At 41.6% G+C, this 144179-nt stretch overlaps 1 protein-coding gene across 2 annotated transcripts; it reads right to left on the bottom strand.

Moving 5' to 3' along the window:
- Positions 1-45792: 45792 nt before the first annotated feature.
- cdc7 (cell division cycle 7 homolog (S. cerevisiae)) lies at positions 45793-143613 on the bottom strand. Of its 2 annotated transcripts, none has more exons than XM_043698773.2 (12): positions 143495-143613; positions 119236-119353; positions 110979-111065; positions 98964-99099; positions 88179-88272; positions 87936-88078; positions 87207-87441; positions 78763-78849; positions 76331-76506; positions 71536-71618; positions 54762-54911; positions 45793-47216 (listed from the first exon to the last, which is right to left on the bottom strand). In XM_043698773.2, the coding sequence occupies exons 2-12, from the start codon at positions 119342-119344 to the stop codon at positions 46810-46812; spliced, it is 1707 nt and encodes a 568-aa protein (XP_043554708.2). In that variant the 5' UTR covers positions 119345-119353; positions 143495-143613; the 3' UTR covers positions 45793-46809. The 2 variants fall into 2 exon arrangements, with proteins under 2 accessions (XP_043554708.2, XP_043554709.2); XM_043698774.2 differs by having other exon boundaries at positions 110979-111062.
- Between the last annotated feature and the right edge of the window lie 566 nt (positions 143614-144179).

Genomic DNA, 144179 nt, shown 5'->3' with positions numbered 1-144179 from the left:
CAGAGGATCCAATGTACTTACTAACATAGTGTTGGTGAGATTAGATTAGCAGCCAGAGGGTGCGGAGTAGATATTGCATTTTGCAGTACTGGTAAATGTCAGCAAATCAGGAGTCTAACGTCTGCTTTCTCTATCTCCAGCTCCACATACTTCTGCGATAACCACACTCCTTCAATTCTGGCCTCTTGAGTATCCTCTTGAACATCATTTCAACATTAGCCATACTTTCTACTGTTGGTGGCCTTATCTTCTGCATAGCCTCCATAAACTTCACTCCCTCTCTCCCCTCTTCCTTCATTAAACGCTGCTTTTCAACCAAGCTTTTGACCATTGGGACCTAATATTTCCATACGTGTCAAAATTTTGCTTGCAAACATTCCTGTGAAGTGTTTTGGGATATTTTCCTGCATAAAAGGTGCTACGTAAATGCAAGTTGTCACAGTTATTGTTTCAGGCTGTAACATTGCTGAGCGACTGGCTGCAGATGAAGTGCTTATCTGTACCACAATGTAATTGTAAAACAACCAAATGTGGGTGTGAAGGAAGAAGGAATACTCCTGGTTCCACAGTGCATTGACTTTCCCCCTCACCCCATCAACCACCTGCCTTGGAGCACGTCAGACAAACTGAACTTTGTGGGTAAACTATCGAGGTATAGGAAATGCTAAAGGGGATTCACAAAGCAGACGCAAAGCAGATGTTTCCCCTTGTGGGGCAATCTAGAATGAAAGATCATAGTTTTAGGATAAGGGGTGGTAGATTTAAAACAGATGAGGAGGAGAAATTACTTCTCTCAAAGCATTGTGAATTTGTGGGATTCATGATAGACAGATTTTTAATTCACAATAGATTAAAGAATTATGGAGAGTGGGCAATAAGAGAAAGAGATGAGATCAGCCATGATTGTATTGATTGGCAGAGTGGACTCGAGGGGCTGAATGGTCTCTCCTTAATTCTTTTCTTCTGATGAGAAAGCTGTCTCTGAGCTTGCACTATCATTTTTTTATTCACTCTCAGGATGCCAGGGACATCCATTCCCAGTTCTTCTTGCATGGTGGTGAGCCATTTTCCTTAACCTCTGGAGTCAGATATACCCAGAATGCTTTGCTGTAGCAGTTTACGATAACCAAGCAACCTGCTGGGTTATTTCAGAGAGCAGTTAAGAGTCAACCACATTGCTTTGGGACTGATTTTACATGTAGGCCAGACCAGATAAGGGTGGCAAACTTCCCTCTCTAAAGGACACTGGTGAACCATAGAATCCCCAAATGTGGAAAGAGGCCATTTGACCATTGAGCTCATACCAACCCTCCAAAGACTATCCCCCCAGCTCCTCACCCTATCCCTATAACTCTACATTTCCCCTGGCTAACCTACCTAACTTGAACATCCCCAGATACTATGGGACCAATCTACCTAACCTGTACAACTTTGAACAATGGGAAGAAACTAGAGCACCCAGAGGAAACCCATGCAGACATGGAGAGAATGTGCAAACTCCAGACAGACAGCTGAGGGTGGATTTGAACCCTGATCCCTGGTGTTGCATGGTTGCAGTGCTAACCACTGAGCTACTGGTTTGACCATAAATTCTGAACTTGTGATAGCCAGAAATTAAACCTGGGCCAATTGCTTGGAAGGCTGTTAAACTCACTATTATATCACCATCACTGTAAAACCAGATGGGTTTTTCTGACAGTCTGGTAGTTTCATGCTGTTTATTCATGAGACTAGAATATAATTCTAGATTTATTAATTCACTGAGTTTAAACATGTTGAGGAACACTCAGTAAGGAAGGCAAATGGTATCTTGGCTTTCATTACAATGGAAAGTGATGGTTATTGAACCTTGCTGAGGTTATCTGGAATACTGTGTGAAAGTTTGGTTCACTTACCTAAGAAAGGATGTACCCACCAGAGTGGAAGTGCAACAGAGTTTCACCAGACTTATCCCTGGGATGAGAGGATTGTTAGATGAAGAGAGATTAAGAAAACTGGGTGTGAATTCAACCAAGTTTAGAAGATTGAGACACATTTTAAATCAAACAGACAAAATTCTTATAGTGTGTGATAATCAGATGTAGATAAAACCTGTTACCCGCTGGTGACTCTGGAACTAGGGAACACAATCTCAGAATGACGGTAGGCCATATTAGACTGGGACGAGGAATTTCATATCAGGGGATATGAAGATAATGCAGGAAAGTGGCACTTATGTAGGTGATTAGCCATGATCTAACTGAATGGTGGAGCAGCCTGGCTGAATGACCTACTCCTGTTTCTCTGAAAAACGGCTTAAGTTGATAGAAAATCTGATGGTCAAGCATGCTACTTTATCATGGATCATACCAAAGAGTGCTGTTGGAGCTACACGCATCTAGGCAAATGGGGAGGAGGCAGCCATACTCCTGACTTGGGCCTTGTCGATGCTGGTTATTTACCATGTCTCATGAGTGAATAAATAAAATATAAGTGAGATTTAGGAAGGTCCATAAGACAGGAGATTACAATCATCTTGAATGACTGCAGCAATGAAGCAGCCCAAGTCACTGCCAAACCAATAATTCATAGCACTGCATCCTTCAGTGGTCTCAGCAGATGTAGCTGTCCACGTTCCCAATGGGTTCTTGCTGCTATTTCCGGCTACTTTGTGCAAGAGGGACTGAAGAATGTCAGTGAGTTTGCTGCAGGATTTTAAATAAATTTTATTTTACTCCATTCATGGGCTTAACTGGCTGGATCAGCATTTATTGTTTATCCCTAACTGCCCTTCAGAAGGTGGTGGGCAGCTGCCTTCATGAATTGCTGCAGATCATATGTGGCATGGTGGCACAGTGGTTAGCACTGCTGCCTCACAGCGCCAGAGACCCGGGTTCAATTCCCGCCTCAGGTAACTGTCTGTGTGGAGTTTGCACATTCTCCCTGTGTCCTCGTGGGTTTCCTCCAGATGCTCCGGTTTCCTCCCACAGTCCAAAAATGTGCAGGTCAGGTGAATTGGCCACGCTAAATTGCCCATAGTGTTAGGTGAACAGGTAAATGTAGGGGAATGGGTATGGATGGGTTGCTCTTCGGAGGGTCTGTGTGGACTTGTTAGGCCAAAGGGCCTGTCTCCACACTGTAAGGAATCTAATCTAATCATATACAACAGGTAAACCCACAGTCCTGTCAAAAAGGGACAGCCAGGATTTTGACCCAGCAACATTGAAGGAAGTGATGACATATTTACATGTGAGGTTGGTTCATGGCTTGGAGGGGATTTTGCAGGTGATAGTGCTCCCATGCATCTGAGGAAAGATGAGGTTGTGGTAAATATAATTATATAAACAAATGTGTAACAAGAAAAGTTATCAGAAAACAAAAGCTCAGGGGGAGATGTTGTAGGAGTCTGAATGTGCAGCCCCCACTATCATAGCATCAAGGGAGAATAAAATAGGATCTAGCTGGGGCCAGACCTCAAATGATACCCTCACACAGACTGGAACAAGGAAGCCCCGAAAGAAGCGACATGCTAGGTAGAGATGGATGACAGAATCCACAACAAACCTCACATGAATATGGTACTCCTGCTGCCAATGAACTCCCACAGCAGCCTGTCCAATACAAGCCTGCATGTAACAGTGATGGATGTGAGAAGACAGCAGGAGCTTGCTGCACTTTCATTAACTGTGCAGTAATCGCGCATTGTGATCCCACACCCACTGACGTGCCTTGCCTGATTTTTAAGACGAACCCTTATCCTTCTAAATGCACTAACAATCCAAAAGGAAGAAGTCTAAACAGCCCTGTGACAATTCCTTATGGACACACACTGTCCACAAACAGGCACTAATTGGGCAGTCTCATTCAGAGAGACATTCGAATGGCCAGTGTGATGGAATATTTACACAAAAACATGAGCACCACTGCTGCAAAGACAGTTTAAAATTCATGTAAAGCACTATCATTGATGTAGAGAACAGTAAGAGCTTGACAAACTTTTGGACAGGTCTTACTTGATTAAGGAGTGGAAAAAAAAAACAAGCTGCAAGCCACTAGTTAACATTTATAGACATGGCAGGCAGTTTTTGTATCTGAGTCCAGTTAATTACACAAACATAAGGTGCATGCTGCAGGGATAAAGGTTTGTCAGATTTGCCGAATTAGCATAAATGGAACAAGCTGCCAGAGGAAGTGGGAGAGACAAAAAAAAAACAGCAGATGTTGGAATCCAAAGTAGACAGGCAAGAGGCTAGAAGATAACAGCAAGCCAGGCAGCAACAGGAGGTGGAGAAGTCGATGTTTTGGGTACACCTCTTCTTCAGGAATGGAGGTGGGGTAGGGGGAGCTGCAGATAAATGGATAGGGGGGGCACTTTATGGGTGTGAAGAGGGATGGAGTGGTGAGGCAGTGACAGGTGGTGGGTCAACATGGTTGGTCGATGGGAGGATGAATCCGGTTGGTAGCTGGAAGGAAGGGTCGGCACGAGAAATGGAAGAGAGGGGAGGGGCTGGGAAGGGAATTGGGGATGGATGGGAAGGTTACTTGAAATTGGAGAACTTAATGTTGAGCCCTCAGGGCTGTAGGCTGTCCAGGTTGAAGATAAGGTGTTGTTCCTCCAATTTGCAGTCTGATTCACTGTGGCAATGGAGGAAGCCAAGGATAGACATGTCAGAGAGGGAGTGGGAAGGGAAATTGAAATGGGCGGTGACCGGGAGGTCAGGCTGGCAGGCCTGGCTGAGAAGCTCGACGAAACATGCCCTCAGTTCACATTTGGTCTTACCGATGTAGAGAAGACCACATGGCTGGCCCTTGTGGCCCAGCTGAGAGGAAGTGGTAGTGCCAGAGACATTTGGACTGGTGCATGGAAAGGAAAGGTTGAGAGGGATATGGGCCAAATGGGACTAGTTCAGTTTATGAAACCAGGTCGGCATGGACAAGTTGGACCGAAGGGCCTATTTCTGGACTGTATGACTATGGCTAGCCTTCTGCCAGCACACATGCTCCATTTGTGGTTGAAATTCACTACGGGATACCGAATATATAATTTAATATAATACGTGAATTGAAGAACATGGTGTTTGAAATCTTTAATCAAAACAGAGTGGTTTCTGGGCTTAAATCATTAGCATGGACAGTTATCCCAAAAATTGGATCAGAAACACCTTAATGATTCTGGAGATTGACATTTTCTGTCGGATCAATAATAGTTTACAGAATAGTAGATCATTTTCATTTTAATGTGACTCATTGTCCCTCATTGTTTCCTTGTATTATGTCATCTCTTTAGGTCCATGGTCACCAGAAGAAAGGGCTGAAGGGTGATCTGCTTTCAAAAATCTACATAAATAGTCCATTAGCTGCACTAAAGAGACCAGGACGGAATCCGCAAGGAATTATATGTGTCCTGGAGCACCCTCCCGAATGGCATCGTGGGGCATCTATACCAAAAGGACTGCAGCACTTCAAGAAGATAGCTCATCATCACCCTCTCAAGGGCAACTAGGGATGAACATTAAATGCTGGCTGAGCCAATGATGCCCACATTTCATGAACACATTAAAGAAGATCCTTAATCAGAACTGATTCTATCCTGACAATTTCTAAGAAAACAGGGTCATTGCCTTTCAAGTCAGCCATGGATAGTGAGGATTAATGGCAAGGCCTGAACTTATTGTCCATCCTTTCTTCAGAAGATGGTGGTGAGCCATTTTTTTGAACTGCAGCAGTCCATGAGATTTAGGTACACTCACAATAGTGTTTGACAGAGAGTTCCAGGACTTTGACCCAGTGACACTGAAGGAATGGTAATGTACTTCCAAGTCAGGATGGTGAGTGGTTTGGAGGGGATCTTGCAGGTGGTGGTGATACTCTTGCCCCTCTAGGTGGTAAAGTTCACAGGTTTAGAAGGTGCTGTTGAAGGAAGATTTCTGAGTTGTTGTGGTGTATCTAGTAGGTGGTACACACTGCTGCCACTTGCATTTGTGGTGAAGGGACTGAATGTTGAAGATGGCCGAAGGGTTGCTAATCAAGTGGGTTGCTTTGGCCTGGATAGTGTTGAACTGTTTTAGTGCTGTTGGAACAGCACACTGCTGACTTGTGCCTTGTAGATGGTGGACATGATTTACTCATCAATGCAGATAAAGGGTCAGTTTCTCACCCTTCAGCAGGATTAGTTTCAGTTAAGAATTGACCAGCTTGGAGACATCATTAATATCCTTTCTGATTCAAGTATAACTTCTTTCAAGACCTAAGAAATTTAAAAAATTACAAGGCTGAAGTTAGAAATACAATCAAAAGGTTACAGATTTGCATCGGAGCACAGTGAGAATTCTATCTCACTCTCTAGAAAATATGCAAAAGGTTACTGATCCAATTTTTAGAAGCAGTTGTGGAAGTGCAGCTCCAAAGCCCCCCTTTAAAATATACAGCTTCAAAATGCTGAAGAAGCCAATTTCTACATTAGGAACATTCACCTATGATCAGACATTGATCAGGTCCGCCATTTTCTTTTTCCAAATAGACATGACATTTAAGAAAAGATGCCCACATGACTTCATCATTCCTGTTGTGGTGTGAATCCTGGCAGCTATAAACCTGGTGCTACAAGCCCACAATTCTTAAACAAAAGCTGGAAAGAGCATAGTTTTGCTTTAATTTTACATTGGATTTAGACAAAAATGGGAAACGGATTATTTTGAACCAATACTGAAGAAGGGGTTGTTTTACTCTTAAAAAAAAGTTACTGGAACTCATTATGAGTTATACTTACACAGTTACTTTGTTCAAACATTGCACCAGGTGTGTATGTAAGTGAACTTTGGCTAGTGACCAATTGCTGGTCTGTTTGTGTAATTGGGATGAATTATGGATGCCAGAAGTCATCAGCGTGACAACAGTTCTCTGACTGGCTTATGGGCAAGTGAACAATTTGAGTCTTTATGATACAGGTGGAAAAACTACAGAAAAGACAAAGTCTATTTCTTGCTCCCTCTTTCTCTCTCTGCGGAAAAATAAAGAAAGTCTGGACACAGCTAGGTAGACTTTCCCACCAGTCACTGTAAGCTGTTGTCTCGAAGCAGTAACTGAAAGACTTTATAACTAGTGTGACAACCACTTTGTGTCTTCTGCAAAGAACTGAAAAAATTTGGAAACATGGAAGTAAGGAGATTGGGAATCAAAACGTCTTGGGAATCAGATCTTACTGTTATTGAACTGTGCTTGTCCAATGCTTTTTCCTTCATCCATAACATCCATTTCTGTCTGTCTGTATGTGTGTGTAGAGGTTTAAAAAGGGAGGTACAGTCTTAACTAATAGACATTGATACACTATATTTTAGTTTGGTTATGGTTAGAATTGATTTCTTGCAATAAATAATAGTTTCTCATTATGGACATAAATTTGGTCAGTGATTTCTGTTAACCTGAGTCCATCAGATAAGTAAATAGTGGAACTTTGAGTAATTTGATTTTAACTTATGACCTTGAGACTAGTGGGGATTGAGTAACAGCGCGCTCTCCAATGGGTCGTGACAACAGATTGGACAATCTGGCCAGGATTGCTTTGATATAGAGAAAATGAGGAATTGAGTGTGGGATTATTCAAGATAAAGGTAAAGGAAACACCAAGTTCTATACTGAAAATATGAAAACAGCACTGAAAACTGTAAAAGTGCTGCAGAGTTGTCCCTTACAGACGGCACAGTGGCTAACACTGCTGCCTCAGAGCACGAGGAACCCCCAGGTTCGATTCCAGCCTTGGGTGACTGTCTGTGTGGAGTTTGCACATTCTCCCCATGTGTGCGTGGGTTTTCTCCGGGTGCTCCGGCTTCCTTTCACAATCCAAAGATGTGCAGGTCAAGTGACTTGGTCATGCTAAATTGCCCATAGTGTTAGGTGCATTAGTCAGAGGGCATTGGGCCTGGGTGGGTTACTCTTCAGAGGGTCGGTATGGACTGGTTGGGCCAAAGGGCCTGTTTCCACACTGTAGTGAATCTAATCTAATCATTACAAAAGCCAGGTTAACTGAATTGGCAAGTAGGTCAGAAGTGGAATTGCCTGCTAACTCTAAGAAGCCAGACGTAACTGTTAGGGCTAGCACAGCTTTTGAGTTTAGTAGAAATACTGGAGGGACTTGATACTCCAGGTAATGCAACATCAAAATCAGATAATATTGAATTACAGTGAAAGCAGCTTGAGATAAAGACAAGGAATGGAGCTTAGGAAACAGGAAAAGGAGATGGAATTGAGAAGAATGTAAATGGACATGAGAGAATTAGAATTGCAAAGGAAAAGAACAGGGAGATGAGTAAAAGAAGCAGTAAGAAAACAAATAAAAACTAAAGATGCTGAAGTTTTAAAAAAATGTCAGATGTAGAAGCAGACTTTATTGGGAAGAATCCTGGTCATAATCTAAAATCCAGTAGGAAATGTTTAAGTTTGTACAGGTCCTACCAAAATTTTAGGAATGTTTCATTTACTCCTTGGATGAAAGTAGCAACCTATTCACAGTGCATGGAGAAGATTACAACCTTGTGACTGATGATCACTCTAAATTTCTTTAGCAACTCAATGTGCGTGAATACTGCAAGATACAATGAATGCTATTTTCAGTTCATTCAGTGCCTGACAGTGCCTGATAACAGACCACAGTACACTGGCTTCAAGATATGTACTAAGTGAGGAGAGACCCATATAAAATTGTCATCACCCTTTCCACACTCAAACGTTCTCGCAGAATGATTGGTCCACACTACCAAGTCAATGACTATTAAGTGCCAAGCAACTAAACATGATTCTCACATTGTATTGCTGCATTTTCATGGAGGTGGGATTACTATCCTCAGGACAACTTGTGCTCAGAAGGCAAGTCTGAATGACATTGCCAAGCAGCTAGTTGTCATATCATTTCAAGGTAGAGATATTCATTTTCAAAAAGCTGAGGTGAATGAAAGAGGTACATGGTGAGTAAGCGGATACAGAACTAAAAAAAAACTGCACTATCAGTGGAGTCCTAGTTAGAAAGTCAAACTCAAGCATTTAGATTTCAGCAAAGATGACTAGAATATGCAATCAACTCACATCATATGAGATCATCATCGATCTTGGTGCTGCTTTGCAAAAGAACACAAGTCAATTCAGACCAATGAACAGCTCTACAATCATGCATTAATAAAAAATGAAGAACACTCCAACAATGTCAACTATATGGTGATACTTAATGTCAGCAACCAGCAGTAAGACAACCAGGATATCAAACAAGTGCAAAGGAAAAGAATAAGTACATTTTCAGATCAGAATGATTTCTGAAACTTTCAAAGTGTTATATTGAAGTTTGAAATGTTCATTTTGAAGACTCTATTTTACCTGTTTCTATTATTACCGAATTGACAAACTGTCCATGTACAACCATGTATACCTGTTTGGGATACATTTCTATTTTTGGAAAAAAGGGGGATGTTGAATTCTGTTTCACAGTCTGCCTTTAAGAGGCATGCTTACAATGCCATCACTACCATAGTGTATGATCTGATGGTGTAAAGATGTTTCATCTTACTTAAAATATGAGACACTACAAGATCTGATAGCTTAATGTCAGCTCAGACACTTATGAGGCTGTGAGTAATGCGTGAATATAACAGTTAACTGTAATAAATGTCTGTTGGACTCTTGAATATCAAAATATAGTATTCATGCCTGGCTTCTTAACATGAGTATTGCCACATCAGGTAAACACCCTGTGGGAGGCAAACTCTCACCAACAATATTTCTCTTCTCAGTGCAGTGTCTCTGGTTAAAGCTTTGGCCAGGAAACCCAGCAGTGCCTAAAAGTGTCAGCGGAAGAATTAAAAGAAAAGATTTAGGCCAATTCTAACATCTTTGAACAAATCTACATAAGTAATCAATTTTTTTTTCCTTTTGATGGTCTTATTGATGCTCAGAAAATCCAACTTCTCAGGTGAATTCCAAAAGATAGTAATCCATTTGCCAGTTTTATTTGACATGAATTATTCAGTCTTAGTTACATCATAGATTTATATCACTTTTGGTACACTCAAATATATTTACAAAAGCCACAATGATCAGTGTAAGGCACAAATTATATTATGTTTTGGAGCTGAAGCATACCAAATTACTAACCACAGGACATAATGCAAGGTGCTTAGTGGAAATGAAACTTCCAGATATGGTGCTTACGAAAGAGGTATTTAAGCATGCCTTGGACACGAATAAGCCTGGGTGTCATCCAGTATCTTATTAAAAAAAACCACAGACAGTACGACTGAGTGAAGGAGGAAATGATGGATCACCAGACACTGGCAGACAGTGTTGCCTGCCAGCTTTGGCCACAGTGCTACCAGATAAATAACTTCTCAGTGACGTGTTATGCTGAAATTACATAAACAGCAGAAATTACAAGGACTTGGGGGCCTCAAGGCTTTCTGGGTTTAGAAATTCTCTGCAATCAGTGCAAAAAGACATCTGCAACTATTTTGTTTTCGCAGATGATGCCAGAGAGCAAAAGATATTAACGTCACGTAAAGTGTTTCAGAAAACCTTTGTTAAATAATAGCTCTCATTACTTAGAAAGAACGGTTTGTAAATGATAGTCTTATTTTCCACAAGTTGCATGAAGTCTGTGTTTGCTAGTACAAATCATCACCTTATATGGGAAGGTTTAATGAAGAGGTAAGAGTGTGGCCTCCAGAATTTATTACAGCAGTGTTGTTTATATTAACTCTTCTGTCTTTGGTCGTTTTCAAATATTTATGCAAAAATACGTTTAAAACATTTACAACACCAAAGTATGACAGACTGTTTAAAAAATAAAGTGGACCAAATTAAACCTTAACAAATTGCATTGAAAAAAAGTTACTTGCAATGTTGCAATTACCCTTATTCAATTTATCAGTTTATATCCTTTGGCAAGAGCTAATAAACACAATTGTTTTTCAAGCACATTCCTGATTTAAACCTGAAATGTCACACCAATTGAAAAAAATAAAGCCTTGTTTTTACATAAGGGGCTGAAGCTTTTCATTGCCTGCTGTTTGTAAAAAATTGACTGAAATATTTTTATGGAATTGTGAAATCTATTTTTGCAAAGTTATTAACTCATTTATTTTAAACAAATTAGTGACTGTGAAATAGCTGAGGAATTTCAGCTATACGCGCAAAGCATCTCTTTGCAAAGAAAGGGACAGCTAACCTTGTGAAAATAACATTCAATTGCAATAACTTACACTTATAAAGTGGCTGTTGGCTGTCTAACAAAATGTCTCAAAGAAAACTGGAGAGATTGAAGGACATGAGCAGAACATAGGAGAGAAACTAGGAGAAGTGAATGAAAATAAAATCAGAAAGTGCTGGAAAACGTGCAGTTGCGGGTAGACAGGGTAATGAAGATGATGTTTGGCACACTTGTTTTTATTGGTCAGTGCATTGAAGAGATGAGTTGGGAGGTTATATTGCAGCGGTACAGGATATTGGTTAGGCCACTTTTGAAATATTGATTGCAATTCTGGTTTCCCTGCTATAGGAAGGATGTTGTGAAACTTGAAAGGGTTCAGAAAAGATTTATAACGTCATTGCCAGGGTTGGAAGGTTTGAGCTGTAGGGAGAAGCTGAATAGGCAGGGGCCATTTTCTCTGGAGCATTGGAGGCTGAGGGATGACATTACACAAGATTATAAAATCATGAGGGACATGGATAGGGTGAATAGCCAAGGTATGTCCAAAACCAGGGGACATAAGTTTAAGGTGAGAGGGGAAAGATTTAAAAGGAGCAACTTTTTAATGCAGAGGTTGGTCAGTGTATGGAATGAGCTGCCAGAGAAAGTGGTGGAGACTGGTACAATTACAACATTTAAAAGCATTTGGATATGTAAATAATAAGATTTAGAGGGATATGGTCCAAATACTGGCAAATGGGACGAGTTTAATTTAGTATATCTTGTCAACATAGCCGAGCTGGACCAGAGGGTCATTTTCAGTGCTGTACATCTCATTGATCCTAAACTCAGAAGGTCTGGCAGCATCAGTGGGGAAATAAACAAAGTTACCAATTCAAGTTCTATATGGCTCTTCTTTAGAAGATGAAACCATGATCAAAGAAATAGATCTTAAGTAGTCTTTTGAATAGAGGAAGACACTTGACAAGGGGAAAGAGGGCAATGAGGAAGTGAATCTTGGGAATGCAGCGAATGTGTCTGAAGGTTCTTCTAAAATGGTGCAATTATGTTTCTGATCACTCGGTTGGGAGAGTTTGCAAAATATTGACCAGCTTTGTACATTTCTATAATGTTTTCCACAATCTGCGGGTTTGAACAATTGATAGTGAAAGAGCTGAGATGCTGGGCTGAAACTTGTGTGTTTTTAGCAGAAGTGCCAGTCAGAGTCAGAGAGATGTACAACACAGAAACAGACCCTTCAGTCCAACTCATGCATGCCGACCAGATATCCTAACCTAATCTAGTCTCATTTGCCAGCACGTGACCAATATTCCTCCAAACCTTTCCTATTCATATACCCATCCAGATGCCTTTTAAATGTTGTAATTGTACCAGCCTCCACCACTTCCTCTGTCAGCTCATTCCATACATGCACCACCCTCTGTGAAAAAGCTGCCTCCTAGGTCCCTTTTAAATTTTTCCGCTCTCACCCTAAACCTATGTCCTCTAGTTCTGGACTTTCTCACCCCAGGGAAAAGACCTTGTCTATTTATTCTATCCATGCCCCTCATGATTTTATAAACTATCCATGCCTTTCATGATGACTTGGAAGGTTCTTTGCCATGAGGCCTTGTTAGATTTCTCACCGTATCTTACCATCTGTTCCTCATTAACTACCTACCTTGTTCCTAATGTGCCCCTCTCATCTGATTCTTGCCAGCTTATGGTGAGCCATTCTCAGACCAACAGGCCACTTAGTGGCTATCCACTAAAAGACCAGCAGCTCTTGCACTCATGCTACTTGAAATGTCCGCTGTGCACCCAGCCAAGTTTGGCATTCGGTATTGCTCCTGACTCAGATGTAATGACACAGCCACCATAAAGGCATGTGGTTCACAACTCGCAGCCAGCACGGATGATGCTTTCTCACATTTGCAACCCCTATCTCTCACCCTCGTCATTGTTTAACCACCACATGACCTTAATGTCATCCTGTTTAAACACCATCTCCAAGTTAGTGCTACTTTGTCCTTAATCCCACTGCAGATTGTCCGGTAGGAGACAATCGCACTTTTACATTAAGGAAACAAAGCATAGACTGTGTGACTGCTTTGCAGAACATTTACACTCTGCCTGCAAAAAATGACCCTGAGCTTCCAGTTGCCTACCACTTTAACATCCCACCCTATTCCCTGGCCAACATCTCTGTCTGAGGCTTGCTGCAGTGCTCCAGTGAATGATTAGATTAGATTACTTACAGTGTGGAAACAGGCCCTTCGGCCCAATAAGTCTTCACCGACCTGCCGAAGCGCAACCCACCCAGACCCATTCCCCTACATTTATCCCTTCACCTAACACTACGGGCAATTTAGCATGGCCAATTCACCTGACCTGCACATCTTTGGACTGTGGGAGGAAACCGGAGCACCCGGAGGAAACCCACGCAGATACGGGGAGGATGTACAAACTCCACACAGTCAGTCGCCTGAGGCGGGAATTGAACCCGGTCACTGGCGTTGTGAGGCAGCAGTGCTAACCACTGTGACACCGTGCTGCCCACAAGCCCGGCGCAAGCTGAAAGAACAACACCTGATTTTCCGCCTGGGGACCCTGCAGCCGTCCATATTCAATATCGAGTTCAATAATTTTAGGGCCTGAACTCTCCCATGTCCTGGGCCCCTACCCGCACACCAGGCCTTGTTATCACATAGTCTGCCATTACACATTACCTATTGTTAGCCATTGGCAGTCTCCATTAACAGCTATTCACCCTCCTAACCAGATTGTTCTCAATTCCTTTGTCTGCCTAACTCCTCTTCTCTCTCTCTTTGGGCTCTATCCTTACCTATCATGTACTCCTTACCCCCTCCCCACACCCTATTTTCTGCATATAAACCGACATTTTCCTAGCTACTATCAGTTCTGAGGAAGAGTCACCGGACCCAAAACATTAACTTTGATTTCTCTTTGCAGATGCTGCCTGACCTGCTGAGCTTTTTCAGCTACTTCTGATTTTGTTTGTGAGGGGACCATCACGTAGTGGTAGATAATTGGGCAGTTCTAACCATGATAATTTATTTACAACCACCAAAAGTGAACACAAATAAAACCAATAGAGGCTGCAAGTTGCTGCCACAATGTTAACCAAATGCTGGTATTATGCTGAATGACTATTTTCCAGTCAATGATGGTGAACAGGACCCTGCTCCCATCCATTGGAAGGGGCTGTTCCTGTCTGGTTTGTAGCACCCCTAACAGCTGAGCTCTGTCATGGACAAGGACAGCTTCCGCTTCCCCAGTGTCTTCATCCTCTTCCTTTGAAGATTGTTCCTACTCTCCCATTTCCTCAGTATTGATCATTATCAACTCATTGTCTGCTCAGATTTGCAAAGCACAGTATACAGCCAGGATGATGTGGCACAGTCTGTTCAGACCAAACTGGAGAGACTTCCCCTGACTGGTCCAAGCAGTGGGAGTGTACCTTTAGCAGCATAATGATCTGCTTGACCGCTACCCTGCTTACACTATGTGCACCAATGTTGTAAGTTGCTGTACAAAGATGACTCCCCATCAAAAAGGGAGTGTGTTTGATCCCTTTGCCATCCCAGACTCACATTAATCATTCAAGATCTTGTTGCATTCAGTAAAGCCCATTGTCATACTTCCATGACACATGAAGACATATTCCTCTCCTCCCAAAGCAGCCTGGAAGTTTCACAAGTGACAGGAGACTTTTGGCCAGCATTGCAGCTAAATTTGCCTTGGACCAGCATCTGCAACCGGGACATACTCGTCCTGCATGCTTTGCAAATGGACAGAGAAATGTTTGTAGATTAAATGTTTGTAGATTAAATGTAGCTGGAGTTTGCAAATGCATGCCTCTTATATTTGCTCCATCAGCGTCCTATTGTCCAGATGTGAATCTACACTTTCATCCATCAAACAGACACTGACTCCACTCACCCTCAGCAGTGCCCCTTCTATATCCAGTTGTATTTCACACAGGGAGATTGGTGAGGATGAGGTTAAATAGGATTTTCCCTCTCTAGAAACATGTAAAGAGGATTACAGCAAATAGAGGCCATTCAGTACGTGTCGGCTGAATAAACTAGCTGTCTATTCTACTCCCACTTTATAACAGCTGGTCCATATCCTTGCAGCTTACAGGTGCAGATTTAGGTTCATTGTATAGCTGTTGAAGATTTCTGACCCAGCCTCCAAACTAGATAATTAATTTCAGACACCCATCATCCTCTTTCCTCATGTTCCCTCTTAATCTTCTACCAACCACCTTAAATTTGCTCCTCTGATAATTACCGTGCATCTAGGGGAATCATGTCCTCTCCATTCTATCCAAACCCTTCATTATTGCATCCACTTCGATTAAGTCACCCCTCAGCCTCTAACGTTTCAAGAAGACAACCCTATCCTATCTATTCTTTCCTTTTACTATAATTTTCAAGCGCTGGTGGTATTTTTGTAAATCTCCCTTTTACTGTCTCTGGACTAGTTATGTCTTTTCTGTAATGTTGTGACCAGAAATAGACAACTCCAGCTGTGGCCTAACCAATGTCTTATACAGTCTCAGACTGAAAGCATCCCGGATGTCCTCTTTATCATTTTGTCTACTTGTCCTCCTATCTTCAGGGACCTGATGACATGCACTGCACAATCTTTTATGTTGCTACATATTCCTTTGTTTTATTTACCCGCCACAAATACATAATCTCACACTGACGGGTAGGTGATGGCCTAGTAATATTACCACTAATCCAGAGAACCAGGTAATGTTGTAGCGACCTGGGTTTGAATCCCACCACAGCAGGTCTGGACTTAATTCAGATTCAGATATGAATCAGAAATAAATCTGGAATTACAAGTCTAATAATGACTATGAACCCATTGTCAACTGTCAGGAAAAACCCATTTGGTTCATTAATGTCTTTGCAAGAAGGAGATTTGTCATCCTCATGTGGTCAGGCCAAGATATGACTCCACACCCACAGCAATATGATTGATTCTTAACTGCCCTCTGGGATGGGCAATAAATATTGGACTAGTCAGCAGTGCTTTTATCCTGTGAATGCATTTAAAAAAAACTTCTTGAGATTAAATTCCATTTGCTATTTTTCTGTCCATTCAACCAAACCATTGGTATCTTCCTGCAGTCACCAGTCTTCCTCTTCATAATCAAATATCCAGCAATTTTTGAGTCATCTGCAAATTTCCCAATCGTGGATCCCACATTTAAATCATCGATACATATCACACACAGCAAGAGACTTAGAACAGTGTCCTGTGGAATATCTTTGGAGATCATTTGCAATTCACAAAAATAAAATCCATCAACCATTACTCTTTGTTTCCTGTCACTGAGCCAAATTTGGAACAAATCATCACATCCCCCTATAGCCCATGGGCTTTACTTTTTCTGACCTGTCTGCCTTCTGGGACCTTGTCCAATGCCTTATTAAAATACATGTAACCAATTGCCCCTCATCAATTCTCCTTGTTACTTCCTCAAAAAATTCAATTAAGCTCATGTCCCTTATTTGTTCTCCCTCCCTCCTCTTCCCTTTTGTCTTCCCTCCTATTGTTCCTCGTTCTCCTGAAATATCGCCTTTAAGATGGCCAGGTTGTGAAGTTTCAGCGGACCATTGTAAATGAGGAGACAGCTTCTGTTGGTACTGGAGGGGACAGCCCCTCCAACAGCATTTTCAGTCAGCGGAACCATTGCTTCAGGAGGACACAGACTCGATGGGCCAAAGGGTGAAGGGCCTATTCTCTACTGTGTGGTTCTATGACTCTGATGCTAAGGGGCATGGACAAATGTTGCAAACATGTTGGCATGACAGAAGATGCAGAGTCATGTGGCTGAGAGAAGACACCAGCCACAGACAAAACAAATGACCCTTGTTGCTGAGAAGCTATTGTCTGGTTAGTCATGGTGGCCATTAACTGAATGGGAAATGCTCACTAGCACCTGATGGATGCATCGTGTCTGATACCAGGTTGGTCGACCTTCACCAACATGATCACACACTCATTGTATGCAACGTTGCTGGAAACCTTTGATATTGCATATTATCTCCCATTAAGGTGTAGCACCCTCAGTGTCACTTGTGTGCAACTGATGACTCAATGTACCTTTGGGAATGGCCCCACTCAGCAACTCTTCCATTGCTGTGGTTGGAGAAAAGATAACAATCCATACAGCTTCTCTGTGACCTTGCTGAGCAGGGAATCTGAGGTTTATTGGCGAATTCAATTCAGTGGTAAATCGATTCAAACTGATTGGCAAAAGAGGCAATGGAGACATGACAAGAAACTCTTTTGCACAGCGAGTAGCGAGAATCTGGAATGTACTCAGGAGGGAGTGGTGGAGGCAGGTTCATGGCCTTCAACTGAGAATCAGACTATTACATGAAAATAGCAAAGAAACAGGGTGAGCACAGCTCAGCACAGCAGACTGAATGGACTCCTTATGTGCTGCAGGGATCCTGTCAGCAGCTCCTGTTTGGAAGAATCTTCAGGCATTGAAATTGAATAGGTGATGTTGGGACAGATCAGTGAAAACCTTCTTAATAAACTGTAACATCCTCAGAATCCTCCTTCCTGGAGAATAGTTCCTTAAGAGAGCAAGACCCTGTGCTGAACAAACTTTACCTCTTCCCTTTGCCAACAACCTCCCCCCTGTCTCTGTCTCATCCTACTGTGGTACTGTAGAGTTCCCATAGTCCTACCAGACTGCACGGCTGGTCTTGCATCAGAGAGAGAGAGAGAGAGACAGGGACAACTGACGATGGTTTAACGTGATGGGTCACCATGCCTCAGGCAAGGGCAGACATTGAGAAGGATAATTCTTAATGGCAACCTCAGCTGATGCAGGAATCATAGAATCCCATAGTGTGGAAGCAGGCCATTCAGCCTACATCAATCCTCCAAACAGCAACTCACCCAGGCCCATCCCCAGACCCTTAACCTGCAACCCCACATTCGCCATGGCCAATCGACCTAACCTGCACATCTTTGAACTGTAGGAGGAAACCAGAGCATCCAGAGAAAACCCATGCAGACATGGGGAGAATGTGCAACTTCCACACAGACAGTTGCCCCAGGTTGGAATCAAACTTGGGTTGCTGGAGCTGTGAGGCAGCAGTGTTAACCACTGAGCCAATGTGCCATCCTCAACCCATGCCATTGGCATCACAAACCAGCCACTGAGCCAACTGAGATAACTGATCCCCTGTGGTGCTATAGCAGGAGTAGAAACTGCAACTATAGCCTCTGACTTGGAACAAGGATTTCGTGACAGTGCAAATCCATCCCATTCCTTACAAAGATCCTTACGCCCTGACTGTTTATCCCTTCAATGGCAAAAAAATTCAAGATTTCCACTAACTACAGCAGTGAATAAAAAGTCAAGACCACTTCACCTGAAAGTTGAATGGTGATATCTTTAACACTTGTGCAGTTGAACACATTTTAAAACTTAAAAGAGAAAATCAGCAAGATCGGTGAGATCCAACTGGGGAGGCATTGGCCCAGTAGCAGTATCCATTGGACTGTTAATCCAGAGATCCAGCTAATGTTCTGGGGATCTGGGTTTGAATCCATCATGGCAGATGGTAGATTTGAATTCAATAAAAATCTGGAATCAAGGGTCTAATGATAACCATAAATCCATTGTCAATTGTTGGAAAAGCCCATTTGATTCACTGATGCTCTTGAGGGAAGCCTTACCTGGTCTGGCCTAAGTTGACTCCACATCAATAAGATAGACTCTTAACTGCCCTCTGGGCAATTAAGGATGGGCAATAAATGCTGGCCGAGCCAGCAACACTCACGTCCTGTAAATGAGTTAAAAAAAAATCAACTTTCCAAGATTGGGCAGGGAAATAATTCAGAGCGGAACCAGTAATATCTTCTTTGGGGTTGATTTTGCAACGTCTGTATTTAATTTCATTCACATATTGAATCCCTTCAGAGTGGAAAGAGGCCACTTGGCTAATCCAGTTTGCACTGACTCTCCAAAGATCATTGCACCCAAACACAGCCCTTTCCCTGTAACCCCACATTTGCCATGGCTAATCCACATAACCTACAGATCTGTTGACACTATGGCCAATTTAGCATGGCCAGTCCACCTAACCTGCACATCTTTGAACTGAGAGAGGAAATCAGAGAACCAGGAGGAAACCCACACAGACATGAGAAAAATGTGCAAACTCCACACAGATGGTCACCTCAGGGTGAAAAAGAACCTGGGTCTCTTGCACAGTGAAGCAACAGTGCTGACCACTGTTTGTATTTTAAGTGTCATCTGTCTGAGTTCAGTAGCAATATTATGAAATAATGACCAAAGAATCATACTTGAATATAACAGCTCCACATTCTTATTGTGTGGATGCAGGTTTGCTTGCTGAGCTGGAAGGTTCATTTCTAGATGTTTCGTCATCATACTAGGTAACATCTTTAGTGGGCCCCCGGGCGAAGCACTGCTGATACTTGCTGCTTTCTATTTACATGCTTGGGTTGGCGATGTCATTTCCTGTGGTGATGTCATTTCTGGTTCCTTTTCTCAGGGGTAAATGTGGTCTAACTCGATGTTGATAGAGTTCTGGTTGGAATGCCATGTTTCTAGGAATTCTCATGCCTATCTCTGAATTTCATCATGGATCCACAGCTTAAAACTTCTGTTAATCAGTGATATAGGACCATGGAGGTAAGCCATTCAATATCTTAAGCCTGTTCCACCATTCATTGAGATCATGGCTGAACTGTAGCCTGACTCCATACACAGGTCATTCTGCTATAACACACACGTTTCGTCAACACAACCTCGCTGTAATTCGATCAATGAATTGGGGATGTTGTTTCTAAAGCATGAATTTTTAAAATGTGTGTCAGCCATAACATGATTACAGCATCGACACGTTAAGTGCAATTTTTCTATAACACAGGGCTGCACAAGAATACTATTACTGAAGAACTGACTGTACCTGCTTTTGGCCCACATCCCTTAATACCTTTGTTAAACAAAACTTTATTTCTCTCATATATAAAACTAACAACTGATCCACCAACCTTTGCTATTAGTTGCTAACATCTAACACCCTTTGTGCGTAGAAGTATTTCCTAACATTTCTTCTGAAAGGTCTGACCCTAATTCTCAGTCCATACCCTCTGGTTCTAGAATCTCCAACCAGTGGAAATAGTTTATCGTTATCTACCCTGTCTTTTCTTGTTAATATCTTGAAGATTTCAATCCAATCAAGATTTAACTTCCTAATTTCTGGAGAAACCAAGCCTTATTTGTACAATTTCTCCTCTTAACTCCTGACGTCCAGGCATCATTCTTATAAACTTATGTTGCACTCCCCCAAAAGTCAATATACTCTTCTAAGGTGTGGTGCCCACATCTGCTGAAAGTACTCCAAATGGGCTCGAATCAATATTTTGTACAATTGCAGCATGTCTTCTCTGTCCTTATACCCCAGCCCTGTAGATGTAAAAGCCAACATTCCATCAAGGTTCCATGATTATTTTCTGCACACATTTGAAACATATTAAAAATCTATACATTCAAACTTCTAGGTCTTTCTGGACATCTGTATTTAACTTCACGCCATTGAAAAAGTACCCTGATCCATCCTTTTCTGGTCCAAAATGAATAGCCTCACACTTGCTTCCATTGACCTTCATTTGCCACAGATTTTCCCCATTCATTTAGTCTATCAATATTCCTTTGTAATTTTACACAATCATCTACACTATCTACAATGCCAGTTAACTTTGCGTCATCAGTAAATCTGGATACCTGACTTTGGAAATGATATTATCCAAGTCACCAATAAATAATGTGAACAATTGTGGCCCTAACACAGACTCTTGTAGGACACCACTGGTCACATTCTCCAATTTGAGTACCTACCCATTGTCCTCATTTTTGGCCACAACCAATTTACCTTCAAATGTGCTGGCTTCTATCTTAGGTAACAGTCTCTTTTGTGGAACTTTGTTGCTTTCTGGAAGTCCACACAAACAATACTCACAGAAGTCCATGCAGGCAACATATATATACATTTCCCTGTCCCCGTGGGTGGCACGGTGGCACAGTGGTTAGCACTGTTGCCTCACAGCGCCAGAGACCAGGGTTCAATTCCTGCCTCAGGAGACTGACTGTGTGGAGTTTGCACGTTCTCCCTGTGTCTGCGTGGGTTTCCTCCGGGTGCTCCGGTTTCCTCCCACAGTTCAAAGATGTGCAGGTCAGGTGAATTGACCATGCTAAATTGCCCGTAGTGTTAGGTAAGGGGTAAATGTAGGGGTATGGGTGGGTTGTGCTTCGGCGGGCGGTGTGGACTTGTTGGGCCGAAGGGCCAGTTTCCACACTGTAAGTAATCTAATCTAATCACTGTTTTAGTTACTTTTTCAACAAATTCGATGAAATTTATCAGGCATGACCTACCTGTCTTGAACGCATGCTAGGTCTCCTTGATTAACTGAAAATTTGTGAGGTGTTTAGTTACCATGTTACAAATCACACAACACCAGGTTATAGTCCAATAGGTTTAATTGGAAGCACTAGCTTTCGGAACGTCACTTCATCAGGTGGTTGTGCCATATCCTTGATTGTAGTTTCTGAACAATTTCCCTGCCACAAATGTTAGGCTAACTGGTCTGTAATTCCCTGATTTTCCTCTTTCTCCCTTCTCAAACGTTTTCCAATCCAGATGGAGACTCCTGCATCAAGGGACTCAAAGATTATAGTTAGAGTATCTGCAGTGTTCTCCCCTAAATCCTTTATCACCCTCGGATGGAAATTGGCATGCCCAGGGAACTTGTTACTCTTTATAAACCCATTGATTAACTTATGTTAATTCATTCAGTCCCTGTTTCCCGAAACAATATTAATTCCCTTGGGAATTCCGACAAGCTAGTCCCCTTTCCTACTATAAACATCACTGTGACAGGCTGCTTGTGGGAACTGGGAAAAGGTACAAAGCACAAAACTTGTTAAGGTAGAATAGCAGGACCTTTATTCTGTACCTAGTTGAGCTCTTACTGACCTGAAGGCATTGCTGATGCCTCAGCTGGAAAATGTTGTATGTGGTAGCACCAATGTAACTCATCTTGCTAAGCATAAGGGCAGTGAATAACATTGTTGAACACCAATTAGGTTCCTGATCTACTATTCACAAATCATTCCTCAATATTACTACTCTGTCAACTTCACAGCATAGAGGAATTTTCATGCCACGCTTAAATGTTGAACTGGTGTAATTTTTATTACATTTAGAGCTGGTTGTGATATTCTTATTCAACATATCCCAAATATAGCCTGTAAAGTGCTCACTGTTAGAGCTACTGATAGAGACATTGTACTTTGTTCAGATTTTAAATCATCTCAATGTGTGAAGATGCTGCTGAAAACTTTATTGTAGTATCATGATTTGACATGGTCCATGTAGTCTTAAAATGTTGGACAGAGCCCAAGTAAGCAACATCAAATTCTATTTTTTTAAACTGATGCAAATGGGTACTGGTCAAAACTTGTGGAAATAATGAGAGGCTTTTCAGCAAGATACATTCTCTGTGAATGGCGAGTGATTTACTAACAATTATCAGTTTACTGGAAAAGTACTTTAAATTGGGATCAGGGATGAGAGTCATAAATTAAATAGAACAGGATAACTGGAGAGGCTTTTATGATCCAACTTATAAATAAGGAGTTTTTTTGATAAAGAAGTAACAATTTCTGTCATTAATGAAACTGCAGGAGAAAATGTATAAGTGTTTTTAACCTAATATTAACTACTACATAAAATAATTGAACATCCTCTTTATTTGTGCGTTTAATGTGAATTTGATGGATGAGGTTTGTTTGAAAACATGCTTGCCCAGAATGTCACGATACTATCTTAGAAGGTTTTCTTTTGAAAGATTGCAGCAAGGTAAGATTAGGTTCTGTCTGCTTTATACGGGGAGCTTGATTCAGTGACAACCAATGGCTCCAACAACAGCTTCATGCCAGAAGTCCAGCTAGAAAATGCCTTTTATCATGTACAAATTATCATTGTTGTGGCTAACATGTCAATTTCAATCTCTAAATGGTGATGAAATGGGCTGTTTTTTTGTTTGATTGTTTTAGAGCACGAAAGAGACAGAATATTGGAATGGGTGCATTCTTTCTCTGATGTGCTACCAGACTTGAAGAGAATGTCAAGAATCAACCAAACAAGAGACAAATCAAGAAGAACAAATATATTGTTTCCTTTTGCCGGCATAAGTTCATCAGAGTGCTCATCCATCACCATTATTCCTACCAGGATGTGCAATGAAAACATCAAGTGTAGACACAAAGCTTTTTAAAGAAAGAAACACACACAATGCAAAGTGATACATAATATAGTGATGAAAGACAACTTTGGTTAATTCTAAGATGTGGTTCTCCCTGCCACTCCATTAATTCCAACATTGACTCCTATTAGCCAAACTTCTTTAGCTTGAAGAGCATTGCTCTGCTTCAATATTTCTACACTGTTACTAAGATATTAGAAGGAGCAGTTATCGCTGAATAATTTTCCCTTGAGATTAGATAACCCTTTTTCTTCCAAGAAAATATTTGGCCCAACTCGCCACCCATGCGGTTTGAGCCTGTATCAACAGCCAAGGGCAGGAGATAATGTGAAAGGTGCTGTATTGTACTTGAAACTGATATATATTGGATACATTTCAAGGTGTGTGAAAGGACAAATGTTGGCTGAAGTACAAGATAACTGGGAGGACTAATGAGAGTTCAATTACCTGCACATCTGTTTAGTAATGAAGAAAGATTGCATGCCGAGATGTAAACCAGAATCATTTATCAACCAAACTTGATGGCCAAAAGATGATTGGCGGCTCAGCAGAGAATCCACATGTAACAATCATCAGTTCCTGAACTTACACACAGGAACTTTAAGTTCATATCTCCAGCCTACTCTATTTAATTTACATAGTCAACAAAATATCTATTTTATTTTCATCATAGGAAATTGCATTCCTAATTTGATAATAACTGTGAGAAAAATGCATTCTGCTTAGTTCTTAACAATGAGGACTTAATGGTTTTGGAAGTCCAACATTCTGTCAGCCACAATAGGGTAAGGACTTTGGTTTTCACTTCCATCCTATCCCATGTGGGAGGGGCAGTGTCTTTTTAATAATAAGAGTAGCTTCACATCTGTACTAATAACAATATGTCAGGGGGACAGCAGAGCACATTTTCCGATATCTCCCTCAGATCTACTGGCTCTTTAAATGCGTTGCTTCACAGGAAGAGAGGAGGTCCTTGTCGTTCCTGTCACTAAATATTCATTTTTCATGGAAGAGAGTGCGCTTGTCGGCAGCTACCGAGAAAAATAGACCGGATTTTGAGGAGGCTGCGGGGGAAGGGGGTGGAGCGGTGAGCTTGGCACTAGTCCTGCCATGATGCCGTCACATTGAAGGGCATGCAGAGGAAATGCCTACTCCCTCCTTGAGCTGAATCAATTAACCCAACAAGGGGCAGGAACAAAAAGCAAGCAGATTGAGCCCCAAACTGCTTCCCCGCCCCAGATCGACCCCAAAAAAAGGTCAAATTATGTCTCAGCATAAATCTTCAGTGGACTTTTAATACAGATTGAAAACTTTCACATGTAAATATGTGTATCACCAAAATCTCTTGTTTTGTTCTTTCATGTTTCTGGCAGTCTGCGTGTTATTGTGCAATTAATCAACTAAGGTTATCAGTGCACTGACCAATTTGTTTGAAGTGGTCTGCTCAAGCAGTTAAGTGCTATGACTTTCAAGCGTGGTAACAATGTTAGCACGCCTCTCTCTCTCCCCCCACCCCATCTCCAAAAGCAGGTTCAACAGATTCAGCCCTGCTGTCGTGGGACTGAGGGAATTGGATCTTAAAGGGAGACTTGAGAGGCCACAAGATAGGAATGTTGAAGTGGGGAGCCTGGGGGCTTATGGTGAATCATTAACCCAGGTTGAGTTTGTTTTCAGGCCTGAACTGGGACTCTGCATTGCTTATACAGAGTACCTGAAATGAAATGCGTCTCATTTCTAAAAACTGATGCCTTACATAAAAATTAATTCAATATTAAATTTGATAATTTGTAGTAGGGCAGTAAGAGAGGCAACTTCAAAAGAAAGAAATCTCCAAAACTAAGCTCTTATCACTCGCAAAGAGGACCTGCGTATTAAGGGGAACAAATACTGAAAGGTTTTATTGGGAATCAGGCCCAGGCAATAGACAAATTACACAGAATTCAGCACAGATTACTTCAGTTTCCTGGCATGAGGCAGTTGTAATTAATTGACAAAGAGAGAAAAATCAGCAAGAGTGAAGGTTAATGTTTAAAAAAATAATAATTTTACCATGATTAAGATCTGACCTTTCAAATACGTTACATTAGAAACAAATCCTGTAGGATTATACATCAATGCCCAACATATTCTTAAGCTTATCTTTTAGTGTCACATTAACAGTGTATATGATTGAGCAGATGGGTAATGTCTAACAATTGATATTAATGAAGCTTAATTATTTAAAGAGGGAGTGAAGTCTGGTGGGAGGAATACTTGTTATACAAATCTTTCCAAAAAGAATTGTACTTAACATACATCTGTTATAGTTATTTTTAATCATTCTAAAGATTGACATCTCACATCTGGACGTTCCCTACTCAGCTATTCGTGTGACATATACTGCAGCTGCTGTGTCTCCATTAGGTTAAACGCATTGTGGCACCTCACACTGGTCTGGAGCTCACTCAGCACTTCAGCACAGTGACACGACGGAGGATGTACTCAAATCTATTCAACCAAAAATCACAACAGACAAATCAGTCATTAAGCCCATACAGTCCAGTTCCCCAGCTGGCAGCCCTTTGGATCCCATTTTTCTTAAATGTTTCTGTCCTTCAATTCTGCCTGTTCTAGTCGTAAATGCCGACAATAGTTTCAGCTTCTATCACTAACTCTGGTAGTGAACTCCAGAGTCATGTCACTCTCTATGAGAATAATTCCTTGTGCTCTCCATTGTAAATCTCTTCTGGTTTTCCTTTTATCCACTTCCCCTTTTTCTGAATCCCTCAATAACTGGAGGTTGCCTGTTTGTATCCACACTGTCCTACAGCATTATTCTTTCAAATTACACCTGCCAACTTCATTATCTTAATCTTCTTTAATAGTCCGTTGTGTCAAAGATATTCTGAAAGCCCATGGGCATCATCCTCTACCTCTCTCACCACATGGTATCTGCCATCTGAAATCAAAACAGAAAGTTCTGGAGAAACTCAGCAAGTCTGGGAGCATCTGTATATATAGAGAGAAACAGTTTCAAGTTCAATATGGCTTCTTCAGAACTTACTTTCCGAAATCTGTGTTAGCTGCTTATAAATATTTTGTCTTCATTTAGTTGTTTAATGGTTTCTTCTTTCATTAAATATCCCCAAGCTGTTTGTTGCAGTGACTGTTAAAATAAACTGCCTGGAATTATTCAATTTAAATCTATCTCCCATATTTGAAAGAGGGTATCACATTACTATCTCAGTCCTTTGGTACGTATCCATTCTCTATAGTTTGCAGAAACAATTTGTAGGCATCCACCACATCCCATTTCTCTCAGAACTCAGATCCCATTATACCTTTTATGAACTCTTTCATTTGGGGTTTCCTTTTCAGCAGTAATTCTTTTGTAAACACGACAGTTTCCTCTCTTAGAATACCTCATATTTAATTATTTTCTTTTACTTTTATTTGCAGAGTATTTCACAGTTTAAATTTTAAATTCTGAGCTACAAATCTTCTCAAAAATCACTAACACATATGGGCGCAACACATTTTAAATTCTCTCTGTCTCCCATTTAACCTTTCCTTAACACTCAACTATGTTTTCTCCATTTCGCATAATTTTAATGTCAATTGATTCGTAATTTAGTTCTTCCTCTAAAAGACCCAAGAATCCACTATTTGTTTGTGGCCTGTGATTTAGTATTATCAGGCTATTGAACAGTGCAAGGAGTCACAGTCAAACACAATCCTTTCTTTATCTGCCATTCACAGAAGAGATGTTCCAATAGGATCTACTGCCTACTGCTCAGAACCACAGTCCTGCTTTACTAACCTTCAACTACCCAGCAGTGCTGAAGTTAATCTCTATCAGCCCTCTGACTGAGATCACTTTAACAATTATTTTTCATCTGTAGAATGTGGGTGTTGCTGGCTGGGCCAATGTTTGTTGCCAATTCTTAAATGTCCTCGAGAAGGTGGTAGTGAACTGCTGCAGTCCATATACTGTAGGTAGACCCACAATGGCCTGAGGGAGGGAGTTACAAGCAACTTTGTGGATCTACCACAGAAAGTGAACTGCAGTTATTCAAGACGACAGCTCACCACCACCTTCTCAAGGGCATCAAGTCATCTCAGTCAGAGGGATGGTAAGCACTGAATTAACCTCAGCCTTCCTGTATTATGATTGCAGCAATACAGGAGCAATGTCCAGCATCTCTTCAGACGTGGTTAGAGTGTTGGATTAGTGGTGCTGGAAGAGCACAGCAGTTCAGGCAGCATCCAAGGAACAGCGAAATCGACCTTTCGGGCAAAAGCCCTTCATCAGGAATAAAGGCAGTGAGCCTGAAGCATGGAGAGATAAGCGAGAGGAGAGTGGGGGTGGGGAGAAAGTAGAATAGAGTACAATGGGTGAGTGGGGGAGGGGATGAAGGTGATTGGTCAGGGAGGAGAGGGTGGAATGGATAGGTGGAAAAGGAGATAGGTAGGTAGGACAAGTCCAGACAAGTCATGGGGACAGTGCTGAGCTGGAAGTTTAGAACTAAGGTGAGGTGGGAGAAGGGGAAATGAGGAAACTGTTGAAGTCCACATTGATGCCCTGGGGTTGAAGTGTTCCGAGGCGGAAGATGAGGCGTTTTTCCTCCAGGCATCTGGTGGTGAGGGACTGGCGGTGAAGGAGGCCCAGGGCCTCCATGTCCTCGGCAGAGTGGGAGAGGGAGTTGAAATGTTGGGCCACGGGGCGATGTGGTTGTTTGGTGCGGGTGTCTCGGAGATGTTCCCTAAAGCGCTCTGCTAGGAGGCGCCCAGTCTCCCCAATGTAGAGGAGGCCGCATTGGGAGCAACGGATACAATAAATGATATTAGTGGACGTGCAAGTAAAACTTTGATGGATGTAGAAGGCTCCTTTAGGGCCTTGGATAGAGGTGAGGGAGGAGGTGTGGGCACAGGTTTTACAGTTCCTGCGGTGGCAGGGGAAAGTGCCAGGATGGGAGGGTGGGTTGTAGGGGTGCGTGGACCTGACCAGGTAGTCACGGAGGGAACGGTCTTTGCAGAAGGCGGAAAGAGGTGGGGAGGGAACTATATCCCAGGTGGTGGGGTCTTTTTGGAGGTGGCAGAAATGTTGGCGGATGATTTGGTTTATGCAAAGGTTGGTAGGATGGAAGGTGAGCACTAGAGGCGTTCTGTCCTTGTTACGGTTGGAGGGGTGGGGTCTGAGGGCCGAGGTGTGGGATGTGGACGAGATGCGTTGGAGGGCATCTTTAACCACGTGGGAAGGGAAATTGCGGTCTCTAAAGAAGGAGGCCATCTGGTGTGTTCTATGGTGGAACTGGTCCTCCTGGGAGCAGATACGGCGGAGGCGGAGGAATTGGGAATACGGGATGGCATTTTTGCAAGAGATAGGGTGGGAAGAGGTGTAATCCAGGTAGCTGTGGGAGTCGGTGGGTTTGTAAAAAAATGTCAGTGTCAAGTCGGTTGTCATTAATGGAGATGGAGTGGTCCAGGAAGGGGAGGGAGGTGTCAGAGATGGTCCAGGTAAATTTAAGGTCAGGGTGGAATGTGTTGGTGAAGTTGATGAATTGCTCAACCTCCTCGCGGGAGCACGAGGTGACGCCAATGCAGTCATCAATGTAGCGGAGGAAGAGGTGGGGAGTGGTGCCGGTGTAATTACGGAAGATCAACTGCTCTACGTAGCCAACAAAGACACAGGCATAGCTGGGGCCCCCAACGCATCTCGTCCACATCCCGCACCTCTGCCCTCAGAGCTCACCCCTCCATCCGCCTCGGAACACTTCAACCCCAGGGCATCAATGTGGACTTCAACAATTTCCTCATTTCCCCTTCCCCCACCTCACCCTCGTTCCAAACTTCCAGCTCAGCACTGTCCCCATGACTTGTCCGGACTTGTCGTACCTGCCTATCTCCTTTTCCACCTATCTACTCCACCCTCTCCCTCCCTGACTTATCACCTTCATCCCCTCCCCCACTCACCCATTGTACTCTATGCTACTTTCTCCCCACCCCCACCCTCCTCTCGCTTATCTCTCCATGCTTCAGGCTCACTGCCTTTATTCCTGATGAACGGCTTTTGCCCGAAACGTAGATTTTGCTGCTCCTTGGATGCTGCCTGAACGGCTGTGCTCTTCCAGCACCACTAATCCAGAATCTGGTTTCCAGCATCTGCAGTCATTGTTTTTACCTCCTTGGTTAGAATGTTATCAATGGTGGGAAAGTGTGAATGGCCAACGTGTCGACTCGGTGCAATGATGTAGAAAAATGGAAGGAGAAAATATGTCTAGTTTTCAAATGTTCTTCTAAATATTTCAGTTGAAATCTTTTCTGGACTCTGCCAAATTGCAATTAAAAACAGAAAATGTTCAGCAGAATTGAGAACTTCTATGGAGACAGGAATGGAGTTAATATGTGATATTAATGTCGTTACATTAATGTAAATTTCAAAGGCACATTGCAAGATCTCATCTCTTATTTCCCAGAAGATAAAAGTTACAAATGAAACATGATTTTTCTCTTCATTATCATGTAGATATGATTATTTAAGTAAAAAAAACTTTCTCTCCACATCACAAAAGCAGTAGAAGTATAGTAAATAAATTTGAAACAGTGATTACGCAAAGCTATCCACTTAAAATGCCAAACTAAATAACTCACTCACCCTTGAAGCCTGTAAGTTAAATATTTCAGTGTCAACTTAGTTAATGCTGCATTTCCTTGACCAAGTGTTTACATAATTTCAATGCAGCTCAAACAAAAGAGTAACTTTAATGTCAAAATAGGTCAATTCAGTCATGAGTTACAGACATATGCATAATTATCCTTTTACCAATGCTTTACCACTTGCAACTTACAAACATTGCAAAGTGGTCGGAAACCAAGAATTCTCACTGAAAGAATCAAGGAAGGAGGAACATCTTCTCACAGAGGATTATTAGAAAGAAGAAATGGGAGTAGGAGTAGGTCATTTAATCCCTCAAGCCAGCTCCAATTTTCCCAAATAATCATGACTGATTTTCCAACACAAACCCACTTTACTGCCCAACTGCATAGCCCTCAATTCTCTTGGATACTGAAAGCTATCAATCTCAGCCTTGACTATACTCATCAGCTACACACCAACAATCTCCAAATTCCAAAGACTCACAACCCTCTGAGTGAAGAAATCTCTCCTTATCTCAGTCCTGAATGGAAGATTCTTTTATTTGAAGACCCTTTCTCAGAGTTGCAAACTCTCCAGCTAAGGGCTGCAAGAGTACCATGTGGGAAAGTAGCCAAGTGTGTGCGTAATTGTCAAGGCTGGAAGTAAATCGAAGGCTTTCAGCAGCAGATAAACTGAGACAGGAGTGAAGGAGTCAGGCAATGTTACAGAGATTGAAATAAGGAGACTTGTTATTAGAACAAAATATGTCACAAGTTAATCTTCAAATCAAGTGGATGGCCTGGCTTAATCTCAGACTGTTGCCAGGGTAAGGGATAGAGATATAAGTGACAGCCTTCCGCATCAATGATTTATGCGGAATCAGTCAATTCTGCGTATTGTGTGGCACATCAAATTTGAAATGGCACAATTTGCTGCTCTGTTTTCTCTGGACCCTCTTCTCAGTCAGTGAGCAGGTCATTTCTGCCTGCCCTTTCCAAGTGCCCTTCCAAATAGTGAGCCATCAGAGGTTACAGCCATTAGTGACTACCTCACAGTGGTCAGAGCCAACATCTTTCTCCTCTCCTATCTTGCACACAGTTGTTTTCATAGCAGAGGAATAGCATTCAAGGATGCTGTGACCCAGTGACCTGTTCAGCTGCAGAAGATCTTTAGGTATAGAGTAATAGAGTCATATAGCATGGAAACATACCTTACAGTCCAACTCATCTGCACCTACCAGACATCCCAATCTGGCCCATACCCCTCTAAACCTTTCTATTCATGTACCCATCGAGATGTCTTTTAAATGCTGCAATTGTACCTGTCTCCACCACTTCCTCTGGCAGCTCGTTGCACACATAGCACCCTCTGCATGGAAAAGTTACCCCTCGGGTCCTTTTTAAATCTTACCCCTCCCACCTTAAAACTATGCCCTCTAGTTTTGGATTCCCTCACGTGAGAAAAACACCCTGCTTATTCACCCCATTCATGCCCCTCATGATTTCATTAATCTCCATCTGATTTTCCCTTAGCCTCCGCATACCAGGGAAAAAAAGTCCCAGCCTATGTAGCCCCTCCTTATAGCTTAAACCCTCTAGTCCCAGCAATATCTTTGTAAGTCTTTTCTGCACTCTCTTAAGAACATCTTTCTTATAGAAGGGCCACTGGAACTGTATGCAGTATTCCAAAGGTGGCCTAACCAATGTCCTGTACAACTGCAACAAGACATCCCAACTCCTATACTCAATGTTCTGACCAATCAAGTCAAGTGAGCCAAATGCCTTAATCACCAACCTGTCTACCTGCAAATTCGCTTTTAAGAAGCTATGCACCTGCATATCTCAGACTCTTTCTTCAGCAACACTCCCCAGGGGTCTACCATTAATTGCATAATCCTGCCCTGGTTTGCCTTATCAAAATGCAATACTTCAAATTTATCTAAATTAAACCCGATCTGTCACTCCTTTGCCCAGTCAGGGTAGCAACTCCCAAGTTCCTTGAAAGAAGTTTTAAGAGGTGCGTCAGCTTAAATTGGTCAAGCCAGTGTAGACATCGCTAAACCTGCAATTAGTAAACTCTGGGTCTCTGAGTTTGTGACCTTATACTGCCAAGCGATGCTGAAGATATGTTCTCCAGGTCTCACCACTGGTGAGGAGTTTACTAAAAACACAAGACTCTCAGTTTGGTGTTCTCTGTTGTTCCATACTCTTACTCAGGTTGGACATAACAGCTACAGCGTTTGTGATGTATGTGTTAATTTCAGTATCAAGGGGCAGATTGCTGGTGATTGTGGGGCCTAGAAATGTGAAGACATCAACATCCAGCATCATATTGTTAATGCTAATAGATGGCAACATCCTGGAACAAGACTTTTGATGCTGACAGTCACACCCAACTCTTTACAGGTGTGACACAATTTGTCAATTGGCTGCTGAAGACATTTTTTGATATGGAGTGCCATTGTGTGGCATAGTCAGAGTGGAATAAATCTGTCATGGAGTTTGCTGACTGGATAGAGAGCTCAGAATAAGGACCAAAAACAATGGCTTCAGTCTTCCCAAATTTAGTTGGAACAAATATCTGCAAATGTCAGATAAGCTGTCTGATAATTTGGCAACAGTGATGAGATGGTGGTGAAGTAAAGCTGGGTGTTGTCAGCATACAATAAAAACTGGATGATAATGCCAGGGGCAGCTTGTAGGTGAGAAATAGCTGGGGTGAGTGGGGGAGGAAGAGAGAAAAAGAAAGATGACCAGGGAGGGCAGAGATAATGCTGTGAAGGAGGAAGGAAAGCCATTGTATATGATTTCATGGTGACCTGCAAGCGATAGGAATGGAATTAATGAGAGCAGTCCCAGCCAACTAGACAACAATGGAGAAGTGGTGCAAGAGGATATATATTGACCATGCCAGGGTTTGCAAACAGGTCAGGAAGGACAAGGAGGGAAATCAAAGGCACAGTTTCAGGATTTCATGGGTGACATTACATGAAATGGAAAATGTTACAAATCAGATCATTAAACACAAAGTGCTCCAAATACTCCACAACATTTGTGAGAAGATAAATACAGTTAACATTTCAGGTTGACAATTTTTCATCAGATCAAACAAGTAGCAGCATTGTGCCCCATCCACGTGAACCACTGCAGAAATTTATGAAGACTCCTTAAACAGCACCTTCTAAACCCATGACTACAATTACCCAAAAGAACAAGGCCAGCAGTTGCATGGATACCATCACCTGAATGTTCCCCTCCAAGCCACTCACCATTCTGATTTGGAAATGTATCTCCATTTCTTCACTGTCGCTGGGTCAAAATCCTGGAACTCCCTCCCATTGTGGTTCTACCTACAGTGCATAGACTGCAGTGGTTCAGGAAGGCAGCTCACCAACACCTTCTCAAGGGCAGCTAGGGATGGGCAATAAATCCTGGCCCAGCCAGTGACACCCATATCCTATGAACAAATAAAATAAAGGGGAGAGGGTCAGTAGTGAAATGACATAAGGGAAGGTCTGTGTTTGGATGCAACGTGGGAGAGATTAAATGAACAACAGTATGTTAAAGGAGTTCTTTTCTGCCGCATCAATCTTCTCCCACTCTCCTCTGTATTTACTTAAAACATCTAATATTTTCCAGTTCTGACAAAAGGCCAAATGACCTGAAACGGTAACATGGTTTTGCCACAGAAGCTGCCTGACTTGCTTAGTGTTGCCAGCATTTTCAGAAGATACAAACATGTTTTGCTTCCAAAGTGAATCAACTCATCAGTGGCAAATATATTTACTTGAAAGTAGCCTTCCCTTGTTTGCACAGCTTTGCACTGCAGCTTATCAGAATCCATTGGAAGTGAATGGAAAACTTTTCCATTCCTTCATGTGTGTTTGCAGACATTATTATTGTCTCAGCTGGGAAAGGTAACTCAATGAAGATTAGAATTTAAACTTGCAACCTTCTTCATCCGAAACCCTAAGGGGTACAACATACTCAGCTGAATTAATTAATGTTGGGGGTGTACAATTACAAAGAACAGTGGGCGTTTAAGTTTTTCACTCCTATAACAATGTATTAATTGCAATCCACATAAACAATTACAAGTCCCAAGATGTCTAATTATCATTTTCCCAGTTTCTTTGGAATTTAGTACAATGTGATTAAATCACTTGCTGATAATCAGAAATCAGGCTGGAGTTGCTTACAGCAGCACATAAATACCAGTCAACAGTTACAGTACTTGGCAAACTCAAGTTATAACAGATTTACAAGCAATTACAGTGTGCATATAGACAGCACTTCCTTCAACATAACATCATATAATTCTTGAATTTACAGAGAATTGACAAGTCCAAAAGAATTCATAGATTTTGAATATAGATTTAGATGTCATTGGATCTAGAATATAACTAGATCACATAAATGTGTTTAAAACCATAATAACATGTTAAACCAACATAACAAGTGAAAACTGAAACGTGCAATTTATTAAAATTGAATATTCTGATAACCAGACTCAAGGAAAAAAGGTACAAATTCAAAATGACAGCAATCCAAATTGGCTTGGTTAACAAAAGTATGGCCAATGTAACATTTGTAAGTAATTAAAAACAACAGTGCAGAGCACAGAACTGGAACAGAGTACTAAACACGAAGAACAATTCTACAGGAGAAAGAATGTCAAACGGTAACCCCCTCAGTGTTATTGGATAAGGTACAAAACTGCCAGATGCTAGAAACTTAATTTAGTTGAGTATAAGAGTTCTAACCCCAAAGCAAAACGCTGGCATCAATTAATTCTTGTAAAAATGGCTATATCAGCTTTAAAACTTAGAGATGGCTAGCCCATTGTTTCACATTTGTAAATGTAGTTCATCCAATTAAAAGTGCCAACAATCCTTAGCTCCAAGCCTAACTCACACTAAGGTACAAGGAGAACAGTACAGCAAATGAAAAGGTTTCTTTCTTGGAGTTCCAGTCTTTTTACTAGAAATTCATGATCTGTTAAAAACAATGGAAAATTTCAGTTTATTATTTCAGACAAGTAAACTGTAATTTATTACTTTCCAACATTTCAGGAAATACACCATTTATAAAATATATCTTTTGTGTATGTATTGTTCATTCATTAATTCAATGAGATAGCTTAAGAATAGGAACATTTATAGGCCATTCAGCCCCTCAGATCTCCTTTGTCATTCATTGAGATCTTGACTGACCTTCAGTACAACTTAATTCTCCCATAATTGCTCTGCATCTCTCAACATCAACATTTGGTCTCAACCTCAAAAGCTACAACTGACTCCATAGCCCTATTTTGGAGGGATGGAGGGGCAAAGGGGGAAAGAGAGAGAAAAGAATTCAGTCTGTGTGAAAACTATGCCATGATTTTACTCAGAAGTTCATTTTTTTATAAAAACAATCCATCACCGTACACAATTCACAAAGAGGAAATAGTTTCTCAGTATCTAGCTTATTAAGTGCTTTTAACATATGAACACCTCAATCCAATCCCCCCTCCTCAAACCCCTGTACTGACAATATATATATCCCTGGGGATTTCATTGCATGACCTCCAACACCCAATATTACAAAGTCATTAAGGAGCCTGTCCTCTGATCTGTGGTCAAAATCGCAACCTCTATAGACCCACCACTGCATACAATGCAACCAGTCAGTCTTCCTAGAACATTTGAGCAATGCACCTGAAAAAAATACTTAAAAGTGTCAGCACCGTGAGATCACCTTTTTAAATAGCCTCATGTAATACTTAATTGACTTCTATAAAGTGCAGTCGAAGAGCAGGTGCCCCAACTTTAAATTATTTCCTGCAACCAATTCAATTAATTTGGTGAAACAAAGAACTGTGGATGTTGGAAATATGAAACACAAGCAGAAATTGTTGGAGAAACTCAGCAAGTCTGGCAGCATTTGTGGTGAGAGAGCAGTTAATGTTTCAAAATGCAAGGGTCTGAAGAAGAGTCAGTTGACCTGAAATGTTAACTTGGTTTTCTCTCCCACAGATGCTACCAGAGTTTCACTCACAATTTGTTTTTGTTTCAATTAGTTTGATGCTAGGTAAAATATGACATATCTTAATAAAGTAACAAGTTTTAAAATATATTATAAGTTACCAAAGAAAACTATTGTCAATGTTACTTCAGTCACGATATAATATAATATAAGCACAATCATTTCTACACAAGTTAGAACCAAAGTTATTAAAATCATCAATTCTCATGAGCATAGTCAAGTGATGTTTGGAGTATGTGATTGCCTTCACCCATCTGCTTTCCTGTTAGATATTCTATTACTTCAAAACGACTTGCCATAATATCTCGGGTCAGCACAGAACGTACTGTTTATAAAACAAAATGCAGCACATTTAAAAGAAAGAATTCAGGCAGTAGCTTGATGATGATCTGTTTGGAAGGACATACAGACCTAGATTTCAAGCACCAGATCCTTGAAGTTTGATAGCTGCCAAAACCCATCATCTTCTTTTACGCAGGAGCAATGTTCTTTGAATTCTTGTAATAAATTTAGCTTTTGACTAAAAATCTAGTGAAGGCTGATTCATTTTGTGACCCAGCTACTCTATTCCTGAGACCTTGCTAAATTCCAAAGTATCCAAAATGTGGTATCTGTGCTTGGAAACAGAACACTTTTAAATTCACTCTGCTTTTGGAAGGGAGTCATTTTGGTTTTTAGCTCACCTGCAATGAATGGCAGCCAGTTACTGTGGTACAAATGGACTGCCATTAGGAGTTAAGGTGATAGTCAAGAGATTCTCCAACATGGGTTGTGTATGTATGAATGAATATATATCCTTTGGCAGTCTGTGACTTTTTGCTTCACAGTATACGTGATTACATTCCTTGCACATCAGCTGTATGCAGCCATCATGGAGGATACATCTGTGACTCAGGGCGAAAGTTAATCCCATGGAAGCCAATGCCTGTCATAAGTTGTTCTTTTTTATCCATCACATGTGGAAGCTTGGTACATTGCCATAAAGCAGCTTTCTGGAACCCACTGCAAGTTGCTTTGCTGCATAGTGAAACATATGTATTCAAAAACTTTATCTAATACTTAATTTCCTATATTACAAAAGTATTTCATTGCCTATAAAGCACTGTTCATTGGAAAATGTTTTATATATGTATTACAAGCTTTTCTTTCTAATGCGATGTCATTCCCTCTGCTCACACTCTAAATATACACAAGTGAAAAATTACAGTATTATTTCGAGATGCTTGCTGCCTTCCATGCCTTTTTTTAAAAAAATAAGAATACATTTCATAATACATTGAGTAAGGTTCATACATAGAAATACAATTGTAAATATCAAGGGAGAGGACTATCTTTACCCAGGGAAACTGGGATGTTACAAGAGAGGGATGAACTACTAAAACAGTTCACAGCTGTAGAAAGTCCATTGACATACAGCGTGGCTGTTTCCTGACAGGTGTCCCCGAAGCTAGTCTGGTTTTGAGAGGTTAGGATAAGTTGGAGACTGTCCTATCACAAGGGGCTTCATGTCTCCTGATGTTTCTTTAACTATACATTATTTGCCTTGACAGTTAGCTGTCCCACATTCATTGAGATCATTTGCTTTTTGTATGTAGCATTGGACTGTATTGCTAGAGGTTGGCATGGTGTGGAGATATGCATCATCCATTTGTATTAGTGATTGTTATAAACAGTAGGTCAAGTATTCATTTATCCAAGGATGGTTAATTTAGTGATCTCTAATGTAGAATGCGAGAATATGTGCAAAGGTGTTGTCAAAACCTATAAGCACAGAACAGTCTTCAGTTTTTACAGGAACTGGTGCCTGCAGTTGAGGATTTATAACCCACCTTCCTCACTCTATAAAACTGGAAGGGACAAGGGGCCAATCTTAGCATGCATTTCTAGCCTTCTCCCAGGACAGCATGACAAGTTAGGATTTCAAAATCACGATCAATGGCATTTGATGAGTAGCTGTACACCACTGTTCTGAGGTCTAACGTGAATCTATAGAGTGAGTCCGCACTGAGGAGAGACAGTTGCCATCGAGTTCATTGAGAATGATGGAGCATTGGATGGAATGGTAAATCCGTAAGTATTCATATTAGGGTTATGAAATTTGTCACCTTGTTGCTGGCAGAAGATATTCGTGCTGCACCTTGTTACTTCGCTACTAGTTTCTTTCCTCTGTGCTTTGGAATCAGTGGGAGGGAAATCTTCTCACTTTCCCATGGTTCTTAATTTCCTTCCTTCAAATCCCTAGTCCTCAGCCCCTGCTTCATGTGATATGATGCTTTCCTGACAGTTTGCTGCTGTTGTGGCTCATTCTATACAATTGAGTACATTTACAAAGCCTAGTTTCCAGTGCTTGTGAGCAGGAGACTCTATTGCCATTGCCCCTAGTATTTTCCCTGCGCTGTCCCTGATTGCTACTGCACCCTTGTCTCAGAGTCCAAGAATACTATGCCAGCCTTCAGTTTTTTCAAACACCCAACACATCCCTTTCAGTATTAACTTTTCCCTCCTGAATGCATACACCCTCTCAATCCAGAGTTCGACAATTAATTTCAGCAAATTCCAAGACTGCCACTTTTCTGACCATTTGGAAATCAGGTTTCTAGTTCTTCTCCCAGCTCTGGACATCACCAAAGATTCGAATGTGCTCTCAGAACATGCTAACAACCCCTGCAATTGTTCCATCACTGCTGCTGAATACCATTCACCAGCGAACCCAATGTCCATTTCGGACATTTCAACTGAACAAACCATTAAATGCAGAGAAACACTGTGTTGCATTAATGCAATGCTTTTATCATAAAATGTCCGAAGGCCAAAATAGCTTTAAAGTTAGACTTGACACCACATCATGGAGAGAGATAACAATAAAAAAAAACCTACCTGCCTTTGCCCAGCTCCATGTCTTTTTTCTTGCTTCAGTTGAAATGCTCACTCATCTTTGTTATGTTTAGCCGATTGTAATGTAGTTCTAGCCAACTTGGCAACAGTGTGTAGCCAACCATATCAAGGAAGAACTGGGTTGAGAATCACAGAAGTGTTATAGCACAGGAAGATACAATTCAGTCTGTTGCGTCTGCACTGGTTCTCCCAACGAGCACTATGATAGTGCCAACCTCCTGCCTTTCCCAAAACCCTAGTACTTTATTTCTATTCAAATAATGTTCTATTGCCCTTGAATGTTTGAATTGAACCTACCTCCACCATCCTTCCAAGCAGTGTATTATGATATGTGTGGAAAAGTTCTTTCTCACGTCACATTTGCAAATAATTAAATCTGTGCCCTCTATATTTTCAACCTGATACCAGTCATAAGCACACACATGATAAAGGAACAAGGGTAGGCTACTTGATCCTTCAAACCGGCTCTACCATTCAACAAGATCACAGCTAATCTGGTTTTATCCTCAACTCTATAATCCTGCAAATCCCTAATAATCTTTTGTCCTCAAAAATCTATCTGCTTGGCCTTAAAAATATTGAAAGTGTCTACATCCACTTTTGAGGGAGAGAATTTCCAAGATTCTCATCTCTCAGAATTTCTTTTTCTCTTACTCTGAACAGGTGACCCCTTATTTTTAAAGTATGACCATTACTTTTAGGGGTCATTTTCTTTATTTTGTTCCTGTTCACATGGAACTCTGGATTTGATTGCACTCATTTCCTCTTTTGAGGGAATATAATTTGTACACAAACCATCTTCTTTTGAAGGTTCAGCTGGTTTTTCCCACCAACCTTTAGTCCAGTCTATCTGCCCCAGCTCCATTCTTGCCCCAGTGAAGGCACTCTCCCTCAGTAAATTATTCTTACACTGGATTGCCTATTGTCCTTTGCATCATTATCCTAAATCTTATGGTACAATGGTCAATATCTCCTAAACTTCACAGTGCAGATACTTAATTTACTTAGCTTATCTAGTTTCTAAGAACCAGGTGCAAGATTGCATCTTTTCTTGTCGGATTAGATTCATAGTGATGTTGGAAACTTTCTTGAGTAATATCTAAGAATGCCAGATATTTGCTCCGCTCCTTGGACTATCACAATTTAAATCAATATTTGGGTAAAAGTATCTCATTGTAACTACTTTAGAATGTTGGCATCTCCAATTTCCCTGCAGATTTGCTCCCTTACTACCTTCCCACCATAGACTACACTGAGTAATGTAATTGTACCTTTTTTTGGTTCTTAGTTTTACCCAGACTGATTCTATCCTTAAAAGTTCTTTTTTCCCCAGTACTGCATCACTCTCCTAAGTGAATAACTTCACCTCTCCTTTTTCCCAATCTTTTCTGAAAACTTTATACTGAGGAATATTTAACTGCTCTTCCTTGACCTAGGTCACTTGTTGTCATCATAAATTTTTTTTACATCACAATCCCCAGTCTTATTTATTATACTGCACACACTAACAGACACACACAATAACTCTGATTTAAGCTCCATTACTTTCACCTCTACTCTGATTGCACCTATTGACTTTCTACTCTCTATATTAGTGCTATTTCTTTATTGGCTCCCACACTTGTGCCAAATTAAAGTCCTCTTAGTAGCACTGGCAAAACTTCCCAAGAGGATTTCAGTCCCAGCTTTAAGTATAACCTGTCCAGTTTGTACAAATGTTGCCTTCTCCAGAAGCAATCTCAATGTCCTAAGAATCTAAAGCCCTCCTTCTTGCATCATCTTTCCAGTCAGATGGGTGAGGAGGATTAATCTACTTTCTCCCAAAATCACAAGATAGAATCTGCAATTTCAGTAAGAGCTACTTTGATAGTGACAGGAGCAAGAATGGACAGATTCAAATTCAAAGATGGGCACAAATTTTTGGAGGTGACAGCAATCTCAATGCTACTCACTCAAGAGGGATATGGACAAAACTAAACCCCTGAAACTCTAACAAATAAGCTGTCAGATTGGATTTGATATTAATACCATAATTGTAAAATAACATATCTTCAGACCTATTGAGAGTGGGGATGTTATAAAATATTTGCTAATAGATAAAACATCTTGCACTTAAAATATATCTGTCATGCTTCGTGTCAGACTTAAGTATGCATCAGGAGTATCTGAATGACTCAAATTGTCTGACTACACAAGTGAAGAACATGTCGTTAAAATTAGAGCAGTTATGAAAACTACCAGTCAAGAATCAGCAAAAAAATAGAAACAATCAAGGATAAAGGAATTGTTTAACACCAATTTCATGCAACTGCTTATACACAATGTAAAGTAACTCTAATAAGCATACTGGAGCATATATGAAGAACATAAGACAATAGGAAACAAAAACAGAAATTGCTGCAGAAGCTTAGCAGGTCTAGCAGCATCTGTCAACAGAAATCAGAGTAAATATGTTGGGTCCAGTGACCCCTCTTCAGAGCAATAGGAAACTCTTTAAAACAAGTAGGTATTGTTTGGAGATATCTTATCCCCAACATCAATATTTCATTTCTTTCCGTTTCCTACCAGAAGTAAATCTTTTCTATAAATATCCCATTATGCTCCAAATACCTGGAACTTATTTCAAATTTATTTACATAACATTCTTTTGAAGATTTTTTGCACATCAATAGTATATTCTGATACATCCACTGGACCAGAGGTACTTGCATTTATTTCTGGCTGACACATTGCACCAAAAAATAATGTGGGAGGAAATTCATAAGACTCTCTTGCAACATTGATTGTTCAGGAAGTAGGATAACAAAGCAAATCTGCATCATCACTAGGAATATATGTTTCCCACTGCTGTTTTCTCTTGATTTTCTGATTCAATTTGGCTTTTATTTCATTGCTAAATAACCACAAAAATAGTGACCAGTTGACTTTCATGACAAATCTTGGAGCAAAACAGGCTCCTGTACCAAACCTGAGTTGGAAGAGATTAAATCTAGAAATAACACTGATTTTCTCAGAAATCAAATTCTCTTGCAAATTTCTGGGTGGATGAGAAGTCAACACCGCTATGCCTAAATTTATGAAGCAAAACTAATGGATGCAGTCTGACTGCACCTGTTGCTTATGAAAACTTGATTTGAGACTAAAACACATTCACAATGAAATGCTGACTAATGACCAACTTGAAAAGGTCAACATGTTAATGACATGGTTTTAATAAATGCAATTCCATGAATTAGGTTACAATATTTTCCAGAGTGTAGTTTTACACTGTTGTTAAGTGGATAAATATCTTATGGACTTTAAATCTACAATGAAGAGTACTTCAGAAAATGTGATTGAAAGGACAATTTTAAATTCCAGTTGCTGATTTGTGAGAGGATGCTGTGGTTCTGTTCGCCGAGCTGGAAGTTTTTGTTGCAAACGTTTTGTCCCCTGTCTAGGTGACATCCTCAGTGCTTGGGAGCCCCCTGTGAAGCGCTTCTGTGGCGCTTCCTCCAACATTTATAGTGGCCTGTCCCTGCCGCTTCCGGTTGTCAGTTTCAGCTGTCCGCTGTAGTGGCCGGTATATTGGGACCAGGTCGATGTGTTTGTTGATGGAGTTTGTGGATGAGTGCCATGCTTCTAGGAATTCCCTGGCTGTTCTTTGTTTGGCTTGCCCTATAATGGTAGTGTTGTCCCAGTCAAATTCATGTTGCTTGTCGTCTGCGTGTGTGGGAGATGTGTTCCAGCCCAAGAAGCTTAAAGTGCTATGATAAAATTGTTGTTTTAACACAATCCCAACAACCTAACATCGGTTTCCTATTGAAGTGTTCAATTTTGATCCCTTGATATTCAAATTTCTAATATAAAAACACAATAATCTAATGTTGACAAATGCAAGATTTTTATTCAATTTGCCTTATATTACCTCAATCCCAAAAGTGTTGAGATGCATAATTGAGCCATAGTAGAACATAGAAAAGTACAGCACAAAACAGGCCCTTTCGCCCACGATGTTGTGCCGAGGTTTAACCCTAATGTAAAATATAATAACTTAACCTACGCATCCCTCAACTCACTGCTATCCATGTGCATGTCCAGCTGTCGCTTAAATGTCCCTAATGACTCTGCTTCCACCACACAGCTGGCAACGCATTTCATGCATTCACAGCTCTCTGCGTGAAGAACCTTTGATGTCTGCTTTATATCTTCCTCCTAATAGCTTCAATCTATGACTCCTCGTACCAGTCAATCCTGCTCTGAGGAAAAGTCTCCGACTATTTATTCTTTCTATTCCTCTCATTATTTTGAACACCTCAATCAGATCCCCTCTCTTCCTCCTTCTCTCCAGAGAGAAATGTCCAAGCTTATTCAACCTTTCTTCATAAGGCAAGCCCTCCAGTCCAGCCAGCATCCTGGCTGGACCCTCTCCAAAGCCTCTGTATCTTTCCTCTAGTAGGGCAACCAGAACTGTACACAATATTCCAAGTGTAGTCTCACTAGGGACTTGTAGAGCTGCAGCAAAACCTCGCAGCTCTTAAACTAGATCCCCTGTTAATGAGAGCCAAAACACCATATGCTTTGTTAACAACCCTATCCACTTGAGTGGCAACTTTGAGGGATCTATGTACTTGCACACCCAGATCCCTCTGTTCCTCCACACTGCCAAGAATCCTGTCTTTGATCCTATATTCAGCATTAGCTTTCGACCTTCCAAAATGCATCACTTCGCATTTATCCAGGTTGAATTTCATCTACCATGTCTCAGCCCAGCTCTGCATCCTGTCTCTGTCACGCTGCAGCCTGCAATCACCCTCTATACTGTCTGCTGTGCCCTGTGGAACAATTGCTCCCAGTCTGTACTTCCCAACTCCTGTCTGATAGCGTCATAATTTCCTTTTCCCCAATTAAATATCTTCCCTCGGTAACTGCTTCTTTCCCCCTCCAAAGCAATGGCAAATCTGAGGCAGTTGTGATCACTGTCCCCAAAGTATTCTCCCACTGCGAGATCTGACACCTGTCCTGGCTCATTGCTGAGCACCAAATAAAAAATGGCCTCTCCCCTCACTGGTCTGTCTACATACTGAGTAAGAGCTGAAAATGTGTTGCTGGAAAAGCGCAGCAGGTCAGGCAGCATCCAGGGAACAGGAGAATTGACGTTTCGGGCATAAGCCCTTCTTCAGGAGGGCTTCCTGAAGAAGGGCTTATGCCCGAAACGTCAATTCTCCTGTTCCCTGGATGCTGCCTGACCTGCTGCGCTTTTCCAGCAACACATTTTCAGCTCTGATCTCCAGCATCTGCAGACCTCACTTTCTCCTCAAAGATTACATACTGAGTAAGGAAACCCTCCTGTACACACCTGACAAAAACGGTTCCATCCAAACCATCTGCACTGAGGAGGTTCCAGTTGATATTGAAAAGTTGAAAACACGCACAACCCTGCTACTTTTGCATTTTTCCAAAATCTGTCCGCCTATGAGTTCTTCAATCTCTCTCCTGCTATTAGGGGTGGTCTGTAGGAAAACCCACTGCGGTGGCTGTTCCTAACTTCCACCCATACAGACTCAGTAGACAAACCTTCCTCAACAACCTTTGTTTCTTAGCTGTGATGCACTCTCTGATCAGCAATGCTACACCCCCTCCTCTTTTACCAACCTCCCTGTTCTTTTTAAACGTCCTAAATCTTGGAACATCAAGCAACCATTCCTGCCCCTGTGAAACCCTCTTCTCCGTTATGGCCACAACACCGTAGCCCCAAGTACTGATCCATGCTCTAAGTTCGTCAATCTTATTTCGGACACTCCTTGCGTTAAAGCAGACACACTTTAACCGATTCCTTTGTTTCATCAAGTGATAGATTCTGATAGATTCAATATGCTGGAACTACACTAGTTTGAGTTCTTAACCAGAACGAATGACAAGTGTGATTGACATCAAGCATGGTTCCTACACTATGCTCAAACACTAACAAGTACTGAGATTGATGCAGCTGGTAGTGCACATCATTCACTGCTGTGTGTGTTAAACACTTTTTGTGTCCCTACAGATCCACCAAAGCAGACAAAACAATGCAGGTACTTTACTGAGCAGGAAACGGAGACGAAAGTGGATTTTAATGGGAAAATGTAGAAAGGTGACAGAAAACAACTTTGGAGCTTAAGGCAGTTTGGAAGGGAGGAAAGAACAAGTGGCTTAGGAAAAGTGACTTAATAAGAAGCAGAAGAATGGACAGAAGCACTTTCAAAAATAGTAGAATAGAGGGAGAAGGATTTAATAAAGCTTGGCCAGTGGGTCATCTAAAAATTACAAATAAAAACAAAGACTGGAATATATTTAAAATACAGGCAAGTCTCCAGGTTACAAATATCCAGGTCAATTTGTATACAAGTTGGAACATAATACAAGATAAAATAGCTGTTCATAAGTACGAGCAAAGTGTCACATTGGATTATTAAAATTAAAATGGAATCTTGTTCATAAGTACATGTTCATATGTGATCCATTCATGAACTGCCTGTAGTCACCAAAACAAGCGTTAGCCAACAAATAACTTTATATGTCATCTCTCAAATTTAAGAGTTCTTGAATGTGAAGGGAAATGTACACCAAAGTTATGAAATTGCTTCTTTTATAATTAAAAAAAGTAGCAGTAGTTGGCAAAAGTGAATTACTTTTCTGATTCACTTTTATGTACAGCTGAATAATCAAACTGTGCCAGAAATGGCATATACAGCATGTTTTGAAAGGATATGAAAAAATTAAAAGCAAGAAACATTTTGAAGCATTTTAATGTTTTGCCAGGTATCTAAAACAAAATTATAAAAACGGTTTTGGTAGTTAGGTTTAATCAAAACTATAAAGCAAAATTTTAAAATTATAAAATGGAAAAACAAAACTAAACAAGTACAAGTTAACTGCACAAACATTGAGGATGCCACTACATTCAGTGATAAAGATGAGCGCCAACAGTTCAGAAATAAACAAATATTTATTTTAATTTTGTTCTCTTCTGTTCGCACAAGCTGTCAAATAACTCTCTCTGTTAATAAATGCTACTGCAACCTATAACTGATGTGACGAGGAATGTGCTTAATATCATGGTTATTGACGTAGGCAAGACTGCCACATCATTTTGTTTGAAGACAGTAGTTTGAAAGGGCAAAACTTTAAAGTAAAACATACAAAATGTGAAATAATGCAAATAGCACTGGGCAGTATTATTGATAGAATGCAACTTCCAATTAGGTGCAATTCTTCCAGCTGTTCTTCAAAAAAAGAATTCACATTGACATTCACATTAAAGTCATTGGTGAGATGAATTTCATATGGTTTTCATGTTAGTTTCAACCACAGCTGCTCCACGAATCGGTAAATCAGTCAATCCAGGTGGTGGGCTCTTCAGGAACATGGGCTGAAATGAGTGGACCTACGACATGTTGTGTGGATTGTTGTATGCCATAGAAGTGTTAGGAAGGAAAATAAAATGATTTTTAAAATCATTAGAAGCACTTGTTTGTTTAAAAGGCAGCTTTGTTTTTAAACTCTCAAAAGAGAGCAATGGATTGGAGAAAGGGGACAAGGGAATGGCAGTGGTCAGGAATATGAAGGAAATAAATAAATTCCATGACTGGATTGAAAGAGGAGGCTGGCTGATTTAACTCAATTGGTATAAAATTCAGAATTGAAGTCAATAAAATCTGCTTTAAATAAGCACCTGCTAGTACTAAATCATGTAATTCTGTGCTTATCCCACACATGCAACACAAATCATTTAATATTCCAATGACTTATATGTCTTCAAAGAATGGGTGCTTCAAAGCCTGTTCTGCTGTTATCCTAGTTGCTGGGTTCAAATCTAAAAGCCTGTCTAGGAGGTCATATGCTAGGTCTGGAACTCTAGTCCAGCCCTTTATATCTGATGATCTAGCTGTGCTTTTGAAACCAGAGTCCCCTTGAATATCCTGTTTGATTCTTCTTGGTTGGCTGTGAAACTCTTCTTTGTATATCAAGGAATCAGACTTTTCATCATCCTTTCTAGTTGGAGCTGGCACATTGCCAGCAATTTGTAACCTCTCCTTTGGCTCAATTTTTTGGTTTGGTTTTCTTTTACTTGAACAATCTGTTCCTCGTAGTCTTTCACACAGAGTCTTCAAATCCAATTTTGGACATTCCTTGCTGCACGAAACTGCTTTACCTAAAAAAAATGCAAGTGAGTTAAATCTTTGACGTATGGCAGCATACTTTGTACACAATGAAATTATAAAAGCGACAGATTTCATGGCATTTAATAAAAATCTATATTAAAATGTATTTAGTGCTTTAAACTAGGAGTTGGTGTGCTAGAAATATTAATTACCATTCTGATCTGGTCTTCAACTTTGTAGAATGTTCAGCCACCATATGCAAACAGACCACTGCTGCAGGTAGTAGCAGACAGGTCATAACACAATAAATGGAAATTGACAGAGGATTAGCTCATGCAGACTGTCCTATCCCTGAAGAGAGTTGATCATTGGTACAGCCACAACATGAGAATGCCTTCCAAGGCAGGTTTCATACTGGGGCCAGTAGTACCATCAGCTGGAATCAATTTTTAGAAACAGACCTACAAGTAAGCACGCCTGTTAATGGATCGGTCACATTTCTACCTGGATCAGCAAAAACAGGTTCTGTTTGATGTCTACAATGGTAACATTGGGAAAGATATTTAGCATGCAAGCAATAAAAGGTACAGCTGTAATTTTGGACCAACTGATCTGTAAATAGGCAAATCAAATCAATAAGATTGACAGAGGAAGAAATCCTGAAGTGTGGCTTTCTAGATCAATACGTTGAGGAACCAACTAGCAAACACACTATCATAGATGGGTATTTTGCAAATCAGAAAGGAATAATTAGCAAAAATTGAGCTGTGCAAGGTCCCTTTTTGTTTGAAGGGGGAGGCACAACTTCATCAAGATGGCGACTGACGCAGTTAGTTCTGAGACTGTGGTCCTCAATTTAAATAATGTAAACTGCAATGGTAGGAGGAAATGTTACTTAAAGTATGACGGTGGACAGGCAATGACAAACATTTAGATAGTGCATAGAGGAACTGCAACAACCATTCCAGTCTGGCTCAAAATGGGCAAGTGGCCCAACCATGGCTAACAAGGGAAATTAGGGATAGTATTAGATCCAAGGAAAGAACATACAAATTGGCAAAAAAAGTCAGAGGATTGGTAATGATTATAGATTTCAGCAAAGGAAGACAAAGGGATTGGTGGAGAGTGGCAAGATAAAATTCGAGAATAACCTTGGAGGGAATATACAAGCTGATGGGAAAAGCTATCGTAAGTATTTGAAGGGAAAAAAATTAAAGAAAATAAGTGTCAGTCCCTTACAATCAGAAACAGGAGCAGTTATAATGGAGAATAAAGAGATGGCAGATCAATTATATATATACTTTGGTTTGTCTTCACAAAGGACAACACAAATAATACCCCAAAAATGTTGGGGAAAACAAAGGGTCGAGTGACAGGAAGGAACTGAAGGCAATTAATATTAACAGGGAAATGGTATTTGGAAAACTGACAGGATTAAAGGCTGATAAATCCTGAGGACCCAATAATCAAGAAAACAGGGAATTGTACACAAGTGAGCTTATAATGCTGGAGTCCATTTAAAAAAAAATTAACAACAGCGCATTTGGAAAACAGTGATAGGGTTGGACAGATTTGAACAGATTTACAAAAGGGAACTCCTGTTGTACAAATCCACTGGAATTTTCTTTGAAGGTGCAACTAGTAGAGCTGATAAAGGGAGCCAGTCGATATGATTTACTTGGACTTTCAGGAGGTTTTCCATAAAGGTCACAGATAAAAGACCAGCAGGCAAAATTAAGGCACGAGATTGGAGGTAGTATATCGACATAGAAAAAGAACTGGCTGGCAGACAGGAAACAAACTAGCAGAAAGTGAAGACTGCAGACACTGGGGATCAGAGTTGAGGAACCTGACGAAGGGCTTATGCCCAAAACGTTGATTCTCCAGCTCCTCAAATGCTGCCTGACCTGCTGTGCTTTTCCAGCACCACACTCTCGAGACAGGAAACAAAATAGGAATAAATAAGCCATTTCGAAAGCTTTTTCTACTCTTTTTAATGCCAGTTGTTCTCATGTAATTTTGCTCTCTTCTGCCCTGTTACTCAGAATAAACCTTTCCATTGTATGTTGGCATCCACTAGTTATCCATTTCAGTGACATAAAGCACTCCTAATATAGCCCAGTCAATAGCAAAATAAACACAGGAGCAGTATTAGGCCATTTCGGCCAATGAACCTATTGTTATTCAGGAGAATTGTGGCAATCATAGCCATTCACCCCACTAACCCATTTCCCTTTACACCTTTAGAAAGCGGTCAACCTTTACTTTAAACATAATCAATGACTGAGCTTCCACAACCTTCTGGTGTAGAGAATTCCAAAGGTTCGCAACCCTGAGCAAAAAGATTTCTCATCTCAGTCCTTGAGTGGCCCTTCCTTTCATTCTGAAAACAAATCCATGTTCAAGACTCCCAAACTAGGAAAAACATCTTGTTTGTACCTTCCTTGTGTCAACTAGGCCCAGTTATCACAGGCCCAATTTTCCTAATCACTCTTTAGAGGACAGTCCCATCATCTCAGGAACTGTTGACCTTCTGTAGCGTTGCCTCAATAGCAATAACATCCTTCCTAAGGTAAGGGGACCAAAACTCTAGACAGTACTCCAGTTGAATTTTGACCAAGGTTCCATGAAATTAAAGCAAGACTTCACTACTTCTATACTCAAACCCTCTTTTACCAAGGGCAAATTATATCATTAATTGCCTATTGTACCTGCAAGTTAGCCTTATGTGACTTATTGATGACGACACCCAGCTGCCATTGTAAACCTACATTTTCTAACCTCTTATCATTTAAGAAATACTCTACATATCTGTTCTTCCTATCAAATGGATAACCTCTCATTTTTCCACATGGTATTCCATCCATCATAATCTTGTTCAATCACCAAGTCTGTCCAAATCATCTGGAATCTCCTTTGCATGTTCCTCACACCACACATTCTCACCTAGCTTGGTGTCATCTGCAATCCTGTGAACATTAGATTTGATCCCCAAACTTACCTATTGTGAACAGCTGGGGCCCTTCAACATCTCACGAGTGATAGCCTGCTAATGTGAGCATGACCCTTTTGTTCTGACACTGTTTTCTGCCTGATAACCAATCTTTAATCCATGCTATTACATGACAACGTGATGTAATTTTGCTGACCAACCTCTCAAAAGTCCTTGATACTCCAAGTATCCTGTCTACTCAATTCTGTTAGCAACATCCTCAAAAAAAACACCAACAGGATTGTTCATTTACGATTTGTGAATCTATGCTGACCGTGCTCTATTATCCAAGTATTCATTTCGTACATCCTTCTTAAATTTTAGCATTTTCCCAGCTACTGATGCAAGGTTAACTAATGTGCAAGTTCCCCATTTTTTCTCTCATTCTCTTCTTAAATAATGGAGTGATATTTGTTAGTTTCAAATCTGCACAAACTATTCTAGAATTTAAGCAATTTTGGAGGATGAAAAATAATGCATCTGCTAACTTCTCACAGCTACTTCTTTCAACACCCTGGAATGCAGAATCAGATGCAAGGGAGTTATCAATTTTTAGTTCCATTAATGTCTCCAACTCAATTACCACTACTATTTGGTGTCCTATCAACAACGAAAACCCCCAATGTTTACTATTTGTTGCTGTTCCTGAGCTCTGAACAGATTTCACGTTTAGTTCTTCTGATCAGACAAATCCCATCCTTATTAATAAATACCATCTTGAGATCCAGGCCTTAGAAATCTGATGCTGTCCCTGCTACACCAATTCTCCAGCCACATGTTCAATCAAACATCATGCCTCTACTTGCAAGTACACAGCACTAGGTTCATTGCTGAGATTACAGTTCATGAGCTTCTTTATTTCTTTTCCTTACTAATTCCCAAAAATCTACTTTCAGTGCCTCACCCCCTTTCTCAAATCTTTCCCATTCACCAGCTCTCATTGAAGAATAGCCTAATTTCTGCTCCTATACCTTATGGAGAGCGTAAAAGTTTTATTTTTAAAACAGAAACATTTTAACTCAAACTAAACATTCAACCCAACTGATATATGCTGTTGTTTATGTTCCACTTATGCCTCCCCAAATCCTGCTTTATTTAATTCTATCAGAATATTCTCTTCCTTTCATGGTAATTTAGCGGTCTCTGAAATGCACCCATATTGCTGGTCTTAAAATACTCCAAATAGTAGAAGGCTCCACATTCTAATCCTAAGGGAAAATATTTCTCCTGGATTTCATACTGAATTAATTAGTGAACAACTTGCATTTGTCTCCTCTAGTTTTTGGACTTTGCAAATGTCTACAGATTTGGTCATATTATTTTGTAATTTTAAAGGTTCATCAGGTATCAGCCTTTTCTCCAAGACTTGTTGGGCCCCACCTGTTCTGACATTGATGATAATTAAACACTTAGTTTTGGTATTGTCTTGGTAAATCCTTTTAGCAAAAGCTTAAAGTAACCTCTCTGCTTTTCAATTCTGTTCTGCTGCAAGGTTTCATCCTTTTGAAACTGCATTATGTGATGTGAAAGTCCTTTCAAACAAGGCATCTGGCAACAAAACGGCCTGTGAGCACTGTGCTGTGTACTGGCAATGTCTTAGAATCGTACAATTAACAAAACACGCCAATGCACCCAAAAAGAAATGCGTCAAACTGGGCAAAAGCCATTTCTGACAGGACGATTACATTTGGCAATGAAAACGTTCATTGGCATGGATTTGAAAAGGGAGTATACCAAGTCAAAGACCAATTACATCTTGGAACTTTTTAAATAAGCAAGACATGTCTGTCTATAATAAAACTTAAATGAGCCCTGCATTACATGAAATAAAATTATTGCTAAACTGCACTGAACAATTTTGTACAAATGCTTACAAAATAAAATGCACATTTTGTATATTGCACAAAACGAACCAGAATTAACTTGGATTATTTGCATATGATAGTCACAAGTGATTCAAACATGGAACACATATAGTCATTATTGAAAGTTCTGAAAAATATAAAAAGGCCACATACCAACATTTTCTTCAAATGAACTCAGGAAAAAAAGGAGACATATTTAAAACACAACATGTTTTTGAGTTTTCCAGCCAATTTATGTGCTGTCTCACACAACTACCCCCTGCATGTTTAAGTACGATGATTTTTGGCTACATCAGAAATATGCCTAGTCAATTTTACAATATTAAATGCTGTGATGCAGAGCATCTTGTAGTCAAACTTTCCAGTCTAGGACTCTTCGCAAATTTTTCAGCCTTTCAGAGCTGTGAAAAAGGTTTGAGAAACCTAATTGAGGTTTTTGCATCATCAAACTCAATGTGACTTCAATGACTTTTTTTTAAAAAGATGATTATATTGCCAATGATCATTTCTCTCTTAAATGAACTAATTAGCTGTATTTTGCAGGTTATTTTCATTGCTCTTCAAACCATTCATTTCGGTTATCTTGCATTGAGCTGCGGTAGACATAGAAGAGTGTGGGCTGAAAATGTGTTGCTGGAAAAGCACAGCAGGTCAGGCAGCATCCAAGGAACAGGAGAATTGACGTTTCGGGCATAAGCCCTTCTTCAGGAAGGGCTTATGCCCAAAACGTCAATTCTCCTGTTCCTTGGATGCTGCCTGACCTGCTGTGCTTTTCCAGCAACACATTTTCAGCTCTGATCTCCAGCATCTGCAGTCCTCACTTTCTCCTCCATAGAAGAGTGTGGCCAATGCAAAGTGTCTCCTTTGTTCCTAGATAAACAAAGCTGAATCCCCAATCTACAGGAGAGCATCAGATCACACGTCACAATATTTTTCATGTGCGTTGTTTCAACCTGCTGAGCTGCTGTATTCCTAACTTTCGTTGGTGGAACATCAATCCTATTATCCTTCCATATAGTTTTATTTTACAATCAATCATTCTTAGAAATGACGACTCTTGGAGAGATAGATTTTAAGCGCTGGCAGCATTTCAAAAACAGCCAAGAGTTTATTTGCTGTATCTAAATTTAGAAATTATGGCCAGATTTGAGACTACTCAGGCATCAAGGCCTGCCTTGAATCGACATTATCCCAACTTCCACAACTAACAACTATCAGCTACATAAACCTGACTGGTTTTCTGATGTGAGCCCATAGCCGTTGACTTTAATACGCTCAAAGTTGAAAATTACATGGCACCAGGTCATAGTCCAACAGGTTTATTTGAAAATAAGCTTTTGGAGCGCTGCTCCTTCATCAGGTAGCCAGCTGTGTGATTTTCAACTTTGCCCATCTCAGTCCAACACCAACACCTCCACATCATAGCTTAATATGCTCAAACTAACCTGGCTGAAATTGACTAACTCAGCAATGTGGGACATAATATAAGAGAATTTATAACAGAGAAACACACCATTTGGCCTGCATTTATATTCCACACAAACTTCCTCTTGTACTTTTTAATTCGACTTACAACATCAACATATTCTTTTAATCCTTTCCTCTGTGTGCCTGAGAGTTTTAAGGGTAACACTGATTCAGTACCAGACTGCACACGACAGTTGCTTATGGGTGCCTTGGAATTTCAGATTAAAATTTTGCTTCTGTTCTTTATTTTACTCCATTATGGTTTCACCTTTTTTTAAAAAATTCCAAATTTTTATCATTTTATTTCTAATCTGTGTGTCTTTTACAAGCTTTTTGCTTTTTTTTTTAAAAGTATCACTGATTAATTCTCTCTATAAAGATTTCATTTCTTATATTCCAATTATGTGTTTAGTCTGCATTTTTACAGCTTTCTCTTTACTTAACAAATCAACTAGTGGTGCAGAGTTCCCATAATCAAAATATAGGAATACTGTCTGATATGAAGATTTTTTCTGGACTGATATCAATTCATATACTAGAAATTAGATTATTACAGGTTATTCAAGATACTACTTGTTGTAGTCAACTTGGCTTGTCAAAATGCTTTTTGCTTGCGTCTTACACTGGCCAATCATACAATTCCACTGGTAAAATAATGCATACAATTTGAAATTAGAATTCTGAAAGGCAAAATTGTGTGAGTTTCATATTGAAAACTTTAAATTATCTCTATGGTGAGTCTTTACATTCATCCAATTTAAGTAACATGGAGAGAATAATTGGTGTATATATAGTGGAAGATATTCAAAGACTTTTAAAAATTCTGTGGCATGTTCAAGCAGGCTTGAACATGGTCTTTGATCAGGAGGAGACCGGTGGCAGAAGCAAGCACTCTGCTTCTCCTAAAACTCCATGCTGTGGCTTGGCCCGGGTGCCTACATAGAGATAAGATTTAAGTTAGACTTTAATATCTGGACACTTCTCATTCCTTTTGGCTTTGTTTCCTTTACATTTGTTGCTGTTTTTATTCCAGCTTTGTCATCAAATGTGCAACCAAGATGGTGCTCTTGAATGGCGATTTTGTACACTTTTCACTGTACTCCTGCAGTCCTATACTCGAGTGCACATGACAATAAAATCTTAATCAGAGCAAAACATTCCTGTGAAATATTGAGCATTTAAAAAAAACTGTCTTAATAATCTTGAAATATTATTGGAAACAGACAAGACAAATCTATTTCTATTGATTTTTGAAAGTACATACTCCGTACCAAATGATTTAGCAGCCTGAATGGTTTCTTTCGATCCACGGATAGCCATGATCTGTGCCAAAGCAGTCAAATCATCACTGGCTTTGAAAAATGGGTATCGGGCACTCAGCAAGGAGAGAAAGACGACGCCTGCAGACCACATGTCAATAGCTGCAAAGCAAAGCACATTTTGGGGTTTCATACAAAAGGCAAGAATAAGAGCATTTGATTTGTCATATGCATCCAAATATAGACACCATATCTTTAAAAATTGTTGTAACAGATTATATGGAAGAGTTCACTATTTTTAAAACTTTTTTTGCAGTGGGATTTTACATTTCTATGACCATAATATAGAACTGCATATTTTTTAATATATTGAGCATTAACATATACATTTAACAAAATCTATTTCCCACAACATGAACACTGGTGTTGAACTTTAATCTGTTTCTCATTTTCTGTCTAAAGATCAAACAAACACACTCATCGCATAGCTTTGAAATGACAGTATGTATATGTGAAGCTGAATTAGTCTTAACTTTGCTTGGTGCAACTTGTCTACATTTGTAAACATTTGTATTCACTGATGCTTCCTATTATAGGGTAAAAACAATGACTGCAGGTGCTGGGAACCAGATTCTGGATTAGTGGTGCTGGAAAAGCACAACAGTTCAGGCAGCATCCGAGGAGCAGTAAAATCGACATTTCGGGCTAAAGCCCTTCATCCTATTACAAAAAAAATTCTGTTGAAGATGGAAAATGGATGATAATGGTGTGAGACACTACAGTACCTACTTTGTCACCAAGAAATGTAAAAGCAATACAACATGGCCATAAAAAACATGACATGGAGGAGCTGGTACTTGACTGGGGTGGACGAAGTTTAACATCACACAACACCATGTTGTAGTCCAACAGGTTTATTCGGACACACTAGCTTTTGGAGTGCTGCTCCTTCATCAGGTGGTTGTTGAGAATAAGATCATAAGACACAGAATTTCTAGCAAAAGATGACAGTGTCATGCATATGTATATCATTTCAGTTGCATGACACTATAATCTTTTGCTATGAGTTCTGTGTCTTATGATCCTGCTTCACAGCTACCTGGTGAAGGAGCAGTGGTCCAAAAGCTAGTGCTTGCAATTAAACCTGTTGCACTACACCCTGTATATCATATCAGTAATATTGTGTGATTTTTAAATTAAAAAGAAAAACCTATTATTAGCAACTCACGAGTTGGTTCTATCATAGCACAGACAAAGAGCAAATTTCTCCTTTTAAAAACAAAGGACGTAAACAGATGAAACAGGAAATAGATTTCAGGACTCAAAACAATTAATCCCATATGTATTCGGATCTAAATTTCAAACATTTCTGTTTTGACAAATCAGCCTTCTTTGCTAAATTTGAATATCAAACAATAAGATTTCTGGCGATTTCAAAAAACCAAGTGTGTACACAGATGTGAGTGCACACTTGATCTGTACACATCCCAAGTGTGAGATTTCCTGTTTATGACTATTATTGGTGTGCATCTGATCTGGCCAACATGCATTTGATCAACTAATTTAAGAAGATTCTACAAAACTTAGAATCACTTACTATTTTGATTAAAAGTGTTTTAACTTTGTTAAAATATATTACGAAATAAACACTCTATTGCAACTGTATTACTAAATTTTGGGTAAAATGCTGGGGGGGCTTTGTCACTTATGGTAATACCTGCTGGCAACAGGCCTGAAGCAGTCAAAGATCTAAGTGAGGCCCTTATTTTGTATCTAGGGTGGGAGTGTGAGGAGTAAACAGTTGGAAATAAAAGCAGCAGCAGCCAGGTTCACAGTGGATGGCCTTCGAACCTCCTAAATTCTCAGAAAGATGTTTATAATATCAAGTTATAAACATTAATGAGGGCTCTTGTGGCATTGGTCATATCCCTGCCTCAGAGCTAAATCGTCCATGTTCAAGTTGCACCTGCTTCAGAGGTGCATCATACATCTGAATAGTTTAATTTGAAAAAAACTATAAACATTAGTGCCGTAAATTGTCTATTTCCGTCTAAGATGATAATAAATTGGTATGAAGGAGCAACACTTCCACCTAGATTCCAGGTATTACCAAAATGATGATGCAGGGGAGTTATTTTTGAGATCAGATTACAGGCTCCCCGACTATCAAAATGAAACAGCAGTTTCTGTGGGGTCAGCAAAGAGAACATAGGAACAAACGGGCATAAGGAAGCAATTTAGCCTGTCAAGCTTGCTCAGTCATCCAATAGGACCATTAGTAATTATCTACTTTAAAGCCTTTATTCACAGTATATCCCTATTCTTTTACATTTGTAGTATTTAGGAAGATTTCCATCCCTATGTTAAACATAGTTCTGCAGTCCTTTGTGGTACAGAATTCTAAAAGGTTCACAATGCTGACTTAAATAAATTTCGCATCATCTCAAACCTAAGTGACTTTACTTCTATCTAGAATAGGTGTTCTCTGATTTTAGTGTCCCAAACTAAGGGAACATCTTACATACATCTATTATAGCCTTCCCTTTATGTATTCTGTCGGCTTCAATGAGATCTTCAAAGATCGAGAGAATTCAGGCACAGTTTCCCTGATCTCTTTTGAATAGCATCTCAGGAAGGATTTTGGTGAACTTTCATTGAACCACCTCGAATGGCAATAATATCCTTCTGAGGTAAAGGAATCTCAGCACACATGATTCCACATGGGATTCCAAGTTTGATACCACTTAAATAAGATTTTGTTACTCGTGTACCCAAAATGCTCTTTAATACAGGCTAACATCTTCATAATTTTTTTGCTGCACCTGCATATCAGACTTCAGGTGACTTGTTGGCAAAGACTTCCAGGTCTCCTTACATATCTACACTTTCCAATTTCTTAGTATTTAAGAAATGCTCCATGCACATGTCTTTCCTATCAAAGTGGAAAAGCTCATTTTCCCCCCGACATATTCCAGCTGTCATGTTTTTTTGGCCACTCACTAAATATCCAAATTTTCTGGATGTCACTTTGCAACTTTTTCACAGCACATATCATTTGATAATCTTCAATTCCACATTCCTGCCTCTTCCCCTTAACACAATTCTTTATTAATTAAATTCTGCCTATCTCAGTGTTGAACATTGTTAACATCCAGCCTCTACAATAAAAAATTCCACAGATTCACTACTCTCAAAAAACAAAATCCTCCTTACCTCTATCTTAAATGGGCAACGTTTTACTGAGATTATACTCTTTGGTCTTGGACTCTTCCACAAGGTTGCCTCTTATTCCACGAAGCTTCAATGAATACTTTCTCAACCTCTTCTCATAAGACAATCCTCCATATTCAAGTTCAACCTCTAGAACCTTTTCTAAACTGTCACAAATACAACTATACCGTTCCTTAGATGGGTGGACAAAAACTGTTTATATGATTCTATTTGTGATCTGACTATTGCCTTGCATTGTTTTAGTAAGACTTCCCTATTTTAATGTTCCATTATCTTTGAAATAAAGGCCAGCATTCCATTTGTCTTCCTTATTACCCACCACAACTTTACTGCTGGCCTACTATGATTCAGAAAGCCCAGAAATCTACCTATACTGCAGCCTCCAGTAGACTTTCTCCATTTAAGTAATACTCAGCAATTTACTTCCTGCCAAAATGCATAACCTCACATTTTCTCATATTATATTGTATCTATCAAGATTTTGGTCATTTGCTCACCTTGTTTACATCCCTCTGAGGACTGTATCAGCCTATGACTTATCTTCTCACTTATTTCTGTTCAAATTTAGCTGCAGTGCAATCACTTCTATCATCCAAGCCATTAAGATATACTGTAAACAATTGTGACCCTAGTACCAATTCCAGAGGTACTCCTCTAGTTACAGGCTGCCATTTTGAAAATGCCCCTTTTGTTCTAATTCTGTTTTCTATTGGTTAGCCAATCCTTTATCCAGTGGTACAAACTTAGTTAAAGACAAAAGAAAACCTGCAGTATCCAAGGTCGACAAGCAGGAGGCTGGAAGAACACAGCAAGCCAGGCAACATCAGGAGGTGGAATATACTATCTCCAAAACTACAAGTTCTTATCTTAACACTCATAAGTAGCTTTATGCCGAATACCTTATCAAACTCAACTATATTACATTTATTGGTTACCCTTTATCTGTCTTGTTTATGAATTCCTCAAAGAATTTCAACAAATTTGCCAGGCATGATTTTGCTTCATGAAACCATGCTGACTCTGCTTGCCTAAATTATGCATCTCTAATTGCTCTACCTTTACATTAGACTCTTAACATTTTTCCAATGCAGATATTAAACTAACTGGCCTACAGTTGCCCATTTCTCCTCTCGCGGCCGTCATTTTGGAATAAGGGTGTTATTTGAAAAACTGCCAATTGGAAGAATTCAAGGACTTTTTTTCTTGTCAACCTGTTCAGAGATGTTACTATATGTCCCTTGAGTACATCGGACTTGAACCTAAGCCTCCTGGCTTAGAAGAAGGGACTCTACTACTGTGCCAGAAGAACCCCCAAGAGAATTATCACTGACTTCTGGTTTACTAGTCCAGTGACATTACACTACACCACTACATGCCTTGGAAGATCACTAATTGTGCACCCACCAACTCAATAGACAATAGGTGCAGGAGTAGGCCATTTTGCCCTTCGAGCCTGCACCACCATTCATTATGATCATGGCTGATCATCCTTAATCAGTATCCTATTCCTGCCTTATCTCCATAACCTTTGATTCCACTATCCTTGAGAGCTCTATCTAAATCTTTCTTAAATGAATCCAGAGACTGGGCCTCCACTGAGCATTCCACACAGCCACCACTCGCTGGGTGAAGAAGTTTCTCCTCATCTCTGCCCTAAATGGTCTACCCCATATTTTTAAGCTGAGTCCTCTGGTTCGGCACTCACCCATCAGCGGAAACATGTTTCCTGCTTCCAGAGTGTCCAATCCTTTAATAATCTTATATGTCTCAATCAGATCCTCTCTCAGCCTTCTGAACTCAAGGGTATACAAGCTCAGTCGCTCCAGTCTTTCAGCGTATGGTAGTCCCGCCATTTCAGGAATTGACCTCGTGAATCTACGCTGCACTCCCTCAATAGCCAGAATGTCTTTCCTCAAATTTGGAGACCAGAACTGCACACAGTACTCCAGGTGTGGTCTCACCAGGGCCCTGTACAGCTGCAGAAGAACCTTTTTGCTTCTATACTCAATCCCTCTTGCTACGAAGGCCTGCATGCTATTAGCCTTCTTCACTACCTGCTGTACCTGCATGCTTACCTTCATTGGAGGAGAAAGTGAGGACTGCAGATGCTGGAGATCAGAGCTGAAAATGTGTTGCTGGAGAAGGGCTTATGCCCGAAACGTTGATTCTCCTGTTCCTTGGATGCTGCCTGACCTGCTGCGCTTTTCCAGCAACACATTTTCAGCTGCTTACCTTCATTGACGAGTGTACAAGAACACCTAGATCTCTTTGTACTGCCCCTTTACCTAACTTGACTCCATTTAGGTAGTAATCTGCCTTCCTGTTCTTGCCACCAATGTGGATAACCATACATTTATCCACATTAAACTGCATCTGCCATGCATCTGACCACTCACCTAACCTGTCCAGGTCACCCTGTAATCTCCAACATCCTCCTCACATTTCAGCCTGCCACCCAGCTTAGTATCATCAGTAAATTTGCTAATGTTATTACTAATACCATCTTCTATATCATTAATTTATATTATAAAAAGCTGTGGTCCCAGCACTGATCCCTGCGGTACCCCACTGGTCACTGCCTGCCATTCCGAAATGGAGCCGTTTATCACTACTCTTTGTTTCCTGTCAGCCAACCAACTTTCAATCCAAGTTAGTACTTTGCCCCCAATACCATGCGCCCTAATTTTGCTCACTAACCTCCTATGTGGCACTTTATCAAAAGCTTTCTAAAAGTCCAGGTACACTACATCTACTGGATCTCCCTCGTCCATCTTCAGAGTTACATCCTCAAAAAATTCCAGAAGATTAGTCAAGCATGATTTCCCCTTCATAGATCCATGCTGACTCTGACCTATCCTGTTACTACTATCCAGATGTGTCATAATTTCATCCTTTATAATAGACTCCAGCATCTTTCCCACCACTGAGGTCAGACTAACTGGTCTATAATTTCCTGCTTTCTCTCTCACACCTTTCTTAAAAAGTGGTACAACATTATCCACCCTCCAATCCGCAGGAACTGATCCTGAATCTATCAAACTCTGGAAAATAATCACCAACGCATCCACGATTTCTCGAGCCACCTCCTTCAGTGCCCTGGGATGTAGACCATCAGGCCACGGGGACTTATCAACCTTCAGACCTAACAGTCTCTCCAACAGCAATACCTGGCAAATATAAATTCCCTTCAGTTCAGGTCCTTCAGTCACTGTTACCTCAGGGATATTGCTTGTATCTTCCCCAGTGAACACAGATCTGAAGTACCAATTCAATTCTTCTGCCATTTCTTTGTTCCCCATAATATATTCCCCTGTTTCTGTCTTCAAGGACCCAATTTTAGTCTTAACCATTTTTTTGCCTTTCACATACCTAAAAAAGCTTTTACTATCCTCCTTTATATTTTTGGCCAGTTTACCGTTGTACCTCATTTTTTCTCTGCGTATTTCCTTCTTAGTAATCCTCTGTTGTCCTTTAAAAGCTTCCCAGTCCTCCGTTTTCCCACTTTGCTATGTTATACCTTTTCTCTTTTAACTTTACATGTTTCTTAACTTCCCTTGTCAGCCATGGCCCCCATGCCTCCTCCTAGGATCTTTCTTCCTTTTTGGAATGAACTGATCCTACATCTTCTGCATTATACCCAGAAATATCTGCCATTGTTCCTCCACAGTCATCCCTGCTAAGGTATTGCACCATTGAACTTTGACCAGTTCCTCCCTCATAGCTCCATCGTTCCCTTTATTCAACAGAAATATTGTCACTTCCCCATTGTACCCTCACCCTCTCAAATTGCAGATTGAAGCTTATTGTATTATGGTCACTACTTCCCAATGGCTCCTTCACTTCGAGGTCCCTGATCAATTCTGGTTTGTTGCACAATACCAGATCCATAATTGCCTTCTCCCTGGTAGGCTCCAGCACCAGCTGTTCTAAGAATACATCTCGGAGGCACTCCACAAAGTCTCTTTCTTGAGGTCCAATACCATCCTGATTCTCCCAGTCTACCTCCATGTTGAAATCCCCCATAACAACTGTAGTAACATCTTTGCGACAGGCCAATTTCAGCTCCTGATTCAACTTACATCCGACATCCAGATTACTATTTGGGGGCCTGTAGATAACTCCCAAGAGGGTCTTTCTACCCTTAGAATTTCTCAGCTCTATCCATACTGACTCTACATCCCCTGATTCTAGGTCCCCCCGTGCAAGGGACTGAATATCATCCCTTACCAACATGGCCACCCCACCCCCTCTGCCCGTCAGTCTGTCCTTACGAAAGCACGTGTATCCTTGAATATTCATTTCCCAGGCCCTGTCCATTTGAAGCCACATCTCAGTTATCCCCACAATATCGTATCTGCCAATTTCCAAAAGAAACTCAAGCTCATCCATCTTATTTCTAATGTTTCGTGCATTCATATATAGTATTTTTAATTTGTTACTGCCCTCACCCTTCCCATCAACTCCTATTTCACTCAACCTTCCAGCATGACCCCTTTTTGAGTTTTCTGCTTCATTGATACAGTTGTCTTTCTTGACTTCCCTTGTTCTAACTTTCCCTTCAATTTCCTTCTTAAACATCCAGTTTGTCCAGGGAGAGGGTACAATCAGAATTGACAATATTTCTGTTGAATAAAGGGAACTATTGAGCTATAGTTATTTCTTTTAAAATTTGGCAGGAGCTGGGGAAGGTAGATTGGGAGCAGCTGTTTGAAGGTAAATCCACATTAGATATGTGGGAGGCTTTTAAATAGAGGTTGATTAGGGTGCAGGAGAGACATGTTCCTAGGAAAATGAGGGATTGAAATGGCAAGATTAGGGAACCATGGATGACAAGTGAAATTGTGAGACTAGCTAAGAGGAAAAAGGAAGCATACATAAGGTCTAGGCGACTAAGACTAACAAAGCTTTGGAAGAATATCAGGAATGTAGAACCAAGCTGAACCGAGGAATTGAGAGAGCTAAAAGGGGTCATAAAATATCTTTAGCAACAAAGTAAAGGAAAATCACAAAGCCTTTTAGTTATATATAAAGGAGCAAGAGGGTAACCAGAAAAAAGGTTGGCCCAAAAAAGGATAAAGGAGGAAAATTATGCGGGGAGTCAGAGAAAATTGGAGATTCTTAATGAGTATTTTGCATCAGTATTCACTGAGAAGAGGGACATGACAATGTTGCAGTTAGGGATAGGTGTTAGGGATAAACTCTAGATCAAGTCGGCATTAGGAGGGAGGAAGTGTTGGGTATTCTAACCAGCGCTAATGTGGACAAGTACCCATATCTGGGTGCGATCTATTCCAGGTTACTGAGGGAAGCGAGAGATGAAATAGCTGGAGCCTTAACAGATATCATTGCAGCATCCTTGAATATGGGTGAGGTCCTGGAGGACTGGAGAATTGCTAATGTTGTCCACTTGTTTAAGAAGGGTAGCAGGGATAATCCAGGTAATTACAGACCAGTGAGCCTGACATCAATAGTAGGGAAGCTGCTGGAGAAGATACTGAGGGATAGGATCTATTCCCATTTGGAAGAAAATGGGCTTATCAGTGATAGACAACATGGTTTTGTGCAGGGAAGGTCATGTCTTAGCAACTTAATAGAATTCTTTGAGGAAGTGACAAAGTTGATGAGGGAAGGACTGTGGATGTCATATACATGGACTTCAGTAAGGTGTTTAATAAGGTTCCCTGTGGTAAGCTGATGGAGAAAGAGAAGTTACATAGGGTTCAGGGTATACCAGCGGGATGGATAAAGAACTGCATGGTTTTCTCCGGGTGTTCCAGTTTCCTCTCACAGTCCAAAGATGTGCAAGTCAGGTGAATTGGCCATGCTAAATTGCCGATAGTGTTAGTTGCATTAGTCAGAGGGAAATGGGTCTGGATGGGTTACTTTTCGGAGGGTCGGTGTGGACTTGTTGGGCTAAAGGGCTGTTTCCACACTGTAGGAAATTTAATAGGAGACAGAGAATAATAGTGGAGGGAGCTTCTCAAAATGGAGAACTGTGACCAGTGGTGTTTCACTGGGATCTGTGCTGGGACCACTGTTGCTTGTGCTATACATAAATGATCTCAAGGAAGGTATAAGTGGACTGATTAGCAAGTTTGCAGAGGACACGAAGATTGCTGGAGCAGCAGACAGTGAAGGGGACTGTCAGAGAATACAGGTATAGATAGATTGGAGAGCTGGGCGAAGAAATGGCAGAAAGAGTTCAATCCGGGCAAATGTGGAGAGATACATTTTGGAAGATCCAATTCAAGAGAGAACTATACAGTAAATGGAAAAGTCCTAGGGAAAATTGATGTACAGAGAAATCTGGGTGTTCAGGTCCATCATACCCTGAAGGTGGCAACACAGGTCAATAGAATGGTCAAGAGGCATATGGCATGCTTTCCTTCATCGGATGGAGGATTGAGTACAATGGCTGACAGGTCATGCTACAGTTGTATAAGACTTTGGTTCGGCCACATTTGGAATAATACGTACAGTTCTGGTCACCACATTACCAAAAGTGAGTGCTTTGGAGAGGGTGCACAGAAGGTTCACCAGGATGTTGCCTGGTATGGAGGGTGCTTGCTATGAAAAGAGGTTGAGTAGATTAGGACTATTTTTATTGGAAAGAAAAGGTTGAGGGGGGACCTGTTTGAGGTCTACAAAATCATGAGAGGTATAGACAGGGTGGATAGCAAGAAGCTCTTTCCACAGATTGGGGGACTCAATTACTAGAGGTCACTAGTTCAGACTGAGAGGGAAAAGTTTAAGGGAGATATGCGTGGAATGTTCTTTACACAGAGGATGGTGGGTGCCTGGAATGCGTTGCCAGTGGAGGTGGTAGAGACGGGCCAGATAGCGATAGATGAATCTAGGCAGGTACATGAATGGGCAGAGAGCAGAGCGATACAGATCCTTAGAAAATAGGCGACAGGTTTAGATAGAGGATCTGGATTGGCGCAGGCTTGAAGCGCCAAAAGACCTAGTCCTGTGCTATAATTTTCTTTATTCTTTGGATGTCTCTCCTCCCATTCCAAGTTCCTCTCCAGTCCTGAGGAGATGTCTCTAATCCCAGCACTGGACCAGGCAACAAAGTATCCATTTGGCAAAATATACTGCCCACTACTACCTATTACCCTCCCACAGCACCCTGTGCCATAGTGCTGTCGAACCTCCTCTTGTCCACACAGCTTGCAAGAACATCCAGGGTTCAAGGTTCAACGTTAGCCCTTGGGTCCCCACACCGACCTCACCTGCTCCAATCTTGATTACAGACATAATCTATATGGACTCACTTGAAGGGTGTGACTACCACCTGTAGCTAAACGTCCAGATAACTTTTCCCTCCCTCATGAGATACAACATCTGCAGTCTGAGCCCAGCTGGTCAACTTAGATCTGAAGTTGCAAGCATTTGTGCGTTCAGTCTTAATCACCATGACTTGGAGGTGCCAGTTTTGGACTGCGGTGGACAAAGTTAAAAATCACGCAACACTAGGTTATAGTCCAACAGTTTTATTTGGAAGCACTAGCTTTCGGAGCACCGCTCCTTCATCAGGTGGTTGTGGAGGTTAACATCATGCTCACAGAATTTATAGCCAAAGGAGTCCAGTGTCATGGAGATGTGATACAGTAAACAATCTTAGAATAAAACTTTCATCTTACACACACACACACACACATATATATATATATATATATAATATATATAAATACACGCTTGATCATGTGTGCTCACACCCACATACTCCCATGCACATTCAATCTGTCACAATCTGTCTACATGCACACACATAAGCTTATGGGTTGAATTTGTTTTTGCAGAATTACATTTTATTTTGCTCAAAAATTGCATGAATTCATGTAAAACTCAAACTATACAGAGGGTTTGTCAGTCTGACATAGCACTGGGATACAGACTTCACACTTATTGTTTAAAAAGCTGAGCTATGAAATTACATTCTCAAGATAGAAGTTTCGGGATTTACGTAGCAAAAAACAGAAACCAGCATATCCCATTATAAAAGATGAAAGATGGAAAAATGCAGATGTAGCAGGGCTGTTGTTATGGGTGACTCCAACATTCCCAATACTGACTGGAACCTCCTTAGTGCAGCTCGTTTGGATGGAGCCATTTTTCTCAGGTGTGTTCAGGAGGGTTTCCTTACTCAGGCCGATGAGAGGAAAGGTCACTTTGGATTTGGTGCGCAGCAATGAGCCAGGACAGGTGTCAGATCTCGAGGTGTGAGAACATTTTGGTGACAGTGACCACAACTGCCTCACATTTACCGAAGCCATGGAGAGGGAAAGGAGCAGTTAGCATGGGAAGACATTTAATTTGGTAAAAGGACATTATGACGCTATCAGGTAAGCATTGGGAAGTACAGATTGGGAGCAATTGCCCCATAGCAAGGGCACAACAGACATGTGGAAACTGTTTAAAGAACAGTTGTTGTGAGTGATGCATAAATTTTATCCTGAGTCAGGCAAGAAAAGGTAAGATTAAGGAGCCTTGGATGTCGAGAACAGAGGAGCTTCTCATCAGAGGGGCAGCACAGTGGCTCAGTGGTTAGCACCGCTGCCTCACAGTGCAAGGGACCCAGGTTCGATTGCAGCCTCAGGCAATTGTGTGTGTGGAGTTTGTACATTCTCCCAGTGTCTGCGTGGGTTTGGTCCAGGTGCTCCGGTTTCCTCCCAAAGTCCAAACATGTGCAGGTCAGGTGAACTGGTCATGAAATTGCCCGTAGTGCTAGCTGCATTAGTCAGAGGGAAATGGGGAGGGTTTACTCTTCGGAGGGTCGGTGTGGACTTGTTGGGCCAAAGGGACAGTTTTCACACTGTTGGAAATCTAATCTAATCAAAGAAGACAGCTTACGTAAGGTGGAGGAAGCAAGGATCTAGCCCAGCTTTAGAGGATTACAGGCTTGCTAGAAAGGAGCTCAAAAATGCACTGAGGAGAGCCAGGAGGGGGCACGAAAAGAGCTTGGCGGGAAGGATCAGGGAGAACCCAAAAAGCATTTTACTCATACGAGAGAAATAAGAGAATGATCAGAGAGAAGGTACAGCCAGTCAGGGATAGTGTAGGGAACTTGTGCGTGAAGTCTGAGCAGATAGGGGAAGCCCTAAATGAGTTTTTTGCTTTGATTTTCACTAAAAAAAGGGACCTTGCTGTGAATGAAAACTTTCAGGAGCCGGGTAATAGGCTTGAACAGATTGAGATTGAGGAATTTGATGTGCTGGAAACTTTGACAAACATTAAGATTACAAGTCCCCAGGACCAGACCAGATTTATCCTACATTGCCCCGAGACGCGAGAAAGGAGGTTGTTAACCCACTAGCCAAGATCTTTGTCTCCTCACTCTCCACGGGAGTTGTTCCAGAGGATTGGAGGGAGGCAAATGTTGTTCCTCTTTTCAAGAAGGGTAATAGGGAAATTCCGGGCAATTACAGACCATTCAGTCTTACGTCTGTGGTCAGCAAAGTTTTGGAAATAATCCTGAGGGATAGGTTTTATGAATATTTGGAAAAATGCAGTGTGATTAAAAGCAGTCAGCATGGCTTTGTGAGGGACAGGCCATGCCTCACAAATCTTACTGAGCTCTTTGAGGAGGTGACAAGACAGGTTGACGAAGGTTGGGCAATGGATGTAGTGTATAGGGACTTCAGCAAGGCATTTGATAAGATTCCCCATGGTAGGCTCATTCATAAAGGCAGGAGGTATGGGATACAGGCAGATTTGGCTCTCTGGATTCAGAATTGGTTGGCTGACAGAAGGGAGAGAGTGGCCGTAGATGGGAAGTATTCTGCCTGTAGGTCAGTGTTGAGTGGGGTCCCGCAGGGCTCTGTTCTTGGGCCTCTGCTCTTTGTAGTTTTTATCAATGACTTGGATGAGAAGGTTGAGGGGTGGGTTAGTAAATTTGCAGATGACACAATGGTTGGAGGTGTCGTCGATAGTATAGAGGGCTATTGCAGGCTGCAACGTGACATAGACAGGTTGCAGAACTGGGCTGAGAAATGGCAGATGGAGTTCAACCTGGATTAATGTGAAGTGATGCATTTTGGAAGGTCGAACTTGAACGCTGAATATAGGATTAAAGACAGGACTCTGGGCAGTGCGTAGGAATAGCAAGATCTTGGTGTTCAACTGCAGAGATCCCTCAAAGTTGCAACCCAAGTGGATAGGGTTGTTAAGAAAGCATATGATGTTTTGGCTTTCATTAATAGGGGGATCGAGTTTAAGAGCTGCGTGGTTTTGCTGCAGCTCTACAAAACCCTGGTGAGACCGCACTCAGAATATTGTGACCATAAGTTTTGAGAAGAATTGTAGCTCAGATTGAGGTTCTGAATGTAGGTTTGCTTGTTGAGCTGGAAGGTTTGTTTTCGGACAATTCGTCACCATACTAGGTAACATCTTTGGTGAGCCTCGGAATGAAGCACAAGTGGTGTAGCCCACTTTCTATTAATATGCTGGTGGTTCCTTGGGTTGGTGATGTGATTTCCTGTGGTGACATCTTTTCCTATGGTGATGTCATTTCACATTCTTTTTCTCAGAGGTGGTAAATGGGATCCAAGTAAATGTGTTTGTTGATAGAGTTCCGGTTGGAATGCCAAGCTTCTAGGAATTCTCGTGCATGTCTCTATTTGGCTTGTCCTATGATGGATGTGTTGTCCCAGTCGAAGTGGTGTCCTTCCTCATCCGTATGTGAGGATACTAGTGAGAGTGGGTCATGTCGTCATAATGAGCATCAACCAGCCACATAACGACATGATCCACTCGCACTTGTATCCTCACATACGGGTGAGGAAGAACACCACTTCGACTGGGACAACACATCCATCATAGGACAAGCCAAATAGAGACATGCAGGAGAATTCCTAAAAGAATGGCATTCCAACCGGAACTCTATCAACAAACACATTTACTTGGATCCCAATTACCACCCCGAGAAAAAAAGAATAGGAAATGACAGCACCAACCCAAGGAACCACATGCATATAAGTAGAAAGCAGGCTAAACCACTACTGCTTCATTCGGAGGCTCACTGAAGATGTTACCGAGTACGGCGACGAAACGTCTGAAAACGAACATTCCAGCTCAGCGAGCAAACATACATCCATATTGTGTCCAGTTCTGGTCTCCTTATTTTCAGTAAGATGAGGCGGCTTTGGAGAGGGTGCAAAGAAGGTTTACCAGGATGCTGCCTGGACTGGAGGGCTTGTCTTACGAACAGAGTTTGACTAAGTTTGGACTTTTCTCTCTGGAGAGAAGGAGGAAGAGAGATGACCTGATCAAGTTGTATGAAGCAACTAGAGACATGGATAGAATCGAGAGCCAAAGACATTTGCCCAGGGCAGAATTGATTGCCTCGAGGGGTTAGTTTTAAGGTGTTAGGAGGAAGGTATAGTGGAGATGTCAGAGGTAGGTTCTTTAAGAAAAGAGTAGTGAACGCATGGAAAGCATTGCCAGCGGTAGTGGTGGAAGCAGAGTCATTAGGGACATTAAAACGACGGCTGGACATGCACATGGACAGCAGTGAATTGAGGGTGCATAGGTTAGGTTATTTTATTTTAGATTAGGATTAATCCTTGGCACAACATCGTGAGCCGAAGGGCCTGTTTGGTTCTGTACTTTATGTTTTTATCTGCGATTGTTTTCTGTATCACATCTCCATGACACTGGACTCCTTTGGCTATAAATTCTGTCAGCATGATCTTAACCTCCACGACCACCTGATGAAGGAGCAGCGTTCCGAAAGCTAGTGCTTCCAAAAAAAACCTGTTTGACTATAACCTGGTATTGTGTAATTTTTAACTCTGAATCACATTAATGGCCAGAAGCTCTCATATACAGTAGCAGAAATATCGCCTGACCTGACACCTCTATCATATATTATTTAATTTGCTAATATACTCTAGTGGGGGTGATATTACTCAGTTTACTGGATGGCTGGTTGTTGCAGAATGGTGCCAACACCACATAGAGTCATAGAGATGTGGTTGAGGTTACCACAAAGGATTCTTCTTTTCAACCTCTCCCCTTCCCAGAGTTGTGGTGACCCTCAAGTTAAATCACCACCAGGTGTCTCTCTCTCTCTCTCTCTCTCTCAAATGAGACAGCAGCCTACCTTCTGGTAACTTTATACACTCTAGTATCCCTGCTGTTTACCATTCATGAAAAACCAGTATCAATCTTATATACAAGCTATTTTTAAGAAGAGAAACAAAAGACTAGAGATCTAAACAAACCAAAGACCTTACTTATACTGTAAAGATTAGAAATACTCATCAATCCTACTCAATGAGCTGCTTTGTTTATGAAAAGCAATCAACGAACACCTCTTTCCTTCCTCTGCCTCACCCCTCAAGAAGCTCAACATCAGCACTCTGTGTACATTCCCATTAAAGAGGGTCTGGATCACTTAGAGGATCGGGTTTCAGCAGGTTCTTAATTAATCTGCTTTCTTTCTAACAATCCTTTCCAGCATTCAGTACGCTTGCCTTTATTGGTCAGAGCATTGAGTATAGGAGTTGGGAGGTCTTGTTGCAGCTGTACGGGAAATGAGTTAGGCCACTTTTGGAATACTGCATGCAATTCTGGGGGTCTCCCTGCTCTAGGAAAGATGTTGCAAAACTTGAAAGGGTTCAGAAAAGACGTACAAGGACGTTACCAGGGTTGGAGGACTTGTTGGAGAGGCTGAATAGGCTGGGGTTGTTTTCCCTGGCGCATTGGAGGCTGAGGGGTTACCATCTAGAGGCTGATAAAATCATGAGGTGCTCGGATAGGGTGAAAAGCAAAGGTCTTTTCCAGAGGCTGAGTCCAAAACTAAAGGAAATAGGTTTAGGGTGAGAGGGGGAAAAATTTAAAAGGGACCTAAGGGGCAACTTATTCACGCAGAGGGTGGTGCTTGTATGGAACAAGCTGCCAATGGAAGTGGTGGAGACTGGTACATTTACAACATTTAAAAGGCATCTGGATGGGTGTGTGAATAGAAAGGGTTCAGAAGGATATGGGCCAAGTGCTGGTAAATGGGACTAGATTACTTTCGGTTATCTGGTTGGCATGGATAAGTTGGACCAATGGGCCTATTTCCATGCTGTACAGCTCTGTGACTCCAAAGTGAATACCTACAGAATTTAATCTGTACATTTCAGTTTAGTGCCAATTATAAACTAAATTAGGCCAAATTAGTTGCTGTTTGTACATATTAAAGATTAGACTTTCTTATCCAGAAAATGCACGCACTCAGATTTCAGGAAACACCAGGTATATTTCTGAGCCGTTATGATGAGAATCTGAGTACCAGCAATAAATCCAATTCCATAAAGGATGCTGAACCTTGTTCAGCTCAATACCTAGCCAAAATTACAGCCTCCAGTAAATCATCTAAATTGGTCTGTTCAAGTCAATGGTTTCTGTACATGGAGTCTCTACAACTGCTTTATGACCTGCTCACAAGATGTAGAAATATTAAGTAAAGAATGCATGAATAGAAAAGTTAATTACACCTAAAACACTGCACAAGTGTCATTTCAGTTTTAGAAGCCAAACAACAATTGTTTTAACCCTTCTGTACCTGAAGTCTGATGTGGGCACTTCATTAAGACTTCTGGTGCTCTGAATCCTGGAGTACCTGCTCTTGGGGCAACTTGTTGGCGTCTAATGATACAAATAAGGTAATCTTATTACTTGAAAACAACCATTTAGAAGAAAAACAAATAAAACATTTCTATTCATTTCTGTTGAACATACTTTTCAATCAGGTGTTTTACAACCACATCTGAGACTGTCATTTGAATTTCAGTTTTCCCCTTTGTACTACTTTAGTCAGACTGCCCTGCTGGCTAGAGGTACAGCAACAGAAGTAGGATCTTCAGAATCTGCTTCTTTACATTCTACCAGAGAACAGACTGAAAGCTGTTTGTCCATGCCATACCCAGTAAAGACATAAAACAGGCAAGTTGTAGAAAGAGAATTTCGCTCTGTTCTGGACTCAGCATATTCAAACGTTTACAAATCAAAGGAATTAAACAATTGAAGGTGGATATTGCCATACTCCTCATGAAAATAATTTCTTAATACTTCACTAGCTAGCACAAATAAACTAATTCCTTTATTGGTCAGAATATTGAGTACAGGAGTTGGGAAGGTCATGTTGTGGCTGTACAGGACATTGGTTAGCCCACTGTTGGAATATTGTGTGCAATGCTGGTCTGCTTCCTATCAGAAAGATGTTGTGAAACTTGAAAGGGTTCAGAAAAGATTTATAAGGATGTTGCCTGGGTTGAAGGATTTGAACTATAGAGAGAGGTTGAATAAGCTGGGGCTGTTTTCCTTGGAGCATCAGAGGCTGAGGGGTAACCTTCTAGAGGTTTATAAAATCATGAGGGGCATGGATACGATAAATAGACAAAATCTTTTCCCTGGGGTGGGGAAAGATAAAAAGAGATTTAGGGTGAAAGGGGAAAGATAAAAAGAGACCTAAGGGGCAACTTTTTCCACACAAAGGGTGATGCGTCTGTGGAATGGCCAGACGAAGTGGTGGAGGCTCGTATAACTGCAACATTTAAAAGGCATCTGGATGGGTATATGAACAGGAAGAGTTTTGACAAGTGCTGGCAAGTGGGACTAGATTGGTTCGGGATATCTGGTTGGCATGGACGAGTTGGACTGAAGAGTCTGTTTCTGTGCTGTACATCTCTGTGACTCTAAAATCTGAATACAATAATTGAAAATAAGAACTTACAGTGTAGGAAATACTCATTCATTGAGTCTTTAATGAATCCTGAGGTGAGCATTAAGATCACTGAATTGCAACCATAATGTGGATTATTCCAAGTTACATTGATTTCTTTGTGAGTAGCATAGCACCAGTTGGTGTGGAAAATTAAACTTCATGTCAGGATCTTTGTGAGAATTTTGAATAAATTCTTCATTTTGATAGTGTAAGCATCTCCCTTATCAGGGCTATTTTTAAAATTTTAAAATAAATGGTTAATTTTCTTATGTCAGATTTTGATTTAGATGATTGAGTTGCTACAATTGAACAAAACATTTGGAATTCGACTTTGAATTTCAGATAGCTTTCAGTGAGTAAAAGTATCATAGGATCATCAGAGAATCCTTACAGTACAGAAGCAGGCCATTTTGGCCCATTGAGTCTGTACCGACCCTCTGAAGACTATCCCTCACAAACCCACGCCACGCCACTCCCCTCCCCACCCCCATTCCTATAAACCTACATTTCCATAGATAACCTACACATCCCTGGACACTATGGGCAATTTAGCATGGCCATTTCACCTAACCCACGCATTTTTGGACTGTGGGAGGAAACTGGAGCACCTGACGGGAGCATGCACAACTCCATGCAAGCAGTCACCAAGGTTGGAATCGAACGTGGGACCCTGGTGCTGTGAGGCAACAATGCGTCACCTCAAAGTGTTCATCTGTTGCATGAATATGTAATTCTGTAACTGGTGTAGTCATATCAACTTTTCCACAAAAATATTCAACTACAAGAATGAAAACAAGATGCTGTGAAATTGGACAGAAGTAGAGTTTTAGATGATATAAAGGTAGAATATTGGAGACCATTCTGGGAATGTAGAGTGCTGAAATAATCAAGACATGTCTGAATAATAAGGAAGATTTCAGCAGTTGATGAGCTGTGATAGGAGTGGAATCAGGTAATCTTACACAAGTGAAAAGAGTTGATTTATGCTTTTTATGGGATATAGGCACTGACAGAGCCAGCATTTGTTGCCTGTTTCAAACTGGCCATGAACCTAGTGACTTACTAGGCCAATGTAGAAGGCTATTAAGAGCCAATTATATTGTGAAGAAAATGTTACCACTTCTGATGACTGTTGCTATGGTCACCTTTACAGAGACCAGTTTTCACGTTCATACATATTAAATGAATTTTAAATTCCACCAGCTGCTGTGGCGAGATTTGAACCCATGAACATGAAGCACAAGTCTGGACCTCTGTATTATGAGTCCAGAAATATTACCACTATACCATCATGATGGCATAACATGTGGTTGCAACTCATCCTCATATCAAAAACAAGACCAAGGCTTTTAAAATTCTGGACCAGCCTAAGACAGTTGGTAAGAAGAGACGTGGAGTTGACAGCTAGAAAATAGGAGCCAAGAGAGACTGTGGCAGTTAGAAGTGGGTATTGTCAACACACATATAGAAACTAATGCTATGCCAAGGGAGGTCACTGATGAAGGGCGACACATAAATGAGAATTAACAGGTGAGGAAGGACAGATGCTTGAGAAAGCAGAGGTTGTGGTGTGGGGGAAAAAAACAAAGAGAACACATTTTGCAGATAATTCTCTGGTAGTAAATAGATAACCAAAAAAGGAACCAAGCAAGCTAAGTCACATACAGTTGGACAATAGTGGAGAGCCATTGTAGAAGAATGGTGGTGCTGTCAAGACTGTTGAAGGCCTCAAACAAGGTATGATGGCAAAAGCAGGATTAGTTTATTTTTGTCAGTGAAATAGAAGGTCTTCTGTGACTTTCATAAGAGTGGTTTCAGTAAAGTGGCAGGGACAGAAACTTAATTGGAGGAACTCAAATTCTAGGGAAAACAGGCATAGATTTAGAAGGCAACAATACCCTCAGGACTTCCAAGAGGAAATGGAGTTCGGTGATGATATAGTATTTTTCGAGGCTCATATGGTCAAGGACTGGTGACTTCAGATTAGCAAGAGATGGAAGTACCTGAAGAGAATTAGCAACGTCAGGCAACATGGAAGGTGCGTGGTCAGTGATTTGAAGGATATAGGATTGACATGACAAGCTTGAAGAGGACAAGGTAGGTATGGAAACCAAATAGAAACCAGACAACAAAGTAACTTTAAACCTAGAACAGTGCCTGTCTGGTCTGACTGTCGAGTGGTAGTGATCAAATTGCCAGAATCAGCTGATTGGATGGTCTTAATTTTAGTGGCAAAGAAATAATGGGCTCGTTCCACTTGATAAGACGTGCTGCTTGTATTAATTCAAATGGTGTTTCATTTATACTCGATTCAACATTTTGGAAATTTTTTTTCCAGAGTTAACATGTTAACAAAGTCTGGAAAAGGCCAACTAATTGCAGACTGAGCTGCAGAATGACATTACTAATTGCACCAATGTTACTTGCTAATTGCCAAATCAGACCAATCTATAGCCTAAGTGATGTTGGTAATTCAGTGCTGATTGGGTGCAGTTTTAGGCAGCAGTTTAAGCTAAAAGACCACAGACTGATTTAATTCAAAACCCGTTTCATTGAAAGAAATAATCCAATAAATTAGGGGCTTTCGTTCAAACAATCTAGTTGGGTTTAACCATAATGTAACATTTATAGAATGCCATTAACGTAGAAAAATATCTCAATTGCTTTCCAGGAGCTTAATCAAACAAACTGGGTCTGAGTGAAAACAAATGTCAGGAGAGATGACCATAAGAGGAAAGAACCAGATTGTGGACAGTAGCACTGTTGCTCAGTGGTTAGTACTGGTGCCTCGCATTGCTAAGGACCCAGGCTCCATTGCAGCCTTGGGCGTTTGTCTGTGTGGAGGTGACACATTCTCAGTGTCTGTTGGGGTTTCTGCTGGGTGCTGTGGTTTCTTCCCACATTCCAAAGCGTAGATCAGGTGGATTGGCATGCTAAATTGTCTGTAACGTCCAGGGATGTGCAAGCTAGGTGGAATTGACATGGTTAAAATAAGGGGTTATGGGAATAGGGTGAGGGTGTGGGATGCTCTTCGGAGGATCGGTGCACACTTGATGGGGCGAATGGCCGTAGGGATTAAAAATGTTTAAAAATCGTTTCATTAAAAAATTGAAAGACAGATGGACGGGGGGGGGGGGGGGGGGCTATGGAGTACTTATAAGCAAGTATGAGATTTGTAAACCTGAGGCACAAAGCAGTATCTACCCAATTCATGGTGGGCTTGAGTACACAACATAAAACTAAATTAATGCTGAGCTGCAAATCATGAAGATAGTGAGATAATAAAGCAGGGAAACAATTCCCACTGGTGTGTGCTTAATGCATCAAAGGTTCACATCAAAGTACATTGATAAAGAACAGATTAAGCTTAGTTTGCCTCTAGCCCCTATGTTAGTGAAGTTGAGATTAGTGGTTCAAGCGGTATGTAGAAATTTCTGTTCTTGTCAAACATTACCTGCTAAAAATGCAACTCTCCATGGACAAATCTTAAAACTTACAATGACTTTTCATCCTAAAAAAATATACTTTGGATTTTTAAAGTTATTTTGCAAATGAGCAGAGTTTTAATCCCATAATGCATTTAAAAATCGTACATTTATTTTAAAAAATTCTTAAATTGTTCATTGTACTTTACCTTGAGAGACAAACACTGCAAATCCTATCTGTTGTGTAACAGTCACAAGTTAGTTCTGATGGACAAATGGCAGGCCTCCGGCTTAAGCTGCTTGCTGTACACTTGGTTGTTATTTTGCGTTTTGCCACTATTATTTTTCTGGATGGAACATCTACAGTTTTTGTAGGTCTCATTGGCTGTAAAACAAAGAGCTTATCTGGAAAGTGCAGATCTTTACAAACATCTAAATCAATGTAGCAGACCAATCAGTGCATGTGTTTTAATTAGCAGAAATTATACACTTATACTCAATTAGGTCCCATCTACCTTGGTCTTTATTATCATGTTATTTACTGATAGAGGGACCATGGGTTTTTTTTCACAGGCGTGCTTGTCATGGTGGACCTTAGGATTGGAGGAGAAAGTGAGGACTGCAGATGCTGGAGATCAGAGCTGAAAATGTGTTGCTGGAAAAGCGCAGCAGGTCAGGCAGCATCCAAGGAACAGGAGAATTGACGTTTCGGGCATAAGCCCTTCTTCAGGACCTTAGGATTGACCTGGCACTGGTTGGCAATGAGGCACTGATTGAGGGAGATGCATTTGGCATGCCTTCAAACTATCATTGAAGAGATCAAACATCCCCACCACCTAATAGGGGTCTCTGGCTTGTAACTAACCAAAATGGAGATGCATTCATGAAAGCACTGAACAAACTGAAAGAATCTGCCAGGAGTATGTAGAGGCAATTGTGAGGTATCAGAGAAAATGCAAAAACCTCCAAACATCTAATCTATCCCACAAAAGCAAAAAATAAATTACTGGAAAAATCCAGCATCTGTGAAGCATCTTGTTATGAAGAAGGGTCACTGGACCTAAAAATTTAACTGATTTCTCTCCACAGATGCTATTTTTTCAGATTAGATTCCCTAAAGTATGGAAACAGGCCTTTAGGCCCAACAAGTCCACACCGACCCTCCGAAGAGTAACCCACCCAGACTCATTCCCCTGCTCTATATTTACCCTGGCTAAGGCACCTAACACTTTGGGCAATCTAGCCAATTCACCTGACCTGCACATCTTTGGACTGTGGGAGGAAACTGGATCACCCAGAGGAAACCCACGCAGACACAGTGAGAACGTGCAAATTCCTCACAGATAGTCACCAGAGGTTGGAATCGAACCTGGGTCCCTGGTGCTGTGAGGCAGCAGTGCTGGTCACTGAGCCACCATGTCGCCTACCAGACCTGTTAAGTTTTTCTCGCAATTTCTGTTTTTGTTTTAGATTTCTAGTGTCCGCAGTTCTTTGAGTTTTTTGTTTAGTACCTAATCTATCCAATTATCAAACACCAGCATGTGGAGGGATCTGCAGGTCATGAAGACTTATCAGCCATCTCAGAACCCTGAGAACAAGAATGGAAGACAATTGTCCTCAATCCCAAGTACTGTCTAATAAGTGCGTAGTAAAATGTGGTTTAAGAGCTCATTTGAGAACAAAAATTACAGTTAACAAATTATGGAGATGCAATACTGAACTTTCAGTAAGCTGCAATAGTTGAATATTGTAATGTGGAGTAAGCTATTACCTTCCAGGATTATATAACATTTTACAGACTAAATTCTTGGGAATCATTACACTGGCTTAGTACATTTGACTTGCGGAAAGACTTGTGTTTGCACTTATAATGGTTTGTGGGGCAACTGGAGTGAAATTTGAGAGTTAAAAACAAAAAAAACGCTGGAAATCACAGCAGGTCAGCCAGCATCCACGGACAAGAGCAAGGTAACATTTCGAATCTCAATGACACTTCATCAGAGCTGACTTGAAGTGTGGGGAAGGGGCAGCATTTATGCAATTGGGTGTTTGGCCCGGGGTTGTGTGTGTGCGTGTGTGAGAGACAGAGAGAGAGGGGGAGAAGGAGAGTGTGTGTTACGGTCATAGTGCAGCTTAAGTGATGAGAATATGAGAACTGGAGAACAATGGTGTGTCTAACTGCCAAACAGGACAGAACAGATAGTTGGAACAAGTTAATGAAGATGCTGGAATCTGCATAGAAAACAATCAAAACTGGCAATTAGTGGTTCAGACAGCATCCATGGAGAGAGAGCAAGCTAATATTAAGTCGACATGACTCAACATCAGAGCTGAAGTCAGAACAGATAATCCCTTTGGAATGGGGGAGGGGAGAGAAGAATGCAATCTGGGTACACCTTCTAATTTGAGGAACTGGAGGAAACTCCAGGCCAAAGTGCTTTAATATATTACAATTGTCTGAGCCAGGCTTAATAGAAATGCTTTCGTGTAGGCGTCTTTTTGTATGTATGTGTGTAAATGTATGGAGTACAACCATCAAATTCATCAGTTATTGATAATCAGAATGGACAGATTTAGGTTTGCACAAAAATTATACAATTATAAAAAGAAGCTGTGTGTCAACAGGTTAATAACTTCTTACCTTACTGCTTGTACCTTCATAAACTTCAGTGCTACGGACGTTCAAATTTCTTTCCCCAAATACAGAGCGCAGAACTGATGAATCTCCCTAAAATAAAAAAAAGTGTTATTAGTATGGCCGAATTTACATATGTAAAATAACACATAAACCAAATCATATCTTTGTATTGTAAGTGTTAGTATTTTGAAGTAAGATAAAATCCTCAGTTAAAAATATGAATTGTGTATTACATTAAGCCTGCTCACAGCACCCTGTTAGATGAGATTCTCTACAGTATGGAAACAAGCCCTTCGGCCCAACAAGTCCACCACCAACCTTCCGAAGAGTAACCCACCCAGACCCATTCCCCTACCCTATATTTACCACAGACATGGGCACCTAACACTATGGGCAATTTAGCACGGCCAATTCACCTGACCTGCACATCTTTTGGATTGTGGGAGGAAACCAGAGCACCCAGAGGAAGCCCACACAGACACGGGGAGAATGTGAAAACTCCTCATAGACAGTCGCCCGAGGCGGGAATCAAACCCAGGTCCCTGGCACTTTGAGACAGCAGTGCTAACCATTGAGCCATCGTGCTACCCATATTACCTGTTGCTCAGAAACGGCACAAGTTATTCAATTAACATTTGTGCTACACAAGTGTCAGGCAATGACCATCTCCAGTGTGAATCTAAACATCGTCACTGGCCACTCATTGGCACCACCATTACTGAATTCCTCACTGTTAAACAACAGTGTACTGTGGCTGCAAGAGCAGGCCAGAGACTAGGAGTACTGCAGCAAATAACTCACTTCCTGACTCACCAAAGCTAGTCCATCTACAACGTACAAGTCAGGAATGTGATGGAATACACCCGACTTGCCTGGATGAGTGTAGCTCCAATAATACTGAAGAAGTTTGACACCGCTGAGAACAAAGTAGCCAATCAATTGGCACCACATTCATAAATATTCAGTCCTTCCAGCACTCATGATCAATACAAAGTGCTTCTACCATCTATAAGGTACACGGCAGCAATTCACAAAGGCTCCTTAGACAGCATGTTCCAAACTCACAACTACTTCCATCTAGAAGGACAAGAATAGCATTTTGGATGTACATATGAAATGGACTGCAGCAGTTCATACACCATAGAAAGCATCCTAGCTGGAAGCATCCTAGCACAGTATGACAACTGCTCATCCCAAGACTGCAGGAAACTAGAGTCGTGAACACAGCCCAGTAAATCACTTAAACTGGCCTTCCATCCATTGACTCGATCTATATTTCCTGGTGCCTCAGGAAAGAAACTAACATAATAAAAAAATGTCTCTCACCTTGGTTATACTCTCTTTCACCCTCGTCAGGCAGGAAATATAAACAGTTTGAATACAAGTGTGAAGAGATTCAAGAACAACTTCTTCCTCACTGTTAACAGACATTTGAACAGACTTCTCTCTCTGAACCTTTTCTGTGGTTAACACTATATTTTGCACTCTATTCTGCTACCCTGATGCACTGTGTATGGTACGATCTGCTTGTATTGCATGCAAAATAACACTTTTCACTGTATCTCAGTACATGTAGCAACAATATGTCAAACTCAAACAAGGGCAATGAGACTCGGAAAGTCTCATACTTTATAGCATTGAAAAGACAGCTAAATGCGGTCACTAATTTTTGCATAGACATCCAAGCAATAAAAAGTTACAGAAGCTGTAAATGTTTACTCAAAGAGAAGATTCAGGAATTCTAAGCATTCAAGGTCTTAAAGAGTATGCAGCAAGATAAGCTTTGATAAATTGAATGGATACACATTCTAAGCTCAGGGCTATAACCTTGTGGAAGAGGGAAAATGACAACAAATAGGAGGAGAAGTTTATTCAGCAAATGTCTGCTGTGCCACTTGATAAAATCAGTTTTTTTTAAGATTAGATTACTTAGTGTGGAAATAGGCCCTTCGGCCCAACAAGCCCACACCGACCCTCCGAAGAGCAACCCACCCAGACCCATTCCCCTACATTTACCCCTTCATCTAACACTATGGGCAATTTAGCATGGCCAATTCACCTAACCTGCACATTTTTGGACTTTGGGAGGAAACCGGAGCACCGGAGGAAACCCACGCAGACACGGGCAGAATGTGCAAACTCCATACAGCCAGTTGCCCAAGGCAGGAATTGAACCCAGGTCTCTGGCGCTGTGAGGCAGCAGGGCTAACCACTGTGCAGCCCATGTGATCTGGCTGCAGTCTTAACTCTATTTTCCTGCCTTTCCCTATAACTCTCAACTTCTTTCCAGATCAGAAATCACTCCTGCATTGATCAAAAATCTAAGTCACCTTCAATGCTCTCTGGAACAGAATTCCAAAGGCCAATAAATTAAAAAAAAAATTCTTTCCAATTCAATGGCACTTTCTTACTCTCAAACTATGCCTCAAATTCTACATTTCCAGACAAAAGGTCACATACCCTCAGAATCTATCCTGTCAATTTCCTACAGAATCTTATATTTCAACTTTATTCTACGAAACAATGACTACTCACAATATAATGTTCATGACTTAGATGAAGGAAGTAAATGTAATATCTCAAAATTTGCAAATGACATAAAGCTGGATGGAAGGGTGAGCTGTGAGGAGGATGCAGAGATGTTGCGGTGTGGTTTGGTCAGGTTGAGTGGGGAAATGTATGGCAGATGCAGATAAATGTGAGGTTTACCACTTTGGTAGAAAAGGTAGGAAGGCAGATTATTATTTGAATGGCCCTAACCGGAGAGAGGGAAATTAAACCTGGTATCCTTGTGCACCAACTGCTGAAAGTAAGTGTGGAGCGGCAGCAGGCAATGAAGAATGCAAACTCTATGTTGGCCTTCACAGTGCAAAGTTTTGAGTACAGGTACAAGGATATCTTACTGCAATTATACAAGGCATTAGTGAGGCCACACTTAGAATATTGTGTGTAGTTTTGGTCTGAGGAGGAACGTTCTTGCTACAGAGAGAATCCAGCGATGGTTTATGAAATTGATTCCTTGAATGGCAGTATGAGGAGAGATCAAGTCAGTTAGGATAGTATTTATTGGAGTTTAGAAGAATGAGGGGAGGATCTCATGGAAACCTATAAAATTCTACAGGGCTAGACAGGTTAAATGCAGGATGAATGATCCTGACGATGGGCGAGTCCAGACCAGGGGTCATAGCTTAAGGAAAAGGGGTTAAAAATTTTACGACTGAGATAAGGTGAAATTTGTTCACACAGAATGCTTTGATGGGTCTTCAAATTTGGCCATCTGGGGCATTACCTTACCAGGATTGTACTACTGGTCTCCAACAGTCAGAGAGATAGAGGAGCAGATGTAGGCAAATCTCTAATAACTATGAGAGAAACAGAGCTGTAATTGGAGGGGATTTCAACTTTGCTAACAATACCACATTAGTGTGAAAGGTTTAGACGGGATGGATTTTTACAAAGTGCACCCACGAGAGTTTTTTCTGCCAACACATAGACAATCCTACTTGAGATGGGGGGTGAGGAGGATAAAGAATTCAACATTATTACACAGGATCTGGCAAACAAACTGGAGCAGTTACTTGTAGGTATGTTTATATTTGCACAGTGGAGCTTTTTGAAAGTAGCACATCAGAATTCAGGGCCAGCATATTTCTCAAAAGGGCAAGCGCAGCAAATGCAGGGAACCCTCGATGTCAAGGGATGGAGAGTTTGATAAAGGAAAAAAGGAATCACATAATAGATACAATTAAGATGAGGTCTTTCAATAGTATAGCATGTGTAAGAGGTTAGAAACTGGAAAGACTAAGAGGGGCCACAAAATATCTTTGACAGATGGGATCGAGAAAAAGCCTTGAGATTTTGCTAAATATATTAAGAGTAAGAGGAAAAAAGTGGGACCTATTAGAGACCAAGAGACAATTTGCGTGAGCCAGTGGACATGGGTGAGGTCTTCAATGAATACTTCTCATTTGTATTCAAAGAGGAGAAATAATTGTAGCTGTTGATTTCAGATGGGATGATGAGGCTCTAGAACACATTAAGATTAATAAGGAAGTGGATTTAGATGTTTTATGGAAGCATAAATCCCCAGGGTCTGATTAGATTATCCCAGCCTGCTATGAGAGGCAAGAGGAGATTGCTGGGGGCCTGGAAGACATATCTAATACTACATTAGCTATTGGTTAAGTACCAAGTGACTGGAGGATAGCTAATGTGGTTCCTTTGTTCAAGAAAGGCTGCAGAGATAAGCCAGGTAATTACAGACCAGTTAGCTTGATAGTAATGATAGGGGAATTATTGGGAAGCATTCTGAAGGAAAGGATTAATCAACTTGGAAAAGGAGGGATAATCAGCATGGTTTTTAGAGGGAGATGCTGTCTAATTTAATTGCATTTTTTTGAAAAGGGGACTGAATGTACTGATGAGGGTCATGCAATTGATGTGAATTACTTGGATTTCAGTAAAGCCTTTGACAGGATTCCACATAGAAGACTTATCCAAAAGGTAAGACCCCCTGGGATCCAAGGAAAGTTGCCAAACTGGATCTAAAATTGTCTTGCCTGCAGGAGGCAAAGATTGATGGTGACCACTTGTTTTTATAATTGGAAGCCTGTGACCAACAGTGAACCACAGATTCGCTGCTGGGATTCCTGCTTTTTGTTACGTACTGACCTGGATGTGAATGTAGAAGGAACAATTATTAAATTTGCAGATGATATGAAATTGGTTTTGTTGTTGATAATGAGGAGGATTGTCTCAGTCTACAGTCTGATATTGACCAGCTGATAAATTGAGCACAGCAATTGCAGATGAAATTTAATTTTGGGAGATCCAATAAGGGAATGATATGTATGGTGAGTCCTTCAAGGATACTGAGGAACAAAGGGGCCTTGGTGTACAAGTCCATATATCCTGGAAGGTATCAGTGCTCAGGGAGACAGGGTGGTAAAGAAGGTATACAGGATGCTTGCCTTCATTAGCAGGTGTACAATATAGGAGCCAGGATATCTTGTTACAAACTCTATAAAACATCTGATTTGGATACAGATGGAATACAACATGCAGTTCTGGTTGCCACAATTTGGAAAGAAAGTGAGTTAACTGGAGGGCGCAGAGGAGATTCACCAGGTTGAAAAGGCTCACTTATGAGAAGAGACTGGATAGGCTGGGCTTGCTTTCCTTGGAGCAGAGGAGGATGTTTAAGAAGACAGCAAATGACAGGAAATTTTAGGCCGATTAAACTGACTTCAGTCGTTGGTAAGGTTTTGGAGTCCATTGTGAAGGATGAGCTTTCTGAATACTTGGAAGTGTATGGTAAAATAGGACAGAGTAGCATGGTTTCATCAAGTAGAGGTCATGCCTAACAAATCTGTTAGAATTTTTTGAGAAGGTAATGAGCAGGTTAGACCAAGGAGAGCCAATGAATATTATGGACCTGGACTTCAAGAAGGCCTTTGACAAGATGTCGTATAGGAGGCTGCTGAGTAAGGTAAGGGCCCATGGTATCAGAGGCCAGGTACTACGTAGGTAGAGATTGGCTGCCTAGCAAAAGGCAGAGAGTGCAGTTAACAGGGTCCTTCTCAGAATGGAAGCTGGTGACTAATGGCGCACCACATCTTTTCATTTAAACATCAATGATCTGAATGAAGGAACTGAGGGCATTCTGGCTAAGTTTGCAGATGATAGAAAGATAGGAGGAGGGGCAAGTAGCATTGAGGAGGCAGGGAGGCTGCAGAAAGAATTAGATAGGTGAGGAAAGTGGGTAAAGAAGTGGCAGATGAAATACAATGTGGGAAAGTGTGAGGCCATGCACTTTGGTAGGAATAATAGAGGCACAGACTGTTTTCTAAATGGGGTGAAAATTCAGAAATCTGAAGTGCAAAGGGACTTGGAGTCCTAGGTGGGCAAATACAATGCTGTCATTCATCTTGAGAGGACTACAATATAAAAGCAGGGCTTAAATTCCTGAGGCTTTACAAGACTCTGGTCAGACCACATTTAGAATATTGTGAGCAAATTTGGGCCCCATACTTCAGGAAAGATGTATTTGCCTTGGAGAGGTCCAGAGGAAGTTCATGAGAATGATCCCAGGAATGAAAGGAATGAACATATGAGGAATGTTTGAGGACTCTGGGACTATAGTTAATGGGGTTTAGAAGGATGAGGGGGGATCTGATTGCAACTTACACAATGCTGGACAACCTGATCAGAGTGGACGTTGGAAAGACATTTCCATTGGCAGAAGAGACGAGGACCCGAGGGCACAAGCCTTAGAGTAAAGGGAAGGCCTTTTAGAATGGAGATAAGGAGAAACTTCTTCAGCCAGACATTAATAAATCTGTGGAATTCATTGCCACAAAAAGGCTGTAGAGACCAGGTCATTGAGTAAATCTAAAAAAAAGAGATAGAAAAGTTCTTGATTGCCAACGGAATCAAAGGTTACGGGGAGCAAGTGGAAAAATGCTGCTGAAAAACCTATCAGCCACGATTGAATGGCAAAGCAGACTTGATGGGCTGAATGGCCCAATTTCAGCTCCTACATCTTATGGATCTGACAGAAGTCTGCAAAATTATTAGGGGCATAGATAGAGTAGATTGTGAGAATCTCTTCCCTATTACAAATGTATCTAAGACCAGAGGGCATAAGTTTTAATGTGAGGAATAATGCTTTCGAGAGATCAGATGAAAAATGTTTCCACCCAGAGGCTGGCAGATATACAGGATGTGCTGCTAAGGGAGCCATGTACTCTCACACCATTTAAAAAGCATCTGGATGAGTACTGAAAATACCAGGGCATAGTAAAGAATGAACCAAATGGTGATAAATGGGATTAGTTTGGTGTTTGTTAGCTGGCATACTGTTAGCTGGTGGGCCGAAGTGCATGTATCTATACTGTATAATTAAAATTGCAGGATATGCACTAGCTATCTAACCTTTTCAGTCCTATATATTACCAAGTGACTATATTTTACACTTTCCTGGAATCAAAGAATTTGAGAAACAGCAGCTAATTAGAGTTGAGACAGAAGAACATAAGACATAGGAGAAGAAATTAGGCCATTCAGCCCATAGAGTCTGCTCCGCCTTCAATCATGGTTGAGGAGTTTATCACCCCATTCCCCTGCTTTTTCCCTGCAACCCTTGATCTCCTTTACAATCGAGAACCTATCTATCTCCATCTTAAATATACTCAATAAACTGGCAGTGAATTCTACAGATTTATCACTCTCTGGGTGATGAAGTTCTAAAAAGCCTTCCCTTTACTCGAAAGCTGTGTCCTCAGGCCCTAGTTTCTCCTACCAATGGAAACATCTTCCAAACATCTGCTTTGTCCAGGCCATTCAGTGTTCTGTAAGTTTCAATTAGATCTCCCCTCATCCTTCTATATGCCATCGAGTGTAGACTGAGTCCTCAAATGTTCCTCATATGTTAAGCTGTTCATTCCTGGGACCATTCTCGTGAACCTCCTCTGAACACGCTGCAGGGCCAGTACATCCTTCCTGAGATATTGGGCCCAAAATTGCACATAATACTCTAAATGTGGCCTGACCAGAGCCTTATAAAGCCTTAGAAATGCATTCCTGCTTTTATATTCAAGTCCTCTTGAAGTAAATGCCATCACTGCATTTGCCTTCCTAACTACTGACTCAACCTGCAAGTTTACCTTGAGAGAATCCTGGACTAGAACTCCCAAGTCTCTTTGCACTTTAGGCTTCTGAATTTTCTCCCCATTTAGAAAATAGTCCATGCCAGTATTCTTCCTACCAAAGGTACATGACATCACTTCTTTACCCCTCTCCTAACCTGTCCAAGTCCTTCTGCAGCTTCCCAGCCTCGTCAATACTACCTGTCCCTCTACCTATCTTTGTGTTGTCTGCAAATATAGCCAGAATGCTCTCAGTTCCTTCATCTAGATCGTTAATGTATAAAGTAAAAACTTGTGGCACCAACATTGAGCCTTGTGGAACACCACTTGTCACTAGCTGCCTCCCTTAGAAAGATCCTTTTATCCATGCACTCTGCCAACCAGCCAGGCTTGTAAGATCAGCTATGATGGCACTCCATGGTGAAGCAGGCTCAAGGGCCCCATGGTTTATTCTCCCATTTCTCATGTTTGAATATGATCATAAATCTCAAGATGGAAGAACTACAGCATGTCAAACAGCAATCCTTACTCATTTTATTTTGCAACAGTGCAACAGCTATTACTGCAAGTCGAATAAGCTTCAGGGCTGCAATAACCCTAACCCTATCATACTTTATGAGTATTGCTAAAATTTTCACATGCTAGATTACAATGTTAAAAATAGGAGGCTAGCATTATCTTTTAAAAAAGGACTGAAGAAATTTTACATGCAATAATTGAATGTGCCAGCAATGTTAGTTCCTTCAATTTTTTTATACAACCTATTATAAAGATAAACGTGAAAGATGGGCAAGACACAACCTTTCCATTTTTAGCTTGTGAAAGAGGCCAGGGCCTTTTAATAGGCTGTTTGCCAGAAGCATGTTGAGCCAGAGGTTTATTCGCTGTTCCACTGTTTGGAAGCTTATTTCCAGTGCTGGTTGTCGGTTTGTTCTTTGAGCTACTTCCCTGTTGGTCCTCTGTCTTTACGACTTTAAGGAGTTCTATTTTAGTGTCAGGTGTACCCTGAGCTAAACCAAAGTCCACTAATGCATACCTGTAATGTAATGAGACATTAATAAAAAAAAATGAAATAATTAGGGAAGAGTCAATCATCTTGTCCAATTCTCTTAAATTAGGTGTGTTCAGCAAGTTAGAAATTAATTTATGTAGTATTCAGTTGTCTATGGTATCTATTCTTTCAGACTAATGAAATAAGAATGTAAAAGTTGCTATGACAAAATTATAATGAACTTTTAAAAGCTCAATTAAGCAATAAAACAAATATTTTAATTTAAGATAAAACCACATGCACCAGGATACAGATATTTTATGAAAAGAAGGTTTCTAGTTTTGTAAAAGTACTTATTTATGATAGCTGCACATTGTAATATATAACCATATCCAATTCTTTTTCAGGATTGTTCCTGGATCAAAATAAAACAACATTTTTTTCTATTAGGGTAGCTGGCATGAAATAATACGTGCATTCTCTTCATCCAAACAATACGTTTTAATTACATAACATAGGGATGAGATAGAAATTCATACTTTTTCAGGCGTCCATTATATAGGAAGTTACTTGGCTTGATATCACGATGAATGATACCAAAGTGATGAATGCGTTTCAAGGCTTTTAATAAGTTATACATATACTCCCGTACATCTTCCAACTTTATAGAACTCAAAAGATCCTGAAAAGTAACACATTTCATTTAAACTAAAATCATTCCCAGAACATTTCAATTTTTAGCTAATCCTTGGCAATGCAAATTGAATTATAAATAAACTTACCAAAAAGGACTCATGCTCCAGATATGGCATGACAATAACCACATGATCATCTTTCCTTAAGCAGTATTTAACTCCCATTACATTGTCTTCACCCCTAGAATAAATGCAAATAACAGGTACAGAAGATGGTCAAGAAGGAAGTCTATTTCATCATAAAATCAAATTGTATTATGCAATAACTGTTAGTAATTGTATTTATCCAATGGTTGTCAAAAGCAAGTAGTCAAAATTTGAGAATATACAATAAGCTATCCCTACACTTAGGAGGGTAAAGAAAGATCGATACATTGCCTATTTTAAAACACCAATAACTCTCAATAACATAATTCAATAGGTATGTGTTGCGTAATATAAAGTGACTTTAAGAAACTGGATTTCAACAAAGGTCAAGAACACCACCACCTCTCATTATCTATACATTGCTTTTCTAAAGAAAACTGACATGAGCTATCACTAGTTAAATACTTCATAATAGCAGCACAACTCATTAAAGTAACAAGGATGCCAAGTCATCACAAAATATCTCAAGGTTTAAAACACTTAGTGGTAAACAAATTGATATAGAGAAGTAGACAAGTTTGGAGACAAGAATTGACAAATTAAAACTCAAATACTGAAGAGGTCAGTTACGTAATGAGCTTCAACAGAGTTAAAAAATAGTTTGTTATGGTGAAGGTTCAAAGGGTGTCAAATATAGAAAAATATTTCTGTGGGAACATAATATATAATTACTTCCATTTGTTCTATTAAAATAAAAGAATTAAACAGTGATCTGTCATAATAGTATATTAATAGAAAAGTACTTAATGTGGCGTAAAATAGCCATGTAATCTAAATACAAAAGAAGCCCTTTTCCTTTCAGATAGGTTCCCTCAGCTCATCAAGGCAATCTTCGCAACACATCTGTTCTAACTCAGTTCAAGGTTTCTCATTAAGAATGACAACTTTGTTCCAGACGCAAGATAAATCCATATCAACAGCACCCGTTATGTTCTGTCTAAATTGAATTACTAATTGCAAATTTAAATCAGCAATGTTCGCATGAGAGTCGCATAGATTGTTTTTAAATTGAGGGCAGGCAGTTCAAATGAAAGATGGCAGGTCATGATTTTTTAATCACTTCTGCTTTTTAATTTCAACCTGTGTTCAATAGCAGAGTTAACTAAATAGTGCTGAGGTAAAAGACATGACTGGGGTCTACAGCACCAGCATTAAAAGACAAAGGATACCTTTATTAAGCTAGTTTAATAGGAGATCACTATTGATATGAATAAACTCACCATTTTAGATCACCATATCACAACACCACAGAGTACTTGAACACCACAGTGCCTCCAAATAAGTGATTAACGAATAACCAAAAATACTTTGAGCACTAAGAAACGTGCTGAGCATATAAGTAGCAGGTGATTCACAATGTAATGCCCTATGATCAGTATTAAATGGACAGCCACTTTCTTTCTCTGTGTTCCAGCAGCTGATGTTGTAGGCGTTTGTAGAATTATGCTTCCCTTGAGGATGATGGGCAGCATGGAGGAGGCCAACAAAAAGGGAGTGGAAAAAACAAGAAAAGGAGAAGTATCCTCAGGAAGAGATGTTTTAAATAAAAATCCATTAGTATTTGCTTGTATATGCACCAATCTCACCAAGCATTACAAACAAAACCTTGATTTGAATACAATCAAGCTGGTTGATGACATGAATAAAAAAGTTGTGGCTTGTTTTAAACCTTCATGTTGCAAAGAACTCTAAAAAGAAAGAATCAAAATGCAGGAATCCAATGCAGAAGCAAATACCATGGAAGCTGTCTTATGGCATCTGTGGAGTAAACAAGTGCTAATAGGCAGAATTTTCCTTGCCCGCCCTGGAGCTTTTAAAAGGGTTGGTGGGAGAACTTCAGTGGGAGGAAAGAACTTAGTTTTCTGATGGCATTATGTTTTGCCATAATGTTCTCAGAACCTTTCAGGTGGTTTAGTTTTCCAAATCTTCATGGTCAGGAACCTGTTGTGCACTCATTAACATGCCATAAATACTCAAACTCTGGAGCCCGCTCACAGGCACAATCCTGTTAGCTAAAAGCAAGAATGTTCACGACAACAACCATATGGAGGTGTATCTGGCAGAAAAAATTCCTTCCTCCAAGCTCTGGAAATACAAACTTCTGTTACTTGACTCAGTCATCAGTTTGCACAAACACTGACAGTATTAGAGGTGAAATTTTCCCATGTTATTCAGCTCAAGAAGTCTGGCTTGTTAGATGCTTAGAGATAAAGGGGTAAAGCATAACTAGAACCAACAAGCCTACACAATGGAGACAGCACATTGGCTGATGCCAGCAAATCTGACTGGACAGACAAATGGGGCTGAGCTCAAAAGGTCAGCTTTTGTGATTGTTCACTGTGATTGTCCCATAAAAGCCCAATGACGTGATGGTACATAAGCTGCTGAGTGTTGTAGTTCCTTTTAAGCATGAGCTCTGGGAGATCTATGAGAAGCAGTACTACCGAGGTGCCAGAAATACTACACCGATAGTTGCAATTATGTGATAAACATTGACTGCACATGGTATCTGATGGAGATGCTTGGTAATAAATCTCCTGTGAGACAGTTGTTATGACCATGTGAGGAGTCACAGCTCCCCATCTTACAAATCCCTCGGTCTGCAGCATCAATTTTTTGAAACCCATGTCCATCATACTTCAATTAAACCTAATCAAATCTAAGAAATGAAGGAGAACCTATTCAAAGGGTTTTTTTTGAGGGGAACAAATGTTACATAAAAAGTGCAACACACAGAAACACTGATAATGAGCTTACAAAGAAAAGGGTAGAATAGGGGCAAAATAAGGGGTTATCTGCAATAGACTGTTGTATTTTATTTTAAAAGCGAGTCTTTGAATAGTGAGAATGAGAAGTCCAGAGTCCACCTGTTTAGCTGTTGGGTTTTTCCCTCCGTAAATGGCAAATTACAAATGTCGTGAGTTCTCAGTAAATCATTGCTCATATTTCAGACTGAGAGGGAGAGAGCAAGCCTTCCAATTTTTGTTCACAAATTCATGTTTTGTTGTCTCTCTTTCACTGTTCAGATGCAGCTGTTGATAAAATTGTCCATTTGTATATTCCCAAGTCTGCTCATTGCTTTTCCAAGCTGAATATTCTGCAGACAACTTTTCAGCTCGAGATGTAACTTCCAGAAAGGTGTGTATCAGCTAAGGAATACAGATCTGAGTTCCAGTGGTCTTTCAGAGGGATATTAATTTTGGCTCAAAACAATCCATTTTATTGTTGGGTCCATGAGCTTAGATGACCGCAGCAGCTTTATTAGTTCTAGAAGATCATACAAAACAGAAACAGGGGTTGGCTGTTTGGCCCCTTGAGCTTGCTCTGGCATTAATAACATCATGGCTGATCTGACATTATTCGCATCCACTTTCCTCTCCTTTCCTCGAAACCCTTGATTCCTCTACTGATCAAGAATTTATCTACCCCAGCCTTAAAAATACACAAGGACTCCGCCCCTGCAGCTCTGTGGCAAGGAGTTCCAAAGGGTCAAAACCCTCAGGGAAGAAATTCCTCATCATCGCCATCTTCAATTGACACCCCTTTATTCTGAAACTATGCCCTTTGGTCACAAGACCATAAGAGCAGAAATTCAGCCATTCAGCCCATGGAGTCTGCGCTGCCATTCAATCATGGCTGATAGGTTTTTCAACCCCATTTTCCCGCTTTCTCCCTGTACCCTTTGATCCCCTTAGCAATCAACAATATACCTATCTCAATTTTAAATATACTTAATGACCTGTCCTCCACAGTCCTCTGTGGCAATAGTTTCCACAGAGTCACCACTCTCTGGCTAAAGAGATTTCTCCTTATCTCTGTTCTAAAGGGTCTTCCCTTTACTCGAAGGCTGTGCCCTCAGGTCTTCGTCACCCCTGCTCATGGAAACATCTTCCCAACATCCACGCTGTCCAGGTTATTCAGTATTCTGTAAGTTTCAATCAGATCTCTCCAACCCCCCTCATCCTTCTAAACTCCATTAAGTATAGTCCCAGAGTTCTCAAATGTTCCACATGTTAAGCCTCTTGGGATCATTCTCGTGACCTGCTCCAGGGCCAATACATTTGAGGTATGGGGCCCAATATTACTCACAATATTCTGGCATGGGCAGCATCCTCTCAGCATTTACCCTTATGAATCCTCTAAGATTCAATGAGATCACCTCTCATTCTTCTAAACTCATTAAGTAGAGTTCCAACCTGTTTAGCCTTTGCTCATAAGACAATCCATCCACGCCAGCAATTATCCCAGCAAACCTTCTCTGAACTGTCACTGATGAAATGATATACTTCCTTAAATAAGGGAATCAATGCTGTTCACAATACTCCAGATGTGGTCTCACCTTGTACAGCTGCATTAAGACTTCCCTACTCCAACCCGTTTGAAGTAAGGGCCAACATTCCATTAAGCTTCCTGATAACTTGCTGCATCAGAGTGCTATCTTTTTGTGTTTCATGCACAAGCACCCACAAGTCCTCTTGTGTTGCAGCTTTCTCAATTTAAGTAATATTTTGTTCTTTTGTTCCCTCTTCCAAAATAAACGTTGCATTTTCCCACGTTATATTCCATTTGTCAACTTTTTGCCCACTTACATAGCATATCAATATTTCTGTAAATTACATTCTTCTCAACTTTCTACCTATTTTTGTGTTGCCTGCAAATTTGGCTAGAGTAACATTAATTTCCTTCCTCAAAGTCAATAAAAATTTATTGCAAACAGTGGCGGTCCGAGCACTGATCCCTGCAGTGGTCATTGGGTTTCCAACCTGAAAAAGAACCCATTATCCCCACTCGCTGTTTCTTGCCCATGAGCCAATTCTCTATTCATGCCAATACCATAGGGTCTTATTATATGACTTAATTTTTTGTGTGGTACCTTGTCAGATGTCTTTTGGATGTCCAAATGTGGCAAATCTACTGATTCCCCTCGGGCTAAAGGTTCCCCTCAACCTTCCCCAACTTTTCGAGAAGGTTGAGGCTTCTTGAAAAACTCTAATAAAGACACAATTTCCCTTTCATGAAGCCAGGCTAATTCTACTTGATTAAATTATAATTTTCCAAATGTTCTACTCGTACTTCCTTAATAAATGATTCTAAAAATTTTCCAGATGTTAGGTTAATTGGTCTATAGTTACCCATTAATTGGCCTCCTCTTTTTGAATAGGGGTATCACACTAGCGGTTTTCTAAATTGGAGAAGGTTCAGAAAAGATTCACCAGGATGTTGCCAGGACTGGAGATTTCGAGTCATAAGGAGTGGCTGGAACCTATTTTTCCAGGTGAAAACAGCAAAAGGAGCATGCCGCCACACCAACCGCCTACCCACGGGCTCTTCACAGCTAGCAGTGAGCTAATTTCACCAAGCACCATCTTTGACTTCTACGATGAGAATGCTCGACATCCAGTTTGTTTGGCACATTTGCTAACTTAGGAAGTTGAATATAAATTTGGTGAACTGAGTGTTACTAAACAAATTAACAAGCTATAGCCCCTCAATCATCAATTCATTGCTGAATAGTGAGAAACTCTCCATGCCACCAGACATATGCATAAAAAATGCAGCAAATTGCTTCAGCCATCAAAATAGGTTTTAGGAACAGAACTAGGCCATTTGGCCCATTGAGTCTGCTTCACCATTCAATCATGGCTGTGGTGTTTATCAGACCCCTTCTCTTGCCTTCCCCCTGCAACTTTCAATCCCCTCACTAATCAAGAACTTTAGATACACAAAGAACAGTCCAGCAAAAGAATGGGCCCTCTTGACCACCAATACTGTGCCAACACATGATGCCTTTCTAAACTAAAAATCTTTTGCTGCTCTGCTGTCTGTACCCCTATTATCTCTGCCTATTTATATATCAGTCATAATGCCTCTTAAACATTGCCATTGTCCCCCTCCATGGGCAGCACATTCCACACACCTACCACAGTCTGTAAAAACACCTGCCTCTCACATGTCTTCTAAACTTACCCTGCTTTTTCTTAAACGTACATCCCCAAGTAATTGACATTTCTACCCTGGGACAAGACTCTGACTAGATTAGAGTGGTGTTGGAAAAGCACAGTAGGTCAGACAACATCCGAGGAGCAGGAAAATCAACGTTTTTCTTCATCAGGCTTTTGCCCCAAACGTCGATTTTCCTGCTCCTCGGATGCTGCCCGACCTGCTGTGCTTTTCCAGCACCACTCTAATCTCGACTCGGATTTCCAGCATCTGCAGTCCTCACTTTTGCCTAAAAGACTCTGACTCTCACAATTTTGTAAACTTCCAACAGGTCACCACTCAGTCTTTGATGTTCAAGTGAAAACAAACCAAGTTTGTCCTTTCTCTCCTCACAGCTAATATACCCTCCAAACCAAGCAACATCCTGCTAAACCATTTCTATACCTTGTCTAAAGCCTCTACATCAGTCTGGTTATCTGGTGACCAGAAGTGTACACAATATTCCAAATGCGACCTTACTAAAGTTTTATACAACTGCAACATGACTCACCAATTTTTATACAATATTCCCTAACCGATGAAGGCAAACATATCATCTGACTTCTTGAACACCTCATTCACTGTGCTGCTCCTTTCAGGCACTGTGGACCTTTACATGTTGATCCCTTTGTATGCTATTACAGGTTCTACCATTTAATTTAGTCTTCCCACCTGCATTAAATCTATTTGCAAGGGGAACACTCAGTGGTCCATATAGGTACCAATGATGTTGGTGGGTCAAGGAGAGGGGTTCTGTACAGGCAGTATCAGAAATAAATACTCAAAAAGATAGTCATCTCTGAATTATGGCAAGGTTTACAATAATGAATACTTGTCTTATAGATTGGTGTGGGAGAAATGGACACTAGTCCTTGGGACACTGGCACCAATGTTAGGGAAAATGAGAACCATATGTTGGGATGAAGCTACACCTGAACCATGCTATAGCTGGTGTTCTAGTAGTATACTGCATAAGTAGCAAATGAAAGAAGCTTTTAAACCAAATACTGAGGGTTGGGGTTAAATTTAGGAAGATGTGGTAAAGCAGAGCACAGCGACACAGCAAGAGAGATAACGTTTAAAAACTGACAGGTTTGTGCTTTCTACCCTACCCTAAGATTAAATCAACAGGTAAGGCTAAAGGTTACAAAAATAATTGAAGGAAAAAGCTGAAGGGTCTATGGCCGAAAGCATGCAGCAGTGAAAACAACAGATGACTGATCATGAAAGAATAAATACAATCTAATATCATCGCACAGACTTGGCTGCAGAGTGACATAATTTGATAGGGGATATGAATATTGAAGGAAACAAGATATTGAGGTAGGCTACAAAACTAGGACAATGTGGAGAGTTGGCTCTATTAATAAGTAATCGTATCAGCACAATACAGAAGGATGAACAAAGTTCAGGACATCATATTTAGGGAGAAATGAGATATGATAAAGATAAGAAATCAGTTGTGAGATGTGCTCACAGGCCCACTAATAGTAATTATACAGCAATGGGAGCTTATCAAATGGACACAAAAAGGTCACAAAGGTGTACCGATATGTTAAATGGATGATCAAGGATGACTTTATTGAAACAAGCAAAATCTTGACAGGTCTTTAGAGAGGTGGATGTGGATAAGATATTTGAATTGAAATGGATAATTTATTGTCACTTGCATTTTACAGTGTAAAATACAGTAAAATACAGAGAGAACCTTCAATTGTCATCACAATCCAGTGTTATTTTGAATAGTTTAAGAGTGAAAAAGGACAGTCCATCATTTTCTACTGCCTCCGCTGTGTGGCCTGAGCCAGCTTACCAACAACATTTGTACCTCCACCGCCTGCACTGGAAGCACCAATGTAGGAGTTTCCACGATTTAGGTGCCACCTCTCTGCCATTGGGCCCATCTTGCCAACACTGATGCTGGGTCTTGTGTTGAACCCACTCTCCCCCAACAATCAGGAGTCTCCAGCTCTGCTGCCTGCTGCCTACACCTCACCAACAACCAGGAGACCAGGCCTATCGCAACCAGGAGCTGCCACGTCAATAATCAGGAGTTCCGATTCTGGGCCTGTCACGACCACAACCAGGAGTCCGTGGCTCCGCTGTTGCCTCACTGATAAACAGGAGCCCCTGGCTCAGGTCCTACCACAATCAGCAACTGCTGCAGCTGCCTCGGCGATGACCAGAGTTCCTGCTCCGGGCCTGCCGTGACTGTAACCAGAAGCGTACTGGCTCCGCTGCCGCCTTGTCAATGCCAGGAATCCCTGCTCTGGGCCGACTGCAACCAGAGGTCCCACTCCAACCGCCCTTCTCCAAATGTCACCTTGATGGTGCCACCATCTTGAATTGTCCGCTGCTGCCACCTCCAATTGCTGGAAGAGCTTTGCTGCCGCTGGTCCCGAATGCTGAGCTACATCCTTGCTGCTGCGGCCTCCAAACACCGGGAGGAATCACGTCCACCCCCACTGCCTGTTGGGAGCTTGCTGCCATTCTGCACTTGGCCTGCTTTCACTGCCACCCTAATGCCACTGATTAAACTGTCACAAAAGGCTTTAAAGAAAATGAACAAAAAAAGGAAAAGTAAAGAAAGCATTTGGGAGCAGATGAGCACCTGGCACTAGAGCCTGCATGCAGCCCTGCTATTCTGTTGCTACTCTGTTGCCATATGGGAACTACGATTCTGTTTCAAAATAAGGGGTCTAAGTTTTGAAAATCTACAGAACACTGTTCGTCAAAACGTAGTGGAAGCAGAGTCTTTGAATTTTTTTTAAAAGGCAAAGATGGACTGATTCTTAATATGCCAGGAGGTGAGAGCTTATTGGAATAGGCAGGAATGTGGAGCAATCAATCGGGGAAGCCATGATTTATTGAATGGCGGAGCAAATTTGAGCAGCAGAATGGTCTCCTTCAGCTCCTATTAAGTGAGTTTGTCATCGCAGACGTTATTGGCCTTCTGTATAGTTCCAGGTCTTGCATCAGACTGTTTATTTTCAGTTTATTTTGATGAGTGGCATTAGGGTGGCAGTTTACTTGCATGGTCATCTATCAAAAAGAATCTAAACCATGAATCATATGGAAATTCATGAAAAACCACAGGCCAACTTTGAACCCACCTTCACCAACTGTATAACGACCAACTTTAAATAAAGCTTTAAAAGACAATACTGTTTGAAAGCTATTGGCACTACTTTCTTCTCCATCTCCCTCTTTTCATACAGTAATATACATTATCACGATATCAGCAGGTCTTTCCAGTGTCACTTTGTGGCTGGTCTACATTAAATTATCCATTGAGAAGACATTAACTGTCTTGAGTCAGGGGTCTGTTATTATGAAAGACTACAGCAGAGATCCAATAAATCTTATGGTGTCTAAGGTCACCATAAAACAAGTCATTTGACTTTAAAGAGAAATGGGGCTCATGTGACTGCTGAGTAAATGTACATCTGCATAGAATCCCCACAGTACAGATAGAGCCATTCAGCCAGTCAAGTCTACATAGACCCTCTGAAGAGCACCCACACAGATCGACATCCCACAGCCCCTGTAACTCCACATTTATCGTCTGGCAATCCACCTAGCGTGCCCATCCCCAAATACTATGGGGCAATTTTCCATTGCCAATCCATCTAACCTGCACTTTGGACTGTGGGAGGAAACCGGAGCACTGTTCAGAAACCCCATGCAGACAAGGGGAGAATGTGCAAACTCCACATAGATAAAGAGTCACCCAAGGCTGGAACTGAACCAGTGTCCCTGGCGCCAAGAGGCAGCAATGCTAACCACTGTCCCGCCCCAATTTTGTGCAACTAAGTATGGACCTAAGTTGGTATTAGAATGAATCCCTTTGCGAATGATCCTTGCTGCAATACTCTGAACAAGTAGAATTCATATTGTCTTCATCCCAAGGATTGTGGTATTGAACAGACAGTAAACGAGGTCTTAGTCTTCATCACTATATTTTCAGTGGAACTTACTGAAAGATATTACAAGAATTAAGTACAGGACTAGTTTAACATCGGTGCCTTCAATAGTCAAGTTCCTTTCTAAAATATACTGTCTAGAACTCAAAATTAAAAATGGTGCATCCAAAGTACTATTAGTAAAATTGTATTCAATAACAATTCACCACCTTCAAGAGGCTATTGAGAGAAATTAGGAAAAAAGGAAAAGCATATTCTCAATTTGTAATGTTACCATTTGTCAGTCAGATTCCTAGTTTAGGTCTGTATGACTTATGATGGCTTGATAATATACCTGGACATAATAGGCTTACTATAGAAATTTGAAAATTAGGACAAAAATCATTGTGGATTTAAAGTTAGATTTCAGCATATTTGCTCCAAATATTTCTTTTCAAACAAGCATAGTGATAGAGCCACATACATGGAATTTTAACAATACCTCGGTCAAATCTGCAGTCAAAACAGTGTTTCTACAACCACAAAGCAAAGTACAGAATTTCTATAAAGCATTCATTATATTTTCAACAAAGCAAAGGATCATTAAATATCTTTGTATGAAATATGACCAATGTTTTGCATTTTTCCATTTTTACTGTTTTGTTTACATTCCTATAAAAGAATACCACTACTAATTGGATGCAAAAAATTAGCAGATAGGAAACTTGTTAAGTAGCTGCTATTCAGAGAACAGTCATGCAAATAAAATTTTGTCATTAGCTTCGACACATTGTGCAAAAGCTGACAGATGAAGCAACAGAAAAATATAGGTGTTGATACTGACCCAGCAACTGTCAGACACTGAAGTTCAGCAGCAATTCGCACTGGATGGCTCGTGGGAATTAGATGTTTAAGTGCAAACTTCTCTACCATTCCTGACTTCAACTGAGCAGTAGCCAAATACACAGAACTGAATGTACCTGAGAAAAGTTAGAAATAATAAATCTTAAACAGCAAAAACAACTTTTTCTGAAATAACCAAGAGTTTGTCAAATTTTGCAGCCAGGTACCTACATATGAAACATGTAAACAAAATACAAAAAGAAATATATATAGAATCTCTAGAAGCAATGAGTCACATATTTTGCATGCCATTAAAAAACTCAAGAGATTTTAAACTGTACAGTTTACAATGCTTGGCGCCAAACTAACTGGTTGTGTCCCAGCTTCCAAAAATATGTACAGCAAAAGCAGGTGGATTTTGATAAAAGCAGTCAATTTGACTGTGCGTTAGTGCACATCATACCACGAAGCCTACATTAAAAAGATATTTGGAACACTACTCCAATACCAGAAATCTAATATCAAGCAGTGGGGCAAGACGATTCATTTTTCTTTTAGTTATCAATGCTGGTCCCTTTTGGTTTATAAACATAAAAATCATATAGAAGAAAATGGGGACAGAAAGGTGATGATAAGTAAGCCAATGACATGAAGATTGGCCTGGTTGTTGTCAGTGAAAAGGTTTTCAATGACTGAAGGGTATATATAAGTTGGTAAGAATAGGTAGATCAGTGTCAGATGAATTTGATCCTGGTAGCTTTAGCGGAAGGCAGTACTCTATGAATTACAGGAGACTAGAAAGGTCAGAGAAACAGAGAGATTGTCCACAGATCCCTGAAGGTGGCAGGTTAATAAAGAGAGTTAAGGTGGCAGGAAGACCACTTGCCCTTATTTGCTGTGGCATGGTAAGAGCAGGAAGATTACACTGGAGCTGCACTGAACGTTGGTTAGGCCACAGCTGGAGTACTATGTGCAGTCCTGGTCACCAATATGTATGTGATTGCACTGGAGGATATGCAGAAGAGATTCACTTGGATGTTGCTTGGGATGGAGCAGTTTAACAATGAAGAGAGGCTGGAGAAGCTTCAGTTGTTTTCTTTGGAGCAAAGAAGGCTGAAAAGGGACCTGATCGAGAGGTGTATGATTAAGAGGCATGAACAGTGTGGATAGAGAGCACTGTTCTGGTTAATTGTAGGGACAATATCAAGGGGGCATACGTTTAAGGTAAAAGGAACGAGGGAAATCTAGCTTTTGGATCCAGAACTGGCTCAAAGCTAGAAGACAGAGGGTGATGGTGGAGGGTTGTTTTTCAGATTGGAGACGTGTGACCAGTGGAGTGCCACAAGGATCGGTGCTGGGTCCACTACTTGTTGTCATTTATACAAATGATTTGGATGTGAGCCTAAGAGATATAGTTAGTAAGTTTGCAGATGACACCAAAATTGGAGGTGTAAGGGACAGCGAAGAAATTTACCTTGGATTACAACGGGATCTTGGTCAGATGAGCCAAATGGGCTGAGGAATTGTAGATGGAGTTTAATTTAGATAAATGCGAGGTGCTGCATTTTTGAAAAGCAAATCAGAGCAGGACATACACACTTAATGATAAGGTCATGGGGAATGTTACTGAACAAAGAGACTTTGGAGTGCAGGTTCATAGCTCCTTGAAAGTGGAGTCGCAGGTAGATAGGATAGTGAAGGCGGCGTTTGGTATGCTTTCATTTATTGGTCAGAGAATTGAGTACAGGAGTTGGGAGATCATGTTATGGTTGTACAGGACATCGGTTAGACCACTTTTGGAATATTGCATGCAATTCTGGTCTCCTTCCTATAAGAAGGATGTTATGAAACTTGCAAGGGTTCAGAAAAGATTTACAAGGATGTAGCCAGGGTTGGAGGATTTGAGCTATAGGGAAAAGCTGAATAACCTGGGGCTGCTTTCCCTGGAGTGTCGGAGGCTGAAGGGTGACCTTATAGAGGTTTACAAAATCATGAGGGGCATGGACAGGATAAATAGACAGTCTTTTCCATGGGGTGGGGGAGTCCAGAACGCGAGGGCATAGGTTTAGGGTGAGAGGGGAAAGACATAAAAGGGACCCATGAGGCAACTTTTTCACGCAGAGGGTGGTACGTTTATGGAATGAGCTGCCAGAGGAAGTGGCGGAGGATAGTACATTTAAGAGGCATCTGGATGGGTATATAAATAGGAAGGGTTGAGAGGGATATGGGCCGAGTGCTGGCAGGTAGGACTAGATTGGGTTGGGATATCTGGTCGGCATGGATGGGTTGGACCGAAGGGTATGTTTTCATGCTGTACATCTCTATTATTCTATGTATGGAATCTGTTTTCATCCAAAGGATGGTGGGGAATCTGGAATACATTACTTAAGAGGGTAGTTGAGGTGGGAAGCCTCACAACCTTTAAAATATACTTGGATGAGCTATTTAAATGTTACAACATCAAAGGCTATGGGCCAAATGCTGGCGAGTGTGACTCGGGTGGATTTAGAGTAGTATTTTTTGGGTTGGTGCAGACTTGGATTGTCTGAAGGGCTCCTTTTTTACTGTATGATTCTGATAAAACTCTCACTGTTGACTGATGGCATTAGAAGGTAAAAACAATGACTGCAGATGCTGGAAACCAGATTCTGGATTAGTGGTGCTGGAAGAGCACAGCAATTCAGGCAGCATCCGAGGACAGGCAAAATCGACGTTTCGGGCAAAAGCCCTTCATCAGGAATAATGGCAGAGAACCTGAAGCGTGGAGAGAGAAGCTAGAGGAGGGTGGGGGTGCGGAGAGAGTAGCATAGAGTACAATAGGTCAGTGGGGGAGGAGATGAAGGTGATAGGTCAGGGAGGAGAGAGTGGAGTGGATAATTGGAAAAGGAGCTGGGCAGGTCGGACAAGTCCGGACAAGACAAGGGGACAGTGTTGTGCTGGAGGTTAGAAACTAGGATGAGGTGGGGGAAGGGGAAATGAGGAAGCTGTTGAAGTCCACATTGATGCCCTGGGGTTGAAGTGTTCCGAGGCGGAAGATGAGGCGTTCTTCTTCCATGCGTCTGGTGGTGAGGGAGCGGTGGTGGAGGAGGCCCAGCACCTCCATATCCTCGGCAGAGTGGGAGGGGGAGTTGAAATGTTGGGCCACGGGGCGGTTTGGTTGATTGGTGCGGGTGTCTCGGAGATGTTCCCTAAAGCGCTCTGCTAGGAGGCGCCCAGTCTCCCCGATGTAGAGGAGACCGCATCGGGAGCAACAGATACAATAAATGATATTAGTGGATGTGCAGGTAAAACTTTGATGGATGTGGAAGGCTCATTTAGGGTCTTGGATGGAGGTGAGGGCACAGGTTTTATAGTTCCTGCGGTGGCAGGGGAAAGTGCCAGGATGGGACGGTGGATCGTAGGGGGGCGTGGACCTGACCAGGTAGTCACGGAGGGAACAGTTTTTGCGGAAGGTGGAGAGGGGTGGGGAGGGAAATATATCCCTGGTGGTGGAGTCTTTTTGGAGGTGGCGGAAATGTCGGCGGATGATTTGGTTTATGCGAAGTTTGGTAGGGTGGAAGGTGAGCACCAGGGGCGTTCTGTCCTTGTTGCGGTTGGAGGGGTTGGGTCTGAGGGCGGAGGTGCGGGATGTGGACGAGATGCGTTGGAGGGCATCTTTAACCACGTGGGAAGGGAAATTGCTGTCTCTAAAGAAGGAGGCCATCTGGTGTGTTCTACGGTGGAACTGGTCCTCCTGGGAGCAGATAAGGCAGAGGCGGAGGAATTGGGAATACGGGATGGCATTTTTGCAAGAGGAAGGGTGGGATGAGGTGTAATCCAGGTAGCTGTGGGAGTTGGTGGGTTTGTGGAAAATGTCAGTGTCAAGTCGGTCATCACTGATGGAGATGGAGAGGTCCAGGAAGGGGAGGGAGGTGTCAGAGGTGGTCCAGGTAAATTTAAGGTCAGGGTGGAATGTGTTGGTGAAGTTGATGAATTGCTCAACTTCCTCGCGGGAGCACGAGGTGGCGCCAATGCAATCATCAATGTAGCGAAGGAAGAGGTGGGGAGTGGTGCCGGTGTAATTACGGAAGATCAACTGTTCTACGTAGCCAACAAAGAGACAGGCATAGCTGGGGCCCATACGTGTGCCCATGGCTACCCCTTTGGTCTGGAGGAAGTGAGAGGATTCAAAGGAGAAATTGTTAAGGGTGAGGACCAGTTCGGCCAAACGAATGAGAGTGTCGGTGGAAGGGTACTGTTGGGAACGTCTGGAGAGGGAAAAACGGAGGGCTTGGACGCCCTGGTCATGGCGGATGGAGGTGTAGAGGGATTGGATATCCATGGTGAAGATGATGCGTTGGGGGCAGGGGAAACGGAAGTCTTGGAGGAGGTGGAGGGCGTGGGTGGTGTCTCAAACGTATGTGGGGAGTTCCTGGACTAGGGGGGGATAGGACAGTGTCGAGGGAGGTAGAGATGAGTTCAGTGGGGCAGGAGCATGCTGAGACAATGGGTCGGCCAGGGTGGTCAGGCTTGTGGATCTTGGGAAGGAGGTAGAACCGGGCAGTGCGGGGTTCCCGGACTATGAGGTTGGAAGCTGTGGATGGGAGATCTCCTGAGGTGATGAGGTTCTGTATGGTCTGGGAGATGATGGGTTGGTGATGGGGGGTGGGGTCATGGTCAAAGGGGCAGTAGGAAGAGGTGTCCTCGAGTTGGCGTTTGGCTTCAGCGATGTAGAGGTCAGTGCGCCAGGCTACCACTGCGCCCCCTTTATCCGCTGCCATGATGGTGAGGTTGGGATTGGAGCAGAGGGATTGGAGGGCTGAGCGTTGTGATGGTGAGAGGTTGGAGTGGAGGAGGGGGGTCAACAGGTTGAGGGGGTTAATGTCCCGGCAGCAGTTGGAAATGAAGAGGTCGAGGGCAGGTATTAGGCCAGCACGGAGTGTCCAGGTGGATGCAGTGCGTTGGAGGTGGGCGAAGGGGTCCTCGGAAGGTGGGCGGGAGTCCTGATTGTGAAAGTAAGCTCGGAGGCGGAGGCGACGGAAGAATTGTTCGATGTCACGGCGTGTATTAAATTCATTGATGCGTGATCGGAGGGGGAACGAAGTTGAGTCCTTTGCTGATGACTGATCGTTCGTCCTCAGTGAGGGGGAGGTCTGGAGGGATGGTGAAAACTCGGCAGGGCTGGGAGCTGGTGTGGGTGTGGAGCTGGGAGTGGGGTCGGAGTCAGTACCTGGAGTGGGTGTGATGGTGGGGGGAATGGGGGTAGAGTCATGAGCGGGGTAGTGTTCCCCTCGGGGTTCTGGGGGGTGGGGATAGTGACAGTGGGGTCTGTGGGGGGTGTGTCAGCAGAATGCAGGTGAGTGGCGCTGGTGGGGGCGGAAATGGTGGCAGACGGGGCAGTAGGGGTGGTGGAAGTCACTGAGCGTGTGGCATCAGCGATGATGTGAGGGGAGGAAGTGGCTGTGGGAGTGGCCATGATGGGAAGTGGCTGTGGGAGTGTTCCCCTCGGGGTTCTGGGGAGTGGGGATAGTGACAGTACCACCTCCATAAAACTTTTACCCACCCACCTCCATAACCAGCGCGCCTCAAACATTCCAGAAGATTCCCCTGGCCTCGGAAACACCATTAGCCATGCGGCTGATGCAGCTACCACCCCCACACTGATTGATGATGTCACTTCTGCCCCCATCATGGCCACTCACCTGCATTCTGCTGACAGGAGTTTGAGCAATTCATCAACTTCACCAACACATTCCACCCTGACCTTAAATTTACCTGGACCATCTCTGACACCTCCCTCCCCTTCCTGGACCTCTCCATCTCCATCAGTGACGACCGACTTGACACTGACATTTTCTACAAAATGCCATCCCGTATTCCCAATTCCTTCGCCGCCGCCATATCTGCTCCCAGGAGGACCAGTTCCACCGTAGAACACACCAGATGGCCTCCTTCTTTAGAGACCGCAATTTCCCTTCCCATGTGGTTAAAGATGCCCTCCAACGCATCTCGTCCACATCCCGCACCTCTGCCCTCAGACCCAACCCCTCCAACCGCAACAAGGACAGAACGCCCCTGGTGCTCACCTTCCACCCTACCAAACTTCGCATTAACCAAATCATCTGCCGACATTTTCGCCACCTCCAAAGAGACCCCACCACCAGGGATATATTTCCCTCCCCACCCCTCTCCGCCTTCCGCAAAGACCGTTCCCTCCGTGACTACCTGGTCAGGTCCACGCCCCCCTACGATCCACCGTCCCATCCTGGCACTTTCCCCTGCCACTGCAGGAACTGTAAAACCTGTGCCCACACCTCCTCCCTCACCTCCATCCAAGGCCGTAAATGAGCCTTCCACATCCATCAAGGTTTTACCTGCACATCCACTAATATCATTTATTGTATCCGTTGCTTCAGATGCGGTCTCCTCTACATCGGGGAGACTGGGCGCCTCCTAGCAGAGCGCTTTAGGGAACATCTCCAAGACACCCGCACCAATCAACCAAACCGCCCCGTGGCCCAACATTTCAACTCCCCCTCCCACTCTGCTGAGGATATGGAGGTGCTGGGCCTCCTCCACCACCGCTCCCTCACCACCAGACGCATGGAAGAAGAACGCCTCATCTTCCGCCTCGGAACACTTCAACCCCAGGGCATCAATGTGGACTTCAACAGCTTCCTCATTTCCCCTTCCCCCACCTCATCCTAGTTTCTAACCTCCAGCACAACACTGTCCCCTTGTTCTTGTCCAGACTTGTCCGACCTGCCCAGCTCCTTTTCCAACTATCCACTCCACCCTCTCCTCCCTGACCTATCACCTTCATCTCCTCCCCCACTGACCTATTGTACTCTGTGCTACTCTCTCCCCACCCCCACCCTCCTCTAGCTTCTCTCTCCACGCTTCAGGTTCTCTGCCTTTATTCCTGATGAAGGGCTTTTGCCCGAAACGTCGATTTTCCCTGTCCTCGAATGCTGCCTGAATTGCTGTGCTCTTCCAGCACCACTAATCCAGAATGATGCCATTAGAAATCAGGTCCTGTCTTGTAAGCACATTTAAAGAAAACAAATTTAAACTTTTTTTGGTACATCATCATAGATAAAATCAGCAGCTACTGCAGTCAAAACAGGGAGAAATTTACACTAGCAATGGAAGATAATCACTTCATCAGTAAAAATAAAAAGGGACTTGCATTTATATTATCATTCACAAACTCAGGAATCGTGAAATGTTTTACAGCCAATGAAGTATTTTTGAAATATAGGCACTGTTATAAAATCTGAGCCAAATTTGTAGGCAGTAAGATCCCAAAACGAGCAATGTAATACATCCAGGTTTATTAAAATATACTACATTGGTTGAGGTACACACAGAAGCCTGGTTGCCAGGGGAAAACAACCAAAAAAAGAAATCACAAAGCAAAATGAACAGGCAACTTATGATTCTATAATATGAAACAAGGGGGAAAATATGAATGAAACTTGGATTTATACAATGCCTTAGGACATCCCACAGCATTTTGAACAAGACAAATTACTTCATGAAGAACATTCAAGGTGGTTACAGAATCTTGGATCAGTGTGATATTTATCAATTGTCCAGGTCTATCCGTATGAACCTGGGTAGCTGGACTATGTTGTACTTGCAAACAGAACAGACACAACTTTATATTTTTATCACAGAACAGTCCAAGAATTTCAGAAATTAAGATAACAGTGGCTCAAGAAACCTCAAACATTTCCACACTTATTCTAATGTGATGTCAGGAAGGTTTAAGTTACTTATGATTCTTTTTCATATTTTTATGATCAGACAAAAAAAAAACTGACTTATTTTCCAAAATGTTTTGATATCCTTTTACAACAAGAAAAATAATTCTTAATAAATTCTAGACAAAAAACATCTGAATCCATAATGTTTGGAAATTGATGTGTTCCACTGTTGAAATCCTTAGCTTTAATTTTAGCCATTTAAAGTATGCATTTTCTGCATTAAGAAGAGGAAATAAGGAAACTGTTCGCAAAGGGGAAGAAAAGGTTTTGAGAATAGAAACAACAATGTAGTAAAACTCAATAGATAAGGAAGAGATAGTGGACATCCAACAGCTGAGGAAAGCAAGTGCTAAGTAAGCAGTACTCCATATTCAGATGGCAGGTTGAGAGTCTGAAGTTAATTTTCTAAATAAGGTTGAATAAAAGTTAACAACCAAGATGAGCACTGTGAAACTGCAGGTACTCTTGGAGCTTGTTGATGACAACAAGGATCATGTGAAGAGCATTTAAGTGGAACACCACAAAGTCCACATAGTTCTGAAGTAGCTATGATTTATGAAGAATGAAAACCAATGGGGAAAGCAAATGAAACTATAACTCAGGATTTTAACAGTCATGAGTGAGGTCATAGTTTAGGTGAGTAATATTCTAGGGGATATTTCTGCAATTCAGGTGATCTTTTGTAAAATTGCGAAGAATACAAATTTAAAAGAATCTATTACTGGACTCCTTACACTCTCAGCACTCAAGTATTTGGTTGTTTCTGCTAAAAGAAACCAGTTGATTGTTGCATATTTCTAGCCTTTCATGTCAAAGTAAAGTATTTAGTTTATGTCTAGGTCTTCAATTTTTTGGTTCTTTTTAAAAATTTGTTCACAGAATGAAGGGATTGTTGGCTAAGCCAACATTTATTGCCCATCCCTATTTGCCCAGAGGGTAGTTAAGCGTCAACATGTTGCTGTGTTTGGAGTCACATGTGGGCTTGACTAGGTAAGAATGGCAGACTTCCTTCCCTAAAGGACATTAGTGAATCAAATGGGCTTTCCATCATCGGCAAAGGATTCATGGTCATCATTAAACACTTAATTCCAGATTTATATGGAGTTCAAATTCTACCATCCACAACTGGATTCAAACTCATGTGCCCTGAACAATACCTGGGTTTTTGGATTAATAGTCCTGCAATAATACCATGAGCCTATTGCAGAAAATCAAATTGGCAAATGTAGTCATGAAGACAAATTCATAGACTGTATTTAAGGCAATTTTCTAGAATAATATGTTGGGGATCATAAATTAAATGGATAAAAGGGAAAACACAGGCCAAAGTGAATGCTAATGCCTCAAAAAACAAGGCTGGAAAATAATAATATGGAACCAGAAAATGGCAGAGGAGTTAAGTAAATACTTCGTGCCATGGATGTAGGTTTGCTGGAAGGTTCATTTTCAGACATTTCGTCACCATACTAGGTAACATTTTCAGTGAGCCTGCGGATGAAGCACTACTGATGATTCCTGCTTTCTATTTATATGTTTGTGGTTTCTTGGGTTGATGTCATTTCCTCTGGTGATGTCACTTCCTGTTCTTTTTCTCAGGGGGTGGTAAATCAGGTCCCAGTCAATATGTTTGTTGATGACTTCAGGTTGGAATGCTATGCTTCTAGGAATTCTCGTGCGTGTCTCTGTTTGGCTTGTCCTAGGATGGATGTGTTGCCCCAGTCGAACTGGTGTCCTTCCTCATCTGTATATAAGGATATTAGCGAGAGAGGGTCATGTCATTTTGTGGCTAGTTTTCTGCCTGTTTGTCCAATGTAGTTTTTGTTACAGTCCTTGCACAATATTTTGTAAATGTTGTCTTGTTGTCTGTATAGGGTCTTTCAAGTTGCTGTTTTAGTGAGTAGGTGGGTTTGTGGGCTACCATGATACCAACGGGTCTGAGTAGTCTGGCAGTCATTTCCGAGATGTCTTTGATGTAGGGGAGAGTGGCTAGGATTTCGGGATGTGTTTTGTCTGCTTGTTTGGGTTTGTTGCTGAGAAATCTGCGGACTATGTTCACTGGGTACGCATTCTTTTTGAATACACGGTATGGGTGATTTTCCTTTGCTCTGCGTAATTCCTCTGTGCTGCAGTGTGTGTTGGCTCGTTGGAATAATGTTCTGATACAGCTTCATTTGTGGATGTTGGTGATTGCTTCTCTCATTCACTATTTAGTCTGTATGTGTTGTTTTCCTGTAGATGCTGGTTTGAAGTTCCCCATGTCACAGTAGAGCGAACAGCCAATGGGGAATGTCAAACCAGCATCTACAGGAAAACAACACATACAGACCAAATATTGAACTACAGAATCACCCCGACATCCACAAACGAAGCTGCATCAGAACATCACTCCAATGAGCCACCACACACTGCAGCACAGAGGAACTAAGCAGAGTAAAATCACCTGTACAGTGTATTCAAAAAGAACGGGTACCCAATGAACACAGTCCGCAGATTTCACAGCAACAAACCCAAACAAGCAGACAAAACACATCCAGAAATCCTAGCCACTCTCCCCTATGTCCAAGAGATTTCGGAAATGACTGCCAGACTACTCGGACCCCTTGGCATCATGGTAGCCCACTAACCCACCAACACACTAAAACAGCAGCTAATGAAGTTGAACAGAAAACAAACAAAACTAATGTCAAAATACTGTGCAAGGACTGTAACAAACATTACATTGGACAAACAGGCAGAAAACTACCCACCAGGATACATGAAAATTAACTAGCCACAAAACAACATGACCCTCCCTCACTAATATCCTTACATATAGATGAGGAAGACCACCACTTCGACTCGGGCAACACATCCATCCTTGGACAAGCCAAACAGAGACACGCATGAGGATTCCTAGAAGCATGGCATTCCAACCGGAACTCTATCAACAAACACATGGACTTGGACCCGATTTACTACCCCCTGAGAAAAAGAACAGGAAATGACACCACAGAAAATGACATCACCAACCCAAGGAAACCCAAACATATAAAGAGAAAGCAGGAATCATCAGCAATGCTTCGTCCGGAAGCTCACTGAAGATGTTACCTAGTATAGTGACGAAACGTCTGAAAATGAACCTTCCAACTCAACAAGCAAACCTACATCCAGAACCTCAACCCAAGTATAAATCTTCTCAAATCTCATTTTGTATCATCTTCAAATTAGAGGACATGAATAATATTCCAAAAATTAAATAATCAAGGGGCCCAAGGCAATTGAGGAAATAAACAATAAATTTCATTTGAGAAAAAATATTTCGGAAACTAATGGGGCTAAAGGTTAATATGTTCACTAGACATGATGGGTTGGCAGGTAGGAGATTTAAAGAATTAGCTACAGAGATAGATTTTCTTTTGAGGAGACGTAAAGTAGGTTGGGACTTTACTAATTGAGAGCTGGCATTATTGAACCATTATACAGTTCTTCAGGTGTTCGACAGTGTAGATGCAGAGAGGTTGTTGTCCCTTGCAAAGAGTATGCAAACAGAGGGCATAATCTCAGGAGTAAGGGATTGCCTATTTAAAACAGATGAGGAGGAATCATTTCGTACAGGATAGCGACACCGTGGAATCATTACTACAGAGGGCTATATTTAAGACAGATGCATAAATTTTTAAAATTAGTAAGGGAATCAAAGATTATGGGGATCATGGATTAGCCATGATCTCACTGAATTACCAAATACATGGGCTGAATGGCCTTCTTCTGCTCCTGCGTCTTATGGTCACACCCTTAAATGACAGGCTTAACAAAAAAACTGACTGTTATATGACTTAATGGAATAATTATTGGGGTGGGGAGAAGAAAGTACCAGTGTATTTGTAAGTGGAGTCTTCTTCAGTTTGAAAAAGATAATGCTGATCCATGACCTTAAGAAAATCTCATTATGAATGCATTTGCTCTGCTCATGCTATATTGCCAAAATTGCTTGTTGAAATTCTCATAAATTATACAATTCTAAAGTATATGATATATCAAAGCATACATCAGGTCTGTTTTTCGATGCGTCTGCCAGAATCTAATAAATCAGTCCTTACCCCTTCAACTAAAATCCTGATGTAGACTTACATCACAGTTGATTGCTGAAACAGTTCCCATAAAAGGCTTGGTTAGGAACAAGAGTATTTCATTGGGGTGTGCCAGAGAGCAATATCAAAAGATATAAAAGATCAAGATCAAAAAGGAGTTTATTGTTTCCAAGTATTTGCAATTAAATGCGAACTTACCTTCACCAATTTTATCTTCTATGAAAAAGATCTTGGATAACTGAGGTACTACTTCATATAGTCTGTCAATATCCATTTTAATCTCTGCTATTAAAAAAACAATTAACTTGTTAGTGCAGTATTCTTTGATTAATTATAATTAAAATACACTATCCTGATTAATAAATTTAAATATTTCACATTTTCTCCTTTAAATATTTGTCTGAATTTTTTTAAATGGCTAAAAAGGAGCCTACTCAAAGACTTTCCATAAAACACTGTCTTTGAATACTATGAAGTTCTTAGACAAGCAATGTCACAATGTGTAGCAAATTGGAAAATCAATGCAGTTAATAAGACAGTATATTTATTTTACATAATGCTCCATTCAGCAATCAACAAACTGACAAAATTCAGCCAAGGTCCATAGATGAACCCATAGGACAAGCAACATTGTGACTAGCAACTGCAGAGTTCGACCAACATTAAATATTACCAGTATATTTAAGACTGCTCTCTTCTACCACTCCCAATACAATTTCCAAAGTTCTTCAGATTTGTATGATTAGGACATATTAACTTTCAGTTGGAAAGGCAAGGCAGTCTAAACTGCAGATTGTATAAAAATCAATGTAACCTCAGTCAGATAAAAGGTGCTGTAATTCTCCACATTTATCTACTTGTAACAATCTCAATAATCCATCTAGCAGCATAGCAAACAGCTAACCAGTAATAACCAAAAGGAACATTGATAAGTTCTGGGAAGTCAAAAGGTGAAATATGCACTGCAGAATGAATAACGCAAAAGCTTCAAGGGACTAAATAACGTCAGTTCCCTCGCCCAAGCATGGTAAAAGTTGGCAAAGAATTTTTAAAAAAACCTCAATTTTTGGCAGTTCAACTACTCTGCAACAATGATTTGAATCAGACACAGTGTCACTGTATAAACAGCTAAAAGTCTCTTTTCAAAATTGAAATCAGAGCCTTATGCTGAATGTAGGATACCAATGCTCTTAATAAAATGTTTAACTTATTTTCCCTAACCTGTTCAGAGATGTTGTTACACATTTTTGGAGCAGGTGGTGCTTAACCTAGGCCTCCTGATACTGTGATAGGGACACTACCATGGCACAAGAAAACCCCACGAATGCCCTTTGGATAAAGGAGCAAAGCATGCACAAGTAGTCTAAGCAGCAATTCTTAAGACGATTACTGCAACTCATGAAACACCACAAATAATTACACCCCTCTTATTCAATGCCTCCCAGCCTTCAATTTTGCCTCAGATCTTTGGCAGACCTGTCGCAAAATGTGTGCAAGACAATTCAAGAAAGTAGGCAATATTACAACAGCATAAACTGGCTTACAACCAATGCAAATTAGTGAAGACATTATTTGATCAGAAATTAGCTCAGTAGTATCAAGTAAATTTCTTTGAACTTTAAAGTTGTTTCACACCACAATTAAAAACAACTTTACTCCATATGTGCACATGTTGTGAATACCAAAATGGCAGCTATTTACTGGATTCAAACTAACTACCATTGCAGCTAATTTATGAAGAGGGGGAAGCTCTGGCCTAGTGGGATTACCACAAGCCTATTAATCCAGAAACTCAGTGAGTGGCTTGAATCCCACAGTGGCAGATGGTGGAATTGAATTCAAGAAAAAAATCTGAAATTAAAGAATCTACTGATGATCACGAAAGCATTGTCGATTGTCAGAAAAAAACCCATTTGACTCACTAATGTCTTTCAGGGACAGAAATCTGCTTTCCTCATCTAGTCTGGCCCACATGACTGCAGAGAAACTCATTCCTGATGAAGTACTTCTGCCCAAAACGTCAATTCTGCTGCTACTCGGATGCTACCTAACCTGCTGTGCTTTTCCAGCACCACACTCTCGGCCCGACATGACTCCAGACCCAAAGCAATGTGGCTGACTCTCAACTGCCCTCGGAAATGAGCAAATTAAATTCACTCACTATGAAGACTCAAAGAAATGAAATACAGTCATATTCCTGGAATCATACCTTACAGACAACGTCCCAGACTCCACTGGCAGGACAGACCCACTACAGGTGGTGGCACAGTGGCATACATTTTGCTTTGTACTGGGAATCTGCAGCACTGACTCCAGACCCCACGAAGTCTCAAGGCTTTAGGTTAAATAATGGGCAAGGAGACCTCCTGCAGATTACCATATACCATCTGCCTTCAAATGATGAATCAGTGCACTTCCATGTTGAACACATGGAGGAAACAGAGTGGCAAGATCCCAAAATGTAGTGAGAGGGGGATTTTAATGTCCACCAAGAATAGTTTTGCAGGATATACTATGGATCGAGCATGTGAGATCCTAAAGGACATAGCTGCTAGACTTTCTCTGCAGCAGGGGTTGGAGGGAACCAAGAAGAGGGAAAATCATACTTAAACTCATCCTTATCAAACTGCTGGCTGCAGATGCAACTGGCCATGATGTCCTTAAGAGCAACCACTGCACAATTTTTGTGGAGACGAAGTCCCACCTTTAAAGTGACAATACTCTACATGTTGTGTGGCACTGTCACTGTACTAAATGGGACAGACAGATCTAACAATTCAATATTGAGCATCCATGAGGGGCTGTGGGTTATCAACAGCAGCAGAATTGGTCAGGCATATCCCCCACCTCTACCATTACCATTAAGTCAGGGGATCAATCCTGGTTCAATACACAGTGCAGCAGGCATACCAGGAGCAGCACCAGGCACACCTAAAAATGAGGGGCCAACATTGTGAAACTACCAAACAGCATAAGCAGCAGGCGATTGTCAGAGTTAAATGATCCCAAAGCCAAAGGATCGGATCTAAGCTCTGCAGTCCTGCCACATCCAGCTGTGAATGATGGTGATCAAGTTTCTGCAGTGTTGTCCAGCTGTCTGACACAGTGGCTCAGTGGTTAGGACTGCTGTCTTACAGTGCCAGATACCAGAGATCGATTCCAGCCTCGGCTGACTGTCTGGGGCAGCACGGTGGTTCAGTGGTTAGCACTGCTGCCTCTCAGTTCAAGGGACCTGGGTTTGAGCCCAACCTCAGGTGACTGTCTGTGTGGAGTTTGAACATTTTCTCAGTGTCTGCATGGATTTTCTCCCACAATCGAAAGATGTGCAGCTTAGGTAAATTGCCCGTATGTTCAGGGATGCGTAGGTTAGGTGCATTAGTCAGGAGTAAATATAGGATAATAGGCTGGAGGGAAATGTATCTGGGTGGGTCACTCTTTGAAGGTTCGATGTGGATTTGTTGGGCCGAAGGGTCTGTTTCCACACTGCAGGGATTCGATGATTCTAAACAACTCAATGGAGGAGGCGGCTTCACAAATATCCCCACCCTCAATGACGGAAGAATCCAACACATCAGTGCAAATCACAAGGCTGAAACATTCGAAGCAATCTTCAGTCAAGTGGATGGTCCATCTCAGCCTCTTCCAGTGGTCCCCAGCACTACAAATACCAGACTTCAGCCAATTCCATTTGCTCCATGTGATAAAAGAAACAACGAGAGGCACGGAGAGCACAAAGGTTATGGGCCCTGACAACATTCCACAAACAGTACCAAAGATTTGTGCTCCAGACATGCCACTCCTTAGCTAAGCTCTTCCAGTAGATTTTACTGTTCCTCGGATGCTGCCTGAATTGCTGCGCTCTTCCAGCACCACTAATCCAGAATCTGGTTTCCAGCATCTGCAGTCATTGTTTTTACCAAAGCTCTTCCAGTAGACATTTCCAAGGTGGCAGCAGACTAGCAAGGCTGAGCCCAAGGCTCATCCGCTTTCTTTCTTTTTACTTTTGCTCTTTTTATTTCTTCTCCCTTCATTTTCTTTAAAGCCTGGAGAATGGTGGCGGCTGAGGCGGAGTGAAAAATTAAGGACGAGGCCTACATCAGCAGTGGCAGCAACATCAGGATGAGGCTGACATGACTCTATCCCAGCCCAGGGTTTCTGAGAACAAGGAGCAGGTCCCTGGCCAACTTCCCTGACCCAGACTCACAAACTGAGTCAAGACTCCACGTCTTCAGCTCGGCCTGGGCACCTGAAAAAGTGGAAGCATCAGCAAAAGAGACGACAGAAGATCCCTGCAACTAGTGGCAGCTTTTAGAGGAGCGTTGGACAGGAAATAGGAGGTACAGAGCCCATGTATCCCCAGACCCTTGGCTCCAACTTGGAGGCAGCAATTGCAGTTGTGACAGTAGTGGAGTCCCCTAACCGAGAGCCCAGAGTCTTTTTCAGACACTCCAGCTAATGTCAAATAGCAACTGAAGGAGCAATAGAGAAAGAACAGGAGAGAAAGATGAACTCTACTACAGCAAAATCTTGCATTGAATTCAGTGCTTCAAGATGGTGACACTTTGCATATAACATGCGATAAAACATTTTTCAATGGATTTTTAGATACACGTCAATAGACCTAAATCTCAATCAATAGTCACAACACTGACATCTCCCAGGTAATGTGGAGATTTGACCAGGCGTGTCCTATACACAAACAGCAGGACAAATCCAATCCGGCCAATTACCATATCACTCTTGATCATCAGCAAAAACGATGAAAGGTATCATCAATAGTGTCATTAAACAGCACCTGCTCAGCAGCTACTTGCTCAGTGACACCCAGTTTGAATTCTGCCTGGGCCACTCAGTTCCTAACCACATTTAGAACCTTGTTTCAAACATGGACAAAACAGCTGAATTCCATAGGCTAGATGAGAATGACAGCCCTTGATGTCAAAGCCACACTCAACTAAAAGATGTTGTGGGAAGTTAGGGAAGAAATTGCAGGCCCCTAGCAGAAACATTTGTATCATCCATAAACACCAGTGAAGTACTGGAGGACTGGAGGGTGGCTAACATTGTGACATTGTTAAAGGAAGGCTGTGAGGAGAAACCTGGAAATTCTAGATCTGAGAGTCGGACATCAGTGGTGGTTAAGTTGTTGGGGGAGACTCTTAAAGGGAGGACTTGCATGCATTTGGAGAGGAGAGGACTGATTAGGTACAGTCAGCATGGTTTTGTGTGAGGAAAACCTTGACTCACTAACTTGACTGAGTTTATTGAGGATGTGACCAAGACGACAGATGAGGGCAGAGTAGTAGATATTGTTTACTTGGACTTCAGTAAAGCATTTGATAAGGTCCCGCATGGTAGACTAATTAGTAAAGTTAGATCGCATGGGATTCAGGATGAGCTTGGCAATTGGATATATAATTGGCCGTACAAGCAAGAGACAGAGGGTGGTGGTGGACGGCTGATCTTTGGACTGGAGGTCTGTGGCCAGTGGTGAAAGTGAGGTCTGCAGATGCTGGAGATCAAAATTGAAACTTTATTGCTGGAACAGCACAGCAGGTCAGGCAGCATCCAGGGAACAGGAGATTCGACGTTTCGGGCACAGGCCCTTCTTCAGGAATGAGCAGAGAGTGTTCAGCAGGAGAAGATAAAAGGTAGGGAGGAGGGACTTGGAGGAGGGGCGTTGGAAATGTGATAGGTGGAAAGAGGTCAAGGTGAGGGTGATAGGTCGGAGTAGGATGGAGGCGGAGAGGTCAAGAAGAAGACTGCAGGTCAGGAAGGCGGTGCCGGGCTGGAGGGATCCGGCTGAGACAAGGTGGGGGGAGGGGGGATGAAGAAACTGGTGAAGTCCAAGTGGTGCCAGGTATGCAACAAAGCTCGGGCTGCAGAGAACCACATCTATCCTCCTGACAATCCCTTGGCTGTCCCCTGCTAACTCGATATTCCTGTGAACTCCTTCCACATGAATGTCTTCACATAATACCATGCCATGATCAGTTTGCTGAGCTACTTTAAATTCCATTATACCTCCCGTATTATGCTCACAAGAAACCTGCCTGTGTCCTAAATTGTCTTGAATCCCATCCACCATCTACTTTGCTGGCTGAGTTGTTTACTTCTCATTTAAACTTTTCATCTAAACTCTCATATCTCCTCTTGGTCTCACTGCTTTCCCTACTCTTGAAATTTCTTGCAGCCCTACATCCCTTTCCTCTCTTCTAATTACTTTACCTTTGGTGCCATGCATTCTGTCAAGTCTAAGCACTAGAAGTTCCTCTCCAAGAATCTCCATCTCTATTGCATATTTTTCAAGCAGAAGTACATGGGTTGTTGCTAGGCAAGGGAATTGAAGGACATCAGGAATAGATGAGATTATATTATTTAAAACACAAGCAGATCAGCTAAGAACTTATTAAATGTGCAGGTAATTGGGACTAATTTAGGTTGGAATTATGGTTGGCATGGACTGGTTGGGGATCAAAGGGTCTGTTACCATGCTGTATGACTATGACTGGAGTTGAACGTGCAGGTGATGGTCTTCCCATACATTATGTGGCCTTGTTCATCGAGATACAATCAGATTAACTACTTGCCAATGTGCAGTCACGTAAGTATAAACTGATACTCTATGCTATAAACAAAGTCCAGATTGTATTCTTAAAAATTCTGTTTTTTCACAGAACCTATCCATCACAATTTCCAACTAATTCATTTTGCTTTTACCTTTATATTCATTATCTGTAGAGAGAACAATAAATTCTTGTACTTATCAGTTACAATGTTATTTCTACTTATCCACTGCTGTTCTATGCAAGTACCACAGCCCCTAAACATGGTAGTTTGAAGCTTAAAAACGTCTGAAGCATCAAAACTAGTTAAAAATCAAATTCTGGTGCAAATCATAGTCTATATATTTTAACTGAGGATAAACAGCACATGGTTTGCCTTAAACTGAATACAGCTCTAATAAGCAAAAACATGCAACATTGTGTTAGCTGTGTTTTTGCAGATTGCACATTAGCAACAGTGGTTAAAAAGAGTCATATTTTTTGAGATGTAATCCATTCACACTATTTGCAAGGAACTTTTCACCATTTCTCAGAGTGGTTGCAAGATGGCACAATTCGATATATAATTGCTTGGTAATTCATAACTCGGGGGGGCTGATTTTAGGAAGAGAGGAGCAGGAATAGGCATTCAGTACTACCATTCAATGAATGGCTGATTTGTGACCTAACTCCATATACCCGCTTTTGGCCCATATCCCTTAATACCTTTGCTTAACAAAAAGAAATCTACCTCAGATTTAAAATTAACAACTGACACTGGATCAACTGCTGTTTGGAGAAAAGAGCTCCAAACATTTAATACTCTCTGCCTAAAGAAGTGTTCCTAACATCTTCCCTGAGTGGTCTGGCCCTAATTCTCAGACCATGCTGCAGGTTCTAGAATCACCAAACAGTGGAAATAGTTTCTCTTTACTTACCCTGTCTTTGCCTGATAATATCTTGAAGACTTCACTTAGATCACCCCTTTTAAATTTCAGAAAAAACAGGCCTAATTTATAGAATTTCTCCTCATAACAAAATCCCAAATCCAGGTATTATTCCTGCAAAACTATACTGCACTGTCTCGAGGAAATATATCCTTCCTACATTGTGGCGCCCAGATCTGCTATTCATCCCGCACTCACTCATCAGACTGCCGAAAGAATATCAAATTTCAAAGACAGATACTTGTGTAGGAACGTACGTAGATTCAACTAAGTATAACTGGTCACATTGCAGGCACAACTGATAATCCGAAATAGTGTACATGCTATGAATTAAACCAAGAATCGATTTAAGATTATGAGTTGGGCTCATGGTGTTGCTCACATGTGCTTGCTAGAATCTACATATATTCATACACAAGGACTTGTCCTCTGCAGGAAGAAAGAATATATCCAGGCACTGCACTATTTTTCTGAATTAAAAAAATAAAGTGGAAGACAACAGTTCCTTCATGCAATCTACATGGCAACACCATGGCCAAACAGAATCAACCTGTCAACAAATCAGCACTTTTTTTGCATGCAGTTTAAATTGTTACTACTTTTGAAATTTGGCATTCTTGCATCTGTACTGATTGAATTCAAGACAAAAAAAATTGACAGCATGTCTCCTTTTCTGGTTCAGGGAAAATTCAACATATGAAGGCTTCTTCGTTTAGTTGGAGACATTTGATCCTGTAACAACTTGGTCCTCACTGCCAAGGCTTGTGACTGACCACTGATGAGAGGCATCAGGTTGTTCTGATTGTTGGCTGATCAATATTGAGCATTTCCAAAGACCAAGTAATAACAATTTTAATGTAAGTTTTGCACAATCTGAATGCCAACATTTATGTTTAATATAAAAGCTTCAGGAACCCTTGAAGGAGAAACAAATGCATTCTATCTGTACTTCACTGAACTTACTTGAAAGTTTGCAACCATCTTCATTTTCTTTACCAGAATCATTCTTCATTTGATTATGCAGAGTCAGATTGATGGCATCTTTTGACAAGCTATCTAAAGGTGTTGTCATGGTATCTCCCTGAAAAAAAGAGCACAACAGTAGTTAAAAACTGGCAATGCACTGAAATAATTTTCACAGGAAAGGAGAATTATTATTTCAAAGTCCAGTAGAGATTTACAGCACAGAAAAAGACCATTAGGCCCAATGCACATACGAAGGGTCCCTGAAAGAAAATTCAATATACCTACTCATACACACCCTTCAGCTCTTTCCCTGGACAATTTAGATTTTATATGGTTATTTAGTTTGTCCATTGTGCACAATGCATAGCGAAGTCTGGATGGGAGCAGTTATTTTGCAACATGATGTGGACATTTTATGCAGCTAGAGTTATATTAATTTAACCAAGAGAAACAGTCTTAACTAACAGGTGGAACTCAATACAGCACTAATAATATTTTTTATATTTAAAGAAGAAACTGGAAACAACAAGCAATAAAAAAACTAGTACCAGTGTGTTGATTGCTCTGTAGACATTTTGGTTTATATCATATTCCTAGCTTTGCAAAAGGGAACTTTCTTTTTAAAATGGGAGGTGTAACTTTAAAAAGTGTAAACTTCCTGCATCAGTGAATGGCATTAGTGCTATAATCACCCAGCAGCTCAAGGCAGATTCATGAAATATCTGCTTCTCTACCAGATCATGGCAACTTCAACTCCCAAGGTTGTTCATTACTTGTATAACGTTGAAATTCACATTCATACACGGTCAATCAGTTCTTGGCCAGTACCTTAGGACTGTTAAGCATTCCAGCTGGGTAGTATTGCTCTGACTGCTATAAAAATATATTCAAAAGACCCATTGAACACATGATCCTAATAAGCCTGCACCCCCTGAGCAATGAAAACATCATTGCTCTGCATAGTCCTTGTGATGTGATGAAAAGGGATTATAAAAGAAACTCATTGATGAAATGAAATGAGATTGACTAATCTCAACTCATTAATTAGTATGTGGGAACCCACAGTTTGAACTACTCCTATTTTGGCAATCTCACTCAATGGAAGCCATAGGATTACCAATATAGGAAATGGAAAATGTCACTTCTTTCTAAGTTTGAGCCAAGGCATACTTCTGCAGCAAAGCAGAGGATGCTTTACTTTTTACCTGCCTCAAAACTACAAGTACTTGACATTGATTGACAACTTGCAAAAGTAGGAAAGGCTGGAAAACGAGCTGACAGGCAGAAGACAAGAAGTGGGTTAACATTTCAGGGTACAGCTCTACTTTTATGAATGCCCACTTACCTACCCATCTTTTCTGTTTCACATGCAGACTGGAAAACCATGTGCTTGCAGAATTTTCAACTTTCATTCTCAGCTAGGTTTACTACTGAACAGCATCACGCCCTTTCCTCTATTACTAGAATGCAACTTTCCCAGTATAAACTCAAAAGATGTGTCCAAGTCAAAGGAACACAGGAAAATTGTTTCTATTTCCCTCACCATATTTAGGACTTCAAAATCAATTGTATAACAATGATAATTTTTCCAGTTATTGCTGTTAGGAATGGAAAACAAAATCTTTAAATTTCACCATAAAGAAAGCTTTCCACTAATACAACCACAATGCAATACATGGATCTCATGGCAAAGACTCTAATTAACTCCAGCAAAAGCTATAGAAAAGGCAAGTTAAAAAGCTAATCCTTCGATATTGATGTTCAAGCGAGTGCTCGAATGGACTCAGACATAGCACTCAAACACTCTGGAATAACCTAGTTTAAATTGCACCATAATGTTACATACCAAAGAAAGCAATTCTGATCTATAAATTTTATTACATACAGTTTGCAGTAGAGTGCTCAAAACATTAAATTCTATAGTTGAACTTCAATCTATGAGTCATTAACAGAGCACTTTAAAAGACACAGCAAGCACACACCAGGAAGTGTTACAAAAACAACAGGTTAATGCATCTAAGTATTTGATGTGATCTAATAATAGTGCATTCAACCAGAAAAATAATTGACTGGCAACGCCAGCTTATCAGGCAAGCCATAGCATCATAGAGATGTGCAGCATGGAAACAGACTCTTTGGTGCAACTTGTCCATGCCAACCAGATATCCCAACCTAATTTAGTCCCACTTGTCAGCACCCAACCCATATCCCTCCAAACCCTTCCTATTCATATACCCATCCAGATGCCTTTTAAATGTTGCAATTGTACCAGCCTCCACCACTTCCTCTGGCAGCTCATTCCATACATGCCTCACCTTCTGCATGAAAATGTTGTCCCTTAGATCTCTTTTGTATCTTTCTCCTCTCACCCTAAACCTATGCCTTCTAGTTCTGGACTCCCCAACCCCAGGGAAAAGACTTTGCCTATTTATCCTATCCATGTCCCTCATGATTTTATAAACCTCTATAAGGTCACCCCTCAGCCTCTGACGCTCCAGGGAAAACAGCCACAGCCTATTCAACCTCTTCCCATAGTTCAAAGTCTCCAATTGTAGCAACATCCTTGTAAATCTTTTCTGAACTCTTTCAAGTTTCACAACATCTTTCCAATAGGAAGGCGACCAGAATTGCACACAATATTTCAAAAGTGGCCTAACCAACATCCTGTACAGCAGCAACATGACCTCCCAACTCCTATACTCTGTGCTCTGACCAATAAAGGAAAGCATACCAAATGCCTTCTTCACTATCCTATCTACCTGCGACTCCACTTTCAAGGAGCTATGAACCTGCACTCCAAGGTCTCTTTGTTCAGCAACACTCCCGAGGACCTTACCATTAAGTGTATAAATCCTGCTAAGATTTGCTTTCCCAAAATGCAGCACCTCGCATTTATCTAAATTAAACTCCACCTGCCACTCCTCAGCCCATTGGCATATCTGATCAAGATCCCATTGGACTCTGAGGTAATCTTCTTTGCTGTCTACTACTACTCCAATTTTGGTGTCATCTGCAAACTTACTAACTATACCTCCTGTGTTCACATCCAAATCATTTATAGATATTACGAAAAGTAATGGACCCAGCACCAATGCTTGAGGCACTCCACTGGTTACAGGCCTCCAGTCTGAAAAACAACCCTTCATCACCACCCTCTGTCCTCTACCTTTGAGCCAATTCTGTATTCAAATGGCTAGTTCTCCCTGTATTCCACAAGAATAACCTTTAACCAGTCTTCCATGGGGAACCTTCTCAAATGTCTTAATGAGATCCATATGGATCTGGGACTATGCATACTTCAAACCTTTATTACAGAATTGAAATGAATTAAGGAGGAGTGCTGTGGAGTGAAAGCTATAATGTACTCATCTAGCATTCCCTACACGAACTAGCTTTGTCCTTCACACTAGCAGGAACATTCTGTCTATAAACTTTTGTTATCTCACTTTTAAAGGCCTCCCACTTCCCAACCACCCCTTTACCTGTGAATATTCTCCCTCAAATTTCCAAAATTCCACTCTAATATTGTCAAAATTGGCCTTCAATTAGAACTTTAATTTTCTGATCAATTCTATCCTTTCCAATGACTATTTTGAAACTAATTGAATTTTAAGAAAATATTGGATAAATTGTCACATAAAAGGCCAGTTAACAAAGCTGTGGCTCATGATTTAGAAGGATCAGTGTAAGCTTGGAAAAATTTGGCTTCAGGACATAAGGTAGCAAGTTGTGCTAAAATGGTTGCTTTTTAAGCTGGAGGATAGAAGATGCTGATGCTTCAAGTGTTAATGCCAAAACTACTGCCTTTCTTTTGGAAAAACATAATTGACTTGTATATTGGAAAAATTGTCACGCCTCAACGTTTCAAAGCATTGTCTCTGATGGTGAGAATGATACCAATCAACTGAACAAAATATATGCAAGCAAGCAGAATGGGCTGAAAGTCAGCAGGTGAAATTTAAAACAGAGGTGTCATACAGCATGGAAACAGACCCTTCGGTCCAACCAGTTCATACTGAACATAATCCTAAACTGAACTAGTCTCACCAGCTTGCTTCTGACCAGTATCCCTCCAAACCTTTCCTTTTCTTTTATCTATCCAAATGTCTTTTAAACTTTGTAATTGCACCCGCGTCCACTACTTCTTCAGGAAGTTCATTCCACACGCAAACCACCCTGTGTAAAAACTTTGCCTCTCATGTCTTTCAAATCTTTCTACTCTCATCTTAAAAAATGCCCGCTAGTCTTGAAATCCATCATCCTAGGGAAAAGACAACTACATTAACTCTACCTCTACCTGTCATTATGGTATAAACTTCTATCAGATCGCCTCTCAACTTCCTACGCGCCAGTGAAAAAAGTCTCTGCCTATCCAGCCTTTCTTTATAACTCAAATCCCCCATACCTGGCAACATCCTGGTAAATCTCATCTGAACCCTTTCCATAATAATATCCTTCCTATAACTGAGTGACCAGAACTGGACACAGTATTCCAGAAGAGCCCTCACCCATGTCCTGAACAACCTCAACTCCTATACTCAAAAGGACTGAGCAATGAAGATAAGCATGCCAAAGATTGCTTTCTTAACCTGTTTATATGCGAGACAAATTTCAAAGCATTAAGCACATGCACCCCTCGGTACCTCTGTTCTACGACACTATCGGTGTTACACTTTGGTAGAAGGGCAATTGTGAAGAAAGTGACAGAAGTATACAGGCAAAACAGACCATCATTTCTGAAGGCAGCAGAACACATTGAGAGTGCAGTTCGTAAAGCATAATGGATCTGGGGCTTCATTACTGGGTAGAAAGTGAGGACTGCAGATGCCAGAGATCAGAGTCGAAGAGTGTGGTGCTGGAAAAAAACATGAAGAAGAGCTTATGCTCGAAACGTAGATTCTCCTCAGATGCTGCCTGACTGGCTGTGCTTTTCCAGCACCACACTCCAATTCTATTACTAGGTATTGTGTACAAAAGCAGAAAAGTTATTTTGGACATATAAAGAGGTCAGTTCAGGGCATCACACTTCAGGAAACATATCAAGGCCCTTCAGAGGGTGCAAATAAAGATTTTCCAGAATGGATCCTGGAACGAGGGAATTCACCGACAAAGATTAGTTTGGAGATGCTGGAGTTAGTTCCTTGGAGCAAAAGACTGAGGAGAAATTCTGATAATAAGTGTACAAGACTTTGATGGGTTTAGAAAAGGTAGACGAAGAAAAGCAAATCCTGTAACTTATGGTAGGAGGACTAGTGGACCCAGATTTAAGAGTCTGGACAAGGGATGCAGAGGGAATGAAAGCATGAACCGTTATCACACAGCAAGTAGCAACAATCTGGAATTCACTGCCTGCATGTGGAAGCTAAGATGAGGAATGATTTTAAAACAAAAGCTTGAGGGAACTAACTGCAGAGGTACTTGGATAGAGTGGGGGAATAGGACTGACTAATTGCTCCATAGGGAGCCAATGCAGACTCGATTGGCTGACTGACTTTCTTCAGTGCCTCAACAAGGGCAGCATGGTGGCTCAGTGGTTAGCACTGTTGCCTCACAGCACCAGGGTCTCAGGTTTGATTCCAGCCTCGGACGACTGTCAGTGGAGTTTGCACATTCTCCCCGTGTCTGCACGGGTTTCCCCCACGTGCTCCGGTTTCTTCCCACAGTCCAAAATGTGCAGGTCAGGTGAATTGGCCATGCTAAATTGCCCATAATGTTAGGTGCATTAGTCAGAGGGAAATGGGTCTAGGTAGGTTACTCTCTGGAGTGTTAGTGTGGACTTGTTGGGCCGAAGGGGCTGTTTCCACACTGTAGGGAATCTAATCTAATCTAATCAATCCTGAGAACATATCACTCCCCAGGTGAGACTAAAGTGCCACTTTCTTCCAAACAGTTACAAAGATTCTGGCTATATGTTACCTATTCTGGCTAACAATCTAGAAGAATCTAGGTGAGACCTTTAGATCTAACAATCTTAGCGAACTTGACTCAACTGCAAAGATACTATATTTACTAGTACTGCCTTTGATTCAACAACCAAAGCACTAAATTGCAATACTTTCTTGCTTTGTTTATGCATTGCCCTAAACAGTGGTTGTGTGACATGTTGCACAACTATAAAGGTATAAATGATCAAGTGGTATAACATCTCATGCTCCCCTGGTGCAAAGACAAATATCCTCAAACGCCTAATCACAGCATTTGTTGTGAAACCAAAAAGACTCAAAACAAACAGACAGCCTTCAAAAAAAAAGGGACAGCAGTAAGTCTCCTTCACATATCTTGGGCAAAGGACCAAAACCTCTAAGCCCATGAGAAGTTTTCCATCAGGAAAAAGAAAAACAAACAAAAGTGTTGCACAACCGCAACACGTGACTGGTGTCTTCCTATTCCCTCTCTTGATTTTGATTGGCAAGGAGTTATGTTGGACATGAGCCAAAGAAAAGAAAAAGAACTTCTTAAACAAGTTATTAGAAAAAATAAACTTGCCTTCATCTAGTCATTGTTAAAGATGTTTTTAATCAAACACACTAAATAAAACCCCTTGTGACAACACCAGCATGACTCTATGCTTTTGCTTGGAGCAGTAAAAACCAGTTCGAGTCACGTTATCTCAGAAGAGAAACTCTTGATTGATTAAAACATATCAATAGATCCAACAAGGTAAAAGAAAGAAAGAGGAATTAATCTTTCTGATGACTGATTTATCATATTTTTGCACATAGCTGAACGCACACAGGAAAATACATTCTCAAGTCACTGTAGAGGCAATGCAAAGATAAAAAAAGCCAAGATGATGAGGACAGAAGTCTCAGTCCAGCTGAGGACATGGGCTGAGAATAGCCATATTTACATACAAAATGGACAAGAAATCAAGCTAACTTAAGCCTGTATTGCTCCAAATAAACAAACAAATGCATACATCTTATACACAACTAGGTTCTCCAATATACAGTATATCCTGGTCACTCTCCTGGTTATCATCTCAAGAACCACAGCACATTATCCACTTACAGGGACCAAAACAAACCCAATTGTAGATTCTGAGATTTACAACACTTAAAGAATGATGTGCTGAACAGCTTCTTCAATACCAATCCATCCCATGGCCCTGCAATAACCTCAAACAAATCCCATGGTTCCACTTCTCTCTTCCAGCCTTTTGAAGTTTTCTTGCGCATTCAACAATGCTTTGTGACTTATTTAGCATTGGGTAAAAAGTTAGAACGACTCCTGTTTTTGTATGCTAGCTCACTTCTCACTCTGAGTCTACACCACCAGCTGGAAGAAAAGGACAGCCAACTGATTTTGTCTCTCTGTCATTAACCAGTCCTCAACACTATCTTCTATTGATGACAAACCAAAACAAATTCCTTGTGGTTCCTGTTTAAAACTTCAGACAATTTTAAAGGAGATTTAGCTTTCCTCAGACATGTAGTCTGCAGGCACGCTATTGTGTAGACATACCCTGCCACACATGAACCAAAAGCCCGGTCTCGGCGATAACGGCTTTGTTGGCATAACTTGTCCATGCCAAACTAGCCTCAGTTACCTGCATTTGGTCCATATCCCTCTAAACCTTTCCTATTCATGCACCTATTCAAATGTCTTTTAAATGCTCTAACTGTACCTACATTTACCACTTCCCCTGGCAGTTCATTCCACACACAAATCACCCTCTATATGAAAACGTTGCCCTCGGGTCCCTTTTAAATCTTTCTCCTCTCACTTTAAAAATATGGCCCCTAGAACTTTCAGGAGACCCTCAAGACTAAGGGAGTAAATCCAGGCAAAAAAACCTGGAGTGGAGCCACTTATACGTCTAATTGGTAAGTTTCTCTGTAACGTCTGCAACTAAGTGAGGAGATCCTTATCATTTTGGCTACTTTCCTCCATAAACTTTACCAGGCTTACACCCTGAAGAGGGCATTCTAGTTTCAGTGTAGATTGTTGACATAACAAGACTGCAGTTATGAATGAGAAGCTCAACTTGAATGACATGATGAACAGATGGTACAGGATGTCGCTGAGAGTTCATATCCCAACAGTCGGCCAGCATCCACCTCAAAAACTGAGCAGCTTAAAGTTGGTGCTGATCTGCCATTGTCCATGTACTTGAATGGATTGTTGAAGACGCTAACTCTGAGTGGCAAGCTAGAACATTAGAACCATGGGTATGAACATGACAGATAATTTGGATCTGGTCAATAACGTGGCAAAGAAAGCAGTGATTAGCCTGGATTTGATAGGCTGAACATTAACATAGCTTCACTGTAATGACAAGGCTTGCTAAAAATGGATCTGGTAAGAGAAGTATTTAAAGGAAATGGCCAAATACGGTATAGGCCTCTCTATGACCTGTCCTACTTGCCAATTTTCCTTCCCACCTACCTGGTCCACCCTCCTCTCCGACCTGTCACCTTCATCCCCACCCCCATCCACCTATTGTACTCTTGGCTACCTTCTCCCCAGCCCCACCAACCCCTCCCATTTATCTATCCACCCTGGAGGCTCCCTGCCTCATTGCTGATGAAGGGCTTTTGCCTGAAACGTTGATTTTCCTGCTTCTTGGATGCTGCCTGACCTGCTGTGCTTTTCCAGCACCACTCTAATCTTGACTCCAACCTTCACTCTGTGAGAAACCTACTGTTCTCAATGACAGATGAAACGATTCAGGGTTATAGTGGTATAGTGGTCAGCATTGCTACCGTCCAAGCAGTTGACCCAGGATTGTTTCCCGGTCATCGCAATGTTCTGATTTTAAATCATCAACAGAAAAACCCCAAGACAAAAGCGAAGTACAGTTAGTTCTCCAATAACACCTTAGTTGCATTCCAGCAAAACCTCACAAAACAGAAAATCGCTTAATATAAATATTAAGGGGGCCTGTGCGAAAAGTAGGGTTAGGGGTAGACCAACAAAAGATATCACTGACCATCACTCATAAATCACCCAAAAGCCTAATGCAAAGTACAGCACAGCCTGAATGAAGGTTGAAATCATGTTTATTAACAAAAGTAAATTGAAAACAATACATTTAAAATTTGTAAAAAAAAACCTACGCTCTACAGTACCTCTCATGGAAGCTGACAGCGGTGCATGTGCAGAATGGCATGCAGACCAGAACATGTGCAGAACGACAAGAACACCAGCACACGTGCAGAACTATGCATGCGTAGAATGAAGCACGTGAACCGAACCCTGCTGAAATCATACTTTTGCCAACCGAGCTAAGTGTTCTCCAAAATACCATTCCCTAATTCTTGTCACGTTATAGCCAAATTGCACTGCTGAAAAGCAGGTAATCATTGAACTACCTGTATAGTAAATTATGTCTATCAGTGAAACCACGAATTCAACTATCCACACCAAAAACCAAAAATCAACAGCCGCAGTCAAAAATCTAATTTTTAACCCATTTTTAACGACCTCCGCAGTCAAATTTCATTATTTGAAGGGAATGGAATGGAACTCTCGCAGATACAGATGAACGACTGTAGATCAGTCATTGACATGCCCAGAAAGTGCAGAAGTGTTTCATTCTATGACATGGTAGTACAATGGTTAGTACTGCTGTGCCACAGCACCAGGAACTTTGGTTTGGTTCCAGCCCTGGGTGGCTTTCTCCCCATGTCTGCATGGGTTTCTGTAGGGTGCTCCAGTTTCCTCCCACTGTTCAAAGATGTGCAGATTAAATTGATTGGCTATGGTAAATTACCTATAGTGCGAGGGGGAAGTTGAAGCGTTCAGCCACAGGGTGGTGGCGTCTCGGTGATGTTCTCTGAAACGCTTTGCAAATAGGCGTCCTGTCTCCCCAATGAAGAGGAGATCACATCGGGAGCAACAGATACAGTAAATGACGTGTGGGAGTGCAAGTAAATATCTGACGGATGTGGAAAGCTCCTTTGGGACCTTGGATGGAGGTGAGGGAGGAGGTGTAGACGCAGGTTTTGCAATTCCTGCAGTGGTAGGGGAAGGTGCTGGGAGGGGAAGGTGGGTTGGTGGGGCATGGACCTGACGAGGAAGTGATGGAGGGAATGGTCTTTATGGATAGTGGATAGGGGTAGGGAAGGAAATATATCTGGTGGTGGGGTCCATTTTTAGGTGGCGGAAATGGCAGAGGATGATGAAATGTAAATGGAAGTTGGTGGGGTGGAAGGTGAGGATCGGGGAGGGTTCTGTCCTTGTTGCGGTTGGAGGGGTGGGGTTAAAGGGCAGAGATGCGAGAAGTGGATGAGATGCACTGGAGGGCATCAACCACCACGTGGGAGGGGAAATTATGGTCTTTTAAAAAAGGAGGCCATCTAGGATGTTCTGTGGTGGAACTGGCCCTCCTGGGAGCAGATGCGGTGGAGATGGAAGAATTGGGAATAAGGGATAACATTTTTACAGGAGGCAGGGTGGGAGTAGATGTAGTCCAGGTAGCTGTGGGAGTCGGTGGGTTTGTAGAAGATCTCAATGTTGAGTCAGTCACTGTTGATGGCAATGGAGAGGTTCAGGAAGGGGAGGGAGGTGTCTCAGATGGTCCAAGTGAACTTAAGGTCGAGTTGGAATGTGTTGGTGAAGTTGATGAACTGTTCAACCTCCTCGTGGGAGCATGAGGTAGTGCCAATAGAGTCAATGTAGCGGAGGAAAAGATGGGGAATGGTGCCGGTGTAACTGCAGAAGACAGACTGTTCCATGTAACTGACAAAGAGACAGGCATAGCTGGGGCCCATGGCTACCTCTTGCACCTGGAGGAAGTGGGAGGATTCAAAGGAGAACTTATTGACAGTAAGGACCAGTTCAACAAAACAAAAGCGAGTCAGTGGAAGGGTACTGGTGAGGACGTCGGGACAGGAAGAAGTGGAGGGCTTGGAGGCCCTTGTCATGCTGGATTGAGGTGTATAGGGACTGGATGTCCATGGTGAAGATGAGGCATTGGGGGCCAGGGCAAGTAAAATCTTGGAGGAGATGGAGGGTGTGGGTGGCTTCCCGAACATACATGGGGAGTTCCTGCACTGGGGGGATTGGACAGTATGAAGGTATGTGGAGACGAGTTCAGTGGGGTAGTAGCAGGCCGAGATGCTGGGTTGGACAGGATAGTAGGTCTTGTGGATCTTGGATAGGAGGTAGAACCAGCCAGCACGGGGTTCCCAAACTATGAGGTTGGAAGCTGTGGGTGGGAGATCCCCTGTGTAGGTGAGGTTGTGTACGGTCTGGGAGATGATGATTTGGTGATAGGAGGCGAGGTCATAGGTGAGGGGGCAGAGGAGGAGGTGTCTTCGAGTTGGCACTTGGTCCAGGAACTCCCCACGTGGATTTCACCAGTTTCCTCCTTTGCCTTCCACCCACCTTATCCCATTTCCAACCTTCCAACTCGGCACTGCCCTCTTGACCTGTCCATCTTCCTTCCTTCTCCCTCCTCTCTGACCTATCACCATTAACCCCACCTCCACTTACCTGTCACATTCTCAGCTACCTTCCCCCCAACTCCTCCCCCCTCCCATTTATCTCACCACCACCCCCCCAATCCTGGCCCACAGCCTCTTTCCTGATGAAGGGCTTTTGCCCAAAACGTCGATTCTCCTGCTCCTCAGATGCTGCGTGACCTGCTGTGCCTTTTCAGCACCACACTCTCGACTCTAATCTCCAGCATCTGCAGTCCTCATTTTCGCCCTCTGTCTGATGAGTGCCAACAAAATTGGGAGCTTCGCCAATGATGCTATGTGATTTTATCCTGCCAGGATATATCCATAACATGCCACTGACAGCAAAAGTTGAAATAATTGAGCTTTTGTTTTGTAGTGGTAATACTAAGTCACCATGTTTCACCACCATACAATAAGTATTGAGAACACAGGTCTTGTAAATCCTGAGCTTGGTCCCAACAGTCAGCTCATTGTTAACCTATATGTATTTTTTTAATTGACTGTATAGCAAGTTCGCCAACTCGTGAAAGATCGTTTGCCTCTGTAGATCTGAGGTAACAGAAATTGCTGACCATTTCCAGTAGTGTTATTTAGCATGTTCTCGGCAAGGATGCAACATCTTGTCCAATGACATTAGTCAAATTGCAGGATTGGGAGAGACAGTCCACAAATCTCTGAAGCTAAATTTCCACAAGCACAGCATTACTCAACTGAGAGGAACTCCATGACCTGGACTCTAAATGTGTTTTTAGACTTTGTTTACAGAATCGATAGACCACAGAGCTTTCTATCCCACTCCTAACTTATGCCGTGTAGACAATGGCAAAATGTGGGTGTGTGGTTGTGGTCATGTGATGAGTTAGTTGCCACAGTACAGTCTGTTATGATATAACACAATAGTTCTGTTCCCGTGAGATTCCGCATTATAAGAATATCATGTAATAGCAGGACCATTTAAACCAATGGGACTGGAGTCTCGTTATAGCCAATACAGGTAAGGAAAGTTGGCGTTTTACAATAATGGTCTAAATTCTTCAATAACATTAGAGCCAATTCGTGTTTTCGAAACACATGTTATAGCAAAACCAACTGTATTCCTAGCCTCTGGCCTGCTCTTGTCACCACAAAATTAAAGTGTGCTTGCTTATATTTAAACAAAATGTAATTTAAGTATGTATAGCAGTACTTAAGATGTGCATTGTCTCTTGAAGGAAAAGTTATTCATGATAAAGTAATTTAGTATAGTTTATTGACAAAACCTGGCAAGTTTCCTTTGTTCTTGATAACAGATTTCTGGCATACCTTTGAATATAGGATTTGGGACGTTAGGTTGAGGTTGTACGGGATGTTGGTGAGGCCTCGTCTAGAGTACTGTGTCCAGTTCTGGTCACCCTGTTATAGGAAGGATATTATACGCAAGAGAGGGTTCAGAAAAGATTTACCAGGATGAAGCATGGAATGGAGGTTTGAGTTATAAGGAGAGGCTGGATAAGCTGGCACATTTTTCATTGGAGCAAAGAAGGTTGAGAGGTGACCTTACAGAGATTATAAAATAATGAGAGGCATATGTAAGGTGAATGGCCAGTGTATTTTCACTTGAGTGGGGGATTTCAAAACTAGGGACCATATTTTTAAAGGTGGAAGGAGAAAGATTTAAATGAGAGATCAGAGGCATTTTTAAAAAATGTTTACACACAGAGTTCGTGTGGAATGAGTATCCAGAGAAAGTGGTGGACGTAGCTACAGTCACAACGTTTAAAAGACATTTAGATAAGTACATTAATAGGAAATGTTTGGAGGGTTATGGGCCAAATAAGGCTGATGGGACTAGTCCAGTTTGAGATTATGGTCAGCATAGACTGTTTGGACCAAAACGTCAGTTTCTGTGCAGTATGACTCTATAATTAAAGCCATGTAAATGAACCATCTTAGTGATTCAATGGGTTATTTATATATTCCATGAGCTATCACAAATAATGAGGCTTGATCACCAGCACACCCTTCCATAAAGTCAAAGACCCTTTGGCCCATTGAGTCTGCATCACTCAAAAAGAACCACCTAACTATTCTAATCCCATTTTTCAGCACATGTAATACCAAGACTGTAGGCCAAGTGCTTCTTTAAATACTTCTAAAATGTTATGCGAGTTTCTGTCTCTGCTACCCTTACAGGCAGTGAGTTCCAGATTCTCACCACCTGCTGGGTGACTTTTCTTTCCCCCGCCTCACATCCCCTCTAATCCTCCTGTCCATTTACCTTAAATTGATGTTCACTTGACATTGATGAAAGGAATAAGCTTCTTCCCATCGATGCTCCTGAAAACGTTAATACATTTCAATCACCATCCCGTAGTCAGTCTCCTCCATTCCAAGAAAAATAACCTGCATCTATCCAATCTCTCTTCATAACTAAAACACTCCAGCCCAGGCAACATCCTGGTACATCTCTTCTGTAAACTCTCCAGTGCAATTAGATCTACCCTGTAATGTGCAATCCAGAACTGCACACAAAAAACTCTATTTGTGGCCTGACTTTTTTTTAAAATGCAATTCCAACATAACCACCCTGGTCTTAAACTCAATAACTTATTTAAAATTCCAATCATGGCTCATGACATACCATGGAAGGTGAGGTGAGACTGCAGAATTTTGGTGGATAGCCAATTTTTCCCAAGATCTTGAAGAATTCTGTTCTGCTGACAGTGTTCAATACTTTAAGGTTTTTGTTAAGACAAAGTAAAAAGTGATATGCTTTGTTCCTTATACTGTTCTTGTAGCTGGCGTACTGAGATCATGACCACATAGATGTCAGCCTGGAAACTGCTGTGTTTCTGGATATATTTGGTCTGCAAGCAGATGGAAAAGTGTGGCGCTGGGAAAGCACAGACGTTCAGGCATGATCCGAGGAGCAGGCAAGTCGACGTTTTGGGCATAATCCTTTTATCAGGAATGTATTTGTTGTGGAGGGGACAGGCGGAGCTGAGATATAAATAGGAAAGTGGGGGTGGGGTGAAGGTAGCTGGGAAGGTGATAGGTAGATGCAGATGGGGTTGATAATGATAGGTCAGAGGGGAGGGTGAAGCAGGTAAGTGGGAAGGAAGATGGACAGGTGGGACAGTTCAAGAGGATGATGCGGAGTTGGAGGATTGAATCTGGGATGAGGTGAGGAGAGGGGAGATAAGGAAACAGGTGAAGTCAATGTTGATGCCATGTGGTTGGAGGGTCCAGAGGATGAGGCGTTCTTCCACCAGTTGTTGGTTGGCTTAGATTTGGCGGTGGAGGAAGCCCAGGACTTGCATGCTCTTGGCGGAGTGGGAGGGAGTGTTGCAGTGGTTGGACAAAGGGTGGTGGGATTGTTTGATGTGTGCGTCCCACTGATGTTCCCTGAGGGGTGGGGTTCAAGGGTGGACGTGCGGAAAGTGGAGAAGATGCACTGGAGGGCATTGTTGACCATGTGGGAGGGGAAATTGCAGTCCCTGAAATAGGAGGCCATCTGTGATGTCCTGGAATGGAACTGCTCTTCCCTGGAGCAGGTACGGCTGAGGCAGAGGAATTGGGAGTAAGGGATGGTGTTTTTACAGGAGGGAGGATGGGTGGTGGGAGGTATAGTCCAGCTAACTGTGGGAGTCAATGGGTTTGAAGAAGATGTCCCTATTGAGTTGGTCGCTGGAGATGGAGAGGTCCAGAAGGGGGAGGGAAGTGTCTGAGATGGTCCAGGGGAACTGAAGGTCAGGATGGAAAATGTTTGTGAAGTTGATGAACTGTTCAACCTCCTCATGGGTGCATGAGGAGGCATCAGTACAGTCATCAATGTAGGGGAGGAAGAGGTGGGGGATGGTGCCTGTGTAACTGCAGAAGATGGACTGTTTCATGTATCTGACGAACAGGCAGGCATTGCTGGGGCCCATGTGGGTGCCCATGGTCTGAAGGAAGTGGGAGCAGATGGACTCATTGAAGTCATTGCTGTTGACTGTTTGATGATGACAAATACTCAAGGTCATGCGTTTCTGCTATGGGTCTTCATGTAACTGATGTGATAAGAATGTTATTAATTGGAAACTTAGATTTCAAAGTGTAGAGCTTCACATTTGATTTGTAGTTCTGTACTGTTTTGGAGACTTGGTTTAGTTTCATGCTTGAATTCTGAATGATGATACGACATATATAAATGTGCTCAGATGCATTAAAATTAGGCTTTGAAAAAATCAAGTGAATAGTTTACTACTTTAAAATGAAGGTAGAAGAGAGTAAACATATTGGCTGCGGTTGAGCAATGAGGTGTCCTATGACACAGGGAAACAAACAGAACGTGTTATGTTTTAGAAGAAGAGAAGCATCCAGATGGTCAATAAATGTGCAAGTTTTGCTCAGGGAGAGAAACACAAAAACAGAAAATAGAAGCAGGAGTATGCCATTCAGACCTTTGAGCCTGCTCTGCTATTCAATACGATCATGGGACTGAGTTGAATGATCAGCCATGTTCCCACTTTCCCTCCCAAATTCTTTGATCTCTTTAGCATCCAACTGCTTCTTGAAAACATTAATGTTTGGTTGCAACTACTTTCTGTGGTAGAAAACTGCAAAGGCTCATCACTCTCTGGGTGAAGAAATTTCTTCTCCTCTCAGTCCAAACTGTCCTACCCAGTATCCTTAGACTGACTGTTCGTGCCAGAATCCCCAGTCATCAGAAATATCCCTCCTGTGTTAACTGTGTCTAAACTTGTTAGAATCTTATAGGTTTCTATGAAATATGGGGGTGGCACGGTGGCTCAGTGGTTAGCACTGCTCCCTCACAGCACCAGGGTCCCAGGTTCGGGCGACTGTCTGTCTGTGTGGAGTTTGCACGTTCTCCCCGTGTCTGCGTGTGTTTCCTCCAGGTGCTCCGGTTTCCTCCCACAGCCCAAAGATATGCAAGTCAGGTGAACTGGCAATGCTAAATTGCCCATAGTGTTGGGTGCATTAGTCAGAGGGGAAATGGGTCTTGGTGGGTTATTCTTCGGAGGGTCGGTGTGGACTGGTTGGGCCGAAGAGCCTGTTTCCACACTGTAGGGAATCTAATCCCAAAAACTGGGCAAACCACACTACCTGACACTGAACTAGGCACCAAAATGATAACGAGGAGAAAGTGAGGACTGCAGATACTGGAGATCAGAGCTGAAAATGTGTTGCTGGAAAAGCACAGCAGGTCAGGCAGCATCCAAGGAGCAGGAGAATCGACGTTTCGGGCATGAGCCCTTCTTCAGGAATCATACTGAAGAAGGGCTCATGCCCGAAACGTCGATTCTCCTGCTCCTTGGATGCTGCCTGACCGGCTGTGCTTTTCCAGCAACACATTTTCAACCAAAATAATAACAGCAAATACAGTTCTCACAAAATCCTCCTTACCAACATCTGGGGGCTACTGTAAAAATTGGGAGAACTGTCTCACAGACCAGTCAAGCAACAGCCTGATATGGACATACTCACAGTATGATACCTTACAAACATTGTCCCCAACACTCTGATGGGACAGACCGACCTGCACCCAATATACCAACCACTACAGAGGACAGCTGAAACTGACAACCGGAAGCAGCAGGGACAGACCACTATAAACACCGGAGGAAACATCAAAGAAGCGCTTCGCAGGAGGCTCCCAAGCACTGATGATGTCGCCTAGCCAGGGGACGAAACGTTTGCAACAAAAACTTCCAGCTCGGCGAACAGAACCACAGCAACGAGCACCCGAGCTACAAATCTTCGCACAAACTTTGGACAGACCCAGCACGGTAGTATACTTTCAGGAGGGGCTTGCCCTCTGAACTCTCAAAATCAACTCTGGATCCCAATGTCATGACAGCATATTAAACGTGGGTAAGGAAACCTCCTGCTGATTACAACATACATACCATCCCCACTTCAGCTGATCAAGCAGTACTTCTTCAAGCTGAGCACCACTTGCAAAAATCACTGCCGGTGCCTACAGCACAAAATGAACCTTGGGTGGGGATTTCAAATTCCTGAAGGAGGGCTTATGTCCAAAACGTCAATTCTCCTGCTCCTTAGATGCTACCTGACCTGCTGCGCTTTTCCAGCAACACATTTTTCAGCTGGGGATTTCAAATGTTCACCAAGTGACTCAGCAGCATTACTACTGATCATCTTCTGTTAGAATGGGTGATGAGGGAACCAACAAGAGTAAAATTATCCATTTTTAAAAATATAAATATAACCCAATAAAAAACCCCAAAGGACTGTAGATGCTGGAAATCAGAAACAAACACAAAAATTGCTGGAAAAGCTCAGTTGGTCTGGCAGCATCTGTGGAGAGAAATCAGAGTTAACGTGTTGCAGCTCATGACACATCAGAACTGGACCCAAAATATTAACTGTGCTTTCTCTACATAGATGCTGTCAGACCTGCTAAGCTTTTCCAGCAATTTCTGTTTTTGTTTCATACTCTACTTAATCCTTACCAATCTACCTGCTGCAGATTCCTCTGCCCCTGACAGTATTGGTAAGAGAGACCATCTCTCAGTCTTTGTGGAAACTACAGAAGAACCTCGATTATCCGAATGACACGAGCAGGGAGTATTTTGTTCGGATAATCGAATGATGGGTAACACAATTTAGCTAAGCATCGGAACCTTCCGATAATCCGAAATTCGGACAATTGAGGTTCCTCTGTATATCTCACCTTTACATTGAGAGTATCTCACATTGTGTTCTGCAACACTATCACCTTTCGAAATGGCTTGGATTTGAACAGATCTAGCAACATAAGATTAGGCACGCATGAGATGCCATGGGCTATCAGCAGTGACAAAATCATACTCCAGTACATTGCCCACTCTACCATTAACATCAAGCCAGGGAAACAACCCTCGTTGAGTAAAGAGTGCACGAGAGTATGTCAGGAGCAGCACTGGGCAAACCTAAAAATGAGATGATGATGCTGTCACTTTAAGAGATTGTAAGGCAGAGGTATTGAGCTGTCACTAAGAAAGTAAACAATTTGTACAGCCTTGGGTTTTTTTTAAGAAGCTGGAACAATGAAAAACAGTCTGGGTGTGGCCAGCTCTTACAGACCAAGCTTTCTAGTTTTTTTAACGTTTTTAAATTGTAGAATCCCTACATTGTGGAAACAGGCCCGTCGGCCCAACCAAGTCCACACCGACCATCTGAAGAGTAACCCACCCAGACCCATTCCCTGACCCTATTACTCTACATTTATCCCTAACTAATGCACCTAACCTACACATCCCTGAACACTATGGATAACTTAGCATGGCTAATTTACCAAACCTGCACATCTTTCGACTGTGGGAGGAAACCGGAGAATCTGGAGGAAACTCACGCAGACATGGGGAGAATGTGCAAACTTGGGCAGGCGCCCAAGGCCAGAATCGAACCCGGGTGCCTGGTGCTGAGAGGCAATAGTGCTAAATGCTGAGCCACCCTGCCACCCTTTAATCCTGAATTATTTGAGTATCCGTTCTTCTCGAATACGTTGTATAGGTGGTTCTCCTCTGTTTTCCGAAGTTCATCTGTGCTGCAGTGTGTGGTAGCTCATTGGAATAGTATTCTGATACAGCTTCGTTTGTGTGTATTGGGATGGTTGCTGGTATAGTTAAGTATTTGGTCAGTGTTTGTCGGTTTTCTATATACGCAGGTTTGTGGTTCTCCGTTGTCCTTTCTTTCGACTGTGACGTCCAGGAATGCAAGTTTGTTGTCGGTTTTTTCCTCCTTGGTGAACTTTATGCCTGTGAGGGTGTTGTTGATGATATTAAATGTCTCTTCTATCTTGTTTCGTAGCTGTATCAGAACACTATTCCAATGAGCCACTACACACTGCAGCACAGACGAACTTCGGAAACAGAGGAGAACCACCTATACAATGTATTCGAGAAGAGCGGATACTCAAAACATACAGTCCGCAGATTCCTCAAGAACAAACCACGACAAGCAGACCAAACACAGCCAGAAACCCTAACCACCTTACCATACATCAAAGAAGTTTCAGAAATGACAGCCAGACTACTAAGACCCCTCAGAATCCTAGTAGCTCACAAACCCATCAACACTCTCAAACAAAAACTAACAAACTTAAAAGACCCAGTTCAGCCCATGGACAAAACCAACATCATCTACACGATTCCATGCAAGGACTGCCACAAACACTACGTAGGATAAACAGGAAGAAAGTTAGCCACCAGGATACACGAACACCAGCTAGCCACAAAAAGACACGACCCTCTCTCCCTCATAGCCCTCCACACGGATGGAAAAAAAAAACAATTCGACTGGGACAACACATCTATCCTGGGACAGGCTACGCAAAGACATGCCAGAGAATTTCTAGAGGCCTGGCACTCCAACCACAATGCCATAAACAAACACACAAATCTAGATACCATCTATCAACCCCTCAGAAAACGAACAGGAAATGACATCACCACAAACCCCAGGAACCCCATCCAGGACAAACATATAAATAGAAAGCAGCAGACAACTTTGCTTCACTTGGAGGTCGCCACTGATGATGTTACCTAGCCAGGTAATGAAATGTCTGGATATCAAACCTAGAGCTCAGCGAACAAAGCTACACCCTAAACCTCAACCTGAGCTACAAACCTTGCAGTTAAGTCATTCTAAATTCCTCTTTATTTTATTTGCATTTAACTATAGTGTTTAAACAAATTATTTTGCTTAACATCAAGTAGTTTGATCAGTTGCATCGTGTCAGGAAGACAGCACTTCACATCTATCTTCAAAATAAAAACTTTGAGTCTAGGCTACCTTCCCAAAATATTTTGGGGGAGGAGGAATCTGATCTGGTCCATAACAGGTGCCAACCTGGTGAAACTCCAAAACAGGACTGTGTGCCAAAAATATCTGAAGTGATTCCACAGTCCTGCCATATCTAGTCATGAATAGAGGTGGACATTAAACCACTTTTTGGAGGAGGTGGCTCCATAAGTATCCCAATCATCAATGACGGAAGAGCCCAGTACTTCAGTGCAAAAGATAAGATTGCAGCAAATGCAACAATCTTCAGCCAGAAGTGAAGAGTGGTTGATCCATCTCCAGGAAATTTCCAGCATCACAGGCCAGTCTTCAGCCAATTTGATTCACTCTCTATGTGATATGTAAGAAATACTTGGAGGCATTCGATATGGAAAAGGATATGGTCCCTGACAACATTTCAGCAAGAGTACTGAAGACACATCCTCCAGAAGTTGGCAGAACCCTCACAAGCTGTACCAGTACAGTTACAATGTTGGCAGTTACCCGATAATATGGGAAAACTACCAGGTATGTCCTGTACACAAAAATACAGGACAAATCCAACCCAAACAATTACTGCTTCATCAGTCCCCTCTCCCTCATCAGTAAATTGATGCAAGTTACCATCAACAGTGCTATGAAGCAGCACTGGCAATAATCTGCTTAATGACACTCAGTTTGGGTTCCACAAGGACCAGAGTTCATGACTTTATTCCAGTTGCTGCCCAAAATCTGAATTCCAGAGGCGAGGTGAGTCTGACTGCATTCGAGAGCAGGATCATGGAAATCTCCAAAACTGGAGTCACTGAGAATTGTGGGGATGGGGGGGGGGGGGTGTCAATTCCGTACTGGTTGGGGGTATACCTGACACAAAGGTGGGTCATTGAGATGGTAGGAACTCAGTCATTTCATTTTCAGGACTTCTCTGCACAAGTCAAAAGCCTGGAACTCCTCCTTTTATGGTATTGTGTGTTCACTGGTACTTTCGGCCTCCCCCTTTCTTGAATTGAGGTGTTGTACTTGCGAATTTTCAAACTGATGAAACAGGAATCTAGGATTTTAGATTGCATAACCAATGCAGCTACTATCTCTGCAGCCATTTTGTTCAAAACTGACAGAACGTGCCATCCAGACCAGAGTACTTGTCAGACTTTATTTCTAATTGTTTCCCATTACTTCTTTCTCGGTAAGTGTGATTTGTTTAAATTTCTCTGATGCATTTACATCTTGATCTTCAACTACTGGTTTTTGATTTCTAATGTGATGTTACGGACCAGGCCAGACCCCCTCAAAATATTTTAACAACATTGCTTAGATCCTAACTTTTCTTGTTTTAAAAGCAGATGTGAAGTGGATTTTCCAAACGTGACACAGCTGATCAAACCACTTGGCTTTAAGCAAAACAGAATTTATTTAAACACTACAGTTGAAACACGAACAAAAGAAAACAGAATTTAGAATATCTTAACTATTGGAAAACTTAACCAATCCAATACAACAACTTAACTAACGAGCTGTTCAATCCAGTAACGCTCCATAAACACATCCCTTGGCAAAAAGGTAAACTGAAACACAGAGCCTTACAGGCAGGAGGGAACAACTTCCAAAGAGGCTTCAGAGAAAAGTCATTTGCTAAACCTTGGAACCTTTTCTCTGGACTCCAGCACCTGCGACTGCTACAGCTAAACCAAACAAGAAAAAACCTGAACTGGGAGAACAGTCACTGTTAAACTAGACACTTCAGTGCCTCTGCCTTTACCACTTCTCTTTAAAAAAAGTTATTTTGTCGTTCGTTTTTTTTCAAGTGACAGCATTGTCACAGTGAAGACAGACAAAGTAAACTGTTTGATGTTTCCACCAGATCAGTGTTTGCTATTAATAATTCCACTGTCTTGCCCTCCAAGGGAGGTACACTCACATCAGTAGTTTATTTTTCTATCGATAGCCGACAAATATTTACAATCTGTGTTTAAGACTTTAAGCTAGTTTTCTCTCAATTCTTTGAATTCTCTTTTGTGATTTTGTCCTTGTTGCTTTAAAAAACAACTGAAGCTTTTCATTTTGCACTCACCAGGTCAATTAACAAGAGCAAAATCAAGGCAAAACAATATTTGAACTGTACAAGGAGTTCTGATTGCTAAGCAAGCAGTGTCTGATATGTTGAACCACTGTCTAGATTAGAGTGGTGCTGGAAAAGTACAGCAGGTCAGGCAGCATCCGAGGAGCAGCTGGACCTGCTGTGCTTTTCCAGCACCACTCTAATCTAGACTCTGGTTTCCAGCATCTGCAGTCCTCACTTTTACCTATGTTGAATCACTGCCATGGAAAATGCACCAATTAATAATAACTGACAGCTAACTGCCAGCTTTGTTTGAATTTTAGCCAGACAGGTTGACTCTGATTGGTTAAGGGACTGCCCTTAGAAAAGGAACCAGAGAACTTCTGTCAACATTTTGATGCTGAAACAGGGGCACTGAGTATAAATATCCTGTCTGTTGTGAATAGGGTCCTGTGTATCAACATATGTAGTTTCCAGTATATGCCAATCCTACATTGGTTGTCAGCATAAGGAACCACAAAGACTAAAACTGCATTCCCCAAAACAGCTTGAACACTGCCATGTAGTGATTTAGTCAGTATGTTCACCTATCTCGCAGCCTCCCCTCCTCTCTTGCCCACAAGCTGTGAGAAGCCACAGAACAGCAGTGTCCACACCTCAAGACGACATCAGCTGGAAAGCACTTTAGGGCATCCAGTGTTTGTGGGAGGCACTATATAAATGCAAGTCTGCACTTTATTGGCATTGGCATTGATTTGAATGACTAACGTCAGCCCAAGAACCAGAGCAGCTCTTGGATTTTTCTGGACGTGGAGGTGGAATATCTTCTTTTTCAATGAAAAGGACCAGATTATCCAACTTATTTCCCAGCTTCTTGAAATAACTCCGGAGGCCGGTATCCAGTTTCCAAGTGACTCTTTATTTACACGTGGAGAGTCCTTCACACTGATCCAGTTTCCTCAAAGCCAGCTCTGAGTGAACAGAACCTCTGACAGTGCTGTTTACAGTATATCTGTCAACAAGGACTCCCTGATTGGTGGAAGCTGGTACAATTACGACATTTAAAATGCATCTAGACAGGAAAGGCTTAGAGAAGTATTGGTCCAAATGCTGGCAAATGGGACTATTTTTATTTAGACATCTGGCAGGCATGGGCGAAGGGTCTATTTTTGTGCTGTACATCTCTATAACTGAACTAGATGAACAATTTAAAATCAGGGAACTCATGCTATGAGCGTCCACCTGACTAACCTCATTCCAATCACTGGATTACTGGAGATTTGAGTTGTTTTAATTGTCCAAAGTATCAAAGAAAAACCCTCAGATAAAATGTCAGCAATTAACCTTCAAACCATCACCTAAATGTACTATTACCCATTGACACTGGGGCATGAAACTGCTGAGGTTCTGGACTCTTTGGTGGATTGGGCATGGGAAATTGCCCATAGTGTCCATCTCACCTGCACATCCTTGGACAAAGTTAAAAATAACATACCAGGTTATAGTCCAACAGGTTTAATTGGAAACACCGGGTTTCGGAGCGCTGCTCCCTTGCCAACCACCTGATGAAGGAGCGTCGCTCCGAAAGCTAGTGCTTCCAATTAAACCTGTTGGACTATAACCGGGTGTTGTGTGATTTTTAACTCCATACACCCCAGTCCAACAGGTTAGGGTGGGTTAGTCATGGGGAGTGCAGGGTTACAGGAATGGGGTGGGTCTGGGTGGGATGATGTTTGGAGGGCCAGTATGGACTCGATGGGCTGAATGGCTTGCTTCCAGACTGTAGAGATTCTAATGACTGTATAATCAATGAGCCAAAAAGAACAATCCACATCTAATTTTGCCTTATTTTAACCTGCGGGTTTATTTGAACGTTCCGATATTGTTAAACGGAGACATTTCTGACTGAATTAAAAGGAGGAATTTGCTTCACTTCAGAGGAGGCCCCGGCCTGAGAGAGTCCTCCCCGAGATAAACCATATCTCACACACGGCTCAGCACCGTCTTTAAAGGCGGCTCTTACCGAAGGAAAGTGAGCACCGACAACCGATTCCCGACACAAGTCCGGACCGACCGACGCACACAAACGGAGAAAGCGCCAAAATGCCCGCCGAAAGTAACTCCGCCCCCCGGCCCCGGAGGACCGGCACTTACCCGCCCGGGACACTGGATAACCGATACCCCGCCCGGGACACTGGATAACCGATACCCCCGCCCTGGACACTGGATAACCGATACCCCCGCCCGGGACACTGGATAACCGATACCCCGCCCTGGACACTGGATAACCGATACTCCCCCACCCTGGATACTGGATAACCAATACCCTCGCCCTGGACACTGGATAACCGATTCCCCGCCCGGGACACTGGATAACCGATATCCCGCCCTGGACACAGGATAACCGATACCTCCCACTCTGGACACTGGATAACCGATACCCCGCCCTGGACAACTGATACTCCCCCGCCCTGGACACTGGATAATCGATACTCCCCCGCCCTGGACACTGGATAACCGATACCTCCCGTACTGGACACTGGATAACCGATACTCCCCCACCCTGGACACTGGATAACCGATACCCCCGCCCTGGACACTGGATAACCGATACCTCCCGCCCTGGACACTGGATAACCGATACCTCCCGCCCGGGACACTGGATAACCGATACCCCCACCCTGGACACTGGATAACCGATAACTCAT

The sequence above is a fragment of the Chiloscyllium plagiosum genome, unplaced genomic scaffold, assembly GCF_037043375.1.
Source record: "Chiloscyllium plagiosum isolate Xiang-an unplaced genomic scaffold, Cpla_swu_hap1 HiC_scaffold_9, whole genome shotgun sequence".
Lineage (NCBI taxonomy): Eukaryota > Metazoa > Chordata > Chondrichthyes > Orectolobiformes > Hemiscylliidae > Chiloscyllium > Chiloscyllium plagiosum.
The sequence above is the reverse complement of the archived record's forward strand: the minus strand, read 5'-3'. Positions and strand labels throughout refer to the sequence as shown.

What these genes read in the sequence shown, in the direction of transcription:
- cdc7 (XM_043698773.2), bottom strand. Translation starts at nt 119,344, where the DNA reads ATGACAACACCTTTAGATAGCTTGTCAAAAGATGCCATCAATCTGACT. An exon ending in AGATGGTTGCAAACTTTCAA is followed by an intron (nt 111,066 to 119,235) that starts GTAAGTTCAGTG and finishes TTTTTTTAATAG; the next exon opens with CAGAGATTAAAATGGATATT. An exon ending in TGCAGTGTTTGTCTCTCAAG is followed by an intron (nt 71,619 to 76,330) that starts GTAAAGTACAAT and finishes TTGTATCATTAG; the next exon opens with ACGCCAACAAGTTGCCCCAA.